The 144,179-nt window shown below is 45.2% G+C and overlaps 1 protein-coding gene across 1 annotated transcript; it reads left to right on the top strand.

Moving 5' to 3' along the window:
* The first annotated feature begins 35,305 nt into the window (after nucleotides 1-35,305).
* WNT1 (Wnt family member 1) lies at nucleotides 35,306-120,563 on the top strand. The gene is made up of 4 exons (XM_086936479.1): nucleotides 35,306-35,437; nucleotides 103,440-103,693; nucleotides 111,380-111,645; nucleotides 119,800-120,563. Exons 1-4 carry the CDS (start codon nucleotides 35,337-35,339, stop codon nucleotides 120,286-120,288), a joined length of 1,110 nt encoding a protein of 369 aa, XP_086792605.1. The 5' UTR covers nucleotides 35,306-35,336; the 3' UTR covers nucleotides 120,289-120,563.
* The last annotated feature ends 23,616 nt before the right edge of the window (nucleotides 120,564-144,179 follow it).

Below are 144,179 nucleotides of genomic sequence, written 5' to 3'. Positions count from 1 at the left end.
CTGTTTGCACCCGACATTGCCTGGTTCCAATCTGGTTCCACGGTAGTCACTGGCTAGTGACTTTGAACATTGTCCCCTCTGCTTTCAGGTCTTCACATCTTCAGATCCACCCTTGGATCCACCGGAACTCTTCACATCGAGCCGCCTGCAGCATCTTCAGCTCCAAGCACCATCGACCAGCGTGACGAAACCCGACACTACTTCGACCCTGTGCACCCGCTTCCTGTGGGTGAGGTAACTCAGCTCCGCCGGTGTTCCTACACTGGTACACATCTCAAGGACCTGTGTCTTAAGTTTCAGCTCCATAGGTCACTCGGAAGGTTCCTAACTTTCTAACTTTGTACTTTTTACGCACCATAGACTTTGCATTGGAAAGTGCGTGCACTTTGAACACTGCACCCGAGTCCCGCGGGCCTTTCCCGACTTAGTCACTGCTAGTCTCGAATAGCTCCAGCGATTCCCAAGGCCCTAGGCCTGTTTCCTTTCCTATTGGTATCTCTTATACCACTTTCTTAGTATATGGTTTAGGTGGCCCCTAGGGCTCATCCATATTGTGCAACTTTTGTGTATTTTAAACTGTCTTGTGATTTAACGCTTGTGCTTCTGTGCTCAAAAAGAGTCCAGGGGATTTTATAGTTAATAAATCAATATATATTTTCAATATATATCTGTGTGGTGTCCCTTTCATTTGGTATTCAAGGGGGTTGTGTATGGTATTACAGCTGGCTTCACATGCCTTTCAGAGTTTAGCCTAAGACTGCTTTGTCCACGTTACCACTAGGATAACTGGTCTACAAGGTTGAATTACAACCATCATCATAAGGGTTGCTTGGCATGGTACAAAGTGATCACTAAGAATTAGTGAGCATTATATACCAGGCCAACTTCTCACACTCTTTACCGCAGAGCCTCAAGAAAGAGGATGTAAGGTGGGTCAAACAACATTTTCGAAATCTGCTGGAGACAGAGAGGGAAGCGGTTGAGCTCTGCAAGCCAATGGTAAGGTCATTATACCAACTTTCGTAGTCCATGGCTATGGAACCTTATCTAAAATATGTAACTAAACCATACCACTGTTTTTTACTAATAAGGTTCAGGTTCAACCTGATACATCTTGTGCTAGGCTCATACACAAAGTGGGGTATTCCAGAAAACACCCCACCCTGCACCTGTGACTGCTTTATCACACAGGATACTCTACATCTAGTTATGCTTTGTGAACATTACCTGGTGGCCCGCAAAAAATTCCTCTTCCCAATTTTGAAAGACTTAAACTTTGGCCAGGTACGGCCGGCCCTCCTATACCTACAGATGTTGAACTCGGTGCAGGTTACATATGGTGTAGCTTGTTTTTTGGTTGCAGCCGTTAGACAAAACAAAACAAAACTTTCTGCTATAAACAACCACCAAACCTGACACTTTCTGTAAAAATATGTTCGGGGGGAACGCCCAAAAACTATTGGAAAGTGTACTCCCTATATCTATCTTTCTTAATTTGTTTTTATTTTTAATTTTCTTTTCCTTTTATATATCTTTTAACGGATGTACTTAGGATTTGCGATCATGTCTAAACTTGTTTAATTGTATTTTATTGTATTGTATTATGAACTATGTATTGCTTTTATGGTTTTAATTAACAGAATAAAGTTACTTTGAATTGAATAGTGAGTGAGTGCAGAGTAGTGAGTGCAGAGTAGTGAGTAGTGAGTGAGTGCAGAGTAGTGAGTGCAGAGTAGTGAGTAGTGAGTGAGTGCAGAGTAGTGAGTGCAGAGTAGTGAGTGCAGAGTAGTGAGTGCAGAGTAGTGAGTGGTGAGTAGTGAGTGGTGAGTGCAGAGTGGTGAGTGCAGAGTGGTGAGTGCAGAGTGGTGAGTGCAGAGTGGTGAGTGGTGAGTGGTGAGTAGTGAGTGCAGAGTAGTGAGTGCAGAGTAGTGAGTAGTGAGTGCAGAGTAGTGAGTAGTGAGTAGTGAGTGCAGAGTAGTGAGTAGTGAGTGCAGCATAGTGAGTAGTGAGTGCAGAGTAGTGAGTGCAGAGTAGTGAGTGCAGAGTACTGAGTACAGAGTGTTGAGTGCAGAGTAGTGAGTACAGAGTGGGGAGTACAGAGTAGTGAGTGCAGAGTAGTGAGTGCAGAGTAGTGAGTAGTGAGTAGTGCGTGCAGAGTAGTGAGTAGTGCGTGCAGAGTAGTGAGTAGTGCGTGCAGAGTAGTGAGTAGTGCGTGCAAAGTAGTGAGTAGTGTGTGCATAGTGAGTAGTGAGTGCAGAGTAGTGAGTAGTGAGTGCAGAGTAGTGAGTAGTGAGTGCAAAGTAGTGAGTAGTGAGTGCAGAGTAGTGAGTAGTGAGTGCAGAGTAGTGAGTAGTGAGTGCAGAGTAGTGAGTGCAGAGTAGTGAGTGCAGAGTAGTGTGTGCAGAGTAGTGCATGCAGAGAGTGAGTAGTGCGTGCAGAGTAGTGAGTAGTGCGTGCAGAGTAGTGAGTAGTGCGTGCAGAGTAGTGAGTAGTGCGTGTAGAGTAGGGAGTGAGTGCAGAGTAGTGAGTGAGTGCAGAGTAGTGCGTGCAGAGTAGTGAATGAGTGCAGAGTAGTGAATGAGTGCAGAGTAGTGCATGCAGAGTAGTGAGTAGTGAGTGAGTGCAGAGTAGAGCGTGCAGAGTAGTGAGTAGTGAGTGAGTGCAGAGTAGTGCATGCAGAGTAGTGAGTAGGAAGTGAGTGCAGAGTAGTGAGTAGTGCGTGCAGAGTAGTGAGTAGTGAGTGAGTGCTGAGTAGCGAGTAGTGCGTGCAGAGTAGTGAGTAGTGAGTGAGTGCAGAGTAGTGAGTAGTGAGTGCAGAGTAGTGAGTAGTGAGTGCAGAGTAGTGAGTGCAGAGTAGTGAGTAGTGTGTGGAGAGTAGTGAGTGAGTGCAGAGTAGTGAGTGAGTGCAGAGTAGTAAGTGCAGAGTAGTGAGTAGTGAGTGCAGAGTAGTGAGTGCAGAGTAGTGAATAGTGAGTGCAGAGTAGTGAGTAGTGAGTGCAGAGTAGTGAGTGCAGAGTAGTGAGTGCAGAGTAGTGAGTAGTGAGTGAGTGCAGAGTAGTGAGTGCAGAGTAGTGAGTGCAGAGTAGTGAGTAGTGAGTGCAGAGTAGTGAGTGCAGAGTAGTGAGTAGTGAGTGCAGAGTAGTGAGTGCAGAGTAGTGAGTAGTGAGTGCAAAGTAGTGAGCAGTGAGTGCAGAGTAGTGAGTAGTGAGTGCAGAGTAGTGAGTAGTGAGTGCAGAGTAGTGAGTAGTGAGTAGTGCGTGCAGAGTAGTGAGTGAGTGCAGAGTAGTGAGTGAGTGCAGAGTAGTGAGTGCAGAGTAGTGAGTAGTGAGTGAGTGCAGAGTAGTGAGTGCAGAGTAGTGAGTAGTGAGTGAGTGCAGAGTAGTGAGTGCAGAGTAGTGAGTGCAGAGTAGTGAGTAGTAAGTGCAGAGTAGTGAGTGCAGAGTAGTGAGTGCAGAGTAGTGAGTGCAGAGTACTGAGTACAGAGTGTTGAGTGCAGAGTAGTGAGTACAGAGTGGGGAGTACAGAGTAGTGAGTGCAGAGTAGTGAGTGCAGAGTAGTGAGTAGTGAGTAGTGCATGCAGAGTAGTGAGTAGTGCGTGCAGAGTAGTGAGTAGTGCGTGCAGAGTAGTGAGTAGTGCGTGCAAAGTAGTGAGTAGTGTGTGCATAGTGAGTAGTGAGTGCAGAGTAGTGAGTAGTGAGTGCAGAGTAGTGAGTAGTGAGTGCAGAGTAGTGAGTAGTGAGTGCAGAGTAGTGAGTGCAGAGTAGTGAGTGCAGAGTACTTTTTTTGTAAATATTTTATTATTTTCACCTGGTATAAAGTTGCAAAAACATTCAGATATTATTTCAAATTAAGCAAGTTCATCATATACATACATAGTCTGTTCTCATCTCATAAAATAACAGTACTAAACATAAATCAAAACTAAATACCGATTCAATTCAATTCTAATTTCCCCCAGATTTTCTCATATTTCTGCAATGATTTGACACCTCTAAGTTCTGCTAACGTACATTCCATAGTTTTGATTTCATTAACCGAATACCACCATTCCAAGGCGTTGGGTGGGTTTGGGCTGACCCAAGCTCTAGCTAGAGTTAATTTAGCACAGGAAAGTAAGATAGATAATAATACGGAGTGTGGTTGATTTGTGGTATGTAGACCTAATATTACCATAGGGGCTGTTATTGGTATGCTGGAAACATTTTTTATAGCTAATATTTTCCCCACTTCTTCCCAGAACTTCCCAAGTTTTGGACATGTGAACAGCATGTGTATAAGATCTGCTGCATATTCATCGCATTTTGGGCACTTGGTTTTCTCTCCCGAATTAATATTTGAAGCCCATTTAGAAATCTTTTCTGGTGTATAGTATAGCATATATATGGTTCTGTATTGCTGTAGACGTAGACTAGAGGATCTTACATAGTAATGAATGTTAGTATATGAATTACTTATTTGTTTTCCTGTGATGTTGGTTCCCAGTTTTACATTCCATTTATTAGCTAATATTTCGTTATCATCCGTTCTTAAATCTATAAAGATTTTATATGCCAAACTGATTATTGATTTCTCCTTTTTTGAGTTTAAGATATCCCAAATACCCCCGCTCGATAAGTCTTTAATTCTGTTCTTCCGCACTAAAATATCGTATATTTGCCTATATTTAAACTCGTGTGTCGGACAATCCATATATTTGTTTTAAGGTACAGAAATCCATTATGCCTTGAGAAGTATATAAGTCCCCTAGTACCTCAATTCCTTTCGATTGCCACCTTCGGGATTCCCCATCACTAAATATGTTAGGTAATCCAGGATTGTCCCATAGGGTTAATTGGGTGTGAAATATATTGCTTTTACAATAGATAAGTATATCTTTCCATATCTTTACTAAATCCTGTGCGGTCTTAAATTTAACCCTTTTGTAGAAGTTGGGGTCTGTAATACGAAGTAAAAATTGTTTGGAATCTCCTTTTAAAAGTAAATGGTGGTAGAAGAGCAGATTCTCTGAATCTAATAAGGATCTAATACGCCTTATAAATGAGGCCCAAAAGTAGAGTTTCAGATCAGGAAAGTTGAGACCGCCTGTTCCGATTTGATTTTTTAACATCTTTAGCGATCTCCTAGCTTTCTTATAACCCCAAATAAAGTTACAGAAGACGCTATCTAGTTGTTTGAAGAAAAGCCTATTTTGTGCCAAAGGGATTGATCTGAATAAATATAAATATTTGGGTATGATTTTCATTTTTATTAAATTTATTCTGCCGATTAAATTTAGTGGAAGTCGGTGCCATTTTTTTAAATTCGAAGTGGTAGTTTTCATTAGTTTATTATAATTGATCTTATTTAACTCTTTAATATTTGAGGTGATTTGTACTCCTAGATACGTCGCAGTCTTACAAATTTCAGGCATTGGTTGGGGGGGACAAAGTTGGCTATTATTTGAGTTTTGTGAGTGTTTAATTTATAACCAGATACATTACCAAATTTGGATGCTTCTAGATTAATTGCTTTCAGAGAGTCGGTAACCTCAGTCGAATAGATGGCGATGTCATCCGCATATGCGGTTATTTTTAAACTCTGCCTACTGGTTTTAAAGGAAATTATTTCTGGTTGATTATCCAATGTCTTTAAAAACGGCTCTAATGATAAGGCGAATAATAAAGGTGATAAGGGGCACCCTTGACGTGTGCCTCTCCTGATTGCAAAATAGTTTGACGTAAGGCCGCAATAACTGATGCATGCGGATGGATTGTCGTAAAGTGCCTGGATCCCATTTAGAAAGTTTCCGCCGAACCCCATATGTCCCATTATATGCCATAAATAGTCCCACCCCACCCGATCAAATGCTTTTTCAGCATCAAGCATTATCATTGCTAAGGGGGTAGACTCTACCTCTGCTATGTCAAAAGCTGTTATTGCCGTATTTACATGGGCTGATGTATCCCTCCCCATCACAAACCTGTGTTGTTGTGTACTTACTATTTTAGGCAGTAGCGGTGCGAGTCTTCTTGCTAAGCATTTTGCGAATATCTTAGCGTCGGCATTGATTAAGGAGATAGGTCTATATGAGCCCATCTCCTCTTTAGGTTTACCCTTTTTGTGAAAGAAAACAATTTTCGCCTTATTCCAAGAGTGTGGAACGGACCCTGTTCTACTTATATGATTGACTACTTCTAGAAGAAGGGGTGTTAACTCTTCCATACATGATTTATACAATTCCAAAGGGATAGTATCTTCCCCAGCAGCTTTACCTGATGGTAATGATTTTATAGCTTCCTTCAGTTCTTCTCTAGTTATTTCTAAAGCCAAGTTTTCTGCTTCATAGGTTGTTATTTTGTTCGTTGGATTCTCTTTTAGGTAGTTATCAATTGTATTGCCATTAAGAGTATTTTCCGGTGTATATAGAATTTCATAGTATTTGGCAAACTGTTGTATTATATTGTCTGTCTGGTTATATCTCTTATTGTCAACTCCTATAATTTGTGAGACCGTGGATTCTGCTCTATCCTCTGCTACTTTGAATGCTAAAAAAATTTCCAATTTTGTCGCCCCCTTCATATTGTGTGAATTTGTATTTGTGGATCTGTGCACTCCTTTTTTTTAACAAATTTTCTTTGGTCTTACATTTTAGCCGGCTAAGGTTTGTATTAATAGCCAAAGTTGGCAAATTTCCTCTTAGAGCCTCTACTAGTTTCGCCTCTTCTGCAGCGATATCCGAAGTCAGGGTTAAGTTGCATTTACGTCTTTCTTGATTTTGTTTTAGGACATACGTCTGTACAAACCCGCTAATACTAGCTTTACATGTGTCCCAAACTGTTAGACAAGAGGCAGTATTTCTATTAAAAATCAAAAATTCTATGATATGTTGTTTCAGTTGTGTAATGAAAATCGTATTCGACATTAAATTCCTTGGAAACGTAAAGGCTCTAGGAGGATTGCGTTTTTGAAAAGTAGTTAGTTCAACCATAATGGGGTTGTGATCAGATGTGATGCGTGGGTAAATGACCATTGTTGAGATAGAGCTCATCAACGAGTCTGATATTAAAGCCATATCTAAACGTGAACATAGTTTGTGAGGAGCAGAATAATATGTATAGCCTGGAGTATTTGAATATAATGAACTCCAAACATCTCTAACATTATGCAGCTTACACAGATTTAAGATAGACGTTCTAGTTCTGGGCATTCGGATATGATTTCCAGGGCATGTTGTATCCGTCTGACAATTCATAATACAATTAAAATCACCCATAATTATAACTTCTCCTTCCCAGTCTAATAAGGCTATATTTAATTGTTCAAATATTCTTGGATCTTCTCTGTTTGGTCCATATACGACACATGCCACGAGCTTCACATTGTTATGACATAGTTGAGTGATTGCCCACCTCCCCCGTTTGTCAGATTGCGTCCTAGTTATTTCTACCTTAAATCTTTTGTCTTTTAATATAGCCACTCCTCTAACATGAGAGGCAGCTGCTGAGTAAGTTATCATCTCGAAACCCAGTTGGTTCAACAGCTTCTTATCACTATCTATGATATGGGTTTCTGACAGAAATACTAGATGGGGATTATATAAATTTAATTCTTCAGCGACTAAGTGTCTCTTACGCTTATTGTTTAGCCCTGAGACATTCCATGCCAAACATCTAATACTTTGCATCTTTAAAAAAATAGATATAGTCAACGGTGCCTATTAACAGCATAGTTTGGTATTCTTCCATATATAAAAAAAAGTACTTTGCAAACATAAATCTCTCCGAAAGTCTTTCTACCAGGTTGAAAATATTTTTTTCTTCCCCCCTTTTCCCCCAGCCCTTCCTCCACCCATCCACCCCACACACACCCCCCCGAACTGCGAAGACCTACCCTCCCCCTCCCCCCCCCCTTACCTACTGCTGCCGTTGATGAGGCAGCACTTGCGGCTAGGAACCTAGGACAATCCCCCCCCCTTCATCTTTAAAGACTTTATGTCTGCTAATTGTATTAGTTCAATCCCCCCCCCTTTTTTTTTTTTTTTTTTATTATCCCCCCCCCTCTGTGTTTCCAAAATGCAGAAATAGTTATAAACCGCCTCCTTTCATTTCGACTCTGTGGCTAATTGCTCTTATTGACACTGGTTAAAAATGCCTGCGCTTCCTGTACTTCATAAAAGAAGTTTGTATGTCCTTTCATGATCACTTTGAGTCGAGCTGGCTCCTGCAAATATGCTGAGCCACCCAGTTTATTAATTGGGTCAATTAATTTGCGCATTTCCCATCTCTTATCCATCGTAGCTTTACTTAAGTCAGAGCGCGCAAAGATAGTAAAGTTGTCAATAGTTATTGGAGCATTGGGTTTAGCTTTTTGCCACACCGCTTGTCGTAGCAGAAAATTGCCAAAATAAATCAAAAACGGGCGTGAGAATTTACTATTAAGGCGCTTTTGGCCAAGTGGGAGCCTATGTGCTCTTTGAATTTGGGAGTCCCAGTCCCAGTCAGAAAGTTCAGGGAATGCTTGGGGCATCAGTTTCACCAAAAAGGCCCTCGGGTCGGACCCCTCTGCCCCTTCCGGGACTCCATACAATTTGAGGTTCGATCTTCTTAAGCGGTTTTCCAGGTCATCCACTTTCCCCTGTAGCTGGGTTAGTACTGTGTCATGTCGCTCCACGTTGGCGTCAACCCTTTGCGTTCTTTCTTCAACCAAAACTGTGCGCTGTTGGAGCTCCGTTATCTCCTGTGTGACTCCCTTTAGTATGGAGGCTATATCAGTTATTGAAGTTTGCAGTCTTATATTATCATTTTTTAACTGCTGATAATGTGCCTCCGACTCTGCCCTTTGATTTACAAGAAGATTTAGGATGGCATCTAGCTGGGGGTGGTCAGTATTGCCCGACTTGGGCTCTTCCGTTGGTTTTCCCTGCCTGCTTTCAGCATAAGATTGGTTTAGTTCAGAGTCCGAACCCAAGTCTACTGAGGCTGCTGGATCCGGTAGGGATGCAACTGCGTGGACTTCATTTCCCCCTTTGATTTGTTCGCTAGCCTGTTCGTTAATGATAAGATTAGGAGTTTGCGTCATTGAATAGGACCCATTTTCCTGAAGCTGCTGTATCCCATTGTCATTGTCTGTAGGGCTGCCTCCTGAGAGCCTTAAAGTCATGTTTTTAACTAATCCCTCAGCCTCCATCCACTTTCTTAAAGGGCTTTTTTCAATAGCAGTTTTTTTTGTACTCGAGGGGATTACTCCTGCTACCATGTTGGTCAAAGTTCTAGCTTTTTTTTCTTATGAATTGTCTCAGCCTTGCCTCTGCGTTTCCGTGGAGGTAGCTTATTCAAGGTCTTATTCGCAGGTTTGTCTAATTCCTCCTCTGTGTCATAGTCACAGTCCTCAGAAGAGAGATGTTCCTCATTAAGTTCCATAAATTGTTCCCTCCCGTGATTACTCATAGATTCAGTGGCGAGACAGTTAAACTCTTCCATAGAATTTTTGCCATTGCCTATGGTAGTTTCCGCCCTTGCCGAAAAAGATGGTTTAGCGGTGTTTGTTGATAGGATTCTCTCGTTTGCCACTTCTAGCCCAATAGTTGTCTCGGGGCTTTCCAACTCTATTATCTCTTGAGTCTTATTGCCTTCAGTCAGGGTAGGAGTGTTATCGTTATTATTATTTTTGTTGAATGAACCTCCATCCTCCCCTATATTTGTCCCGGCTTTAGCACTTTCATTGGTATCTATAGTATCTGTATTATTTTTTTTTGACACTATTTTTTTAGGAACTGTAAAGGAGGACGCAGGACCGTCTTACCTGCCAACTTCTTATCGCTCCCCTTGATAGTAGCGGCTTTATCGGGGTTATCTTTCGCTCCTTGGGCTGATGAAACTTGCATTGCCATTTCTGCTTCCGTTTCGTTCACCTTCACGCTCACTGCCACTTTCTCAGCAGCCCCCAGCGTCTTAGTAACTGTGATCACTGCAGACTGTTGAGACTGTTGAGCTGGGGCTGGGGCTGAGGCAGGGGCAAAGGCCGGGGTCGGGGCTGCCATTAAGTCTACTGCTGTGGGTAAAGATACAGGTACAGGTACAGGTACAGTAATCGTTGCTGCCGCCGCCGCGGCTATTGTTGAGTTTTTGGTGTTTTGAGTGGTTCGCGGAGGGTGTTTGGGTGACATATCTTCTGTAGTTGTGATTACAAAAGTGGTTGAAAGCCTTGGTTTGGCCAGGCCAAACGCAATGAACCCAGAGTGAGTGAGCCTCCTCTCGAGCCAGACCTTCACAGCTCGCCAGATCTGCGTAGTATGCCACATCCGTCAGCCTTTGACTGTGAGGAGAGATAATAGCAACAGTTGCAACAGTTGCAACAAAGTTGTAACGGAGTTTCCAGCGTTCGGTCGAAGAGAAAAAAAAAAAAAAAAAAAAACAGAGCAGCGATAATCGACACGTAGCACTGAAGCACTGAAGCTGCCGGTCAGTAACGCCCTGCCCAGCTGATGCCGTGAGAGAACTCTCTCGCTTACACCGTCAAGGACGCTGCGGAGGGTGTCAGGGGACAGAGATGACTAATCCAAAAAGCGGGCTCTGAGACGTTTCCGATATTCTCGCTGTTTCTCATCGAACAGACAGCCAGCACGGTGAGTCAGACTAAGGCATTGTGTCCGCATTTGCCGCTCGCTCCGTCTCACCCCGTCTCAGTTGATATTTGTGCTCCGTATGTTCCGCGCAGTTTCACTGCTCTTCGCCGCCCTGCTTCTTTGAGTTAAGTTTTGTTGGGTCCGGCTATCAGGGTTGGGAGGTTTTGGGAAGATCTGTTAGCATAGCAAAGCCGATATCGCCATGAGGAGGGAGAGAGCTCCTAGTTCGCCGCAAGCAGAGTCCTCACTCCGCCATCTTGGACTCCGCCCCCGCTATCCGCCGGTAATCGCAGAGTAGTGAGTGCAGAGTAATGAGTAGTGAGTGCAGAGTAGTGAGTAGTGAGTGCAGAGTAGTGAGTAGTGAGTGCAGAGTAGTGAGTGCAGAGTAGTGAGTGCAGAGTAGTGAGTGCAGAGTAGTGAGTAGTGAGTGCAGAGTAATGAGTGCAGCGTAGTGAGTAGTGAGTGCAGAGTAGTGAGTAGTGAGTGCAGAGTAGTGAGTAGTGAGTGCAGAGTAGTGAATAGTGAGTGCAAAGTAGTGAGTAGTGAGTGCAGTGTAGTGAGTGCAGAGTAGTGAGTAGTGAGTAGTGAGTGCAGAGTAGTGAGTGCAGAGAAGTGAGTAGTGAGTGCAGAGTAGTGAGTAGTGAGTGCAGAGTAGTGAGTAGTGAGTGCAGAGTAGTGAGTGCAGAGTAGTGAGTGCAGAGTAGTGAGTGCAGAGTAGTGAGTAGTGATTGCAGAGTAGTGAGTAGTGAGTGCAGAGTAGTGAGTAGTGAGTGCAGAGTAGTGAGTGCAGAGTAGTGAGTGCAGAGTAGTGAGAAGTGAGTGCAGAGTAGTGAGTAGTGAGTGCAGAGTAGTGAGTGCAGAGTAGTGAGTAGTGAGTGCAGAGTAGTGAGTAGTGAGTGCAGAGTAGTGAGTGCAGAGTAGTGAGTGCAGAGTAGTGAGTACAGAGTAGCGAGTGCAGAGTAGCGAGTGCAGAGTAGCGAGTGCAGAGTAGTGAGTGCAGAGTAGTGAGTGCAGAGTAGTGAGTGCAGAGTAGTAAGTAGTGAGTGCAGAGTAGTGAGTGCAGAGTAGTGAGTAGTAAGTGCAGAGTAGTGAGTGCAGAGTAGTGAGTGCAGAGTAGTGAGTGCAGAGTAGTGAGTGCAGAGTAGTGAGTAGTGAGTGCAGAGTAGTGAGTGCAGAGTAGTGAGTAGTGAGTGCAGAGTAGTGAGTAGTGAGTGCAGAGTAGTGAGTAGTGAGTGCAGAGTAGTGAGTGCAGAGTAGTGAGTGCAGAGTAGTGAGTAGTGATTGCAGAGTAGTGAGTAGTGAGTGCAGAGTAGTGAGTAGTGAGTGCAGAGTAGTGAGTGCAGAGTAGTGAGTGCAGAGTAGTGAGAAGTGAGTGCAGAGTAGTGAGTAGTGAGTGCAGAGTAGTGAGTGCAGAGTAGTGAGTAGTGAGTGCAGAGTAGTGAGTAGTGAGTGCAGAGTAGTGAGTGCAGAGTAGTGAGTGCAGAGTAGTGAGTACAGAGTAGCGAGTGCAGAGTAGCGAGTGCAGAGTAGCGAGTGCAGAGTAGTGAGTGCAGAGTAGTGAGTGCAGAGTAGTGAGTGCAGAGTAGTAAGTAGTGAGTGCAGAGTAGTGAGTGCAGAGTAGTGAGTAGTAAGTGCAGAGTAGTGAGTGCAGAGTAGTGAGTGCAGAGTAGTGAGTGCAGAGTAGTGAGTGCAGAGTAGTGAGTAGTGAGTGCAGAGTAGTGAGTGCAGAGTAGTGAGTAGTGAGTGCAGAGTAGTGAGTAGTGAGTGCAGAGTAGTGAGTAGTGAGTGCAGAGTAGTGAGTGCAGAGTAGTGAGTGCAGAGTAGTGAGTAGTGAGTGCAGAGTAGTGAGTGCAGAGTAGTGAGTAGTGAGTGCAGAGTAGTGAGTGCAGAGTAGTGAGTGCAGAGTAGTGAGTAGTGAGTGCAGAGTAGTGAGTGCAGAGTAGTGAGTAGTGAGTGCAGAGAAGTGAGTAGTGAGTGCAGAGTAGTGAGTAGTGAGTGCAGAGTAGTGAGTGCAGAGTAGTGAGTAGTGAGTGCAGAGTAGTAAATGCAGAGTAGTGAGTAGTGAGTGCAGAGTAGTGAGTGCAGAGTAGTGAGTAGTGAGTGCAGAGTAGTGAGTAGTGAGTGCAGAGTAGTGAGTGCAGAGTGGTGAGTAGTGAGTGCAGAGTAGTGAGTGCAGAATAGTGAGTAGTGAGTGTAGAGTAGTGAGTAGTGAGTGCAGAGTAGTGAGTAGTGAGTGCAGAGTAGTGAGTGCAGAGTAGTGAGTGCAGAGTAGTGAGTGCAGGGTAGTGAGTGCAGAGTAGTGAGTGTAGAGTAGTGAGTAGTGAGTGCAGACTAGTGTGTAGTGAGTGCAGAGTAGTGAGTAGTGAGTGCAGAGTAGTGAGTGCAGAGTAGTGAGTGCAGAGTAGTGAGTAGTGAGTGAAGAGTAGTGAGTGCAGAGTAGTGAGTGCAGAGTAGTGAGTGCAGAGTAGTGAGTAGTGAGTGCAGAGTAGTGAGTGCAGAGTAGTGAGTGCAGAGTAGTGAGTAGTGAGTGCAGAGTAGTGAGTGCAGAGTAGTGAGTAGTGAGTGCAGAGTAGTGAGTGCAGAGTAGTGAGTGCAGAGTAGCGAGTGCAGAGTAGCGAGTGCATAGTAGTGAGTGCAGAGTAGTGAGTGCAGAGTAGTGAGTGCAGAGTAGTAAGTAGTGAGTGCAGAGTAGTGAGTGCAGAGTAGTGAGTAGTGAGTGCAGAGTAGTGAGTGCAGAGTAGTGAGTGCAGAGTAGTGAGTGCAGAGTAGTGAGTAGTGAGTGCAGAGTAGTGAGTGCAGAGTAGTGAGTGCAGAGTAGTGAGTAATGAGTGCAGAGTAGTGAGTAGTGAGTGCAGAGTAGTGAGTAGTGAGTGCAGAGTAGTGAGTGCAGAGTAGTGAGTGCAGAGTAGTGAGTAGTGAGTGCAGAGTAGTGAGTGCAGAGTAGTGAGTGCAGAGTAGTGAGTAGTGAGTGCAGAGTAGTGAGTGCAGAGTAGTGAGTGCAGAGTAGTGAGTAGTGAGTGCAGAGTAGTGAGTAGTGAGTGCAGAGTAGTGAGTAGTGAGTGCAGAGTAGTGAGTAGTAAGTGCAGAGTAGTAAATGCAGAGTAGTGAGTAGTGAGTGCAGAGTAGTGAGTGCAGAGTAGTGAGTAGTGAGTGCAGAGTAGTGAGTAGTGAGTGCAGAGTAGTGAGTAGTGAGTGCAGAGTAGTGAGTGCAGAGTAGTGAGTGCAGAGTAGTGAGTAGTGAGTGCAGAGTGAACAATTCCAATCCAAACCACATAATTCCATTACACACCACATGCATACACTCCATAATACATGGGTAAAAGACATTGCCATTTACAATGCCATTAGCTCTAACTCAAATAAATCCGAGACCTATTGCATTTCCAATGCTTGTTTTATTTATGTGTTGGTTTTGAAAGTAGCAAAATTAATAGCTTTGTCAGTTACAATGTCAATAGTTTTAACTTTTGCAAATGTGACACCTATAGCATTTGTAATGCAATGTGTGTTGTATTTACGTGACTTAGATGTATTGATATTACAAATAACAATGGCTTTTAATTTTGTAAATAATTAATACTTAAATAAAAGTTATTGTAATTTATAATGGCAATAGCTTAAATGTTTGTAAATAACTTTTGTGAAGATTATGTTCAGTGTATTTTATTGTGACGAAAATCCAAAAACATTGCATTTGCACCTAAACACACACAGAGCCACACACATATAGATGTGGTGGTGGTGGATCTGGGGGATATGGTGGTGGTGGATGTGGTGGTGGATGTGGTGGTGATGGTGGATGTGGGGGTGGATGTGGTGGTGGATGTGGTGGCGGTGGAGGTGGTGGATGTGGTGGTGATGTGGTGGATGTGGTGGTGGTGGTTGTGGTGATGTGGTGGTGGTTGTGGATGTGGTGAAAATGGTGGTGGATGTGGTGGTGGATGTGGTGAAAGTGGTGGTGGATGTGGTGGTGGAAGTGGTGGTGGGTATGGTGGATGTGGTGGTGGTGGATGCGGTGGTGGATGAGGTGGTGGATGAGGTGGTGGTGGTGGATGTGGTGGTGGTGGATGCGGTGGAAGTAGTGGATGTGGTGGTGGTGGATGCGGTGGAAGTGGTGGATGCGGTGGAAGTGGTGGATGTGGATGCGGTGGTGGATGTGGTGGTGGATGCGGTGGATGTGGTGGTGGTGGAAGTGGTGGTGGATGTGGTGGTGGCGGATGCGGTGGTGGTGGAAGTGGTGGTGGTGGATGAGGTGGTGGTGGTGGATGTGGCGGTGGTGGATGTGGTGGTGGTGGATGTGGTGGTGGATGTGGCGGTGGATGTCATGGTGGATGTGGAGGTGATGGTGGATGTGGAGGTGGATGTGGTGGTGGTGGTGGATGTGATGGTGGATGTGATGGTGGATGTGATGGTGGATGTGGTGGTGACGGTGGATGTGATGGTGGATGTGGTGGTGATGGTGGATGTGGTGGTGGATGTGGTGGTGGATGCGGTGGATGTGGTGGTGGTGGATGCGGTGGTGGTGGTAGTGGTGGATGGGGTGGTGGTTGTATTGGATGTGGTGGTGGATGTAGTGGTGGTGGGTGTGGTGGTGGTGGTGGATGCGGTGGTGGTGGATGTGGTGGTGGTGGATGTCATGGTGGATGTGGAGGTGATGGTGGATGTGGTGGTGGTGGTGGATGTGATAGTGGATGTGGTGGTGGATGTGATGGTGGATGTGGTGGTGATGGTGAATGTGGTGGTGGATGAGGTGGTGGTGGATGCGGTGGATGTGGTGGTGGATGCGGTTGTGGTGGTGGATGCGGTGGTGGTGGTGGATGGGGTGGTGGTTGTGGTGGATGTGGTGGTGGATGTAGTGGTGGTTGTGGTGGTGGATGCGGTGGTGGTGGTGGATGCGGTGGTGGTGGAAGTGGTGGTGGATGTGGTGGTGGTGGATGCGGTGGTGGTGGAAGTGGTGGTGGATGTGGTGGTGGTGGATGTGGTGGTGGTGGTGGATGTGGCGGTGGTGGATGTGGTGGTGGTGGATGTCGTGGTGGATGTGGCGGTGGATGTCATGGTGGATGTGGAGGTGATGGTGGATGTGGAGGTGGATGTGGTGGTGGTGGTGGATGTGATGGTGGATGTGATGGTGGACGTGGTGGTGATGGTGGATGTGATGGTGGATGTGGTGGTGATGGTGGATGTGGTGGTGGATGTGGTGGTGGATGCGGTGGATGTGGTGGTGGTGGATGCAGTGGATGTGGTGAATGCGGAGGTGGTGGTGGATGCGATGGTGGTTGTATTGGATGTGGTGGTGGATGTAGTGGTGGTGGGTGTGGTGGTGGTGGTGGATGCGGTAGTGGTGGATGCGGTGGTGGTGGATGTGGTGGATGTGGTGGTGGTGGATGTCATGGTGGATGTGGAGGTGATGGTGGATGTGGTGGTGGTGGTGGAGGTGATGGTGGATGCAGTGGTGGTAGTGGATGTGATGGTGGATGTGGTGGTGATGGTGGATGTGGTGGTGGATGCGGTGGTGGTGGATGCGGTGGATGTGGTGGTGGATGCGGTGGTGGTGGTGGATGGGGTGGTGGTTGTGGTGGATGGGGTGGTGGTTGTGGTGGATGTGGTGGTGGATGTGGTGGTGGTGGTGGATGTGGTGGTGGTGGAAGTGGTGGTGGATGTGGTGGTGGATGTGGCGGTGGTGGATGTGATGTTGGTGGATGTGGTGAATGTGGTGGTGGATGTGGCGGTGTATGTCATGGTGGATGTGGAGGTGATGGTGGATGTGGTGGTGGTGGTGGATGGGGTGGTGTTGGATGTGGTGGTGGTGGTGGTGGATGTGGCGGTGGATGTCATGGTGGATGTGGAGGTGATGGGGGATGTGGTGGTGGTGGTGGATGTGGTGGTGATGGTGGATGTGGTGGTGGATGCGGTGGTGGTGATGGATGTGGTGGTGTTGGATGTGGTGGTGGTGGTGGTGGACGTGGCGGTGGATGTCATGGTGGATGTGGAGGTGATGGGGGATGTGGTGGTGGTGGTGAATGTGGTGTTGATGGTGGATGTGGTTGTGGATGCGGTGGTGGTGGATGTGGTGATGGTGGATGCAGTGGTGGTGATGGATGTGGTGGTGGTGGTGGTGGTGGATGGGGTGGTGGTGGATGGGGTGGTGGATGTAGTGGTGGTGGTGGTGGATGTGGTGGTGGTGGATGCGGTGGTGGTGGAAGTGGTGGTGGATGTGGTGGTGGTGGATGCGGTGGTGGTGGAAGTGGTGGTGGATGTGGTGGTGCTGGTGGATGTGGCGGTGGTGGATGTGATGGTGGTGGATGTGGCGGTGGATATCATGGTGGATGTGGAGGTGATGGTGGATGTGGTGGTGGATGTGGTGGTGGTGGTGGATGTGGTGGTGATGGTGGATGTGGTGGTGATGGTGGATGTGGTGGATGTGATGGTGGATGTGGTGGTGGTGGATGCGGTGGATGTGGTGGTTGCGGAGGTGGTGGTGGATGCGGTGGTGGTGGTAGTGGTGGAAGGGGTGGTGGTTGTATTGGATGTGGTGGTGGCTGTAGTGGTGGTGGGTGTGGTGGTGGATGCGGTGGTGGTGGATGTGGTGGTGGTGGATGTGGTGGATGTGGTGGTGGTGGATGTCATGGTGGATGTGGAGGTGATGGTGGATGTGGTGGTGGTGGTGGTGGTGGAGGTGATGGTGGATGTGGTGGTGGTGGTGGATGTGATGGTGGATGTGGTGGTGATGGTGGATGTGGTGGTGGATGCGGTGGTGGTGGATGCGGTGGTGGTGGTGGATGCGGTGGTGGTGGTGGATGGGGTGGTGGTTGTGGTGGATGTGGTGGTGGATGTAGTGGCGGTGGTGGTGGTGGATGTGGTGGTGGTGGTGGATGCGGTGGTGGTGGATGTGGTGATGGTGGATGCAGTGGTGGTGATGGATGTGGTGGTGGTGGTGGTGGTGGATGGGGTGGTGGTGGATGGGGTGGTGGATGTAGTGGTGGTGGTGGTGGATGTGGTGGTGGTGGATGCGGTGGTGGTGGAAGTGGTGGTGGATGTGGTGGTGGTGGATGCGGTGGTGGTGGAAGTGGTGGTGGATGTGGTGGTGCTGGTGGATGTGGCGGTGGTGGATGTGATGGTGGTGGATGTGGCGGTGGATATCATGGTGGATGTGGAGGTGATGGTGGATGTGGTGGTGGATGTGGTGGTGGTGGTGGATGTGGTGGTGATGGTGGATGTGGTGGTGATGGTGGATGTGGTGGATGTGATGGTGGATGTGGTGGTGGTGGATGCGGTGGATGTGGTGGTTGCGGAGGTGGTGGTGGATGCGGTGGTGGTGGTAGTGGTGGAAGGGGTGGTGGTTGTATTGGATGTGGTGGTGGCTGTAGTGGTGGTGGGTGTGGTGGTGGATGCGGTGGTGGTGGATGTGGTGGTGGTGGATGTGGTGGATGTGGTGGTGGTGGATGTCATGGTGGATGTGGAGGTGATGGTGGATGTGGTGGTGGTGGTGGTGGTGGAGGTGATGGTGGATGTGGTGGTGGTGGTGGATGTGATGGTGGATGTGGTGGTGATGGTGGATGTGGTGGTGGATGCGGTGGTGGTGGATGCGGTGGTGGTGGTGGATGCGGTGGTGGTGGTGGATGGGGTGGTGGTTGTGGTGGATGTGGTGGTGGATGTAGTGGCGGTGGTGGTGGTGGATGTGGTGGTGGTGGTGGATGCGGTGGTGGTGGAAGTGGTGGTGGATGTGGTGGTGGATGTGATGGTGGTGGATGTGGTGAATGTGGTGGTGGATGTGGCGGTGGATGTCATGGTGGATGCGGAGGTGATGGTGGATGTGGTGGTGGATGTGGTGGTGGTGGTGGATGGGGTGGTGGTTGTGGTGGATGTGGTGGTGGATGTGGTGGTGGATGTAGTGGTGGTGGGAGTGGTGGTGGTGGTGGATGCGGTGGTGGTGATGGATGTGGTGGTGTTGGATGCGGTGGTGGTGGATGTGGCGGTGGATGTCATGGTGGATGTGGAGGTGATGGTGGGTGTGGTGGTGGTGGTGGTGGATGTGGTGGTGATGGTGGATGTGGTGGTGGATGCGGTGGTGGTGGATGTGGTGATGGTGGATGCGGTGGTGGTGGTGGATGCAGTGGTGGTGGATGGGGTGGTGGTGGATGGGGTGGTGGATGTAGTGGTGGTGGTGGTGGATGTGGTGGTGGTGGATGCGGTGGTGGTGGAAGTGGTGGTGGATGTGGTGGTGGTGGATGCGGTGGTGGTGGAAGTGGTGGTGGATGTGGTGGTGCTGGTGGATGTGGCGGTGGTGGATGTGATGGTGGTGGATGTGGCGGTGGATATCATGGTGGATGTGGAGGTGATGGTGGATGTGGTGGTGGATGTGATGGTGGATGTGGTGGTGATGGTGGATGTGGTGGTGATGGTGGATGTGGTGGTGGTGGATGTGGTGGTGGATGTGATGGTGGATATGGTGGTGATGGTGGATGTGGTGGTGGATGTGCTGGTGGTGGTGGATGTGATGGTGGATGTGGTGGTGATGGTGGATGTGGAGGTGATGGTGGATGTGGTGGTGGTGGATGTGATGGTGGATGTGGTGGTGGTGGATGTGATGGTGGATGTGGTGGTGATGGTGGATGTGGTAGTGGATGCGGTGGTGGTGGATGCGGTGGATGTGGTGATGGTGTATGCGGTGGTGGTGGTGGATGGGGTGGTGGTGGTGGATGGGGTGGTGGTTGTGGTGGATGTGGTGGTGGATGTAGTGGTGGTGGGTGTGTTGGTGGTGGTGGATGCGGTGGTGGTGGATGTGGATGTGGTGGATGTGGTGGTGGTGGATGTCATGGTGGATGTGGAGGTGATGGTGGATGTGGTGGTGGTGGTTGTGGAGGTGATGGTGGATGTGGTGGTGGATGTAATGGTGGATGTGGTGGTGATGGTGGATGTGGTGGTGGATGCGGTGGTGGTGGATGCGGTGGATGTGGTGGTGGATGCGGTGGTGGATGCGGTGGTGGTGGTGGATGGGGTGGTGGTTGTGGTGGATGTGGTGGTGGATGTAGTGGTGGATGGGGTGGTAGTTGTGGTGGATGTGGTGGTGGATGTAGTGGTGGTGGGGGTAGTGGCGGTGGGGGTGGTGGTGGTGGATGCAGTGGTGGTGGTGGATGCGGTGGTGGTGGAAGTGGTGGTGGATGTGGTGGTGGTGGTGGATGTTGCGGTGGTAGATGTGACGGTGGTGGATGTGGTGGATGTGGTCGATGTCATGGTGGATGTGGAGGTGATGGTGGATGGGGTGGTGGTTGTGGTGGATGTGGTGGTGGATGTAGTGGTGGTGGGTGTGGTGGTGGTGGTGGATGCGGTGGTGGTGGTGGATGCGGTGGTGTTGGATGTGGTGGTGGTGGATGTGGCGGTGGATGTCATGGGGGATGTGGAGGTGATGGTGGATGTGGTGGTGGTGGTGATGGATGTGGTGGTGATGGTGGATGTGGTGGTGGATACGGTGGTGGTGGATGCGGTGGATGTGGCGATGGTGGATGCGGTGGTGGTGGTGGATGCGGTGGTGTGGTGGTGGTGGATGGGGTGGTGGTTGTGGTGGATGTGGTGGTGGATGTAGTGGTGGTGGTGGTGGATGTGGTGGTGGTGGATGCGGTGCTGGTGGAAGTGGTGGTGGTGGATGCGGTGGTGGTGGAAGTGGTGGTGGATGTGGTGGTGGTGGTGGATGTGGCGGTGGTGGATGTGATGGTGGTGGATGTGGTGGTGGATGTGGCGGTGGATGTCATGGTGGATGTGGAGGTGATGGTGGATGTGGTGTTGGATGTGGTGGTGGTGGTGGATGTGATGGTGGATGTGATGGTGGATGTGGTGGTGATGGTGTATGTGGTGGTGTATGCGGTGGATGTGGTGGTGGATGCAGTGGATGTGGTGGATGCGGTGGTGGTTGTAGTGGTGGATGGGGTGGTGGTGGTAGTGGATGTGGTGGTGGATGTAGTGGTGGTGGGTGTGGTGGTGGTGGTGGATGCAGTGGTGGTGGATGCAGTGGTGGATGTGGTGGTGGTGGATGTCATGGTGGATGTGGAGGTGATGGTGGATGTGGTGGTGGAGGATGTGATGGTGGATGTGGTGGTGGATGCGGTGGTGGTGGATGCGGTGGATGTGGTGATGGTGGATGCGGTGGTGGATGGGGTGGTTGTGTATATTGTCTATAAGCCTTGTATCAGCAGAGCTGGGCATTATTGACATAACAGCAGTGGCACACAGGTGGGTAACATGCACGTGACCTGGTGACCCTGGAGGCGTGAGTGGTAGGACATTGTTACACCCCCACAGTGTGCGTCTGTGTGGTGTGTCCTGGTGCGTGTCTGTCCATTTTCACGTGCATTTATTCTGGGAAGGTCTGTGTGTCTCTGTCAGTCTTTGTTAGAAAATGGTTGAAGGGACATCTGTTGTAGAAGTGTTTGTGTGTTTGCGACTGTTTCCGTGTGAATGCGTGCCTGCGGGTTTTTATCATCATCTGTGGGAGTCTCTTTGCAAAACGACATGTATGTTCGTGTGTATGTGTGCTCGCACGTGCCTGCGTTAATGTGAATGTGCGTGCTATTGTGTGTAGTGTGTGTGTCTATATGCGTGCGAGTGTGTTTCTCTGTATGTGTCTGTGCGCGCGCGTTTGCACCATTGTGTGCGTGTCCGTGGGCGTGTGGGCGCAGGTAACGGCTTGCTGTGCACACGGTACACACTAGAACAAGTGTTCCCCTGGAGTGTAAAATAAATATGTGTACACTGTTCGCAAATATCCGTCCCGTTTGTCCAAATAAAGCCCGCTATTCGGGTGTATTTTGGGAAAAGCCCGTTTCCTGGACACAGTCTGCAGACGTCTCCCAACAATAGCCCCTTTGCTTTAAAAGAAGACGATGACAGACGCAGGGCTCCCGGACACTTGAGGGCATTGCTGTGGGGAGGGGGGAGGAGAAATGCGACACGGCGGGCAAGGGGAGTGGGCGGAGCGGGGAGAGGGTGTGGCAGCAGCATGGGCCTTTGAAGTGAAGCTAAGCTTCACTTCAAAGGTGTGGGAATATTGCGGCTGAGGGAACAGACGGCGATTTGGTGATGTGCTCGCGCATTTTAGGTCAATGCGCTTGCGCATTGACCTAAAAGCCACGGGCACAGCACCAAATCGCCCAGTTAGGTAAAGTCTGTTTAAGACGCTATAGTCTCGCCTCTTCAATGCGCTTGCGCATTGAGAGGCGAGACCTAAAACTGGGAGGATGGTTGATTTCTTCCATGATATTGGGATGTTATTGGGGCCCAAGACATTAAACACATTGGACAGGATTTTAGACCAAAATTTCGGGGTACACTTAAACAAATCAGCGGGAACCCCGTCAGGGCCTGGTGCGTTTTTATTTGACATCTGCTCTATCGCCTTTTCCACTTCTATGGCCTTAAAGACCATTGGGGAGACTACATTTTCAGAGAAATTAATGTCTGTAGGATTCACGTTGCCTGGGGAACAATATATTTTTTCAAAGTGAGCTATCCAAACATCGTCTGTTATATTAGCATTGAGGGGCGAGTTCTCATCGTTCGAAAACAGTGGTTGATTTATGGTCGCCCAAAATTTCCCACTGTCTCTCAATACCTCAGGAGATAAGAGTTGGGTCCAGGCCTCCTCTTTTAACTCATGCTTTCTTGCTTGCATAGCGTGTTTATATGCTGTCCTCAAACCTACTATTTGTGCCCTATCTTTAGGGTTGGCCTTCAGGGCCTTAAGTAGAGCGGAGTGTGCCTTTGAGCAGCTTCTGTTAAACCATCTTTTGCCTGCTTGTCTATTATGCTTTTTACTGGCCTGTAAGTTGTATTTTATTTGTGTACAGATGGTATCAAAGGCATCAGCCATCTGGGGACCCTGAGAGTTGTTGTTTAAGCATATAGCTACCTCAGGTTCAACCCTGGTTAGGACATCCTGCAAAAAGATTTCAGGGACCACTTTGGACCATTTTATTCTTCGACCCTGGTCTTTCGGTATCACATCCTTCCCGCCCTTATGTGATGCAGTCTTAAAACCCAGAAAGTTCCCTGCCACCATCTGTATTGTTACGGGGTTATGGTCGCTAAAAACAGAGACCTCAGTCTTATACCTTAAAACCCTAGTTAAATGAGATCAAATAAATATAATCTATAATTGTACCTGCGTCTGTCCCTTTAAACGCTTTGAGCGTTCATAATGTGTGGGGACCGAATATAGGGGGCCCTCATCCTCTACATTGGCGCAAAGTTCATCACAAGGGTGAATATTAAAGTCCCCCATAAATATAATCTCAAAAGCATTTACAGTTACGCTATATTCTGACAAAAATGTTTCCAATATATCTAAGTAATACTTAGTATGATCATTGGCACAGGAATTATAAAAATTCATAAAAAGTATATTGGGGGTGTCAGGGGCTGAGAGTTCCACAATTAAACAGTTTTGGCAGCCTGAATCACGCTGTACTAAAGAGCCCTTCAGGTCTAGTTTGAATAGGCTGATTAAACCTCCCTTGGCTCTACCTGCCTTACCACGTGTCGCCGGAATGCAAAAATGGCTATAACCATCCAGGGAAAAGCTGTTAGATGGATCCCATGTCTCTTGAAGAGCTATTATATCAAAGGTTTTTAACAGCTCTACCCAGTTTTCATTACCTGTTTTTGCCTTAATGCCAGCAGCATTCCAGCTCATGATCCTACAAGTTGGGACCTGGGACTGTGCGTCCAGTCCCGGGTTATCATTTAGTCAGTCGTTCTCCTCCATTGTGGTTAATGGGTTAAAACGATTGACCAGTGACAAACCCAGAACAGTTTGGCCAACAGACCTTGAGAGTGCATTCCGTACCTCTGGGGTTTCTCTGTTTGTGGGGGGCAATATTCTGATGAAAAATAGGCAATTTACTTGTCCGAGCAACAGGGTGCCATAACGTTTTAGTAGGGGGGGATAGAAATACCCCAGAGGAAGTGGCCTAATACCAGAATTTTGTGGTTCGGAACCATCCCAGAATAGATGCTCCACAGCGTTATATTTGTCAAAATTTTAAATGATGCAATCCCCTTCTAGGTTCGTCTGAGATGGTCCGACCCACCCTACTCTTCTTACCGTGTTGATGCTAGTGGATATATCCATACCCCCGCTAGAATACTGTGTACACCACTTTCTAGATTTTTCCATAAGTTCCTGAGTGCTCTCCCTAGAATTCAGCCCCAATGGTGGAACCCCTGTTAGTACTGCCACTAAAGGGGCTGCACAGGAGGGAGATGTAACTTAGTTTGGCATGGGGTAGTATCCAGCTTATTTGACGTCTGAAGGGTTTGGGCAGGTTTTTGTGTTTTTTCCTTTACTGATAGATTAGACATAGGAGAAGGGGGCCTGGGGGTTATCACCGGAGTAATGGTGGCAAGTGATAAGTTAGCACTAGGTTGTGTATTGCTTGTTGTAGCAGATGGTGCCATAGTCACATTTTGCCCTAAAGTGTTTGTAAGTAATGTCTGAGGGCATGTCCCTGCGGTAAACAACCTACGATAATCTTGTACAAAAACATCAATGGCCTCACATTTCTTGAGAATCCCTGCAACACAGGTATTTAAAGTATCTACAATATCCTTTGCAATGGCTACCAAAGCTGGTTCTAAATGGGAGCTAAACATCTCCTCAAATTTAGCGCTGAGTTTATTCATGATTACGTCTTCCATGTCAACCGATGGTTTGACCGCATGTTTTCTCAAGCACTTCTTAGTTGGTCGACCCCCCCTCACCTGTTGAACTGTGATATTGGGGTTATTTTCTTGTGGAGAAGATGGCGTCGCCGAAGTTTCTAACCCTGCTTCAGGGGCTGACGATGTGACACAGCTAGAACTACCACAGGACACTGTTTGTGAATTCTGAGTATCTTTGTTCTCTCCAACCAGGGCAAAATCAGGTGGGCTCGAGTCAGTCAACAACTCCACCGAGGGGGACATACCCAGTTCCTTTTCAGCATTGGCGATTTCTTTACTAATGACGCCCACAGCTGAAGTCAGATATGAGATGATTGAATCCGCTTTCCTTGGTACTTTGGGTTCTTACCCCCTTGACCCTGGTTACACAGTTGTTTTCTCTTGCCCATTTTACAATTTTCAGGGGTTGATCCGACCCGGCCTCGTCTGGCCCCGGACGGCCACAGACGACCAGTCCTTTGCCCGGGCTTAGCCCGGCGCCGCCCGCCCGCATCCCGCGACGCGGAGGGAGCCTCTGATCTTTAAGCGCCTCCGGGCTCGAGATTAGGCGTCAGTGGGCGGAGTTGGCGCTAAGCTCCCTGGGAGCTGTGGTCTCACCCTCTACGGCCGCTCGATGTTGCTGGTAGCGGCGTTAGGGGAGACCTACAGCGTCAGGGCCCCAGATGCGGCTGGCTCAAGGTGAGGTTGATGTCCATTTTTCCCCACAACAGCTTCAGTCACCCCCCCCCCCCATGTAGACTCGTTAAGGGTGCTCTTATTAAGGCCTAGAGAACTAAGAATAGACCACATAATTTCATACCCAGGAGGGCGTATGCTAGTACTATCAAGGAAAAGAAAGCTGTGTGGGAAGAGGGAGTCTGGGGTAATCTATTGGCTGCGGCAAGGGCAAAAGACAGTTAATGTTTCTGGAAGCTGGTATCCAAAATGGGTGATAAAATAATGCGGGCCAGAATGCCACATTCCCCCAGAGGAATGAGTTACACACTTTGGGGGTCTCTATCAGACAAGCACCTTAGTAGCTGACAGAGTTGAGGCTGCTTCTATAGTCCCTGAGGATAATAGGGGGAAGATTGCAAAGATTTCACGCTTAAAGAAACCACCCTAGCCATGTTGGCGCACACTTTACCCCTATAATCTCCACAGCTAAAATTAAACAGTAAAAAAATGTATTACACAATTAAAACTTATATTCAATTAAAAAGCTAATAGTATTCCAAACTAACTATAAAGTAAGTAAAATGTATTTACTCTCCACCATTTACACCTATAAAAGTAAAACCCACACACAAAAAATAGAAACAATTACCCTAGTTAAATATTAATTCATTAATATTAATGATCAACTAATTATGAATTAATTAAACATAAATTACTTCCCACCCTTTACTCCATAAACCCACAACCCGCACCGAAAATTAATTACACACTTTCCATAATTAATTTTCAATCAATTAATTAATCGAAATTAATATATCATTATTAATTAATCAAAAATTCATTACTTCACACCCTTTACCCTTATAAACTTCACCTAATCTAATTAAAAAAATATTCTATTATAAATTAAAACATTAAACTATTTAAAAAAATTTAAACTCAAATTTCCCACTCCAGTCAGTGCAACAGTAGGGAAAGTGTTGGATAGCGGAGGAGTAAAAATTACTATTCCCACTCCAGTGTGTGCAACAGTAGGGAAAGTGTTGGATAGGGGCGGAATCAAATTTACTATTCCCACTCCAATGAGTGCAACAGTAGGGAAAGTGTTGGATTGCGGAGGGGTAACAATTAATATTCTCACTCCAGTCAGTTCAAAATTAAAAACAAACAAAACATTAACAACAACAAAAAGATTTAAGAAACTAAATAAATAAAAAATATATAAATATGTTAAAAATTAAAATACAAATATACTTAATATTACAAATTAAAAAGAACATATTATAATGCTAAATACGTATGACAAATACCTACAAATATTATATTAAATAAAAACATATTAGTAATTAGAAATTATTTAGAAACAAAAACATTAATTATTGCATACATTTACTTTTTGTAATTCCTACCCTACAACACCACACAATTCACAACCCACATCGAATTTGTTTTCGAAATGTACTTCCATAAATAACATAATTAATTACTAATTAAAAAAATATTAATTAAAAAACAAATTAAAACTCATAAAAATTAATTAACTTCCCACATTTTACCCCTATAATCCCACCCACCAAAGCTAAAATTAAACTGTAATAAATTCATTACACAATTAAAACTTATTTTCCATTAAAAAACTAATGATATTTACCAACTAATTATAAAGTAAGTAAAATTAATTTACTCCCCAACATTTACCCCTATAAAAGTAAAACAGACACACACAAAATATAAACAATTACCCTAATTAAATATCAATGAATGAACTAATATTAATGATCAACTAATTATTCACCATTTAAATATAAATTACTTCCCACCCTTTACCCCTATAAACCCCACACCTAAAATTAATTACACAATTTCCTTATTTAATTTTCATTTAATTAATATTAATTAACAACTAATTATTACTTAATTAAACATTAATTACTTCCCACCCTTTAGCCCTATAAACCCCACAACCAGCACCTAAAATTAACTACACAATTTCCATAATTAATTTACAATCAATGAATTAATATAAATGAAGAACTAATTATTAATTAATTAAACATAAATTACTTCCCACTCTCCCCACAAACCGCACCTAACAGTAATTACACAATTTACATAATTAATTTTCAAACAATTAATTAATAAAGTAACAACTAATCATTAATTAATCAAAAATAATTTTTTTCCTACCCTTTACCCCTATAAACCCCACAAACCACACCTTAAAAAAATTATACAATTGCCATAATTATTCACCAATTAATTAATTAATATTAATTAACAACTAATTAATAATTAATTACAAATAAATTACTTCCCACCCTTCACTCCTATAAACCCGACAACCTGCACCTAAAAGAAATTACACTATTACCATAATTTATTGCCAATTAATGATTTAATATTAATTAACAACCAAATAATTACAAATAAATTACTTCCCATAATTAACACTATAAAATCTGCATTAAATAAATATTAATAAATAAAAAATAATAATTCATTCATTATAATTAAATTACCTTCCACCCTATTCCCCTATAAACCCACAACCCGCTACGGAACTAAAAAGCTCAAAATGTAATTAAAATAAAACTGATAACTACTAAAAATGTAACACATAAATTACAAAACATAAACAATACTTATACAAAGAAGCATACATCACCTACATTTAAAATATAAACTAAATACATAACACCAATTAAAAAATCGATATTTTAAACAACTATATTTTTTCAAACAATATTAATGACTTGTATATTTTTTTAACGAGATTTCTTACCTTTAATTCAATATTCTTGACCACGATATTTTTGCTGTTGATACTTCTGTGTCATGAAATTTCCAACTCAATATTTGTGTGTCGACATTTCTACCTCGATATTCTGTCTGAATACCCCCCTTTGCGGGCAGGAAATTCACTGTATCCAGCAGATGTCATGAAAACCTCCTCTCTTGCTTCCTTAGAGTTTTAGAAGTAAACGTCTTCCAAATCGAAAATACCCGTCCAGTCAAGCCATCTAGTATTGTATGAATCACCAACTCCAGTAGCTTGCAAACTACCAGGCATGGGTATCAAAATACAGTTGCAAGTCAGTCATAATTTAGCTCCATAGAAAATCCTAATGATTGAGGTCCCAAAATTACCTGTACATGTGAAGTTTGAAGCAGAGGAGTCTCTCATAAAGTTTTTTTTGTTTTTGTATTTTTTAATAGCACAAACTCGACCCAAAGGTGTCAGAGCACTTTACATGAGCACCCGTTGCGTAAAAGACAGACACATTCATTTTGTTAGGCACAAGGAGGTTAATTGATTTGCCTATAATCACAACATGTTAAGCGTGCCTGACGAGACTCGAACCTGGTTCCCCAGCTTTGAAGCTGCCAACTCTAGCCATTAAGCCACACCCTCTTCCCAAATAAAACAATCCACTGGATAAGATATGTTAGGGACTGTGATTCGGTCATTCATGGTGACATCCTCATGGCCCAAAGGATTCTCTCTACTACACATGGCACGATTGAGATTACCCTAAGAAATAAGGAGCTAGATGAGAACCTGGTAGCTCTTGATATAAGAACGAGTCCCTCAAACAAGTCTAACATCCAGTTCAAATAATGTTGCTCAGGCAATGCCCCCAATTACACTACGCAGCCTAGGGGGAGTTTGTTATTAACTTTTGGCGAGATTGACTAACACTTTGGTTTTTCCCTGTCCCCTATCCCAATCATGTGCCCATCTTCAATAATTCGTAGTGATGAACCTTTGGTTGCATATGCTAACACACCAGTATCTTCACTTCACCTGTGCCCCCATGAGATTTTGCGTGGTACAGTCGCTGAATAGTATCAACTAGTGGACAACCCTAACCCCACTCTAATTTCTTACTCATGCTCACTAGAGGTTATGCCCGTTGTTGACTTATATATCAACTCCCAATGTTTAGGTAATGTTAGTACCACTTCCCCTCCACCTGGATTGCCCACCTTTCATGAGCGCAGTTTAAGTAACCACCTTAAGGGGGCGGACCTCCCAGAAAAATGTTTTATCTTGGAATGTGGCCAGCTTTAGGTCAAAACTGCTCCAATCATACTGAAACATATTCATCGATGAGCACGATATATGCCTGTTTCAAGAAACTTGGTACATCAATCCTGTGTATAAATATGGATACTTAAATTCCCATACTCCAGTCATACCTAGTAAAGTCGGGAGAGCCTCATGAAGTTTAACTGTCTGGGAACGGGCTTCCCTTGCCTGTATAATAACCCGATTGGGCATCGATTCCCAAGATAAAGTGAGGATTTTGTTAACTTTTAATAAAAACCAACAGGTTGCTATTTTTAATATATACGCAAGAGGAGAGAAGGATGGGCTTGCATCAAAAACTGTGAACGTTTTTGAGGACTATCCTGTTGACCAGCATCCCGAACACCAACTTATTTTGGCGGGGGATTTCAATACCACCTAAGCGCCCCTCGACCCTGATGATGTTCAGATTATGCATGAAGAAAACAAGCTTTGGGGTATCCCCCTTTGGGGATTGACCCTATAAAAAGAGGGACTCTGGTTGCTATTCAACTAAAGGGACTCTCAATTGAACTTGGGGTTAGGGCAACTAATGGCCGACCCAACTCATATCCCAGTGTTGTGATTACATTTAATAAACCCAATTTGACCAGTTGCATCGATTACATTCTGGTCGATCTTAGGCTGTGGTAATCTGTTAAAGACATGATCATCACGCATAGGGTTGAGAGCAATCACAATCCACTATCCTTCTCTTTGCTAGCCCTCTGTCACAGTGACAACTCTGGTGACTGTTCCCCAGTTGTTACCCAAGACCTAGAAATTAAATCCAACATGTGAAACATCTGAAATGGTGGCAAATAGTTGTCCATCCAGATATTCTATTTGCCACAGACCAGGAGCTGCACGACTTGCTACATATAATCCATCATGCAGCCCCAACAGAAGTTGTTGATAAGGTTCTTGGTTTCCTGCACAGAAACTTTTTTGATCATATTGTACCCCATTTCACAATCCCTACAAACAATTTAAAAAATATAGCTCACAAGCCCAACACTTGGCATAATGGGAAATGTCAGAGACTTAAAAGTGTGCTGGTTCAGGCTATCAAGGTCAAAGATGTAGCCTGAATACATACTTGTAGGAAAATGTACAAAGATTACATGGGCATTGCTAAAAGGTTATGGATGAGCAAAGGTGGCAGGACCTCAAAGATGCTTCATTAGACAAAGATTGTACTACATTTTGGGTTCTTGTATCTAAGGGTAGAAACCCTAGAGCCCTGGAACTCAATAATCATGTTTCTCTCCATAAGCTTTTTGACAACTTTAAGAAGCTGTACTATGTTGGCACTTCCAAGTACAGTTGAGGATACTGTAGTAACTCCCTTTCCCCCAAACAGTGGTGAGTCTTTGTTTGAAATCATGGATGTATTAAACTCACTTAAAGAAGTCCCAAGTGTCAGGGCTGCTGGCCTGGATGGCTTCCCAGAAGGCATCTTTCTTTGTGATATCGAAGCTTGATCCAAATATATTCTCTTTTTAGGCAGCGCTATTACAAGGGGAGGCCCAATACCAGATTCCTGGAAGAGGTCAGCAGTGATACCAATTTATAAAATGGGAGACAGATCTCAGCCTGGGAATGATAGGCTAATCAGCCTCATAAATCATATGCAAAAGGTTTTTAGTCCATGTGTTTTAGGTAATAATCAAGAGTGGGTAGACACAAACATCATTCTGAACTATTTTCAGGTGGGATTTTGGAAAGTGGTGTCCCCTATTGACCCAGTTTTTTTTTACTTTTTACTTATTTACTGGAAAACAGTTGTGATTGGCAAGGGTAACCTTTATGTTGCTTTTGTAGATTTGAAATTGGCTTTTTTTATTTCCTGCCCGAAATTATGGCACGTACTCAGGGACATGGGTATGCCCCATGATATTTTGTCTATCATAGTTCGCTTACATGATACGAACTGTGCTAGAATTCACTGGGGTATGCAGAGTGAGATGACAGATAGGATCCCAGTATCCAGGGGTGTACGGCAGGGACGCATGTTGGCCCCCACCTTGTTTTCTTTGTTTCTTAATAATATAATGCCCTGCCTAACCAAGCCCCGTATGGATGTTCCTTCACTGGCCAACACAACCGAAAACCACTATTTTATTGTTTGCTGATGACACCTTGATGATTTCCAAACCCCCTGAGTGGGCTTCTGTCATTCTCAGGGATTAGAAATCAACACCGCAAAGACAAAATTAATGTTCTTTAACCTGCATAAGTCGTATGAGGGAAGATTGGTATTTGAAGGTGAACTTCTGGAGAGGGTAGACTCCTTTGCATACCTGGGGGTTACCCTGACTAATACCATGTCTTGCAAGCCTCATATAAGCAAGGTCGTTATACAGCACAAACAAATATTGGGGGCCATTTCCATAGATAATCGGGCTTTCTTAAGCAAAACAATTGCACTTCAGATTTACGAGGCAAGAGCACTGGACTCAGCCCTCTAAGGGGCTGAATTGTGGGGCTTTGCAAACATTGACGAGCTTATTAGATCAGAGAACAAATTCTTGGGAAATTTCGCTTATCTACCATCCAGCACCCCGTCAGACCCTTTGACACTGGGTTGAGGGTAAATGTAAATAAAACTCGTTTTTCTGGAGGCGCCTCTGGTTTACCCCGAGTTAGCCCATTACACTGCTGCCCTTCAGGATGTAATTAAATCTGATAGCTTTCATAAAACAAATTGGCTATACAACATCCAGCAGCTACTTAGCTCCATAGGGCTGAGTGGCATCTGTGGAAACCCCTCTGGAGGTTCCACCCCTTCCAACAAATCTCTGAAAAAGTTATAATGGGCAAAAAACAGTGTGTGTCAAAGCCCACAAAGTTGGAAGTGCTTCCTTGACAAGTGATTTCCTTGAATTCAAATCATTCTGTGTCTTTAAACAGTTTTGGGGCTCTATTACAGTGCCACTGGATAGGAAACTATAATTCCAGTTTTGAGTGGGCACCCTACCCTTAAAATCATTCACTTCCAAATGGGCCCCATTTGAGTCCTTGGCCTGTGTCGCGTGTAACCATTTGATGGAGTGTGTAGCCCATGTTTTTTTTGCTTGTCCTGCCTATGCCCGCACACACTCCCTCTAGTTTTCACGCCTATGCAAAGAGTTAGGTACAAGTAGCCACAGCACTGATCTCCATATACTTACTAGACTTTCTATGCTTGTGATGTAGCCAAATTCCTGGGTGCTGTGTGGTTTACCCACAGGTGGTCGTCTCTTTACACATGTGAATAATTCGCTTTTATCGTCAATGAAGTGTGTATTTTATCTATTGCCAGTTTGTATGTGTGTTCACCACTTTTATGGTAATTTTGGCAATGAAATGCATTGGGGAATTGATTATTATGGAGGTGACCAAATAGTGAATATAAAATATGTGTAATTATATTCCTTGAATTTAAATGACATGACATGATCATGCTGAAATGATTTAACTTATATATGCATCAAGAAATAAATTAAATGTATGTGATATGAGAAGAAAACTTGATGATTCTTTGACTAAAACAATAAGATATTTAATGAAAACACAAGTATCAAATGATACCATCAAGATGCTGGGCCCAGGGAGACTGGAGCCACGATTTGGGGAGTGCATGATCAGACCCTTCAGATAATGGGGATATTGCCCACTCTTGGTCACCTTGGCCTGATAGACTCCTATGTCCACCTGTGTCCTTCCATCTGATTGGTTTTGTGGCACTCTCTTGGTAGCCTCTTGTACTTCCTCCACCTCAGGATATCTCTGGTCCCATGGCCTAATGGTCTTGTGGGTGCCGTTGCTGTTCTTATTTGATGGATGCCTGCTTCCTTCTTCTCTGTTTACCTGAAACCCCCCTATGCAACACCTGTTTTTTAGACTCATGGGATTCAATATTATCTTAAGTGTTTATTCCTTACCTCATCACTAAAAGTGAACTTCCTACTATGCACTAACCACTGCCTCACCCGCACCTTTCTGTCACTATACGACTGCCACTAACCTCTGAGTATGAATAAAATACATAGTGTCTTCTTTAAATAAAATATGTTGGTGTCCTGATTTCACTGATTTATTGAGTGTTCCCATTGAAATATGATACCAATTAAATATGAATGAATAATTGATTACTCAATTACCAACTGGAGGCATTGGTCTTTGAAACGATACACCTAAAGGAACCCTGTACCCCAGTGATCCCTGTTCATTGGATGCTCTCTCTTCATGCCCTCCCTTGATGCTCTCCGGTGACCCCTCCCCACCTTACAGGTCACGAGACCTTTGTGGCGAGTTCAGTCGATGGCTCAGGTCCCCACTTTCTATCCCCGCCGGATGCTCTCTATTGCCCCCTCTGCCCTTCATGGAATGCCCGCATGTGTACCCTTTGCCTGATTACCTCCGTGCCCCTTGGCTGTGCCCTGCTCGGTGTCTTCTAAATAGGTACGCGACACACGCCAGGAATTCGCTCCATAATTCCGTTTGTTTCCAGCCCTGTGAAGTCCCCAGAAAGCGTGGTCCCAGCCTGGAGGGTGATGCCATCCTCCAAACATGCCCGCGATCCCACAGGAAGCTTTTCTCTCTCATCTACAAAGCTACTGCTGAATGCCCCTTACCCCCGCCATTGTCTCAGGCACATCAAAGCTCCGAGAGGTGCCAGGAGGGGAGCCCTGGCAGCGCCCCACGACATAGCCAGGCCCTGCCCGGCTGCATCTGTTTTTAGTGCCTGCGGAAGATCCCACTTGATCTCCCCCAAACCCAGCCCGGGCGGAAGAGGGCACCCACCCACAGCAGGAAAAATATTGGCAGGCAAATCACTCTTTCAGCATGACGTCTCCAGACACTGCAGCCAGAAGAGAAAAAGAATTCTATAGATATAAATATGCGCACATTAGAAGGGGGCGAAAGCCGCAGCGCGAGCCTCGGGGACGGTTCCAATGCTCTGCGGTGAGAGGGGCAGCCCTGGGAGGAGATTCCAAGTCGGGCAGCGCCCGGGAGATGCAGCGGGGCTCTGAGGCGGGGCCCGCGGGAGGTGTCCACGCGGGAAGAGGGATTCCCTGCCTTTCGAAGGACTCCAAGCCTCGGGGGCCCCGAACTTCAGCCGGCCCTGTCTGCCATCGACCCTCCGCTCGCGCCGCGCGCTCCGTCACGTGGGCGCGGAGTGCTCTAGACCTCACGTGCCGCGCAGACCGTGAGGCATCGCGCGCACTCTCTTCAGCCGTCGCCGCTCAGTCTACCTTCCACAAGTTACTCCTTCGTGCCGTCGGTTGGGCGCCCCCACGTCACTCTGAAAACAACCTGTGCACTGTGTCGCGTGGTGTCAACTCACTCTAAACACAACCTGTTGGCTCTGTGGGGTGGTATCCCTGCCTCCCCAACACACTTCTGCTCATGTTCTCATCCCTCAGATCACGACGTGAGAAAAGTGAGTGATGTCCCATCTGTGCTGGCCGCATATAAGGAAAGCCTGAAGGGGGAAAGGGAGATTGGGACTCGGCAAAGGTAGCAGGACGGCCTCCCTTCCTCGCGGAGGGCCTCGGCCTCTCTGCGCGCTGAGAGGCATGAGTGATGCGCAAGTGCGCGGCGACGGAGTGGTCCTCTGTGGGCGGCGCGGGAGAGGCCCGCTGTGTGCACACTCAAGGCATTAATCTTCCTGTCCGTATCCACCTCCAGCTTGTCTCGTGGTGCCAGCCTCTCTACCTCCCCTGTCTCTTGTCTATCCGCCGCCCCCTTAGGGCCCCACCCGCCTCTCTCTCTCTGATGGACAGACAGCTCCCCCACACACATACGCTCAATGGACCAGCAGCCCCCCGGCCCCCCTTCCCCCGACTGTCTTGGGATGAGGGCTTGGTGGCTGCGTCCTGGATGGAGATGCTGCAGGCAGAGTCTATAAGAGGCAGGAGCAGCCAGGGATGAAGGGAAGATCCTGGGGTGATGCTGCAATGCCCAGGACAATTAGATGCGCGAGCCAGAGTGATGCTCTGATCCACGTGTGAGCCTACATCGCCATCCAGCACCAGGGACAGAACTGCTCCATCCTACCACGGGGCAGACCTCGGAGCGTTGGGAACGCATCCCTCTGTTGCTTGAAGGAGACACCGAGTCCGGCCCCTGCAAAGGATCAGATTTTGTCCTGCACACACATTTTTGGGAGTGCGATTATTTTTTCCTGAATCATCTTTTCGTCTACGTGCATAATGCAGTGACCCCAGGTGCTGTTGTGAGAAGTGGTGGATTAGAGGTGCACTGAGGGTCGGGTTTCTTGGCGTAGAGAAGCCCACCGCCGAAGACATGAGGCCGCTGAGTTTCCTGTTGGGACTGAAAACTCTCTGGATTCTGGCCTTTTCCTCCTTGTCCAACACACTGGCGGTGAACAACAGTGGGAGGTGGTGGTAAGTGACCGACCGCGTGCTATGTAATGCTATTAGCATGGTCTGTGCTGGGAGGGGTGGCGGCCCAGAGGATTCCTTCACACCTCTAGAAGATACTAGCACATGCTCTGGGTTGAGGTGAGGGAGAATATAGTGCTTCGGTGAACAGGGACATCCCACTGCCCACGCACGGGGAGGTGAGAGGGAGTTAAGTAGGGCTTGAAAAACTGCCCAAAAAGCCTCCACCATCTCTGACAGGTGATATGAAATGAAAGGGATCCATACCGCCCAATACAGGCTCCAAACAGGGGACCCCATTACGAGAGTGGTGAGATGAAGACACACACAGGGCCGTGCACATATCACAGAGAGACACCCATTACCCAACGTGAGAGGAGGAAGAGGGCAGCATCACTCATAAATCTTAAAAGCTGGCTCGGTGAGAGCTTTCCATGTTCGGAAGAAGTAATGTGTGTACCAACAGGGCCGCATTTTAGTACCGAAAGCCAGGTGGCCCTGTGCACTCACACATTCCTTGATCTTGGTTCTTTGTCCTGGCCCTCCAGCTAAGCTCCCAACTGGATATTGATAGGTCTGCACGTTTAGGGGCACCTGGTGATGCCGTAAAGATGTAATATTAAGCACTTTACTTGAAGACCACAGGGAACATTTAAACCCCCATTAATAAGTCACCGCTGTAGTATCTTAGTAGCAAAGGAGGCATTTCACAAGAAACAGAAAGAGATGGAATATTGATGGGCAAAGGAGAAACGGTCCCCAGAGGTCCAAAGCGCCTTGAGGCTCATCCTTCAGGGGAAATTGCTCCATGAAAGGATGGGGCAATGAGGACATATCCGCAGAGACCTAAGGGAGGATTGATAGAACAAATACAAAAGTCCCGAGGGTCATTTTTTTGCAAAAGATTTACCACCTCAGTGGTCCCAAACAGTTTTATAGCCATACATGAAGAATAAGCCCCTGAATGCAATGCCAACTTCTGGGTTGAAACGTCGACATACTCACAGAGCTATCCCATCTACTGTACATAAATAATGAGACGGTCTTGTTTATGTTGGACTCATTGCTGGTAACTCATGTTATTTGGATGTATATAGGTATATATGTAAATATTTGCTTGCACTGAGCACTTTCTGCACCTTGCGCCATCTCAATTGATGTTTCCAATTTTGTTGTCATAAGGTTGTGAAGATAATACGTGCATAATAAATCACGCTGACATTGCATTCTGGGCTTATAGTGCATTTATCGATATCCTACCACACACACATCAACTTAGCACCACTGTGGAAGGAAATCTTTTGCAAAAAAACGTGACTCTCTGGTCCTGTGCATGTGTTCCATAAATTTCCCGGTCTGGGTCGGCTCATGTGTTTTTGCATAAAGGTGGCCTGGAAATAGAACCAGGATAGGACAGAGCCTTGGACGCTGGGTGCAGAGAAGGCTCAGAGCTCCATTCAGAGGTCCCCGAGAGGGCTGGGGATGATAGGACTAAGGGAAGTCAAAATCAAACGTCTGTGGGCCGCTATTCTATGGAAATCGGTGAAGAGGGAATGGGAACCTCCAGAGCATAGAAGCAGCATCCCGCTCCCCCCGCAGCAGCCCCACATCTACATCCCAGTACAAACAGGTCCTTTATTGGCTTTACCCCCTTTTACAAATTTAGCAGGGCCATTTGCTGCTTCGTCAAACCCTGGGAGGTGTTTTAGAGTATTTAGACAATGAGGGCCCTTTTTAATATGTAATCTTTCCCCTGCGCACCCATCTATGTGAGGCCTGCAAATCTCACAATCTACCAACATTAAAAGGGAAAGTCGTGGAAATATATGAACGACCAGTAAACTGCACGTGAATTGGCGAGAAAAATACGTTAATCCTTCTGAAGACGATAAAAAAGCACCACTAGTAGAGGGTACTGTGACTGTTCGTCGTACATATCCAGAAAACCGTGAACAGAAAACGCGTTATTATGCGCAATACCGCGCATGGCTGCCCCGACTGGGATTCTCGACGCAATGAACGACAAGCAAGTCCCTTATAATACACTTTTCAGGAACAAAACTGCGTCATTCTTGTAGGAAGGCAAGGGCAGCAGCATTTAATACATTTTCCCTACAACTGCGAGTAATGTCGATTGAGGTCTGTGAAGAGTTAATATTTTGTGGCGTAGGTTTTAGGGCTGGCACTGCTCTTACTGACCCTCGTAGCCACCGGTGGCGTCTCGGAGTGGTTGTGGCACTCTCACGGGCGCACCTCCACTCTCAGGGGTGCCATTGGGGGCCTCTGGGGGGGGGGGGGGGCTGTGACACACTCACAGGTGCACTTGAACTCTCAGTGGTGCCACCAGGGGCCTATCAGAGTGGGTGTGGCACTCTCACAGGTGCACCTGAGCTCTCAGCGGTGCCACGGGTGGCCTGCACCTGAACTCTCAGGGGTGACACGGGGGCCTAACGGAGTGGCTGTGGTGGCACTCTAACTGCTGCTCGTGAACTCTCAGGGGTGACACGGGGTCTAATGGAGTGGACGTGGCACTCACACAGGCGCACCTGAACAGGGGTGCTGTCCACCCCTCTGGAGAAAGGTTTGCGATATCATTCGGTGGTGATTTCTTTCACACCCTGGGATCGGGTTGTAGTATTGCTCTGGGTTCTGCTGCTGCAGCTTCTTATCTCCGCGCACCCCCTGCTGACTCAGGAGAAGCCGCCTGGCCTCGGAGATCGCTCTGAAACGTGGTAAAGCCCTTACATATTTATCGCACCGTGCCTGTCCCAGATATGCATGTATTTGTTTGCACTGCCATGTTGCCTGGCGGACACTTCAAAGCACTAGAACGCGTACTTACAGTTTCTGCAGTGGAGAATTCTAGATTACTAATTTCCCGGGTATCCAAACATTGCAAGAATTACGTTACTTTATAAAGAAGTTTTAAGTGCCTTTTCCGTACCGCAAACATTTTCATGGGCTGACACTTCCAAGGGATTTATAAAGATCTGCAAAGCTCACGTTTGTGGGGCTCGGGATGCCCCTGAGCGCACGCGCTCCGACGCACCTGTGCAGGGTGAGCCCTGGAGATTCTGAAAGCAGAAAGTCATCTGAAACCAACAGGAGCCACGAGGTTTGGGCACATTTAATGTGAATTTGAAAACTCATTGCACACTTTTCTAGATTCTTACATAACGATTACAAAATACAAGTACGAACCATATTTTGAATGACTAATGAACAAAAATACATTTTTAACATATAAAACGTTATTCACGACAGACAGCAATTTTAAACACTGAAAGTACTCGGCACAATTTTTTATTTTGTTTAAATATCTAGTTTTTTCAAATTTAAGGAGGTCTGCAGTATTATTGAAGGAAATGTACTTATTTTCAACCATAATTCGGTGCCACGAAAGTTGCAATCGTTTACGGACGGCTATTTGTGCAATTTTTCACGATTAAAATGTAACTTTTGCATGACAAAACGAAGACTTCCGAGCAAATCATCAGTCACTAAATTTACGCAGTCAACAAAACTGTATCGCACAAAAGTCCGAGAGTGTGCTTTTGTTTCGTTGCCGACTGAATTCTGCAGACTTAGACAAAGGTGCCCCGCCGTGGGGACATTAGCTTGGGTACACTGCTCTGGGAATAATTAAAAGTGAGAGTCTGCGAGCGACACCGATCATTTACCTCCACCGCCTCGCGGGGGGCTGCTTTGTGGGGCAATTGGATTTCATGCTGAGCATTTGTAGTCTCACAAAGAAGGTCACACTTCACTTAAAGAGCACTTCTCCGAGACAAACCCAGCTTCTTAATGACCACTAAGATAGCTTAGGCCTTTAACTAAAATAGTAAACGCTACAGGATTTCGAAAACAGCAAAATAATTAAAACGTGTCTTTTTACAGAGCGTTCTCTTTTTCCCATCATCTATTGGCCTACGACATTTGGTGCACGCTCCACGTGTCACGGTGGTCCTCTTTCGTCACATGCCTGGGGCTAAGCAGGGAGTTAATTACTGGAGACTCCCTTTTAACCTTGTTATGTGTAGTGCACCTTGCATCAGCCTATGGCGTCACTGATGAGTTGGTAGGATGCCCGTCCACGCTAGTACGTCGGATCATCAGGCCAGCTTTATATTACATTGGCCCTTTTACCCCTGAACCAAAGGCCATGTGAAGCCACTGCTAGCCAAATTAGCCTACTCAGTTCACCCATTTCATAAGCATGACAGGCAGAGTAAGCCCCACTTTGACTGCCACTGATGCTGACCTGAAGCCGTTGAACACACACTCTTCAGCGGGTTCCTTAACCCACAAAGTTATCTCAACACTTCAAAACCTGTTTACATCAATGTTTTGTATCCAAGGACGATCTATCGCTGAGGCACCTGTTCCCTTCAAGCAGAATGTTCCTCTCGGTCCAGGTAACTTGAAGGACTTCGATGGTTTGTTAGCACTAAGCTTGGGAATTGAAGATGAGGACATTGTCTCTTTTCTCGCCTAGTAGCAGTAGTCAGAGCTCCTTGCCCAGGGTCAAAGGCCTCCCGCGTGGGTCCTGTGGTAGGATTCCCAGCCCTGGGTCCTCCCTCGGATGCCTCTGTTGTGGCTCCCGTGGTGGGAGCCCCAGGCCTGGATCCTGGCCCAGACAGAGGCTTTGGCGCGGCTCCCCTGGTAGGAGTCCCAGCCCTTGATCCAGGCCTGGAGGCCTCTGCTTTGGGCCTTGTGGTGTGAGTCCCAGAAGAGGATTGTGGTCACTGGCTCATATCGGGTGAGAGTCCTCGATCCTGGCCAAGCGCCTCTCCAAAGCAGGTTCTTATCAGACTAAACGTAGAAAGAATACCGCACCTGAAAGTATTGACAATTTTGGTTGACTTGGACAAGGCCAACACTTTTAAATGCAATTCAAGATCTGAAACTAGAGGCTCCCCTTCTAACACTGTGGGCCTGAGATATACACTATGTCTCTTTCTCTGCAGAGAAATAACTTGTGTAAAGCTAGGATCCTGTAGGTTCCTGCAACAGGAACAAATGAGGTCATTTGAGAAACGTCTGGGGTTGTGTAATTAAGGGTGTAGGGGTGGCATATGGTGTCTATTTCAGGAGATACCATCTGGTGTGACTCAAAAGGGGTCACCGGAGGGCCTACTCCTTCTCTTAGACACTTGGGCACTGGTGGAATGAAGCCTGTGTAGCAAAGGAGAAAGGGGGCGCTGAGAATGCACATCCTCCTTCAGGTTGGCAAGCAGCTTCTTGTAAATCTATCTTCTCCTGGGGTAGGAGAGTTTTAATGAACATCATCACACATGATTGATGCTCTTTTTGAGGGATTGAATTTGTGTGTTTAAAAGCAGCCTTCAGCACAGCCCACTGTGTGACCTTATAGCTAGCATTTGAACCACTGGCCCTACATTGTTGGCAAAAAAGGTGTAAGCCATTCAATCTGTTGAACACTCCGGGTTTAGCATCCTGACTGAAGGCAGCAGGAAGAATCAGTGCAGAAGCACTCCAGAGCTGCTCATCTGCCTCCCTGCTGACTTTACAGCAAACATCACGTGTGCTCCTCGTGCATATGTTTTTCAGTACTCTACCTGCAGTTGCACACTGGTGGCCTTGTCTGTGAAGGAGCTTGAAAAGGATGAGGAGCTGGAGAGGAGCTGGTTTATTTCTCTCAGAAATTAGGTGCTTTGGCTAGACTTCTTAAGACCTTGGATGCCGCATGTGGCCAGTGCCACATGTCCTTCAAGGCGGCCAGTGTGGTGTCAAGGAGACGGCAGCGGAAGGTGGTGCCTTTCCCCCGGTGCAGGAGGACCACGGCTTTGACTGTCTTTCTGACCTAGGTTTGAGGAGAAAACATTTCTCTTATTCTATAACAGCTGTTGTTGGTCGTTTAGGCCTACTAATAGGCTCACAGATCTCTCAAGGTTGTGGTTGAGTCCTCAGACAATTATGAATTTTTAAAGGTAGTGATGGTTTTTTGTAGCTGATATTTGTGGGGACACCACGAAGGAGAAGGGCGAGGACTTCAAGGCCCATCAAGCCCTGCTACTGGTGGAGGTGCGGTACTCACCAGCACACCGGTTAGGTGCGTTTAAGGCTGCCACAGCGGGGACACGCCCAGGCCTGTGCACGGGCGATACCCATAAAGTAACTAGAGATGAGCAAATGTAAGTCATCTGCTACTTGTCCTACCATTTTATCTACATGGCAGGGCGCCACAGGTAAAAAAAAAGCTCTATGATGAGCTTTCTATTATCTGTGGTGAGGCAATGTCTGGTGAAATTACCACGGTTGAGGAAGAAGTTGGCTTGCACATAGCCGTGGCGAACACCAATTCACCTATTTCTCTGGAAGATTAGGTGACTAAGTGGAACAACGCTAGAGGTGGAGTTACTTCTGATGGCACCAAGGAGGGATTAAAGGAGGGTGCAAAGCTGACAACTTGTGTAATTGTGCACCGAACTCAGGAAGATATTGAAGGTTTAAATAATACACCCCTCCTGTTTCAGGCCCACCAGGATCCAAAAGGAAGAGGAGAGAGCAGCAACTAAAGCCTCCTGGCGAGGTGAATACATTGAAGGGCACATAAATCATAAGAAGAATGACAATGAAGCTTGTAATCAAGCAGATTCTATGCATTTTGGGGTCATGTTGACCAGCCTGTTGGCAAGGATCAAGGCCTCGATTAACCCTCGTTTGGATGAATGTTTATCCAGATCGGCAGAGGTTCAGAAAGCAGTCACTAGCATCACACAGGTGGGGCTCGTTGACTCTGTTAATCTCGGCCCAACTTTATTGCATCACTGGGTTTCGCATAAAGTGCAAGGGAGACGAATGATGGGAGGACACTGCAGGGGATTCTTCTTCTTTAGGGCCCTGGTCCAAGGGCATCAGAGCTCAAAGGTCCTTAAAATGTGGCTCACCCTAATGTCGAAAGCCTTGAGCTGCACTCAGCTATGATGAGATTCCTGCCAGCCCCTCTAAACCCAGGCCAGAGATCACTTAGTGTGGCTTCAGTGCCGCAGGTTAGATTGGCAAGTGAGCATGTGCTCAGGGCTAGCAGACAAGGTGAAGGAAGACTTTTCCAGAGAAGCAATATTTTTAACTTACCACCTGAGGCAACTCCTTATGTAGTGGTACTGGGCAACATTCAGCGCTTACAGGAAAGAACGGTGGAAGCCTTCACCCAGTTAAAGAACAAGGTTACTCACTGGTTGAGTACCCACACGGTAGCCAATGTCTCAATCATTCACTCTATCATTGTGGTAGGACAAGTGCCCTGAATAGGCCAGATCCGTAAAAGGTGGAAAGGGGAATGATGTGTGGTGGTAAATTTGAACCTGAAGAGGGTGGTGCGCCGCCTTTGACTAGCACACTTGAGCATAATCATCTGGCATGAAATTAAACTTATAAATGAATGAAATTAAACTTATAAACGCGCAACTTTGCCCAGAGGCATCAAGGCGCCTACAAAAGGAAATCAGAAAAGAAAAGGCAGAACCAAAAGCTAAGGGTATGCTTTACCAAAAAGCCATGTTTTTAGAGCTTTCCTGAATGATTGTGTTGAAGGTGAGGTCCTGATCTCTAAGGGAACAGTGTTCCACCATCTTGGAGCCAGGTTGGAGAAGGCTCTGCCTCCCCATTTAGCTCTTCGCACTCGAGGCGCGGTAAGGAGCGATTTCGCCGAGGAACGAAGGTTCCTAGCAGGAGAATAAGGAATGAGGAGATCTTTTACACCTCCAGTCGCTTTCCTGTTTAAGGCACCAAACACCAGGCATAACACTTTGAATGAAATCCTGGCGTCAATGGGAAGCCAATGCAAAGATTTCCTGGCAGCGGTCGCTGACGACCTTTTTGGAAGGTCCAGAACAAACTTTGCCGCTGCATTTTGCACCGATTGAAGGCCTTGTAGCAGACCTTTATTGGCTCCGGCATAAAAAGCATTGCAATAATCGAGCCGGGATGTTATCAAAGCTACGACAGTTTGTTTCCGAGCTTGCACAGACAGGTAGTGCTTGATTTTACGCAAGATTGCAATGATGCCCCAGCAGGTGGAGATAGTCCGCCTTACTTGAAGAGCCATGTCTAGGGAAGGGTCAATCATAACCCCCAGATTTCGTGCTGCCCGAGTTGGAGCCGGACACGTCCCCAAGGATTCGGGCCACCATTCCGCCGACCAGATGTCTTCCTTCTCGCCGAACACGAGGATCTCCGTCTTTTCGCCATTTAGCCGCAGTGAATTGTTGATCATCCAAAGGGCAACTGCCTCCATACAGAGTCTAAACTTGGAGGCAGAAGAGCTGACAGGCTGGGCGAGGCACAGCAAGATCTGCGTGTCATCGGCATACGACACTACCTCCATCCCAAAAGATCTAATGAGCCTGGCCAGGGGGGTCACATAGATATTGAACAGGGTCGGGCTTAACGTCGACCCCTGTGGGACCCCCCACTTCAGCGGCAGGGATGGAGATAGGAACTCTCCCAGCTTCACTCTCTGTTCCCTCTGGTCCAGGAAGGAGGCCAACAGGCTTAGAGTGTGCCCCTCCACCCCTATCTCCCTCAAACGAGATGTTAAAACGAGGGGAGACAGGGTGTCAAACGCAGCTGTAAGATCCAGAAGGATCAGCAACGTACGTCCGCCTTTGTCAACCATGGTGCGGATGTTATCAAGCACCACAGTTAGGGCGGATTCCGTGCTGTGACCCTTCCGGATTCCAGAAAGGAGGAAAGATGCTGGTGTAGATGGATTTCCAGCATATTTGCCGGGGCTGGGAGCAGCGAGATGGGGCGGAAATTTTTCAGCACTTCTGGGTCCAACGACGGCTTTTTCAAGAGCGGCTTCACCACCGCTTTCTTCCATTGGGAAGGGAAGATGCCTTCGCTCAGGGCCTTATTCATAATCTGAAGTAACGGGGGCAGAAGAGTTTCCTTGCATTGTTTAAGAAGATGGAGAGGACAGGGATCGAGAGGTGAGCCGGACTTGGTCTTGGTCAGGAGGACTTCTAATTCCTGTAGGGAAAGCAAGGGAAAGCTAGACAGCGAGATCGAATTTGCAGGTCTAGCCGGCCCAATGAGGGGAGGGATCTGAGAAGTAGAAAGGGCAGGTAAAGGTGCAGGGATCCATTGGAGCTCAAGAGCCGAGACGATACCATCAATTTTGTCCTGAAAATTTTTTGCTATGTTGTCACACAGCTGTTGTGAATTAATAACAGGATCAGGGGTCTTCAAGGTGATTAAAGAGTCGACGATGTTGAAGAGCTCTTTCGGTGAGGTAAGAGCCCCAGTGAGGTTTGAAAAATATTCCTGCTTAGTTCTTATAACCTCCGCCCTGTATTCCCTCAAAGGAATTTTATGAGTCTCTCTGTCCTGCATGTTCCCACTAGATCTCCAGCAACGTTCCTGCTTTCTACAGGGTTGTCTTAATAGCCTTAAGGACTCGGCATACCATGGAGCCGACGGCCTTTTTCTAGCACTATAGCGCAGAGAAGGAGGTGCAAGCTCATCCACAGCTGCAGAGGTGACGTCTTCAAACCTCTGTACCGCAGAATCTACGTCCTCGTCCCTTGAAATTAATAAAGTGGAGATTAATGGAGCCAGTAAATCATTGGTGACCTTCCTCAAATTCCACCTGAGTTCCATTTTGCTGGGACCCTTCGGGATATTATTAATAGGGGTAGTATCCAATAGCAGCGGGATGGCAGAATGATCTGACCAGGAAAGCGGCACAGGTGCTTCGACTGACAAACGTCTATCGTTTGTAAAAACACCATCCAAAGTATGGCCCGCCTGATGGGTGGCACCCTTAACTAATTGCTGCAAGCCTCAAGCAGATAGAGTATCTAGGAGGCAGAGAGTATCTTTTACCTCTGAGTTTTCTAAATGGAAATTCATGTCTCCCAGAACTGTTACGGACTCATAGCCAAAATAAGGTTCCAAGATACTAAGCAAATGCTGAGTGAAATCCACTCTGGGCCCTGGAGGTCTATATATAAGCACGCCCTTAAACGGGATGGTGTAGGATGCATAAAAGCTTTTACATTCAGGCTTTTTTTACCTCCCACAAAAATATGAGTTATCGATGTGTGCCAAATGTATCCATGTCTGTGGCCGCAGCCCCTGACTTTGCCCCCTCAGGACGCTCGCTGATCACACCAGGACTTGGTGTTCTCCAGACTTCAAACCATTTTGAACCATTGAGCACACTGGTGGACAGTGCGTGACTAGAGACTAATCAGCGGACATCTTTTTCTGTCCCGGTTGTTCACCGCTCGCATCCCAAATCTTCTTCTGAGATCTGCAAATGTGGTCTAAACTTTTTATTTTGGAACACTGCGGGCTTTACAAAAAAAATAGACCTGGAATGGTTAAAATGTATCTCGTTTTTGTACCACAAGAGACACGGGGAACTAGCTATTTCTTTGGACTGAATGGCTTCCAGACCTTTTTTGTCCCTGCAACTCAATCGTTGGCTGGGAGGCCTAAAGGAGGCTTGCTACTGTTGATGACTGTATCTATTCCATGCAAGTCTCAGCATCCACTGACTGAGTCATTAGACTTGCAGGCGGTGCCGTGGTCTTACAGTTCCCAGGCAAAGGAGGATTTGCTAGTAGTTCATTTTTACAATGCCATCTCTGGCTGCACTTTTTCAGAGCACTTGGCTGCACTACACAGGTTCTTAAGCACTAAGCGAGTTAGAGATCTGTCTTACTACTGGACAAAATTAATGGGCGATTTGAATTTGTCGATCAATCAATCAATATGTATTTCTATAGTTCATCGCTACTCAAAAGAGTTTCCCAGCGCTAAACATAAAGATGGGGGAGAGAGAAACTTAGAACAACCAGATTTTCAACAATTTTTGAAACTTCAAAAATGACAGGCAGCTACGAATTTTGCAGGGGAAAGAATTCCATAAAGTTGGACCCATAAATGAAAAAGACCTGCCACCTTGCCTAACGGGTTGATAGTGGGGCACAGTGGCAAGATTCTGATATCCCGAGCAAAGATTACGTCAATGCGAGTAGGGATGCACCAATTACTTAAGATAAAATGGGCTGTTCTTATGTGAAGCCTTATGCATAAAGCATTGGTTTTTGAGGTGTATGTGTTTCTCCACGTTAGTCAGTGTAGGAAATGAAGTTGGGAGGCGAAGGAAGACAGTCTAGGCACATGGCAAAGCAAACGAGCTGCAGAGTCTTGCATCAACTGAACCCTTTTTAGAATTTATTTACAAACTGCCAAATAAAGCACATTTCTATAGTCCACCCTAGATATGATCAAGTCTTGAACCACAGTTTTAGCGCCATCAATGGAAGGAGCCAGATAATTTTCTTGAGCATTTATGTAGCCAGAAACAGTAGGTAGCAATTTTGGAAAATTGAATATCCATAGAGAGTTTATGATCCCAAGTTTTTTGCAGCCTTACAAGGGATGGGCATTGTACCCAAGTCAGCTGGCCGCCACTGGAACCCCCAAAGCTGTGGTTGATTTCCAACTATCAGTACCTCGGTTTTGTCTCCATTTAGTCTAAGAGAGTTATGCCTCATCCAACCAGCTACCTCAGATAAAAAGAGTTTAAGATTGGTAGGCCCTTCTTCTTTATCATCCCTAAGCACAACTGTGATCTGTGCATCGTCTGCATGTATAAAAATAGTTAAGCCATACCTCTCAGCTAGATCAGTGAGAGGCCCAACACATATATTAAACAATGTCGGGCTAAAATTAAGAGCCTTGCAGAACCCCGCAAGGCAGATGGAAGAAGGAAGACTCATGCGGCTTACAAGAGACTTGAAAGGTGGGATCCTGTAGAAAAGAGAAGAGTCAGGAAAGCGCAGAATCCTGGAGGCCAATGTCTCTCAGCCTCTGATATAAAACTGCATGTGATACTGTGTCAAATTGTGCAACAAGATCGAGATAATGAGAGCCTGCGTGCCCCCAAGATCCATTTGTTTTCCTAAATGCTCAACAGCATCTAAAAGCGCAGTCTCTGTACTAAAGCCAGTGGAAGCCCGATTGAGAAGGGTGCAGAATCCTAGAAGTTTCCAAAAAACTGCTATTCACATGCTTTTCTACTATCTTGGCACAGATTGTTAGAAGACAGATGTGACGAAAATTTGCCCAGACATTGGGATCTAGAGTGAGATTTTTTAATAAAGGGAGACCGTGGCAAATTTCCAACCTAAGGGAAATCTACCTTCTTCCAGAGAAGTATTAATACTCTGTAATAAGTAAGAAGAGAGCACACTGATGATCCTAATCATCTGTTTGGATGGATCGGGATCCCAGGGTGAGCCTAATTTAATGGAGCCTAATAATGACTCCAGTATCTCGTGATCTATACCACTAAATTGTGATAAGCTAGAGTTGCAATAAATGCCTGTATTAACTAGTTGTTCCATATCACCATTGGCGGCCAAGGAAAAATAGACATCAGCGATCTTAGTATTCAAAAATGTTGCAATATCCTCGCAGCTAATCTGAAAGAAAGAAATAGGCGAGGAAACTTGCAAAGGAGCTGGCCGGGATTTCACAATCACAAAGAGCTCCTTGGAAGAATTAGAATCTTTACATTTTTTTGCTGGAGTAGTAATTCGCCTATGGTTTATGGTGGGCATACTCCTTAGCCGCTGCCCTCATTTTAAGTTTGGCCTCCTCCCCGTAATTTTTACACCATGCTTGCTCCAACTGTTTATCTTTTTTCTTGAGTAATTATAAGAAATCGTGAAAAGAGGAGGAGGATGCACACTGCTGTTTAACCTTTCCTACTTTGCATGGCAACATGCTATCAATTGAGGAGAGAATCCAATTAACAATGGAATCAGCATCTTTATCTAGATTACCTGTGGTAACTGGGCTTTCCTTCCGCAAGTCCGTACTAACCAGTTCGACATTTAGATGCGGTCATCGATGATAACTCCTAAGCAAGCCAGGTGCAGGTTGTCTAGACCCATGGATCGGCTGCAGGAAGATCTGTCCAATGTAGCGGCATCGGACTGTCTGCCAACAGGCAGTTCAGATTGGAGAAGGCTCCATCAAGAGTGAGTCCCGCAATCTGAGTTGAAGAATGTACGAGAGGCTATAAACCAATAGTCCGAAAGCCATCAGCTAGTGCAATAGCATAGCCATTATTAGGATCATCAACATGCATATTAAAATCTCCTAAACTGGTAAAATTAGCTGAATTCATAACAAACAGAGCAATCCTGTCAGCAATAACAAGGCACCACCTACTGGCAGGGGTAGGGGGATGATATATTGAGGCACCTTACATGGTGTACTTCTCCGTCAATTTAAATGAAACAATTAAGCCTTTACTATTGAGGACAGATAGAGAGTCAGTAGGGCAATTGAAGCTAGCTTTAGGAATAGTAGCAATCCCACCTCCACGCCCACCCATTCGATCTTGTCTAATGATTCTGAAATGTTCAGGGATAGGTTGAGCAATATCAGGCCAAGAGGAATCATTAAGCCAGGTTTTAGTAAGAAACAGAGCATCAATATTATAGTCACTTATGAAGTCAAATATTTCCAGGGAAGTGTTTGGCCAAAGAGCAACAGTTAAGCAAAACAAACTGAAACTTCATTAGCCTGTCGCCAGCATTCTCAGAAGTCCGAACTTAATATGTATTAAGATTGGTGTTGTGCATGAAGTTATGGCACCAACCACAGTGGGGGCATAGGTACGATCTCTCTCCTAATACTAGCTTGTAATAGCAGAGAGGAAGGGTCCTGGGACACAGTGAGCGTTAGGTCTCAGAAGAATACCTATGAATTTTTGAGGTAAACAGTGCAGGATTCTTGACCCCTGGACCCGCTCAGGGAGGATGGGCACTGACAAGCTTGCCTTTGGCATGCCAGCGGTGTGTCTGCTATGCAGGTACATGCACTCCCTTTGTTTAAATAGGGGCAGGGCTGCGTGAGGGCCATCAGATGCTCTCTTGAACTAGAGCGCAAATGAAAACTTTGGATGACCTGGCCAAATCAAGATGGATGCCAGGTACCCAGCTCAGAAAAATTGCAGAGTCCGGTAAAAAGTAGCAAAGTAACCCAGCACATTCCTACTGCACGCCCCATCCCTTCCAACAAACCAATCTAAAATCAAAATACTAAAATTAATCTAAAAGCAAAGTTTGAAATCAGCACAAAACCCCAAAGAAGAGGAAAGGGAACCAACCTTTATCATTGCACCCGCGCACCAACCTTATTTTAATAGGGACAGAGCTATGTGAGGGCCATCAGGAGCACTTTGGACTATGGCGCAAATAAAAACACCCATGTTTAGGTTATTGTCATGTTTTTGTTACCCAAAGTCTTTGCTCCTGCAGGATAATAAGTCCCACTTTGAGCACTCGAGTCTGAGGGACCATGAAATGTGTTGGTTTCTGAATTTAATCTGTTTTGTACTTTTGAAATGTTTGATTTGCAGGGGCCAAAATCCCTCCCCCCAACCTTCACGGGAAGGGGCTGTTCGACAGTGATTGATTATATTCTGGTATCAAGAAATGTATTTAATAACATAGAGGAAGTTAGGGTTCACCTCATGGGTTTTAGTGACCACAACCCTATTTCTCTGAGGCTGTGGTGGACCCTCCTGCATAAAAGGGTTAATTGCAAGTCCAATGCCATTGGTATAAAACTATGGGTCATATCAGCAACAACCAGCAATAATTATTGCTAAGTGCACTTAGCGCTAGGATAATTATCGCCGGCTATAGCTGGATTCTATCGCGGAGATAGCGTGCTATCAGCAAAGCTTATTTCCAAAGCGATTGGAATCCAAGCTTTAGCTACAAAACTATGGGATTATCGCTGGAAATCCAGCAATAATCGCACTGCGACAGGCGATACCTTTCTGATAGGGCAGGGTGGACTTAGCCATAATATCCACCTCCCATTAGATATTATGGCTAACTCAGCTTTGAAGCAGGCGTAATGAAACCTGCGTTAAGCGCGGTTAGCGCTACTTCTAACATCACTAAGCCGTTTAGCGATATCCTTGTTGATTGGAGTAATGTCGGTTAGCGACATTCTCCATGGAAGTTTGGCAAGGAACACCCACTTTGCATCTCATTAGAGATGCAAAGCTGGGCGTTGGTGGAAAGGGAGCTAAGGCAAGGATTCCCACGATAGCATGACCTTGCTGATAAGGCAATATAATTATCGCCGCTTTTCGCCCGAAAACAGACGCAAAAGTGGCGATAATTGTTTTACGCCGCCTTGATGCTATGCCCCCAAGTGACCAAGGGAGAAGACTAAAATGGGCAGAAGTGGCCTAGTAGCCTTCCATGCACACTTAAGGGAAGTCTGTGCCCTGGAACTAGATCAATGTCAGAGGAGTTCAACTAGCCCCTCAGAGGTCTTGAGGGCTTTTTGGTGATCGCAAAGGTGGTCTATGCTTACAATCCCCATCCATGTTGACCCCCAAGACACAGAGATGGTTTGATAAAAATTGTACCAGAGCTCCTAAATTACTTCGACAGGTGCTGAGAGAAAATCCTAGAGATAAAATCCTGATTGCTACCTGTAGGATAGACTATAAAGTCCAGATTCTTAGGGGATAAAGAGATTAAGGATGAGCGTGGCAAGGCCTACTTTCAAGCTTCCTCACAAAATAAGTTGTTAGTTGCCACTTTTTAAATTGAATAAGATCAGTGACTAATTTTTACCCATATTCCACTGGAGATATGGGTGAATCCGTTTTAAGCAATATATAATATAGATCTCGAGGTTTTACATGAAAACACAATTATCCTAAGCTGTGTCTCCATCTTGTTTGTGGTCGTGGAGGAGGTAAAACGTGCCATTTTGGCCTTCTATAGTAATAAGGCTCTAGGCCCAGACGAGATCTGGACTGACCTCTTTTTGAGTGAACCTGAACTTTGGGCCCCGCTCTTGGCCTATTGTATCAATGCTGCGTTGGTGGATAGCCAACCCAAGTCATTATCCTTGTCTTCAAAAAGTGTGATAGGACTGATCCCCATAGTTATAGCTCCATCTCCTTAATAGATGCAGTAATCATAGTGGGGTGGATCATTCTCAATAGACTCTCGACTTGGGCGGAGGAATATGGAATCCTCTCTGACTTACAGTTTGGTTTTAGACCAGGTATCAGTACTAGGGATCAATGTCTGAACCTGCACTTGATTTTGAGTAAAAACACGAAAGCAAAGTCAGGTCATCTTCACCTTGCATTCATGAATTTCACTTCTGCCTTTGATTGAGTAAATAAAGCTAAACTTTGAAAATATTATGTTGTCTATGGGGGTGGATTGTAACATTATGTATTTTCCATGCGACCTGCAGCAGGATATGTCTTTAATGGTGCATTACAATAGTGATGTCTCCTGTACAAAGTCTTTTAAAGTTAGGTGGGGTATGCCTCAGGGTTAGATATTGGTCCCAATCCTTTTGATGTTATATATTAATAAGTTGGAACGCTCTATATTATTGATGAATGTAGACTTCTCTCATGTGAGGTCACGTTTCATACCCACTCTGTTGTACTCTGACAACGCCATCCTGTTGTCTAGGACTGCTCTGGGACCTCAATGTTTAATAGACTAATTTGTTGCTTTCATAGAAGATCTAAACTTGTCAAACAATCAGAGCAAAGCATATGTTATAACAATGGCACCAATGCCACAATATCCAGGCAGTTTTCTGCTAATAGTCATGTTTTGGGGAAGGTTTCCTCTTTCTCATATCTGGGGGTTACCTCTGACTGTGCCAATACTTTGTCTCCCTTTTGATGAATAAGAGAATCACCATGATGAGGATAATTAGACCCATTTTCGGGTTTGCCTCTGGGTTGGGTAAAAAACCTCCAGGGGTTATGATAAAATTGCATCAGGCTGAATGCATTTCAGTTGCCATGTATGGAGAAGATGTGTGGGGATATATATGGGAGTTGGCTCACTTCAGGCTATTGAAATCAAATTTTGCAGAAGATGTATGCATGTCCAGCATTGTACCCCCTCCTATATTGTCCACCAAGAATTGGGCCTCTCCTAAGTTAGCGAAGATGGCCGACAGGTGAGGAGCTCCAGCTGGGAATTCCCGGCTAGGGATTGCCCTTTTGGCCTAATTCCCCTGAAATCTCCCCCCGCCCTCCATGGACCCTTTCTTCATACCTGGGGTCATGTTTGTCGGCAGTCCTCGCCTCTCTGGTCTCCCGCATTTGGACCCGTGACCTTCCGTGGAATCGTGGTCATTGTTTCTTGCCGCGGAACCCAAGCAACATGGCTGATGTCCGGTGGAGCTGCTCCGACAGCTATAGAGGAGATCGGCTCCAGTTCATCGCCCGGCCGTCACCTACCCAGCCAGTCATCGGGCACAGGGTTCCTCGTCACTCTGCGTGGTTGTATGCGAGCCAATGTTGCTCTGAACTAGGGAGAAGAAAGCCTTTTGAAAACCCAGAAAATATTGTGAAGGCTGGTATTCCATGGACAAGAGTGAATTATTTCAGATGGAAATGTTCCATTAGGGAACAGAAGGAGTTTACAACCCCTACAGTTAGAACTCATGCCATATGTAGAAAAGTACTTCTTTTTGGCACGGTCTCCCCCACTTTTTCCTCACTGGTAATGATGCTTTTGATTGGAAGTGCAGTGGGTCCCTGGTAACCATGCCCCAGTACCAGTGCTCTTTCCCTAAAATGGTACAAATGTTAATTGTAACCCAATTGGCAAGGACTTTAGCACCCCTGTAAGTCCCTGGTAAATGGTACTCCTGGTACCCAGGGCATGGCTACTAAAGAGGATCCCTAAGGACAGCTGCATGCATTATGCCACACTAAGGGACCCACACCTGAACTACATGCAGACTGTCATTGCAGGATGTGTGCAATGGTGCAAACCATTCTGAAAACACAACATTGCTGCTCACCCGTCGTATGCAAAGCCAAAGTACACTACATGTACTATATGTAAGCCACCCTACAGCAGTCCTTTAGAGCCCTATAACAGTGTGCATTATATTACATGTGAGAGCTCATCTGCCAGAGCAGATAGGCCCTTGTGATGCCTAGTTCTTTTACTAGTCATTGCAAGTGATCATAGGTGTGTACGGGCACTGGTCATAATACATTCATACTGATGCCAGAATTCAGATTTATGAAGACATGCTCCCAGAGGGCAACTTAGAGGTGCCCCTGTAATCCTACTAGTCAATTTGTGTGTTGGTAGACTGGTATCTTCCAGCCTACCACTACAGATGAGTTTCTTACCCCCTGCAAGGGAGAGCCTGCACTCTCAGAGGTTAGGAACAATGCCTGCTCAGCAGAAGGTGTTCCCACCTCCTCCAGCAGGATGGCTAGCAAATCAGCATATCCAGGTCAGAGGCTTCAAAGCCCCTGCTGCCTTTGATATGCAACCCAGGCTTCCCTCAGACCTGGGGAATGCCATATCATGCCCTGGTGCCCAATTGGCACCAGAGCAGGCAGGAAATTAAATATTCAGGAGGTGTGTTTCATTCACAGGCTAGTCACAACCCTAAGGTGGGATAACTAAAGTGATCAACCAAAGAAGGCTAATAAGCTCTTGACCATAGCGTACCCCAGTTATACCAGAAGCCTCCCCCTAACCCCGACCCTGAAACAGTACATTGGCAGTAGAGATTCGTATCAGCTCATTGTGCCCCTTCCAGGGGCTCCTTGGGAGGGAGGGGATAGAACTCTTGGAGTCAGAGGGAGTAGATACCCAGAGCGCCCTGTTCCAAAACCCTGCCATTGTGCCATTTGTACAGGTCTGCATGGATCATGAACTGCCCTTGGGCCATTTTTAGCACTTCAAACTCCGCTTGCTGAACTGCAGCGGAATTGGCCGATCACGAGCACAGAACCCAACATACACCACCTAATACATGTGATTCATGTGATGGGTGGCGGACGGCACCTCATCACATGGTTCACACTTGTGATGGCTTCTACACCAAAAGACCTGTTGCACTCCACCAGACAACACCGGGAATGGGACATTGGTCATGACATAGAAAGAATGGAACAGGGACCTTGCATACCCACGTAAAGTTTCTTGCAATGTGAAATTCCAATATATCCAGCACATCATCTCCCACAGAGCATACCTCATGTCAGCGTGCTTGCATAGAATATATGGCAGTGTATCAACGTGCCCTAGATGTGGCTCCCAAGATGCAGACATGGCGCACATGTTCTGGAATCGTCCAGAAGTGCAATTGCTGTGGAAGGCGGTCACGGATGCCCTGACAACCATCACAGTGAGGAAAGACTTCTATATTATGGAGTGTGGTCTACCAGGGTTATATAGGCGAAAAAAGGCAGCGGTTGCAGTTAATCAATTTATAGGATTCAACCCTATTCATAGTTAGAAGAGTCATTGCCATGAACTGGAGAGGATGTCCGCCTTCCCAGCATACCCTGTGGTAAGTGGGGTAGGGCCAAATCGGTGGCGCCCTGTAGCGAGGTTAGATGCCCATCGTGCTGGAGTGGGATACACTCCTATATTAACTACAGGTGCTCTCTATAGAGCTGGGGGATGGAGTGTTGGACGACGGATTGTGATCGCATAACTCATACGACTCCAAGCAACAATTGTCGCCTAGCACTCCCATCCTCTCATCCCTCCTTCCTTCCCTTCCACTCTCCTTCTCCATTTCATTGTTCCTAAGCCCATACCCTGCCTCACTGAACCATGATCCGTAAGTACTGCCGGACATTCTATTGTTATGCTAGAGGGACTATGCATCTTTGCCTAATTTGTGATTAAAGCTGTATCAACCAGATGATAAATCACATGTGCAGGGATTTTGACAGCTTGTAATGGTTATGACCTGCCAGTTGACCTTGTTTCACCCGTTGTTTGCTGATTATGTAAAGATAAACCAATGCCTCCTGTAGTAATATTCACCTCGGTCTGCAGTATATTGACCCACTGGGAATATGTACTTTATTGTTGATCTCATTATCATACTGTAATAGTTGCCATACTAACTATGCTATCCTAAAAATCAATAAAGTTAGTTTTAAAAAAACAGCCAAAGAAGGGTTTCACCATCTTGAATATTGGTGAAATAGGGACTTCTGGGTCAGGATTATGCCCACTCTCCGCAGGAAGTGGTCATATCAGGGGTGTAGTCACCCTAGTAGTAGGTAACCCATTGGCTACAACCATATACTCGCCTAAACACCCCATAATTTACGATTTACGGTTCCCCCTAGCAATAGGTCTTCAGATTTGACTTCCTGGGAACTGAAGAGGACAAACAAGAGACAACATCGCGAAAACTAAGAACCTGCACCGAAACTGGCGCCTAACCCTGCTTGTTGTTGGCTCTTTGACAGTTACAAAGACCCGACTCGTCCTGCAGCTGTGAATCCTACCAAACACTTGGGGGGCTGCCCAGCACTGCAAAAAACAGCTATTATCTCCCTTGGGGTGGAGGAGCCATCCTCCTGCATCTTCCGGCACCGACTGCATCTGTCTGGTTCACCGTGTTGCTGGTCATGGGGCCCACCAAGGGAGCATCACTTCAAGAGGAGGTCTTCATGGCTCTAGAAGGTCCGCCTAATCACTCTGATGAGGTTTAAGATGCTAGACCCACCAGGAGCTCCCCTGCACCAATATCCTGTGTACCGGGGCACTTGCACCAGCCGAGGCTTATTCTTCATCCAGCCTGGACACCACTGCCTTGGAAGCCTTCCTGCACATCAAGGGACTTCAGGACCGTTGAGATACTCAACCAGAGTGGCCCTGCTGTTTTGTTTTTTCCACCTCTGCAGAACCGACTACAAAGCGTTAGAGCCTCAAATTTCAGTGGCCAGACAGTCAAGATCCTCTGCACCTGAGCTCCACAGCCTTGGACCATGACTTTGTCCCCTTAAAACATGTAAAAGCCTGCATTAAAGGTATTAAAGGTGGAAAATAATCAACAACAGTGATTGCAAGAGGAAAAACTCAGCACAATACTTGTGGAATTTATTTCCAGCCAAATAGGTGAAATGTCTGTTCTTTTCTTCTCCCTCTCCCCTGTAGTACTTATGAGAGCTTTTTCTGTTTATTAGGTCCAGCTTATAACGTATAGTACAGCTGCGCTGTGAAATTACACATAAAAAAGGGCTTTGGGTGCTGGTTATTTTCTTAAAGATAGCAGTGCAGGTGCCAAACAACCAATTGTCTGTCCAGTGATTGTAAAAACATGGGCAGTGCCTAGCTGCTTGTCTTTCCTTCTGTAAACTTCATGAAGTTGTGTGACAAAAATTATGAAAGTTCAAAAAGTGAAAGAGAGCAAACACAAAACAGATGCAAATATATGAATGTATTTAAATAAGCAAGAAACAAAGAAGAGTGACACATGATTCGCTTATAACACTATAGACTTACTCAAGACTAGAAGTATATAGTGACAGAAAGAAGCACAAAAAGAAAAGTATTAATGATTATGAATTGTGATAATAAGCTTGTGAGATATCAATCAATTAGTATTTGTATAGCGCTGCTATTTACCCATGAGGGTATCCATGCGCTAGGTAGCAGGGCTCAGTTGAGTTCCTGCCCTTACTGGGAGTAGATTAGGAGACTCAGGACAGGAACAGGAAGAAGAGCTAGATGAATAGGACTTAGTCCTGGTGAGACTAGCCAAAAGAGCAGCCCTTGAGGGTAGGGAGACAAAATATCGAAATTTAAATATCGATATACAATAATATCGATGTTTTAATTTCGATGGTATAGAATATCGATGTCCAGAATATCGACAGACAGAATATCGTTTTTATGGAATGTATGTTACTAATATCGAAATTTAATAATATCGAAATTATGTTTAGTGTTTTGTATTTTATTATGTTGTTTATATGTTTGTTAAATATGTTATTAAATGTATGTTTGAAAATTAGTAATTTAGTTTACGTTTTGCGTCTTAGTATCAGAGCGGGTTGTGGGTTTATAGGGGAATAGGGTGGGAAGTAATTTAATAATAATTAATTAATTAATAAATAAGTTATAAAATTTTAAATAATAATTAATTGGTAATTAATTAATAATAATTAGTTAATTAAATTAATTAGAGTTAATGTGCTAATATAATTTATTTTTGTTATTGATAATTAATAATTAATTGGTAATTAATTTATATTAATTAGTTAATTACATTAATTAGAGTTAATGTGCAAATAAATAGAATTATTTGTTATTGGTAATTAATAATTAATTGGTAATTAATTAATATTAATTAGTTAAGTACAATAATTAGAGTTAATGTGCTAATATATGTAAAAAAATTAATTGTTAATTAATAATTAATTAGTAATTAAATAATATTAATTATTTAATTAAATTAATTAGCAATTGTTATTCCTACGCTATCCAACGCTTTCCCTACTGTTGCACCCTCTGGTGTGGGAATAGTAATTTTTTACCCCTACGCTATCCAACGCTTTCCCTACTGTTGCACCCTCTGGAGTGGGAATAGTAATTTTTACCCCTACGCTATCCAACCGTTTCCCTACTGCTGCACCCTCTGGTGTGGGAATAGTAATTTTTACCCCTTCCTATCCAACGCTTTCCCTACTGTTCCACCCTCTGGAGTGGGAATAGTAATTTTTACCCCTACGCTATCCAACCTTTTCTCTACTGTTGCACCCTCTGGAGTAGGAATAGTAATTTTTACCCCAACGCTATCCAACCTTTTCCCTACTGTTGCACCCTCTGGAGTGGGAATAGTAATTTTTACCCCTACGCTATCCAACGCTTTCCCTACTGTTGCACCCTCTCGAGTGGGAATAGTAATTTTTACCCCTACGCTATCCAACCTTTTCCCTACTGTTGCACCCTCTGGAGTAGGAATAGTAATTTTTACTCCTACGCTATCCAACGCTTTCCCTACTGTTGCACCCTCTGGTGTGGGAATAGTAATTTTTACCCCTACGCTATCCAACGCTTTCCCTACAGTTGCACCCTCTGGAGTGGGAACAGTAATTTTTACCCCTACGCTATCCAACGCTTTCCCTACTGTTGCATCCTCTGGAGTGGGAATAGTAATTTTTACCCCTACGCTATCCAACCTTTTCCCTACTGTTGCACCCTCTGGAGTAGGAATAGTAATTTTTACCCCTACGCTATCCAACGCTTTCCCTACTGTTGCACCCTATGGAGTGGGAATAGTAATGTAAACCCCTACGCTATCCAACGCTTTTACTACTGTTGCAATATGTGTAGTAAGTATATATATATTAATTTAGATGTACACTTGTTAATTTATTTTAAATGTATATGTATTAGTTATTATTTTTTAAATATGTTTTAATGTTTTAATGTAATAATAGTAAAATTATATGTATTTTTAAATTATTTTTACATTATTATTAATACATTAAAAAAAACGATATATTTAATTTCGATATTTTTGTACTACGATATTTTTTTTCCGATATTTTTGTACTTACCTTTATGAAGATATAACTCCGATATTTTTGCTGTCGATATTTTTGTGTCGATATTTTGGTATGTAGATATTCTGTCTGTCGATAATATGTCAGACATTCGCACTTGAGGACAAAATCCTGGCCATAAAATTTGAATGGGCAGATGGGTTTATGACTCATAAATGGTGGCAGGAAAGTAAATAGGGAGAGAGAGAAAACGTTTGATCCCAAAATCCCCAAAAGTATTGTCCCCAAATAATGGCATAAATAAATGGTTCACAGCCTTTGAAAGGGCTTGTAGAATGGGGAGGTTACACCAGAGACACTGGTGCTCTCTATTCTGGCAGTTATTCTCAGGAAAGTGCAGGGATAGACTCTTGACACTGGATGTGGCAGATGCCGAGTCCTATAACCTCATGAATGATACCCTGATTGAGGTCTTTGGACTCACCACAGAGTAATACAGGATTGCGTTCAGGGAGACTCATAACATCTCGAGGCAGACCTGGGTCGATTTTGTTGACATCTTAGTCAAGACACTAGGTGGCTGGTTAAAGAAAACAAGGTACAGGACTATGAAGGGCTCTATAATTTGATAATGAAAGAGCACATGTTAGCAAACTGTACATCAGACAAGTTACTCCAGCATCTGGTAGATACATCACTTTCTAGTCCCAGAGAGCTGGCCAAGGAAGCTGATGAATGGGTGAGGACTAGAATTCCCCAAAAGAATCTTGGAGGAGATACTACAAAGGGGGGTTAGGGCCACAGAAGCGAAAGGATGGAGGTCATAAACCCACCAAAGAAATTCCCTCAGTAACCTAGAAAACTAAGAATGAGGATAGTGCCTCCCACCCCAACTCTGGTGGTTAGAGGTGTAATGGGGACCTAAGTTAAAACATTTATTTTATTTATTTAACACCATGCGCGCTAGCGGAATTCCGCTCGCACGCTGGCATTTGCGAAAACGCACTTTACGTGACGAGCTGGGCTCGTCATCAGCGTGCGAGGAGGCTACGCCATGACGAGCCCAGCTCGTCATCAGCGTGGAAGGGGTTAAGAAGTTTTATATAGTGCTAGCTTCACCCGGGGGTATCAGAGCGCTTTACATTTGCATAAAAATTATTTTGGGGAAAAGAAACAGAACAATTGATGTAAAATGAAGCAGTTATGCATGGTAGACTAAAAGAGTCAATAGAGCAATGCAGACAAAAACAGTATAAAAGTGCATAGGGGAGGTTCAGTGGACATAATAACGCAGGAGGGATAAAAGTATGTGAGAAGAAGAGGGAGGGGGAAAGTTAAGGATGTAGAAGGGGGAGGTAGGGTGGAGGGGGGTCAGGATGGGGAGGTGTTGGGAGAGAGGGGGAGGAATGGAAGTGTTTAAGGGAGGGGGGTGGGTAGAACAAATATGGTAGGAGTGGGATTAAGTACCCCAATATTTGTTGAGCAGGTGTATTTTAAGGCCTTTTTTGAAACTTATGTAGGAAGGGGTACATCGTAGATCATTGAGTGGGGCTTTCCAAATGCTGGGGGCCTTTCCAGAGAAGGAGCGTGATTGAGATGTGTTTTTTTTAACAGTGGTGTGACGAGAAGGAGAGAGTTTGTACTTCTCAACGTCCGGGCGCAGCCTGCTTTGGTGAGTTTGTTGGAGAGGTAAATTAGTGTCTTTTGATAAAGGGCTTTGCGAGTAATGCAGGCAATTTTATAGGAGGATCTGCCTTCAATGGGAAGCCATTTGAGGTCCTTGAGGGCAGGTGAGATGTGTTCAGAACGCTTACAGTCAGTAGTTAGTCTGGCCGCGAAGTGGAGGACAGATTTGAGGGGGGCTAGGTGAACTTTGGGTGTTCCGGAGAGTAAAGCGTTTCTGTAGTCAATCTTTGAAAGGACAAGAGATTGGATAACCGATTTGAAATCTTCGGCTGGAATGAATGGTTTGATTTTTTTGAGATGCCAGAGTGTAAAGAGTGCTCCTTTTGCAGAGTTTTTTATATGGGTATCGAGCGCAAGCTTACTGTTGATGGTGACGCCAAGAGATTTAACTTATTCGGCGAGGGAGAGAGAGCAGTTAAGGGCATTAAGGTCTGCGATCCATGCTTGAATGGGGAGAGATAGTAGGCCCTGCTTTTATTGTGAGTAGATTGGGGACTACAGAGGGGACTCAACTTGTCCTAAGAAAAAGGTAGGCATTGGGTTTGTCAGTGTAGCCTTTTAGGGTTGCTCCTCAGATGAGGACATAATAATAGCTTTGAACTGGGAAGTGGAATCAGAAGGTGAGTTGTTGATTCCAGAGGGGAGCAGACATTTCCATCACATCCAAATGAATAGACTCTCAATCACTGCACTGGGGGATACTTGAGCCAGCACACCATTGTGCATGACAGGTTGGTATATCCAGACCAGTATTTTCCAGGAGAGACTAGAAGATTAAGGGCTGTCCAGGGTGAGGTTACTGTTAGGCCTGTAGCTTTTGTAAATTTAGAAATAGTTGGGCTGTTAGATGCCAGAGGGTGGTAGTCAGTCCAGACCTCCCCCTTGATTCTCTCATTGATAATGACCTTCTAGAGGTTGGCCTGAACCAAGAGGAGGTACTGACCCACTGTCATACCTCCCCCAAGGAGTCTGGGGGTGCTGAACCTACAGTTAGTAGAAGTAGGCCCCAGAAGAAAGGCAAGAAAAAGAAGTGTAGGAAAGGTTGGTAACTTTTAGAAAATGTTCCAGTAAGCCAAGGAGATTATGCTCCAGTAAGAAAGAACTCCAAAGTTGGCACTGGTGAGGCCTTACCTGCCCCACAAGAAGTCCTGCGCGTCAGACAGTTGTTAAGCAGGAGGTTGTTGCAGCCCAGCTAACAGAAAAAAGAGTGGAAGAAGGGTGTTTGCTACAAGAGGTAGTAACCCCTACTCAGATACAGCAGAAGGACCCCTTGAGCCCAAAGAAGGCTATTCCCTGGCCCATCCACCTGTCAGTGGAGACCTAAAGGCTTGGTTCTGGGTGCTGACAGCTGTCAGTGGCCTCTGAGGGTTGTTAGCCTTTATGGCTGCACTGTCCTTGGCATTGTGGTCTAACCCCATGTCAAACAGCAAGTTAGGCCCCCTGACCCCGGTGGTCACGGTGGGGTTACTCCAGTTCTGGGTAATCTCCTTGGGTAAAATGGGTATTGTCCTGTCTAAGACAGAGTTAGCAGAGGTAGTTGCCTCTCAATCCATTACTCAGGGTTTTGTAGAGCGTGACTACTCACCTGTAAGGGTTTCAAGGCGCTGCAGTGCGGTAAACGGTGGGTTTGCTGTTCAGTCGAAGAGACTGGTGTTATGGTCCTTCCTAAATTGAGGCAGATATGGTGATTGCCTGAGATGCAGAGGCAGGGAGTTCTCTGTACCTATGACCCAAAGGAAAGGAGAAAAAATGTGAAGCAGTTAAAGTCCAGTAAAAAATGGGTTATATTACTGTTGAGAGAGGTCAACTGATACAGCGACCTTGACAGGAGGATTTGGGGCTGAGTATACAGTCTGTTTTCTTACTTCTCTTCCTTGCCTGACAGACTAGGAAAACTCTCCCAGGGTTGGGCGGAGTCTCCTGGCCTGTTGTCTGGGGATGGGGTTGTGAAGGAAACTGGAATTATGTTGCATTTGCACCCCCACTCTATGCCCCCTTTAGAAGTACTAGATGCTGGTTTTCAACTTTGACATTGCACTGAGGGCTGCTAACCAGACCTCAGTGCCAGAGCTCATTCCCCTAAAACAAATTAAAGTCTAATTGTAACCCAATTGGCATGGACTTTACCACCCTTGTAAGGCCCTAGTAAATGGTACCCTTGGTACATAGGGCATGGGTGCTAAAGTGGGTCCATAAGCGCTGTTGCATGTCTTATCCCACCATAAGGGACCAACACACAAAGTGCATGTAGGCTGCCATTGCAGACTGTGTGTCATGGTGCAAACCATGAGTGAAAACACAACATAGCACACTTACTAAGTACCATGCCAAAGTCACTGCATGTAATATATGTAAGTCAGCCTTACAGCTGGCCTTATCGCCCTATGGCAGGGTGCCTTATGTTACATGAGAGGAAACATATGCATACGCAGATATGCCCCTGTGCTATCTAGTTCAATTACTAGATTGTACAAGTGAACAGGAAAGACATCTTAAGTATTTGGACTGGGCACCACAAGTTCCCCAGCTACATGATGGCTTCACGGAGACCTATGGTGTTTGGTATCAAACACCTTGTCTTAATATATCTGTACTGATGCCAGCACTAGATTTATTATGACATGCACCCAAAGGCCACCTTAGAGGTGCCCCCTGAACCCTTACTAGTCTTCTAGTGCGCTGGCTGACTGGATCCTTCCAGCCTGCCACCACAGACGGGTTTCTGACCTCCTGCAGGTGAGATCCCGCGCTCTCATGAGATCAGGAACAATGCCTGCTCTGTCAGGAGGTGTTATCACCTCCTCCAGCAGGATGACTAGTGAATCTGCATACAAAGGCCAGGGACGTCAAAGGTGCTGCTGCCTTTGATATGCGACCAGCTTCCCCCTGACCTGGGAGATGCCACCCTCTGCCCTGAGGCCCATCTGGCATCAATACAGGTGGGGAATTAGCTATGCAAGGAGGTGTGTTGCACCCTCAGGCTAGACCTAAGGTGGGCTGCCTGAACTGACCACGAAAACTAAGATTTCACCATCTTTGCTGAGGTGAAATTAGGAACACTGGGAAAGGGTTATGCCCACTCACCGCAGGAAGTGGTCATATAGGAGGTGCAGTGACTCTAACGAAGAGTAGCCCATTGCCTACTACCTTTCACTTCCCTCAACACCCCTAAATTCAGTATTTAGTTGGCCACTGTCACTGCGAAGTCATATTCATCTGACTGAAGAAAGAACTCTGCATGCCTACCTGCTCCTGTCCCGACAATTGTGACAACTCGACTTGTCTTGCAGCTGTGCATCCTACAAAAGCATAGTATGGCCTCCACTACTTCAGTAAGCCATCAGCACCTCTTTTGAAGTGGAGAGCCACTACCCTGCAGCCAGGGTCGGATTGGGATTGAAAATCAGCACCCCATTTGCATAATGCCTTTCCTCAAATCACTGCTTCAGCGTAAGTGCATTGAAAGGAAGGAGGGGGGCTTTAAAAAAATGCACGCATTAGTTTAAACTAGTGAAACACACCTGAAAACAAGTGAGGCCACTTCTACTGAGGCCCCCTGCTCCGCGCTCAGTATGTGCATACATTAAGGGGCCGGCCAGCAAGACAAAGGGAGTGATACCTCTGCCTGTTGCTAAACCGGGGGTGGGGGACCGGCGGTGTTGGTGGCAGGGGGGTTGGTAATGAGTGCCCATCTGCCTGCAGAAAGGCCACTCAGCTACGCACTGGGCCGCTGGCTGTTTTCCGAAAATAGAGACACCGCCCAAATCAGCCCCAGACTGCTCAAAAAAGCAGCCCACAGCAGGAACTCAGACACCGGCCCCTCGGGCATTGCCCGAGTGCCCGCGTTACCAATCCGAGGCTGCCTGCAGCCTGTAGGCACCGAACGCAACATCTGGCTCCCCAATCTGCTGCTCACCGGGTCCATGGATGCTAGAGGTCAGACCCGTGTCCCTACCAAGTGAGAAGTCGCCAGGACCAACCTTAGCCGGCCTGCACTAATGTCCGGGATCTCGGACCCTTTGTAGTAACCAAAGCTTGTTTGAATCCATTCGGGACCCCAAAGTCGCAAAGACCGAGCAGCCGATCAGGGACGTCAGCATCACAGAGGCCAGCCCAGAGAGTGGCCCAGCTGTCCTGTTCTTTCCTCCTTTGGCGATCTAGCCGAGATCCGTGGGTGTCTTTGATGCACGGGCACCAGCCGACCAAAACCCTCTACACTTGAGCTCCTCTGCCCGGGTCCACGACAACTGACAGTGCTCTCCGGCTCCAAGGACCCCCACGAACCAAGCCCTCCATTGAGAGCTCTCAAACTTGTCCCCCTCTGCAGCCTGTTTCTAGGTGACCCCCATCTTTGCCTACGGCGTAGCACACAAGGCTACCAACCCATCCAGCACCTTTGCATCCTGGACACTCCAGGGCAGGTAATCTCGAACTGCTGGTGGTACTTTGGACTTGGCCCCCCTAGCACCTTAAGTCCTAAATGGGACCCGAGAGAATTGATTGCAAATAACCGTATGCAGTATAATGCCTTTTTCTCCATAGGAAAGCATTACCGCGTAAAAACGCATTTTAGTTAACATTTTACTTACCTGCTAAAATTGTTATTATAAAAAATACTTACCTATTTACGAAGTTCTTGGTGTTAAAGTAAATATAAAAATTCTTGGTATTTTTCTAAATTGGTCTCGAGTTTCTTCTTGAGTTTGTGTCTCATTTATTGCTTCTGTGTGTGTGTTCAACAAATGCATTAACACTACCCTCTGATAAGCCTAAACTGCTCGCCCACGCTACCACAAAGGAGAGCATTTGGGATTATTAATTTAGGCCCTGTAAACTAATAAGCATCATTTGGACTTTCTACATAATGTACCTCATTTTGGTATACTACATAAAAAGCCAGCTTCTTACACAGGGATTGTGGTCTTTCATGTATTATTAAAAAAATATTATAACATATATGTACATGTACATATATGTCATGTGATCAAGACTCTTGAGGAGCCGAAACCTGTAATGGCGGCATCGGAATAAATATTCAACACTTATCCTGTGGTCCATGTCCGTGTGTTCGAGGAGAACTTCAAAAGGCGACGGAGAGTAGAATATATATATATATATATATATATATATATATATATATATATATATATATATATATATATATATATATATATATATATATATATATATGTGTGTGTGTGCACATAGAGGGACTGTGAGTCAGCCTTCTTCGTCATTGGTCTGAATGGGTGCCATTTACACTCAACTTCCACCCATCACATCATAGAGCTAGGGGCAATGAGTCAGTCTAGTTCTGCTATTGGCTCTCTTGCTCTATTAATGACTGCAGTTGTCTGATCATATTTGCACATCCTCATGAAAATGCCTGTGCTTCATTCAGTTCCAGGGCTGGTTGGACAGTCCTCTAGTTTTTGATTATCTCCTTTCATGTGTCCTCTTGAATTTTTCCTTCCTCTCTTCTTATTTTGATTTTATTGCATACTACAACTCCCCAGACTGTGCTAACGAGCTGCTAGCTTGCCAAATATTTAATCTGCAACACATCACATCCCAAGTGGCGCTGCCTTTTAAGCAGGCGAACATCAGAGAATAGTATTGTCTATAGTGTATCATTGTTTTGCTGTGTCAAGATGGCCACAATGGTGATTCTAAATGTGATGGTGATGCTGGAACTTTAAAACACTGATACACTATGTACAATACCACAGCAAGATAGGTACCTGCTGCTATGTTTAATTGTATTTGTTAACGTAAGCACGTTCTGCCACGCCTAGAAAGCAGCATGGTTTTTATTTCTAATTTTATTCTTTATCTCGCAAAATCTACTGAGTTTGTTTGTGTTTTGTTTTGTTTGTGTAAGTGGGTGAATGCATGAATGAGTCAGTAGGCAGATGAATGGATGCATGAGTGCAAGGAAAACAACACTGCATGTGTGATTACTTATTGAGGGCCAATCTATCTATGGCTGAAGAGGCACTTTCAGTTACAAGCCAGAGCTTTTTGATTTATCAATGTCTGTTAGATAGTTCATGGTTCTTCACGCAGCCAAAGATTTCCGAGTACAGTGGGAGAAATACACTTTGGAGCCTATTCACAGAGGTAACTTTACACATGAGCAAATCTACATGCGTAATTTTACTCTTACACTTGTAGTAAATTTGCTGCTTCTGGCTATTCAACATTTCCAAGTTTAAATTTAGTACAAACAATAGATCCCGAAAAGGGATGGAGCCAAATTTGCGAGTGTGTGGTTATTACAGTAAAAAATAGCTGGAGTAAGTTCAGGACCACACATGGCCAACCACTGGCACTGCAACACTTTCCCATAAAAAATTATGGCAGCAGGTACTGAAAATAAAAGCCCATAGTAAATAATGTTAAAATAAATGAATTCATTTTTGACTTTTTAAATGTATATATAAATTACATTTGTTGTTAAAGAAGTTATATTTAAATAGAAAATGCATATTTTATTATAAATATTTTTAATAACTTTTAAAAATGTAATAATAAATAAATTAATTCTACAAATCACATGTAAATTTTGATATATAATAGGTAAATGCATACTTTAGGTGAGTTTAAAAAAAAAACCTTTCAAAATTAATTTTAATGTAATAAATTTAAGTTAATTAACTATTTAACTAAGTATGTAAATATGTAGTTTCACAACCAGTGGCTGGCCCTATGTGGAACTGGACTTACTGCAGGTCGGTGCTGAAGAACATTTACTACTGTTTTGAGTCCTTTTTGGCTGTAGTAACTTTAGAAGTGCAATGTGTGACTAACATTGGGCTTACTCTTTTGTTGTCGGGTGTCTATCCCTCTGTAAATTCCCCCTTATCCCTCTCTAAATCCCTCTTTCCCCCTCTCGTGTAGTAGTAAGTATTCCCGTTTTTCAATTTACTCCCCTGTTCCCTTCCATATTTACTACTGATTAGTAAACTTACAGGTGTGAAGAGCTCCCCATAGAAAAGACAGGAGCGCTGGAGGTGAAGATTTACTGATTAGTAAACTTACAGGTGTGAAGAGCTCCCCATAGAAAAGACAGGAGCGCTGGAGGTGAAGATTTACACTCCTATGTATGAGAATTGAATTTTGTAGTAAATAAGTAGTATTACTGTAGTACTACTTAACGTACTGCAAAAGGCAGTTTGTGAGTCAGGCCTTTTATAGAGGACATCAGCATCATGCGCGGTCAGAGAGGAGTCAGGAGACTTATAAATCATTGAATGGCAATGTGAGACCGTGTGCTGTGGAGACCATAACACCTCCTCTTAACAAAACGCAATCCTGGATTGCTTAGCATTTCCAACTAAAGAATATTTAAACAGAGACAAGAGGCTTATTCACAAAGTTAAATTTACATGTGAGTAAATCTTCATATGTAAATGTACTCTTACTCTTTTGAGTAACTTTACTAATTTAGGTCATTTACCATTTACGAGTATAAAGTTACTCAAAACTTTAGAAATATATGTCCCCATACCCTGAATTCAGGTGGCAGACCCTAATTAACCAGTGTAATGATACAACTTGTAACTTTTCACAAGTAGGCAGGCCCGAACTGGCCGTTCCGGGCACCGGGCAATCCGCTGGTGCGCCGCAAGGGTGGGGGCCGGTTTTGGGCCTCTGGGGACCGTTTTTTTGTTACAGGGCGGTTTTTGCAGCGTTGCTGCAAAAACGGCCCTGTAACAAAATTGTCCGAAAGGGGGGGGGCGCGGGGGGGGGAGGGAGGGTGCGGCCGAGCACTTTGCCAGGGCCGGTTGTGGTTCCCAGTCCGGCCCTGCAAGTAGGAAGACATCTCCATCACCAAGGCAAAGTTCTCCCTATGATAAAGTACAGTGAAGGAAAAAATATTTGTGTTAAATATTAATGTTAATTAACTTTATTCATTTATTTTAAATATAGAGCAATATTTTTAAATGTTACAGAAATATTAGCTTAATTTTAAGAAACAATTTAATTAGTTTGAATAAATTAAATTAAATCATTATTTTTCTGAAGTTAAATTACATTTTAAAATAAAAGTATATGAAAATTGTAAATTAATTTATGTTTAAAGTATTTTATTGAAAGAGTACACAGATAGAAAAAGACATTCAAGCGATGGTATTAGTGCTGTAACCCCGGGAGCCCATCTCAAAGTGGCGTCAGGTACCCCGCAATTGTAGTAGGGGCTATGTGAGCTCCGCTCCTGTGTGCATAACATTAAACAACACCCCGAAGTAGAAATAAACTCTCTGTACCCTTCCCATTTTGAAGAAACTGTCCCCGCCAACTCCGCCCCCCACCCTGTCCCACCCTCCCTCCCTGATTACCCCCATCCAGTGCCTTGTTCAGCCGTACTTACATAACTCTGCCCACACCCCTCCCCCCTCGCGCTTCCCGGCCTGGTGGTTGTTAAGCAGTGTAGTCTATTGGTGGTGTAAGTCTCAGTAATCTCAGGTACCTTGGACAGGTTAGTTCTCTGAACTCGGTGGCTAGCAGTGCATGGAAGGGCTGCCACAACTCCTCAAACTGTTCCACCTCCCCAGCCATCATAAGTGACAGTTTCTCCATGCCCAGGACATGCCACAATCTATGCAGCCAACCTGTAATGGACGGGACAGTGGACGTGCGCCAGTGTATTAGGATGATTTGAACCGCTGAGCCCAATGCTATGGCAATTTGTCTACCCCTGCATGATTTCAATGGATACATCAACCCGTTAGGCAGGCCTAGTAGGACGTATGCTGGGAAGCGGGGCAACTCTATCTCAAAGTGGGCGTCGATCCCATCAAGCACCTCCTTCCAGTAAGGATGTAATAGCGGGCACTCCCACAGGACATGTGTCAGTGTACCAGGTTGCCCACACTCCCGCCAACAGGTATTCTCAATATGCCGATTCATCTCATGCAACCGTTCCGGGGTGTAATACCAGTATGTAGACACTTTGGTGAATGTTTCAGTGAGTCCTATATTATATGCGGAGTGCCGTGCGCGGTACGAAATCTGGTCCCACTCTTTATGGCTCAGTGTCCTGCCCAGCTCCCTATTCCAGCGTTCTCTACCAGCATTATAAAAGTGGATGGGAGGGGGTTGGAACATATTATAAAGATTCGTGATGAGCTTTGCATCCGAGGCGCGTGTCACCAACCATTTCTCGTACGGCAGCAACTTTCTGTCTGCCGATTCTCGCACCTGTGGCTGCAAAGCCCAGTGCCGCACCTGCCAGTAGCGCATCCTGTCTGTCTCGGAGAACCGATACTCCTCTTTGAGACTCTGAAAAGGGAGGACTCCGTCCGTCCCGTACAAATGGAAGAGAGCCCTGCATCCGGCAGCACGCCAGTGCGTGAAGGCTCCCGGGTCAGTCCCCGGGGTGAAATCCGGGTTGTCTGCAATAGGCGTAAACGGAGAGGGGAATGTGGTGAGCTCGTGGGTCTTGTTGGTAATGTCCCACACCCTCAGCGGGACCCGCGTAACAAGAGATGCGTAGAGGTTCGCAGGGCGGTGCATTCTACGCAGAAAGGGCACCTCCTGTAAGGGACGGCCCGCCACCGCCTGATCCTGGAAGAGCCAGTGCTTGTCTGACTCCCACCGGCTCCATTCCACCAGGTATCTCAGCTGCGCTGCTTGAAAATATTTGCGCAAGTCTGGGATACCCAGTCCCCCCGACTCCGGTGCCAACGTGGAGAGAGCCCTCTTCATCCGGGGTCTGCGGCCCTGCCAAACAAAGCGGGATAAGACCGCCTGCGTCTGCTGGATCCAACCTTTGGGTGGCTGCAACGGCAGCCCCGGAACAGGTATAAGATCTGGGGGAGGACCGTCATTTTGACCGCCGCCACCCTCCCCAGCCAGGATATCAAGCCTTTACTCCATCTCTCCAATTCCTCCTTAATCTTCCTGCCCAGAGCCGCATAATTAGCCGTCACCATTGCCTGCAGCGTGGGTGCCAACAGGATAGCCAAGTACTGGACTTGGGGGGCCGACCAATGCATGGGGAAGAGACCCTGTGACTCCGGTCGTGTTGCAGGTGTCAGAGAGATGTCTAGGGCTGTTGATTTCCCCATGTTCATTTTGAATCCTGCCACTTTCGAGAAGGCCTCCAGTTCGCCAATGCACGCGGGCAAAGCACGCCTCCGTTCTTCTAAGGTCAATATCACATCGTCCGCATAGAGGCTGACCGTGTGAATATATCCTCCCATTTTCACGCCAATCGCGTCTGGGTTCTGCCGTATTCTCTGGGCGAATGGCTCCAAGTACATAGCGAAAAGGAGTGGGGATAATGGGCACCCCTGTCTGGTGCCTCGTTCAATGCTAAACCTCTGAGAACTACAGCCATTCACCCGCACCACTGCCGACGGGAACCGGTAGCAATTAAACACCAAGGAGCGAAATTTCTCGCCGATGCCCATCTTCTCCATTACCTGCTCCAGATAAGGCCAGTGCACCCGGTCGAATGCTTTTTCAGCGTCAACCGATAGTAGCATTCTTTCCCCGGGGACCCGCGAAGCCTACTCTAAGATATGTACCACTCTCTTGGTGTTATCCACCGTCTGCCTCCCGGGTACAAAGCCAGCCTGATCCGGCTCCACCAGACCCGACAGATGGAGCGCCAGGCGAGCCGCAAGAATTCCCATGTACAGTTTGAAGTCAACGTTTAAAAGGGAAATCGGTCGGTACGAGCTGCATTGGGTCCGGTCCTTCCCTGGTTTGGGTATGACCGACACCGTGGCTTGCAAGAGATCAGGTGGGATCGCCCCCGGTTCGGAGAAGGAATTAAACAGCCTAGTCAATATGGGCGCCAGAGCGGCACTGAACGTTCTGTAAAAGAGTGCCGTGTAGCCGTCTGGACCCGGGGCCTTTCCATGTTTGAGCCTAGAGTAATCACCTCCTCAACCCGGATCTCTCTTTCTAGATATTCCGTTTGAGATGGTGCTAGGGACGAAAGGGTGACTGAGTCCAGGTAGTCCTCCGACTCCTGCGCCATCGGGCTCTCCCCTGCGTATAATTCGGCATAAAACCGACGGAAGGCCTCGGCTATCTGAGCATCATCTGTGACCATCACGTCATTCCCCACCGCAATCTCTTTTACCCGGTGGCGTTCGTGTGCCACCCTGAATTTGTTTGCTACACCTGTCTCCCCCGTGTAATAAGCCTGTTTCAGCCGCAGCGCCGCATATTCCGCCCTATCCATGTCCAAAGATGACAGGAGTTTCCTCGCTGCCTTCAGCTGCTTCCAGATCCTGGGGGCCCCTGTGTGACGGTGCACCTCTTCAAGTTCCCTGACTTTTTGCGTGAGTTCGTCCCGTTTTTGTCGCCGATCCCTATTCTCTGCCGAGGAGACCGCAATGAATTCTCCCCTTACTACCGCCTTAAGTGCCGCCCACTGGGTCGCCAATGAGGTGTCTGTGTTATCATTGTGTGATTGGAAGTCCCTGATCGCCCCCGTAACGCATTGCACAACTGTTTTCCTATGCAAGAGAGTGTCTCTGAGGCGCCAGACCCCGCGGGGAGCCCGGTCCGCCGGCAGAGAAAAGTCCCCCGAGACAGGCGCATGATCTGATAGAGAGATGACCCCCACCTCAGATGTCGTAGCTAAATCGCGGACTGGTCCGGTAACTATAAGGTGGTCCGATCTGGCATATGTCTTGTGTGCGTGGGAATAGTAAGAGTAGCCTCGGTCTGTGGGGTGTAGGTGGCGCCAGAGATCATGAAGATCCAGGTCTACTAGTTGGGATTTTGCTAACTGTGATAGTTCCCCCGTCTGTGGGGAACGCTGAGCCGACCTGTCCACATCCGAGTCAAACACCATATTCAAGTCTCCACCCAAAATAATGTGTCTGTCCGGAGACGCTGTTATGTCCACTAGCGCTGATCGAAGGAAGCTGTCCTGATGCTCGTTCGGACAGTATATCGTCCCAATGGTAAACGCCAGGGCCCCTAGTTTGAACCTGTGCGCTAAGAGTCTCCCCTTCTGCTCTGCAAACTTGTGTAGTACCTCCCCCCTAAAGGATTTAGACACTAAGATCACTACCCCAGCTGTTTTGGTGGTGTTCAAGGAGAAGAACTGCGTGGGGAATACGCGGGATCGTAGTCTGTGGTAGTCCCGTGTGAGCAAGTGAGTCTCCTGGAGGAGACAGATGTCAGCCTGCGTGTTCTCTAGCAAGGACAGGACTGCCCTCCTTTTAACAGGGTTGTTAAGCCCCTTAACATTAAGGGTCACAACCTTAAGGGTCGCCATGGTGAGTCAGAACGATGCGACACAAGCAATGGTTCCATGTTAGTGAGGGACGGCCTGTGGGCCTCAACAGCCAAAGATGCCCAATCAGGGCATCGCGGAAGCATCAAGAGCACTGGACGGACTGTACCCACCCCTCCCCCTACCCAAAATCCTAACCCCACTGTCCCCCAACTCCCCAACTCTCCCTCCTACCACACCCCTCCCATTTCCCCAACTCCCCTCCACCCCCCCCTCCTCCCGGACCCCCAACACCTTCTGAAAAATTGTCCCAGCCATGTCCTTACCGGACAAGTCCGTGGTAGAGTATCGAAGTGGACGTCCAGCCACACCCTTCCCCCCTCCACTCCCTCCCCACCCTCCATGGCCCCAAGCCAGCAATAACATCAATGCAATGTAGTTCTCCCCCCGGAGCAGTCTTACGCTGTCAGCGCGACACCCTCATGCACAGCAGTGTCTCTGGATGCTGCTTGGATGGCGCTCGCCATGTCGGCCCGGATGGTGGGCGAGCTTGGTCGCTGGGACACCGCCGATGTTCTGCGCCTCGAGACCCTGCACCATCCGTCCTCTGTAGCGCGTCTCCTACGTGGCGAGGCGGATTCCTCCTCCTCCGCGGTGATCCCCAACACCTCACATGTGTCCTGCAGGGACCTCAGTTGATGCATCTCGCCGTTCCACTTGAAAATAAGGCGGAAAGGATGACTTCATGAATAGGACGTCTCATGTTGTTTTAGGAAGTCTGTTGCGATCTTAAACGCTTTACGTTTTTGTAGGGTGATAACGGACAAGTCCTGATATAAGGCCACAGGGTGCCCTCGGAAGGCCAGTGAGGGTTTTTTCCGGGCCTCCGCCATGATTCGTTCTTTCAGTGGGAAATCTGGAAGAAAGGCCAATATGTCCGGGGGTGGGGCTGTAGCACGCCTCTGGGGTCCCACTCTGTGAGCTCTGTCAATCCTTATCGGAAAGTCCGCTGCTTCACCCAGTATGTCTCTGAAGAGCTCCCGTAGGTAGCCCGCCACATCCGATCCCTCTTCCGTCGATGGTATTCCCCGGACCCTTATATTGTTCCGCCGGGACCGATTTTCCAAGTCCTCATTATGTGCTTGGAGGTCCATCTGCTGGTCCCTCAGGCGCAGTACTTCTTGTTGTAGCTGTGTGATTTCCTCGTCCTGCCTTTGTGTAGTGCATTCCACCGTGGCCACTCTCTCTCCTAGGCCATCCACCTCTCTCCGGATTTCACGGACCGCCCCGGCCACTTCCTGCTTTAGCGCTTGAAAAGCTTCTCGCAACGTGCCAAAGAGCGACTCCAAGAAAGACCTGGTGACCGGAGGTTCACCGCCTCCCGCCGAGTGAGAGCCGCTCGCCGCGCTCGGTGATGGCTAATTTCTGTCCCCCCTGGCCTGGGATCTGCCGAGCGTCTCAGGGAGCGTGCGCTCATTCCTTTTACTGCCTTTCTGGTTCGCCATCTTGTCCGCAGGGCAACCTCGCCGTCCACAAATACTGCGCCAGACCAGGCCTCCGGGCTCCAACCCCCCGTGCCTCTTCCCGATGGGGTCGAAGAGTCCCGCCTGCTCCCAGCCTGAGTGTGCCACTCCAGTTGGTCCGCGACTGCATATGCCCTGCAGGCCGTGCCAATGTCCACCGTGTTACGGTCCACCAGCTCTTTCGGAGCGCCCAATCCCTTAGTCCGTGTGCAGCGGCCGCGGAGGAGCCACCCGGTGACTTCTTTCCACCCCTGGTTGGCCGTTGGGGGTCCTTTAGTCGGTAATCCTCAGGGTCACTCTGTGTGTAGCACCTCAGGAGCTGGGTGTCCGTGTGGCCGGCTTAGACCCCTGCGCCAGATCGTCTCATGTGGCCCCCTCACACACAGGTCGGTCCCCTCGATAGCGGCAGGCCCGGTCTCTTCCAGCTGCTCCTGGCCTTCACACCCAAAGTGGTCACAGACGAGAGCTCTGACTCCTCTCCCCTTGGGGGGCTAGCCTCAGTGGACCCCGCTGCTTCAGCGGCTCTCGCGATCCTCCTCGGTAGCGCTCTCCTGCCAGGCCTCAAGGCTCTGGGGATGTCCTCTGTAGCCCGGGCACCCCTGTCTTTCCCCGACAGCGTAGCGAGCAAGTGCTGGGCCCAGACCTCTACCGCCGACCACGTGGCACGGTCTCCGCACTGCTGGATCCAATTCCTCTTCTGGGCCCCTTCCTGGTAGACCGCTGCCGCGGTCCTCGGTCAGCCGGCCGCTCTCAAAGCGTCCCTGAGGTGCACGGCGCACCACAGTAGTCTGCCGACCCCCTCCTCACCTCCCAGGGCGTCTATGGCGGGCCTCCGCTCCTTCGCAGGCCGCCTCATCGGCGTCGGCGCAGTCCCGGGCCTCCTCCTTGTCTGTCCTCGGGGCCCGTTGTATGTCGCTCCTGGTCAAACACCTCCAGTGCGGTTCCCTGGTTGGCTCCGGTCGCAGGTCCCGCCGCCGTGGTCTCCGGCTCCGTCTCTGCTCTCAGCGGCACCTTCCTTCCGGCTCGCAGAGCCTCTGTCCGCCTAGGCCGCAGCCGCGGCCTCGAGTAGTGGCGGGACCGGCAACAAGGGGAGGGGCCTCTCGGCGGGCAGCCGGCGCCTCACAGGGTCTCTCAGCTCCGCCGCGGCGCCCAGGTGCTTACCGCTTCCTTTCACAGCGCTGCCGCTGGCCTCGGTGGGCGTCGGGGAGAGATCCTTTCCCGACCCTGACTCGGCCGCCGTCCACCTCCGCTCCCGGCCTCAGAGCCGATCAGTGCTGCGCTCCGGCCTCCGCTTCCCCGGAAACCTCAGAGCCGGACCTCGGTCCTGGAACAGCCTGGTCGATTCCTACACCTTCCCCACTCGGTCCCGTGCCGAAGGAGGGGAGAACGAGCAATTTGGAAGGCTCAGGGCTAGGGCCGGCTCGGGAGCTCCGGGCGAAAGTGTGTCCTCACCCCGCCATCTTGGCCACGTCCCCCTGTAAATTAATTTAGAGTAAAAATATTACTGTTACTTCCTCTCAGATGCTCATTGGGCTAAGAAGGCTTCAGCCCCACAACCTGCCCTTTGTGTGTCTTAGCCAGGGATGCAACTGTGCTGGGCTTCGCTGCAGATAGAGCCTTCTACAAGGAATTTCACAGTTCAGCCAGAAATTGAAGTACATTAAATATGGGAACTGTGACCCTGAGTGTGGGAGTTGGAGGTTATTTGGGAACAAAAGGCTATACAAGTATTTTATGGGACTTTCACCTTCAGGTAAAGGAATATAAAATACAACGAACACATTTTGATTACAAAATAAATGCAAGTCAAAGTATGTGACGGGGAATGCATTATTTCATGCTACGGGACAGCTCAATTGGTTAATGCGATCTCTGCAGATGTCTGTTTGTGTGTAACCAGACAGTCAAAACTGCTTCCCATTTCTAGTAAGTGCACAAGCGAATAGTTTATGCGTAATTTAAGTGCCGCAATGACCCGGCCTGTGATTGACAGCACTATCAATACACAAGTAAGTATTATTAAAATGATATTAAAGTAGAGGTGGGTGAGTTGCAGAAGGCTCACACCAAGCGCTCAGTTTGAGGTCCTCTTGAACCCTCGAGCCCTAAACGAGCCGAGCTTTCAATGTGTACTCGAACCTCATGTGCCTAGAATTAAAGACAAGATGCAAAACACGAGAGAGGAAAAATACCCATCTAGTGGCTGAATTCCACAATTTGGAGGTAGAAAACCTGGTCACAGCTTCCCTGCTTGACCAAGCTGTGTGATTGTACGCATATATTTTGTTTTTGCCGTGCCTCCTTTTTCGTTATAATTGCGCATGAGAGCACTTTGAAATACATGAGTTCAGTCAGGATGTGTGCTGTACAGAAATATCTTGACTTTGATTTTATACTCTATAATGTTGCTCCCTATGTAATAAAAATGTATGTCACATTTAGGGTGCTCATGTCAGCTGACTTCCCTCTTAGTTCACTAATAGCAAAGTCATCAGGCTGGGGGGGGGGGGCATAGATTTTTTTAGAACCTTGTTTAACTATCTCTTTTAATAAACGTGCCTCAATGCAGTGATGTACTCTTATGTACTAAGATTTATTTTCAAGAGACTTTATTATAACTTTACATTATGTTTCGTGCACAATTTACATGCCAAACATTTTCAGGGCTCGGTTCGTGCACCGGCTCTTAGAGCTAAGCCAGACCCTCTGTTCGGCTTGATTTGGTTATGGCTCAGCTCTCCATGGTTATTTGTTGGCTTGCCCTCTATATTACACAAGGTATAGGACAGGATACATCATCCCAAAAACATTTACCGGTAGAGAAGTCTTTGTTCGTCTTTACATTGCTTCTCAGGTCTCATGGTGTCACGCTCTCTCTCCCTTATCAGCCCACTAGCAAGGTGCCCATAAGAGACAGGGGCCCTAATTGAGACTGTGCGGAATGGAATTCCTGTGTGGAATTCAGTTCTGCACGATTATAAGAGGTCCAGATTTTATGAGCTAGAAAACCAAGCAGGTAAAATCACTGTGGAAAAAGCCTTCCTTGCTGCCAAGACTCCGTCTATCACCCCTGCCCAGACCACAAACAAGCCAACAATCTCCACTCCTTCCATTCAACCATTCCTTACAACACACTATTACCACAGCCCCTTGCACAGTTTTACCACTTGCTCATAGCAGGTGCTAAGTGTGTGTTTAAACCCTACAGAAAAGGGAATACTTTATGGAAGACCACCTGGTAAATCTTGGTCTGCACAGTAATTACCAATTCCTTGGGATGTAACTCGAAATGGTGGTTTGCTACCACACAGTACTGGTAATTACTGGTGCGGGCTTTGCACCCTGCCAGTACTGTGCAACTGCAGTTGGGACATGTTGGCCTACTTTAAGGGCCTGGGGGTAGATAAACTGGAATTAGAGAAACAGTTGCCACTTCCATCAAAATCTACAAAACAAACAAGTTACTCACCTTCAGGACCTCCTTATCTGGTAGAGACTATATCTAGCAGCAGATTCCTTACTTTAGAATATCCCAGGCATCAGACTGGATCCAGAAGTTTTTTTGTGAGCAGTACCCCTGCACACAGGTAGGTGGTGGTGTTCAGCTCCATGTGCATCGCTGGCATCATCTACGCTGTAAGTAAGGTCCTCGGCACCTATATAGGCGCCACCTAGCCATGGTGACGTCAGTTTCTTTTCACGACTTTCCAAGCCAGTAGAGCGGAGTCATGAAGAACACTGACCTCTGTCATGGAAAACTAGGGCCCTGAAAGGGATTAACCCTGTCCCTAGAAATCTGTTTGCAGAGCCTGGAGGATGAGTGGGGATGTAAGTAATTTGTGGCTAGACATAGTCTCTACCAGGTAAGGCATTCCCGATGGTAAGTAACTTATTCATCTGTTAGGGACTTCTAGCCACAGATTCTCTACCTTAGAATAGATACCCAAGCAAAACTTACATCCTCTGTGGTGAGTCTGCAGATCAATTTCAAACAAGGAAGTCCTGCAGGACCAGACTGTTCAGACAGTAATGTTGGTGAACTTGAGCAGGGAAGCCCACGTTGCTGCCTGGCAGATGTCCAGGACTGGAACTCCGTGAGTTAATTCAGGGGTCGCAGCTTTAGCTCTGGTGGAATGAGCTCACAAACCTTCTGGAGGTTGCTTGCTGGCCATTGCATAGCAGATTGTAATGTAGAGCACGGCCCACATGGAGATGGTCCACTTCTGCACATACAGGTACCTATTTGCACCAGCATACACCACGAAGAATTGGTCGTCCACCCGGAACTCTCGTATGTGGTCGAGGTAGAACAACACTCTTTTTGGATCCAGACGGTAGAGTGGTAGAGTCATTCCTATTCTTTAGATGGATGTGGAGGACCGTAAAAAGTAAGCAGTGTGATGAACTGGCCTATGTGAAATGGGATAACCACTTTCAGTAGAAAGGAGGTCCTTGTGCGAAGCACTAGTTTGTAAGGATAGACTGATAAGTAAGGCGGCATAAATTACAAGGCCTTCAGCTCACTTACTCAACAGGAAGATCTAGTAGCCACAAGAAAGGCTGTTTTAATTGTCAGAAACCTGATGTCACAATTTTGAGAGCCTCAAAAGGAGTACACATCAAGAAAGTTAACACCAGATTAGAGTCCCACTGAGGCATGATAAATAGTGAAGGAGGGAAGAGATGAACAAGACCTCTTAGAAACCTATGTGCAATAGAGGATTTGAACAGAGAGGGTTGGTCAGGCTGCTGCAAAAAGGCAGAAAGTGCAGATAGCCCTTAAGAGGGTTCAGAGCAGAGCCCTACTGGGCAAGTGAAAGATGAAGAGTAAAACTTCAGAAACGGGGCCAAAAAGGGGATCAATGTATTTTTCTGCACACCATGCCACAAATTATTTCCAACAGCAGGCGCATATTTTCGTGGTAGAGGCACGCCTGGCCTGTCCACAGAGCCTATTGTGAAAACGGGCACATGCAGGCTATCTGTTTTGTTCCAAATCTAAGCACTCCCTTCATTTGGGATCTTCCGTCCTGCTATTAGTACCCTGATTTAGAAAGACTTGGTGCCGGTGTTGAGAGGTATGTTCCTTCTCTTGTTGCTTCCACTATTTTGAAAGCACTCATCCTGCACTGCACAAAATACAAAACCATTCTACGTTTAGAAAGGCTCTTAAAATGTATTTCTTTTATTGATTGTCTTCATATCTTTTCTGATGTTTAGTCAGTTCAACCTTAGGGCAGTTTATAAGTAACAACACAACTCATATCTTGCATGTACAGGTTTTCAATATATTTAGTGGTGGACCTGAAGCACTAAACACCGGGCTGTTAAAGTGGCAAGAGGGACTGATATTTCACAAATGGCACCCTGCATAGGACCACGGTTACCACCCTGCACCAAACTCGAACTAAACTCGACCCATTAGTTGCATAAATATGGTATGGAGTCAGGCTCTGCTTTCCCAATCATGAGAACATTCAGAAGCAAGTGTGGGTCATATGTTCCGGCCATGAGGCTTTTTTTTTCCCAGTTTGGGTCATCATCCAGCCACTGCCCCAAGTGCTGGAAATGTGATTCCAGGTTGTACAAAAATAGATCAGGAAGGCCAAGGCTCCCATTCCACTAAGAGAGCTTAAGCATGTCAACTTTGAGCACACTCCATCTGCCATCCCAGACCACATCCCGCATTAGTATACACAACTGTGCAAATGTGGAGGGGAGTCCGGGGCCCATCTCATTCTGCAGCACGTAGAGGCATTGCGGCAGAAAGGTATTCTTTGCTACTGAGTTCCACCCCATAATGGATAACTTACAAAACATCCTTATTTCTATCCTGTCTGGTTTGATCAGTATGTTTAAAATGCACAATTTATCACTCTATTTTCTTTTACTGGGTCTAAGGATAGGCACACCCTATTGTTCAAAGTGTCTGCCTCCAATGTTGACCTGTTAGTCCCACCCAATGTTCTAGTTTAGTTGTTCCCCTGCTTCCTTTCATGGAATCCTTTGAAATAAAATTACATTTTGCCTTACATGTGGATTGCTAAACACAAACCGTAGCATTTGAAATAAGGATGTTTTGCCTCAAACCAATACACAAATATCATTAATTTAAGAAATATGGAAGTGCTGAGGAGCGTGAGAGGAGGTAGAAAGGCGTAACATAAAGGTACATGAGAGTGGAAAGGGTAGAGTGCAGGAGAGGAAATATGGAGGTGGGGACGCCTTCCTATCTAACTATGAAACACATGATTATTGTTAAACTACCACATACATTTTTTTATAGGTTATGGAAGTGAGGTAAGAAAATGGCAGTACGGCAATTATAGTAGGAGATCCCCATGCCATAAGAGTGCCCATTAATAGGGCAGAAGTATTGCCGTCAGAGAATGAGTTCAGAACCTGCAGGCAGTTCCTTTGTTGCAACCTCATTGCAGTGCTTTATACATAAGGAGATCCAGCTTGAAAGGGGCTGCTTCCTAACTGCCTTGCATAAAAGATGGTCATCAAAGGTGAAAAGAATCATCATCCGGCCAGAATTTTGTACATCTATGGATGTAATCTAAGTAGCCTTTCCTGATTAATATACTAATTCACCACTAATCCTTTATGGGTTCCAGAGTAGCATGCTGATCACCGAAAATGCGCTTTTAACACGTCATCAGGGATAGGAAACACTATATAAATGCAAACCTTTTTCCCTCATCTATCCCTCCACTATCCTTCTCAATCCAAATAACTGACTAACATATCCACCACTCAATTTACTTTCATATTTCACTACACTAATTTACCACTAATCCTTTATGGTTCCGGAGTAGCGTGCTACTCGCCGAAAAAGTGCTTCAACACCGCATCAGGGGTAGCAAGCGTTATATAAATACAAACCTTTTCCCTTCTTCTATCCCTCCACTATCCTTCTCAATCCAAATAACTGACTAACATATTCAGTCAAATCACTTCCATATTTCACTATACTAAGTCACCAGTAATCCTTTATGGGTTCCGGAGTAGTGTGCTACTCGCTGAAAAAGCGCTGTGACGCCTCGTCAGGGGTAGTGAGCGTTTTATAAATGCAATTACAAGACAATTATTGAAAGTATGCGGATGAGGGAGGAGAAACGCAAAGAGAGGTATGCAGACAGAATATCGAGTTGGAAATGTCGACTTACACAAATATCGAGTTGGAAATATTGTGAATCAGTAATATCGGCAGCAAGAATATCGTGGTCAAGAATATCAACTTTAAGGTAAGAAATATCGTTTTTTTAAATATCGAAGTCAGTAATATTGTTTGCAAAAAATATAGTTGTTTAAAATATCGATTTTTTAATTAGTTGTATTCTTTTTAGTATGTATTTCAAATGTATGTGATCTATTTTTTGTATAAATATTGTTTTTGTTTTTTAATATATGTTACATTTTTAGTACTTATCAATTTTATTTTAATTCAATTTTGCCTTTTTTAGTTCCGTAGCGGGTTGTCGGTTTATAGGGGATTAGGGTGGGAAGTAATTTAATTATAATAAATGAATGATTATTTTTAATTTAGTAATATTTATTTAATTTGAATTTGATAGTGTTAATTGTGGGAAGTAATTCATTATTCATTAACTATTCATGTATTGTTAATTCATATTAATTAATTAATTGGTAATTAATTATGGTAATTGTGTTATTTTTTTAATTTTAATTTTATTTAAATGTATTAATATTTATTTAATTTAGATTTTATAGTACTAATTGTAGGAAGTAATTATTCATTGGCTGTTAATTATTATTAATTAATTGGTGATTAATTATGTTAATTGTGTCATTTTTTTAGGAGTGGATTGTGGGGTTTATAGGGGTAAAGGGTGGGAAGTAATTTATGTTTAATTAATTAATAATTATTTGTTAATGAATGCTAATTAATTAATTAAAATGTATCCATGGTAATTGTGTAAATAATTTTAGATGTGGGTTGTGGGGGTTATAGTGGTAAAGGGTGGGAAGTAATTAATTTTTAATTAATTATTAAGTAGTTAATTGATATTAATTTATTATTTTAAAGTTAATAATGGAAATTGTGTAACGATTTTTAGGTGTGGGTTGTGGTGTTTATAGGAGTAGAGGTGGAAAGTAATTTATGTTTAATTAATGAATAATTAGTTGATCATTAATGTTAACCCATCAATTGATAATTAATTAGGGTAATTGTTCATTTTCTTTATGTGTGTGTTTTGGTTTTATAGGGGTAACGTTTGAGGAGTAAATTAATTTGTATCTGTTTTAATTTGTTTTTTAATGAATAATATTTCTTTAATTGATAGTTAATTATGTTAGTTATGGAGGTACATTTTTTGTCATTTAGATGTGTGTTGTAAATTGTGCAGTGTTATAGGGTAGGAAATAAAAAAGATTACATTTATGTATTAATTAATGTTTTTGTTTATAAATATCTTTTAATAAAAAAGATAGTTATTTGTTTGTAAATTATTTTAAAATGTATTTCATATCATATTTCTAGGTATCTGTCATATCTATTTAACATTATATGTTTCTATTTTTTAGTTTAAAAAAAATATTTTTATATATTATTCATTTTTTTCAAATATTTTGTGTCTGTTGTTTTTAATTTTGAACTGACTGGAGTGGGAATATTCATTTTTACCCCTCCACTATTCCACACTTTCCTTATTGTTGCACTAACTGGAGTGTGAATAGTATTTTGCCCCTCCGCTATCCAACACTTTTCCTATTGTGAAACTAACTCGAGTGGGAATAGTATTTTCTACCCCTCCGCTATCCAACACTTTCCCTACTGTTGCACTTACTGGAGTGGAAATAGTCATTTTTACCACTCCGCTATCCAACACTTTTCCTACTGTTGCACTCACTGAAGTGGGAATAGTCATTTTTTTTCCTATGCTATCCAACACTTTCCCTAGTGTTGCACTCACTGGAGTGGGAATAGTATATTTTACCCCTCCACTATCCAACACTTTCCCTACTGTTGCACTCACTGGAGTGGTAATGATATTTTTTACCCCTCCGCTATCAAACACTTTCCATACTGTTGCACTCACTGGAGTGGAAATAGTCATTTTTACCCCTCCGGTATCCAACACTTTCCCTGCTGTTGCACTCACTGGAGTGGGAATAGTAATTTTTATTCCTACGCTATCCAGCACTTTCCCTTCTGTTGCACTCAGTAGAGTGACACTTTCTCTACTGTTGCACTCACTGGAGTGGGAATAGTAATTTTTACCCCTCTGCTATTCAATACTTTCCCTACTGTTGCAATTACCGAAGTGGAAAGTTTAAGTTTAAAGACTTTTAAATAGTCTAATGTTTTAATTCATAATATAATGTTTTTTATTAGATATTATGTTATTGGTGTGTGTGTATGTATATATATAATTCTTGGGTTCCTCTCTTCGTCTTTTCGAGACTGCATGGCATTTGGCAGTGTTGGAGTTTTGGGACGAGTTTTTCTTTTATATATATATATATATATATATATATATATATATATATATATATATATATATATATATATATATATATATATATATATATATATATATATATATATATATATATATATATATATATATATATATATATATATATATATTTGAAAAAATGTTCAGAGCACCACCACAAAGAGACAGTATCACGGTCTGTGGCTCTATTGGGCCCTTTCAATTGCATTCAGCAGCATGCCGCAAAAAGTACATAGAGCCAAGAGGATTGTTCCATATTCTTTATTCCAAAATTCTAAATAGGCAATTTTTTTTTTTAAAGTAAATTATTTAATATATTTAATATTATTTTTTAGACATATAGTAAAATTGAGATTTTGTACTACTGTAGTTTTTTACATCAATATTTTTCCCCAATATTTTTGTACTTACTATTATAAATATAGGATGGTGATATTTTTTACATCAATATTTATAACTCGATATTTGTGTATGGGGATAGTTTAGGGGTCGATATTCTATCAGTGAACCGCAAAGAAATCGAGGCTAAGACTACCTTCGTTGAGAAAGAAGGCTTTATTCACGTGGAGACCACATATTTAAAAAAAAATTGTGAAGGGGGTTTCCAAAGCTTGCAACTCGTGGCCCTGGTCGTCTTCCATTGCAACAACTTCAAAGGGCACAGATGCCGAAGAAGAGCCAAAAATGATGTCGAAACCAAGTTCAGGTTTCAACAGGGATTCTCAAATGGAGGTGGCGGTAAGGTGACCAACTGTCCGTAAGTTTCACGGACTGCCTCGTTATTTGGGCCTCTTGTCCGTTGTCCATAAGGAATTCTTTCACGGACGCCTTTTGTCTATAATTTCGGACATTAGAGCAAGCTGGGGCAAGCAACCTGAGAGTTCGGTAACTCTCAATGCATGGGCCAGCTCGCGCGCCTGCTGTGATCAAGGACTTGCAGCAGCCCCTCCCCGACCTGGCACAGACTGCTATTGGCCCGTTATCTACTGTATGTCAGCCTAATTGTCACATGCAGAATGATAATTGGCCTCTCTGCACAGTGACAGCATTTGCTGGGCCTCCTCCTGCCAGAGCCCATGGCATGGCAAACTGCTTTTGTTTATGGGCTCCTGTCACCTCACCAGGGGGCAAGCTCTGGGGGGGTGGAGGTTTCATTATGGCACATGTTACCCAGTTGCATCCACTGTTAGCCTCTTAAACTATCACACAAGCAGTAATAATGGTACAAATATAATCGCCCTTTATTATTTATTGCTTTTGCTCCAATAGGGCAAAGTTTCTGCGTTTGTGCTGTTATTATTTTCATGTTTACCCTGGCCCCCAAGCCCCCTTAGCTTTTACACATCACATCCCCTTGTGATGATTGATCGTATCGGGTGTTTTTTCCGAGAAGCCTTCAGCTTTGGACTTTTTCTTCATTTTTTTTTAATATGCAAACGCAGGTGTTTAAATTTCACTGGTGCCCACAACAGATGCAGTGATGCAGTGCAAGGTTGTCTCAACCTAATATAAACTTATTTTGACTTGTACTTGTGTTGGTTGTCTACTTACTTATGTAATATTGCGCTATCTCCTCTGATGTGCCTGAAAAATGTACCTTTTGTCTCGAAATTTTGTCCTGAATTCTGACCTTCTGCTCTGAATTTTTGTCCTGAATTTTGACCCTTTGTCCTGAATTTTTACACTCACTGTCCTGAGTTTGCACCCATGCCAGTTGGTCACCTTAGGTGGCGGGTTCCTTTTCATTGAGGCCCCTAATGGACACAATCAGAAGCATGTATAAAGACCCCATATCGGGTGAAAAGGTAAGAGCCAAAGAATCAGACAAACATCCTTTTAACAGCTTTCATTGAGTCCTCTTTCTGCCAGTATAACTGCAAATGAAAGACCACGGAAAGCTCCGTTCCTCAAAGGGTCGATGTTTCTATCCTTACACTACCACCTAGTGGCATAAAGTGACCTGGCTAATGGGGCGGCTAGCACGCAGGAGAAAGCCTAAGAACTCTGGGGAAAGTGATAAGATACCAAAAGTTAATCTTTCAAGTTTCAGGCCAGAAGGCTCAATCTGGAGAGAGGGGTGAAAATTACGGCAAGCAAAGGAGGTCCTATCAAAGGGGGAGCAACACAAAGGAGGCTCGAGGTGCAGTAGCAGAAATTTGGGGTACCATAGCCTATTCGTCTGATCCGAGGCAAATAGATTTTGTTGCACATGAATCTCTTTTTGTAGCAGTGATAAAAGGTAGAAAGTTGGAACGTCTACACCAGAGACAAAGGGGCATATTTAGAAGCCCCTGGCGCCACAGGTGCGTCACTTCCCCCCATATAAAATGTGACGCACCAGCGGGGCAAGGGTCTTGTAAATAAGCCCCAATGTGTCCTACCGGGGGCCAGGTGCTCTAAACTGCCCGCGAGACGCTTCCTGGTGCACTAGGCCTCAGAGGTCTAACTCGGTTACCCAGTCTGTGAAACAGACAGGTCTGTAACCTAAGATGCATTTCCCATTCAGAGCTGACAGAAGCCTACTGAGGTGATCCGCCTTTGTATTCAGTGCTCCTGGAGGATGTGCTGCTGCTTAGAGGCCAATTTTCCTGTCTCGTGCTCAGGACCAGTGGAGAGAAGCTACTTTCAGAGTGTTCCTAAGGAATGCCTCATTTGCTTGTTCACATACACTATGGGTTTAGAGCTATCTCTCGGTATCTGAACCTACATCCCTTGAATTTGGGGACGGAATTCATTTAGGGACAACCTGATTGTCCTTAACTTCTACAGGTTGATGTAAAGTTGTATTTCCTTTTGGGACTACAATCAGTAGTCCCAACCCCCCATCCAAGCATCAAAGCATCCATAACTATTTCCATCCGGGGCCAGTGGAGATGGAACAGCTCTCCCCCTGCAAAAGAGTGGCAAGAGATGTCCACCAGTGCAACACTAGAAACAGACAAGTCTAAATCTTCACTTGTCTGCCAGATGGCTGTACATCTGGGTAAACTGATTCCTGAGCTCCTATTTGAGATATCTCATGAAGAGATGTGCTTAACGAGCCAACTAGATACCAGACACCTTTAGACCCCACAAATGTAGCACCAATCTTGCTGGCTGGAGAGTCTCTTCTTGAATCGCACAACCATCCGTGATGTGTAAGACATGCGCTCCTTATGTGGAAACGTCTGCAACAACCTAGTATTTAGTATCGCTGCAATGAACCTAAGTGTTTGAGACAGAACCAGGTTGTACTTTTGTACATTACTCCAAAACCCAAGCAAAATACAGCATTCAGGTTTGAAAAGTAAATTCCGGAGAGGAGGCTTTTCCCAGGCGATTATCCTGGTAGGAGGAAAATGAACCCTCTGATGTTGGAAGTGGGGTACAGCAACTGCCTTCATGTTGGAGAAGACTCAAGGGGTGGATGGAAGGTCGAAAGGGAGCACTGCAAAAAGGTAGTGAATGTTGCACATGCCTCTTGTCGCTTTCTTATCATCCCCATGTGTCTTCATCACGTCTGGATGTACACAAGGGTGGGAGGCGTCTGCGTGGGGAAACATGTTTCCCAGTCTGCCTTAGATGCAATATGTCAGTTGTCTGCAGTGCCAACAATTGAGACTTGGAAAGATGGAATTCCATGTCTTCGTCATGCTATGGATAATGAGAGGTGTAGCTATGTGATGGGGTTTTTGGCAGGTGTATGACACCAAGGCCCTTTTCTATATCTATAATCTACTTCCAACATTGTCCATATGGGAGGGACAAGAAAGAACACAGATAAAAGCACTAATTGAGACAGATAAACGGCAGCGTCCCCTTTTGGGCAATCACAACACTTGAGTTGTGGTTTCTGTTCTGTCCAAAGAAACTTTAGATGGAATTATCCATCTCCAGTAACATGGGGGAGGAAATGGGGGGAGGGGGCAAGCCCAATATGCAATTATAGCTTATGTACACCATCATTTTTTATAACCTGCATTTATTCTTAGAGCATCACTTGTGGCGCCTACCATCTGGCACACTCATTCTTAGTTTTAGATCTCAGGGGGTGAAAGATGTTTAATGTCCTTCAGGACTTTGTCTTACCGTATTCTCAGGTGTTTCAGTCTGCCCTTCGGCCAGCTGAATACATATCCAGTGGCTTTAGTTCTTGTAGCTCTCTTTGTCAGAGAGAGTACCTTGTTTTTCTCCCAGTCAGGCTCAGGATCTGCCAGGGTAAGCACAATATGGTCACTGTGCACCATGATTTTAGAATTCCCTGCGGCTGGTGTGTCAATTCCTTTAATATCTCAGGCCTGCAGATGGCTGAGAGGGGCTAATGGCAAGTAAAAACAATAATGGGTGAAGGGGGAAACCTTGTCTTGTGTTGCTAGGGATGAGGAAGGTGTCAGATATGAAGCCATCGCAGTTGATCAGTGCTGAGGCGGCACGTTGAGACAGCCATGTAACTCTAGAAAAGACATCACTGCTTCATCAGCTCCTTTTACGGTTCTGGAATGGAACGTCCTATCTGTAATTGAAGGTTTATTCCACATCAAGCGAAATGGCCAGGGTATTTTCAGGATCGTCCTTCTCTTGCCGTGCATTACAGAGAGTGATGGATGTTTGATCTTACCTGGGAGTCATGAATAGGACCAGGAATCACCATACAGAGTAAATTTGTCGGTACTTTGACCAGGGTCTTCATGTCTGCACTTATGAGAGATGGGCGGCACACACAACTCGGGTCCTTTCGAGGCTTAGGGAGTAAACTAATAGTGGCCTTATTGACTTCTGGTCGGAGATTCTGGGATCTGAGATCTATGCTTCCTTAATATCGACATGCTGTAGAGGTGTAGCATTGGCATGATTTATTTAATCAAGTTTTACGTGAGTCGGTTGCATTCCAGAGCCTTACCTATAACCATGCTCTTCCCTTCAGACAGGTCTTAGATTGCAGTTCCACCTCCCAAGAGCTGTCTGCCCTCGTTCGTTAATGTCTGTAGCGATGAGCTGGCGAGAAGAGCTTCTTCAGCAACACGAGTGGTCGTGATCGCTGATAGATGGTTTCGAAGAGGCAAAGGTTTCTGTAAAATCAGCGTGGTGAGCAATAAAGAGTGGGAATCATTAAGACGAATTAACAAGATTACAGATTGTACTCCCTGCTGTTTAATTTTAGGAGCAAGAAGATGATAGCCCCCCCCCCCTCTTACCCCCCACACCCAGCCACCCTTCTCCTCTGGCTCGCAACGTCACCACTTCGTTCAGGATAAGGCATATTCAGCTCTAGCGACTCTAGCACCTTCGCTTGTGAAATGAACAATGTCTCTCAGACAGTTTGGTCAGGTAGCAAATGTCCTGCTCCAAACAGCACTGCTCCGATTGCAGAGTATATGTAGCACTGGCTTTCCCAGCAGCCCATAACATCAGAACAGGTGATGAGGAGTCATTGGTGAAATACTTTCATTCTCTATATCTTTGGCAGAGGGGTGAATATGCCCATTACAAGTTCTAGCATTACCCGTAAGTGGATCGACATTCGCCCATCTCAAATGGAGTAGTGAGATGCGACAGGAAGTACATTACAAGAGAACATGAAAGAATCCACTCAAACTTGACCCATGTACACCAGATGGGAAGGTAAAGTCTTTATCATCTGGAACTGAAATTTGCAAGGGATGTTCTAGAGCGTGGCCCTTGATAATAGATAATAGACTCACCCTATCACCAGCATTGGACATGTCATAAGGATCTGACCGACTGATAATCAGATCTAGCTCTACGTTCATGGTACCTTCAATCACAGCTTTGGAGGTCCTGAATTCAGTTAGCAGTCTGGCTGTAGAGGAGAAGAAGGCAGATATATCCACATTAGGTGCATACATAGAATCCACAATAAGTTTGGTGCCCCCAGAATTAATTCTAGCAAAGATGTATCTATCCATCCTCTGGATGGTGCCAGGGTACTAAAATTGTACACGCTAAAGTTCTCTCAAATAACAGAGCCAACCCACACTTTTTAATGAGTGGGTTGTTTGGTTTAATCATTAGAGCTCATAGTACGACTATAAACCATTAGCAACTCAGTCCCTTTTTAGCTTCTCAGATTCCAGTGGTGAGAGGTGCATCTCCTCGCCTGTGTTAGTGCTATATTTGATTTCTGGTGGACTAGAAACATCACATTGTATTTCTTTTTATATAATGAGATAAGCCCCTTCACATTCAGAGATACAATATTCAGTGGTGTGGATTCTGTTCTTTGCGGTATGTTTCAATGCAGCAGCCTATAATCAGTGAGGCTGTGGGGCATATCTGTACATTGTTGGGTATATGACAAACCTATCTAAGGAGCGAGCTGGGCCTTTAAAACAGGCGATGAAGAAGTGCACTTGGAAAGTGGTGAGGGGTGTGGGGAAATGCATATGGCAATCAGTACTGTGCCTCCAAATAAGGCAGGCAGGTATTAAAACCTGGGGATCGGGAGGAAAAGACCAGTACAAAAACAACAGTTGTTTCAGCAAACTGTAACTTTGTGAGGTGTGCATGCGGGAGGTTGGAAGGGGCATGCATAAATTATCACAAAACAGCAAAAGAAAAATTTCAGGATGTAACAAATGCAGACCTAGGTGACCAAGGGCGAGTATAGTAAATTGATATCAGAAAGACTGTGTCATAAACCTGCTTCAGTGGACTACTGAGTAAAGTTGATATATAAATCTTTAATTGCTGGTGCATAACATGCGTAAGGTGAAACAGCATTAATACTAACTAGAAAAGAAAGTATAAGGAATAACAAGAAATAACAAGGAGTAACCTTTCCTGATGCCGACTGAAATTTGGCTTGAAGTTCATTGTTTCACTTTTTTTTAAAGGGCTCCAGGTGTCTAAATTAATGCAAAGAGATGAGTAGCTCTCCTTTTTTTTCTTTTGTAAAGTGCGCTGACACCTGACTCGGTAGTTGTGCTACATAAAACTGTGAAATACATAAATGAAATAATCTGAAGTAGTGTCTCTGGAGTATGCTCCCTAGTATAACAAAGAGTCGATTGCCTTGGAAGACTTATAGCAAGACAGAATTTCTTCCTTGGTTGTTCTGATCTTGTAGGTGTTTACCTCTTCCCAAAATACTTGCGCCATGGAGGCAAGAGTATCCTCTCGCATGATGGGCACTTGTGCCATGAAGACAAGAGCATCCTCTCGCATGATGGACACTTGTTCCATGGAGGCAAGAGTATCCTCTTGCATGATGGACACATGCCATGAAGGAGAGAGCATCCTCTAGCAAGATGGACACTTGTGCCATGAAGGCGAGAGCATCCTCGCACATGACGGAGACTTGTGTCATGGAGGCAAGAGCATCCTCTCACATGATGGACACTTGTGCCATAGAGGCGAGAGCATACTCTCGCATGATGGAGACTAGTGCCATGGAGGCGAGAGCATCCTCTCGCATGACGGAGACTTGTGCCATGGAGGCGAGAGCATCCTCTCGCATGACGGAGACTTGTGCCATGGAGGCAAGAGCATCCTCTCGCATGATGGACACTTGTGCCATGGAGGCAAGAGCATCCTCTCTCATGATGGAGACTAGTGCCATGGAGGCGAGAGCATCCTCTCGCATGACAGAGACTTGTGCCATGGAGGCAAGAGCATCCTCTCGCATGATGGACACTTGTGCCATGGAGGCAAGAGCATCCTCTCTCATGATGGAGACTAGTGCCATGGAGGCGAGAGCATCCTCTCGCATGACAGAGACTTGTGCCATAGAGGCGAGAGCATCCTCTCGCATGACGGAGACTAGTGCCATGGAGGCAAGAGCATCCTCTTGCATGACGGAGACTAGTGCCATGGAGGCAAGAGCATCCTCTTGCATGATGGCGACTTGTGCCATGGAGGCGAGAGCATCCTCTCGCATGATGGAGACTAGTGCCATGGAGGCAAGAGCATCCTCTTGCATGATGGACACTTGTGTCATGAAGGCGAGAGCATCCTCTCGCATGACGGAGACTCGTGCCATGGATGCAAGAGCATCCTCTCGCATGATGGCGACTCATGCCATGGAGGTGAGGGCATCCTCTTGCATGATGGCGACTTGTGCCATGGAGGCGAGAGCATCCTCTCGCATGATGGAGAAGAGTGCTATGGAGGTGAGAGCATCCTCTAGCATGGCGAAGGCAAGTGCCATGGAGGCTAGAGCATCCTCTCGAATGATGGAGACTTGTGCCATGGAGGTAAAAGCATCCTCTCGCTTGATGAAGACTTGTGCTGTGGAGGCAAGAGCATCCTCTTGCATGATGGAGGCTTGTTCCATGGCAATGAGAGCACCCTCTTGCATGATGGAGACTTGTGCCATGGTGACAAGAGTATCCTCTCGCATGATGGAGACTTGTGCCATGGTGACGAGAGTATCCTCTCGCATGATGGAGACTTGTGCCTTGGAGGCGAGAGCATCCTCTTGCATGATGGAGATTTACTGGGTTTAGCTATTTAACCAGAAATTAGTGTCTCCGTTGAAAAGAGATAAAGGAAGATGGAGGAAATCTTCTCCATGTTGCTTGCCCTTTATTGGGTATTCTTTCAAGTCAATGGCTTCAGAGTCATAAAAAGGTTTTGATAATCGCAAGATCTTGGACAAATATGAAATCTGTCACAGGTGGCTACAAGACATTAACCAGTAACAGCTGGAATGTTGGCGACATCAGTTTTTAGATCTCCCTTGTGGGGGGACAACCGACAGACTACGTACGCTGTAGTAGACTGGGAGCCCTCCATAAGCTTCTCAGATGACTGAGACCTTGGAGAAGATTCTGAAGATGCTCAGTTTCTGAAAGGTTCTCTTCGCCAGAAAATAATTTCCTATCTGTCCTCCAAAGTCCACCTTGGCATTTTGGCATGAAAGGCATTCCTTAACAGTATGATTGGCTGAAAGGAGTACAATGCAGAGAGCCTGGGGATCTTCACTGCTTTGACTTTTTCAGGGGTTGGAGAGCACAAAAAGTAAGGGCATGCCATCTTAGAAAAACAAGCATTGACAAAGCAAGTAGATCTCGACTTTGTGACCTAATGACTTTACCAATGATTATTTGCCCACTCTGCACAGCATCCCTGATGATGTGCAGCATTGTTAAAGTAAATCTGCAACATTTTGTAGGTGAGCACACCACACAAGCACATCGCTACAAAACGAGGGGACCATTTTTTTGTTTTTATTTACCGATCTGAGTAACTGAAAACAAAACGTACAAAGGTGTTTAAAATGTATTTTTAGAGCAGACAGGGGTGGGTGGAAGCAGCAGAGCGTGTATTAAGAGGGAGAGCCAGAAGCAACATAGGTGAGGGTGGAGGACACAGAAGCAACTGTGATGGTAGGTGGACACAGGAGTAACAAGAAGGTGCAGAAAATGCAGAAGCAACATGGAGGAGGACAAGGAGGCACAGAAGCAACGCAAGGAGAGCAGGGGCAGATACAACATGACGTGGGGAGGGGAGAACCCCACAGAGACAGCAGTAGCATAAAGGGGAAAGAAGCACAGGAGGGAAACAGCTTGAAAACACATGCACTGTCAGTGAGTGCTAAGACAAAAAGAAAAAGCAATTCCCTGACATCGTGTATGGACACCAGGCAAACACACACATTGTTGCGTAAGTTACGACTCTGGTGTAACTACAAGGTGTTCTTCCCCAACCACTTGTGAACCCAGTTCAGCATTTCAGCGATGAATGTCAAAGACAGATTATTGTAGCCCCACAAAACATTATTCAATGTATAATTGACATAGAAGCATTGCTTTTGCATTACTAACAATCTCATAAAGGAATCGAGGGCACTGTGGATCAGCAACAACTCTCTTTTCCCTATTCACCACATCACACACACTATACTAAGAAGAATGAACACTTTTAAGTTAAAAGTATTTGTTGCTACAGGAACAATCTGTTTCTCAGAACATCTAAAACAATTAAACAGAATATTATGAAAACACCAAGAAGGCACATTAAGAATAATGGGAATAAAATGACTATTTCTAGCATTGTTAAGATCTAATTTAATATATCATCTAGAACCTAACACCCTCTTGTCTACTTCTATGCGCTATACTGAGAGAGCATGGAAGGCAGAGCAACTTGCAGTTTAGAGTTTCTTAGGAACAAGAGATGCATTGCAAACCTTGTTGACAGCGGAGGCTGGTTTTTTTTATCAGCAGAGGCGCAAAGACAGTGGTCCCCCATGGGCAAACTCAAGCTGCAGAAGCAGTCATTTGGTCTTCCTCCGAGACTCAGCATTATCAGCTTCAGGTTTCAGGTGAGATGTAGCACTGGCGAAGTGTGCTGGCAGTAGGTGAGACCGTCTCTGGCAGAATCTCGGGTGATAATCTGGGCGAAGGACCTCTCCTAACAAGTGGTCAAGTGATAGTCCTTATATTCTAAACCTTATCAGAAACTGGAATTTCTGACATAAGTTTAAGAATGTCTGACATAGATTATGTGCATCAAGGTATGCATCCTAGACATTTCCTTATGAACATATAAGGTAAAATGATGTCAATTCAGACTGAACTATTTTGGTTATATGTGGGTATGTGTTCTTAATTAACTTTGACATGATGGAAAGAAGACATTTGACGCAGACTATTGATGGTAATCTCTGTCTCATCAATCGAATGGCTTGACGGCTTCTCAGTTCTTAGAAAGATAAGGCCAAGCAACATCTGCTTCTAATAGCAGACATGATAATGATTCTGCATAAATCGGGAAAGATGGTGACATCCATTGTTTGAAAGGGGGAAAATGGCAACCGCTATTAGCCAAGATGTAGCCTGGGCCTATATAAGATAACGCCAGGTGTCAGGGACTTTATGTCAACATGGTAAAGGGGCAATGATCCATGGTAGGTCCAAACATAAAATTGACAAGTTAGGACACGAATAAGAAGCAGGCAAATGAGGAAAGTCAACCAATCATAAGCAATGGGCGGGCTCTATGCCCCTCTAAGTTAATGGTCAGCCACAATATACCTCACAATTGACAGTGTGCGCACTGTTTAGTTAACACAACATAAAACTAACTCAAACTACACTAAATTTTGGACGAACAAACGCAAAGCTGAACCCAACTTAAATAAGGCAAATTGGCCGCAGCCCAAATTTTAGGAGTCATTCCTACTCAGAGTCGAAAATCAACTATCTGTTATCTGCTACACTGGAGTGCTCTGTGACAGTTTTTAGCCAGACCTTTTCCTCTGAGTGAGACTGTGCTATCCACTCACTTTTATTTATTATTTTTCAGTAAGAGATTTAAACAGTTTTGGGAAGTGGCAACCTCTTGGATTAGTAATTTTAACATATAGTTAGTTGCCTAAAAAATCTGAACCACTCACTTTTTCATCAGGCCCCACCTTCCAGAGTGAAACTAGAAGATTATGTTGTTTCTCCTTCCACATATAACAAACTGGCATTCTAGGCATTTTTAATGAGCTTTTTTAATCCCATGTCATTATAAGTACACAGTATTTTATACAAAAGCTTAATCAGTGGAGGTCAACACACAGTATCTCTTGACACCTAAAATAATGGAAAACATCAGCGTTAACAATCCTGGTGCGATTTGTGGGGCAAAATGCTGCATAGTTTGAGCTTTGCAATTTAGAACACTGTAAATGTGATATTCTCACATTATTCCTAAACCTGGTGCTATGAGGAGGTAGTACCACACCGGGTGGTATTTGTATTTATTGAGTGCAGTTTCATCTCCTAAAATAAGGGACTCACAGAATGAGGTCGATTGTTTCCATTTATTGAAGGGAACCTAGGTAAGTATTTGCCTGGAAGGGATGTTTCTACCTCGTAATTCCTCTTAATCATGTAATTTCCATTCTCAAGTACCTTGAAATATGTGCCATTCTTTAATTTCATAGTAAAAATGATCAGGTCTCTAGAGTACAATTTCAATCTTTCCTTGGAGTGGAGGCATGGAGTTATTTCCATCGCCTTATTTAGGGGTCGATTAGGATCGCGGACGGACTTGCGTCCGTCCGCGACCCCAGAGCAGGAGGGAACCTCAGCATGGCATGCGGAGTTCCCTCCTGTGCAATTAGGATGTGACCGCAAGGGTTGCGGTCACATCCTCTATTTTTAACATTGCCGCGGGTGCAGCTTCAAGCTGCACCCGCGGCAATGTTAAAAATGCACACATTGCATTTGCATGCAGAAAGAGGCAGGCACCGCGCGGTGCCTGCCGCTTTCTGCATGCAACTGCAGGGGGGTACCATAGGTACCCCCCATGTGCACCCCCCACCCCCCTTCACCTAGGGGGCCCGCAACGGGCCCCCGCAGTGAAGTTCCGTATGCTTTTCCGCGGCGGAAAACCCGCCGCGGAAAAGCATACTTTACTGGCCATCCTAATATGGTGGACGGTGTCTTCCAGACACCGTCACCATATTAGAGCTTTTCCGCCGCGGTTGTAATCCGACCGTGGCGGAAAAGCTGCGGACGGAAACCAGGACCCACCAGCCATCCTAATCTGGCGGTGGTCTTTGGTCAGTCCGCTGCGGATTTTCCGCATCCTCGGGGCCGGCGGTGGCTTCCGCCGGCCACGAGGATGCGGAAAATCCGCAATCATAATGACCCCCATAGTGCATGGTTGAATAGGGCACCTTGTTGCAATGTGAAGCATGTGTCATACATGAGATTCTGAGCAATGTGCCATTTAGTATGCACTAACGCAGCACTTAGGCCTGCTAGTGCAAATGTTAAGAAAAACTGGAGGGGATATTAGCACTTTCATGCAATGTCAAATGGAGCACTGTTAACAGCCTCAATGTGGTTCCAGTGGGCAGTTGTCAGCCCCTAAAATCAGTCTTTCTATATGTTTTTCCAAATAGTGGTGACTGCTTAAGCCCACTCCGATTACTAGGCAGTAGCTCGTGTAGCTGCAGTATCTCTCAAAATACCCATAGGTAGGTATTGTTACAAATTGTGTGTCAGGCATTTGGGAGCTAGTCATTGGTTCCTACTGTTGGGTAGGGGTTGCAAAGACCAAATCGACTTTGTGGTGAAACGAGAAGTCCACTGATAATGTTCGAACAGCTCAAGCATGGTAAAAGATTTTGAAGCCAGAATGGTACTGAAAGCAGGTGTGTGACTTTGAGGTGGGGGGGGGGAGAACGTTTGGGGTGTGACAACCCCTAAATAAAAGCATTCTTGGCTTGGTAGTTGGGACTGGGAGTCCCGAGGCGGGTCTACCATCTCTGTGTCCCTTTTTCGCACCCTGAGCTGAGAATAAAAAACAAAACAAAGGCCTTTGTTATAAACGCTGAATTTCAAAATGTGAAACTAGATAACCTGGAATCAATACCGGCATTCCTGCTTGTTCAAATTGTGTGATTCTAGGCAAATATTTTATTTCACAGAGCCTCCTTTTTCTTTATTATCACATATGAGCACAATTTAAATAATTGAGTTCTGGGTTGCGCTGTAGAAATACCTCTTATATTTGAGTTAACAGTCTGCAAAGTTGCTTCATCTATATGAAGAATCTAGGCCAAGCTTCGGGTTTACATGACCACTGACTTGCCTCCTAGTTCACCCATGGCATTGCCGTTGGGGGACAACCTGTGAATGTTTCTAAAAACGATCACTTTTAGTAACTGTCTGTCTTTGCAGTGATATGATCTGATGTACTAAAGTGAAAGGTTTCTGTATCTTCAAGAAATACACTTTTTTTGAATTTTGAAAGGGATTCTATAATTTGTTTGCATTAGGATTGCAGCACGATATACATACCAAATGTTTTTATGACTCGGCTCATGCACGTTCTCTTACAGCCAAGCCATACTCTTGACTCAGCTCTGGGTAGCCCACTCTATTATTTTGCCTGCCTGCTCTCCTCTATGCGTGACTCAGAAGTAGTACATGAGACCATCAGTCACGTGATAAAATGTTTTGTCAAATGGGAGGACTAGAAACATGGAAACCTGCCCACAAGCACATATTTTACAACTCTACCATCAGGGTTTCTTGCAGCAGAGAAGAAGCGTGTGTACAATGAAAATGCTTTCAAAATAAGCGATCCCATGACAGAGACTCCAGATTCTTGTGTTGTGCATGACTGCAGTCATGAGTTAGCAGGGGGAACTACCAGACCCGAGTTGAACAGCCAGTGGTGTAGCTTCAGAGGGGCTGTTTGGGGTGTGATTAGGATTGTGACACTCTCTAATGCATGCTTGATTTGGTATTTGGGCCTGGGGGTCCTCAGTCGGGTCTGCCATGTCTTGTCAGTTTTTCTCTGTACTCATTTCACTAAAATGTTTTGACTTGTTCATTTTTTGGATCAGGAGCTTAACTATATACACTGTCCAGCTTGCCAAAAAGCAGTAAATCTTCATCTAATGACCTACTCCTTGAATGGGTGGAAGTTTACTACTTTTTAGAATTCACAATCATTGGCAGTAGTAGGCTTGTGCCAGTCTCACGTTTCCAGGCATGCTCCTGGAAATCAAACACCCAAAAGGTGATCTGATGAATGCTGGAAATAGCCTTAGCACTGGCAATCTTTTGGAGTAGCATTCTAACCAGCGTTTTTAACTCACTGCTCCACTCTAGACTAAGGTCCACCTAATGTAAATCAGTACTGACCCTGTTACTCGTGGAAACAGTCCATCCCAAAGCGTCATCATCTCAGCCCACCACACTTCAGTCTGTTGCTTTTTTTGCCTGGAAATTTGAGATTCACACTCCCCTGAATCTCACTGACTAAGCTATGCCCCTGACTGAAAGGGTAGGATGTCTAGGGCACTGATGCAGTAATACCAGCAGAGCCTTAGATAGGGATGGGTTTACATTTGGCAAGTATTTAACGGTATATTATTGATCCTGTCAGTTGTGGGTGTTTGGCCCTTCTGCAAGTGCAGATGGTGTTTGGTGGCTTTCAGCTCTTGCTATGAGAACTACTAGTATGCAGTGGCATAGCTAGACATTTTGTCGCTTGTGGCGGTCTCTGCTGCAGCTGCCCTGCGAAGGCCACAGGTAAGAGCAGGGGGCTGAGGCTGCCCCCAAAACTCATGCCACCCGGGGTGGACCGCCCCCCACTTGCTACGCCACTGCTAGTCTGCAATCACAGATAAACACTGGATACCAGATCAGGATGGACAACATATAATACTGCTATTCAAGAAAGCATCTGAAGGGACAATCCTTGGTTCTGATGAGAAATTTGTTGTAGATGGGGTGTTTTCTAGTCCCAAGACCGATATGTTGGAGATAGATGTTTAAGTGTGAACTCGCCAGTTACTGGACTGATTTTGAGTGTGAGGGCGTAGTTTGAGCAAAACTGCAGTGAACTAAGGACTTCAGTAAAATCTGACAAGACGGCAGCAGAGGTATTGGATTTTCCATTTTGGGGTAATGACAGTCCTTGGAGCAAAGCTGGGCGCCTTCTAAAATGGCTTCGGGGCTTCGTGAATCTCAGTGACATTTGAAGCAAGATATGTGATGCGGATGACATTACCATAGCACATAATCTTCCATTGGCATTGCATCACAGCACTCTTGGTACTCTGGGGATGCATTTACAAAGTGTTTGAGGTTTCAATCACAGACTGGACCTTGATTCAGGTTGTGAAGGTGTGATTTTAGTAATGTGCACTGGTGTGTTCTTATTTTAGGTGAATATGTCGTCTTCCATGAGCTGTGGGTGAATATGTTGTGCTTTGATTGGTGAGACCAGAGAACTGTATCCAATCGCATACAGATCTTCTAGGATGGTATGAATACCAATTGCCTGGCAGAAGTACCTGTCTGAAAGACAACTCTTGGCAGCAATTGATGCAGGGGTTACTAGCTGCCATTTAATGACACTGCCGGGCTTTGCTTTATAATTAGCACATCCAGCTCTGATTTCTACCGTAGTGCAGCTTTTGGAATTAAATGTCTCTGTCTTTCATCCCATTATATCCATATAACCTGCCTTCACTCTACGACATACGGAATGACTCTGTGTCACTCTAATTGCACCGGCTATTTTCGTGCTCTTGAGTGTTTTTTAGGCTCACGCCCGCAGCGAGCACCACTTTCCCAAGAAACAAGCACGTCTACTGCCACTTTCACTTATACTATAATCAGTGCTTTAAACACAAACTTAGAAGTGCCGGCACTTACTACCCGTAGTATCTGTTGGCTCCCTAGAAATGCCGGTTCTCACCCATTAAATGCATTGCAGCAGAGCCGAGATGTGCAGCTACTCGCACTTTTAAATTAAATAAGTCGGTACCGGACAGTACCTGTCTATTTAAAGCACTGACTATAATGGGTCTGAAAACATAAGGAATGTTTACAAACTTAAAAAGGAATAATAATTTGTGAGGTGCAGTGTGACTATTTTCTGCCCAATAAAAAGATTTAATACTAAAAAGGAATAATAACTACCCCAGGATGTTAAAGAAATGTAAAGAAGCATGCATTCGTTTTCGGATTGTTGGAAGAGTATAACAAACATGGGGGCACATTTATGTTATGTTATGTTATGTTATTTGGATTTTTTAAGCGCACAGCTGCCCCAGCTAAGGGGCGTCCCGGCGCTGTAACTGGAAAAGGTAACATAACTAATAACACAGAAAAAGTAGGAAGTGATTAATAAGACAGAGGAAAGAAATAGGTTTTGACAGCTTTCCTGAAAGCAAGAAGGTCATCCAAAGAGCGAATGTAGGCAGGAAGTACGTTCCATAGTTTAGAGGCCAAGACCGTAAACGATCCGCCACCCAATCTACATTTTTGAAATCGGGGGACAAGTGCCAGATTTTGGCCAGCAGAACGAAGGCTGCGCGAAGGGTTGTACGAGGACAAAAGGTGCTGAAGGATGATAGGGGTGTTAGATTTAAGAATTTTGAACGCAAAGCAGAGGGCCTTGAACTCTATGCGCCTGATTTCTGGCAGCCAGTGCAGATTGAAAATTGTGCTACGGGCTGAGCAGAAGCGTGGCAGGCCCACCAGGGCCCTAGCTGCCGCATTCTGCAGCCGTTGAAGTCGCAAGACTTCCGCCTGGTTGGCGCCCAAGAACAGTGAGCTCGCGTAATCGAGCCTCGATAGTACGCTAGCTTGGATCACCATCTGGCGGGTGGGGGCACCAAAAAATTTGAGGATAGGCCTCAAGCCACGCAAAATGCCCAAGCACATGGATGCCACCTTCTTAGTGTGGAACGAGAAGGTTAGTTTGGAATCCAACCAGACGCCAAGATTTTTTAGTTCGGAGACAGGTTTTGGGGGGGGGTCCGAGCTCCTTAGGCCACCAGCTAGCACCCCACAGATCAGGATGTTTCCCCAGCACCATCACCTCAGTTTTGAGGGCGTTGAGTTGTAAACAATTGGACGTAAGCCAACTAGCAACGGCCCTCAAACCATCCGCAAAGTTCGATGCCAGTTGGTCAGAGTCCCCGTTAAGAGCCACCGCCAACTGGGTATCATCGGCGTATGATACCATAGTGAGACCCCAACTCTTCGCAACCTCCGCCAAAGGTTGAACGTAGAGGTTGAAGAGAGTGGGGCTCAACGCCGAGCCCTGCGGGACTCCTTGAGTGATGGCATGGGGCTTGGATCTGAACGGTGGCACTACAACCTGAAAGGATCGTTCCGAAATAAACGATTGAAACCAATCCAACGCCCTGCCTGAAATACCAGCCTCACCAAGCCTTCGAGTAAGAATGGTGTGAGATACAGTGTCAAAGGCGGCACTGAGGTCCAAGAGGACCAGTGCCACCGTTTGACCTGCATCTAGTACAGAGCGGAGATGTTCAACCATAAATAGAAGTGCAGTCTCTGTACTATGTCCAGATCTAAAACCATTCTGTGTAGGATCTAGAAGATGTGCAGATTCCAGATGGTTTGTTAAGATGTTATTCACATGGGCCTCTGTCATTTTTGCCACCCAGGGAAGGAGGGAGATGGGTCGATAACTCTCCGGCTTCAACGGATCCAATCCAGGCTTCTTTATGATGGGCATGACGCAGGCAGCCTTCCAACTAGGTGGAACTGAACCGATGGTAAGGGATTGCTCCACCAGATGGCGGATAGGAGGAAGACAAAAGGACGCCGAGTCCATAAACTGGGCAGGTCTCAAAGGGTCATCCGGTGAGCCAGACTTGACCTTGGCCGCTAGGAGATTAAACTCCTGCTCCGATGGTATAGAGAGAGAGGCCAAGCACTGAGAAGTACGCAATGTCAAGGTCGTACTGTCAGGGTCAGCTTTACAAGCCCCTATCGCCACAGGAACGTCACTTTCGTAGGCCTCACCTTATTTACAAGGCAGGGTTAAGCCACTTAATGTGGTTTAACCCTGCCTTGTAAATGAGGCACCCTTTCACGTTGTGTTTAGCATGAGAGGGGAGGGCAGTGTGTGTTGCGGTGGGTGTTCCACCGCAACACCCATTGATTTTGATGCTGCCCCTTATTTACAAGGGCAGCGTAAATAGAAGGCAGCACCAAAATTAAGACCCGGGAAAACCTGGTTTTAAACAGGCGAAACAAGGACAAATGCTTTATTTCTCCTAATTTTTGCTGTTTCCATGTGTGCTGCGTTGTGCAGCACAGATGAAAACAGCAAAAGGTCAATGATTGTTTATGTGCAGGAAGGTACCCCTTCTTGCACATAAACAATCATTTAAAAAATGCAGTTTTGCAACTTCTATGTGTGCTGCACTAAGCAGCACACATAAAAGTTACAAAGCGGCATTTAAAGATTGTTTATGTGCAGGAAGGGGTACCTTCCTGCACATAAACAATCTTCCCCTCAACACAGGCACCCTTGTACTATGGTGCAAGGGTGCCTGCGTTGGCGCTTGGCAGATAAAGTTAGCACCAGCGCAGAGGTAAAAGCAGGGCTGCATCATATTCTAGTCAATATGGTGCAGCCCTGTGTTTCTAAAGTGACGCAGCGTGTTGTTAGCCTTCTTGGCTTCAGGATACGCTTTGACACTTTATTGTAAATATGCACCTTGATTTCTCATAATGTTATCGCTTCTGCAGTCAGTCAATCAATCAGGGAATTGTAAGCTCGCTACTGACCCGTGAGGGTCTCAAGGTGCTGTGGGGTGGGAGGGGAGTAATCTGCTCCGTTCGGTTGAAGAGCCAGGTCTTGAGTGTTTTCCTGAAGATGTTCAGAGAGGGGGCACGTCTGATGTGGACCGGGAGCTTGTTCCAGGTCTTGGCCGCGATGTAGGAGAAGGCCCTTCCGCCCGTTCTGGCTCTGCAGATGCGTGGGGTTTTGGCAAGGGCAAGGTCAGCGGATCGGAGGTTTCTCTTGGGTATTTGGAAGGAGATTCTCTCATTGAGTTATTGGGGTCCGATGTTGTGGAGGCATTTGTATGTGTGGGTAAGTATCTGAAAGGTTATTCTATTCTTGACGGGGAGCCAGTGGAGATCTTGCGGGTGTTGGGTGATGTGCTGCTACCGAGGGATGCTGAGGACGAGTCTGGCTGCAGTGTTTAGTATGGTCTGCAATTTGCAGAGTAGAGACTTGTTGATTCCGATGTAGAGGGCGTTTCCGTAGTCTAGTCTGCTGGTTATGAGTGTGTGGGTGACGGTTTTTCTTGGTTTGGGGGGGATCCATTTGAAGGTCTTGCAAAGAATGCAAAGGGTGTTAAAACAGGTGGAGGCGACGGCGTTGACCTAGAGGGTCATGGAAAGGGAGGAGTCGATTCAAGCCCCATAATACCATCTTTCTAATGTATGACACAATGCTAATAGGCATTGTGTAGGGGTGTGGGATCATCGCACTGACCTTAATTCTATTTCTGTGCCTCCAGGGGGATCGTGAACGTGGTCACCTCCACCAACCTGCTCACGGACACCAAGAACGTGCAGTTGGTACTGGACCCCAGCCTGCAGCTGCTGAGCCGGAAGCAGCGGAAGCTGATCCGCCAGAACCCCGGCATCCTGCACAGCGTCAGCAGTGGCCTCCAGTCCGCCATGAAGGAGTGCAAGTGGCAATTCCGCAGCCGTCGATGGAACTGCCCAACCACTGGGGGCCACAACATTTTTGGCAAAATAGTCAATAAAGGTAGGTCAGACTGTACAGACTAATCCATTAAAGGTTCTCTGTCCTCATGGATAAATTCAATTTCAGCATATATTTTAACAAAAAGTAAAATCATAATTAACAATGTTTTTTAACTATAATACGTGTTATAGGCTGCTAAAGCCAAATCTGAGCTATCACAGGGAACTTAAACCAGGACATTTAAGATAAGGTGAAAATATATTGTGCATGTTATTTGATAATACCACAGCTAATGCACTCTCGCAAGAAGTAAGAAATGTGCATATTGGTTGGAAAGCTATGCAGGACTCCGACTGGAAAATTAGCCTTTTAGACAATGGACACATAGGTACAGCAAAACCAGATTAGCACAAGACTGGCATGAACATGAGACTGCAGTGGCGGCAAATATTTTTCTAAATAATATAATTATTAAAGATTTTTTTTAAACATAAAAAAATAACAACAATCAAAAACATAAACAACACTAGCAAAAGGTTTTTGAATGCCACTCAAATCCTAGTAACGATAGGAAAAGTGTTGGAATTTGATGAGGTTAGATTTAATATTTCCACATTAATCTAAGCAACAGTGGGAAAAGTGCTGGACTTTGGAGGGAGTAGATTTTTTATTCCCACTCCAACATAAGCAAAAGCCGGGAAAATGGTAGACTTTGCAGGGCTTAGATTTACTATTCCCACTCCCAATATAAGTAACAGTAGGGAAAGTGTATGACTTTGGTGGGGTTAGATTTATTATTTCCACTCCCATTTAAGCAACAGTAGGAAAAGTTTTCAACTTTGGAGGGGTTACATTTTCTATTCCCACTTCAACATAGGCAAAAGCAGGGACGGTGTTGGCCTTTGGAGAGGTTAGATTTATGAATCCCACTCAAATCAAATCTAAGCAACAATTGTAAAAGTGTTGGACTTTAGTAGGGTTAGATTGATTATTTCCGCTACAATATAAGCAACAGTAGAAAAAGAGTTGGACTTTGGAGGGGTTAGACTTATTATTCCTACTTCAATCTAATCAAACGCAGGGAAAGTATTGGAATTTGAGACATTTAATTTACTAATCCCACCAAATCTAAGCAACAATAGAGAAAGTGTTGGGTTCTATAGGGGTTACGTTTTTTATTTACTCTCCAATCTAAGCAACATCAGGGAACATCTTCAACTTTGTAGGGGTTAGATTTACTATTCCAACTCCATCATAACCAAAAGAAGGTAAAATGTTGGATTTAGGAAATGTTAGATATACCATCCCAATTCCTAATAATGAAAAAAAACATTAGGGTACACAACATACAATTATTAAAATATATTCAAAATAAGAAATATACGCTTTATAAATAAATACCATTTAATAATACAAAATTTAACAAACAAAAATCAACTAAAAAAATTAAATAAATTCACTTCCTTCCCTAATAATCAAAAAAGGCACAACTTCCCCCACAAGTTTATTTTAAAATAAAACAGTAATAACAATAAAATAATAAATAGTGCAACATTAAAATAGTCAACCAATTCAAAACTTTATTTTGCATTTGATTAAATGCATAAATGTACTTAGATAAAAAACGTTCATATGATCGTTCTACGAACCACGAGATACAAGTACAATTACAGTGCAGTTCAGGATAAAATGCAAATTAAAATTAAGCTGTAAATGAATAAAACCATTAGCCCAAATTTCATGTGCTGAGTCAATAAAATTAAATACGAGAAATTGACAATACATGGGGATAAAAACAAAAATTAGAAACAGAGTTTATTGCGATCAGTAGACAATTAATAAATCCATATTTGCTGGATGCAGATCTGGCCGAGGTTACGAACTTAGCACATTAGCTAATAAACATTTAGTTGGTTCATAGGTACAAAATGTGACTGCAACTTTAGCTGGCATTAAAAACTTGACTCAGTGGACACTTAAAATAGTCATTAAATTAAACAAATACAATTAAAACCAACATTAAACATAAAAAACAAACTTTACAAAGTTTACCAATCACCTATCAATAAATTACCAATTAAATAAAAGACAACAAATGATTTATACAACAAATAATCAGTTAAATAATGTGCATAATTAATTACTAATTAAATATTTAATTAACAGTAAAAATGAAATTTGTAAAAAAAATATTATTTACATAACTTGCCACCCTATTCCCCTACAAACCCAACAACCCAGTACTAAAGTATAAATTAGTAATGAAACTATAGAAAAATAAAATCTACATTAAAAATCACAAAATAATTTAAATAATTAAAATAACAAACAATCAATTTTACATTATTAATTACCAATGAGATATATAATTAACATAACAAATAAATGTTTTATAATTTAAATAACTTCTCAACCAATTCCCCTACAAACCCAATCACCCATTATTAAATAATAAATTACTAATTGAATATATAAAACTGTAATTAGACATTACAAATTACAAACTACACAAAAAATGTAAAACAATTATATTAATACCACTAGGGCCTAAAATGTACATAATAACACATATATATATATTAATTAATTAAAAAACAGTATTCATTAAAACGTTCTTAAAGTAAACAATATTTTTTACACTATTTTTAAACAATATTATATACATAAAAGAACGATTTTCATACCTTCTATATTCTGATCCTCTGTAGTGTTGACAGTGTATTCATGCAACTCGATATTTTTGAAACAAGAATCTTGTCATTCACTGCCATACTTTTTTGTTTATCAAAAGGAAATTCCTAAAGTGAGCGTTTGTTTTTTGTTGGAAAACAAAAATATTGTGGCCATGACTCGATAGGAGTTTCTCACAGCCTGGGGTCATTATTCCAACTTCCTGTTAGGAACTGCTTTGCTTCCCTGTTGGTCTCAAACAACAAAAAATGCTATCTATCCTCAGTAAGGCAATAGTCTGACGTTCACTGACCAACGACCCAATGTCAGCTGGGCTGTCGTTCAAAGGCTTTCATCTGTGAAGTCAGCAGCGGCTCCACAGGCAGAAACACAGTGGTTCCTCCAACTCTAAATAGAGTACGAGAACAGCAAGTTTGGCAGACGGGGTACTCCATCATCTTTGTGATATGGCACCCTGAGCGCCAAATTCTAAATAAGCCTGTAAGTAAATTAGCAGAGATGTGTGTGAGTCTCAGAACTGGAAGAGCAGGATTGAATGGATCAGGACTGAGGTGCATTTGAAGAGATGGTCATGGGTCTTGATATTTAGTACAGGATGCCACATATAAATACTGAAGCACATTGGCTGAGTTGTGTGGAGGCCTGGACACTTTGAAGAGAATGCTGCTAGACAGAACAGGACAGAGTTGGATTGGCAGAGATGAGAGCAGGTTGTGTACTTAGCATATTATGCAGCCTGCTGGATCAGAGGTGCATTGGCAGAGAGCTATCTGATGGTCTCAGTATTAAGAGGATGCTGCAGGTCATGTCTGAAGCGCATTGGCAGCGTGGTGTATTGGTCTTAATACTTTGAGGATGCTACAGGTTTCTTTTTTAGAAACTTTGGAAACAACTTGTGGGTCTCTATACTTACCAGAGGATGCTGCATGTTAGGGTCAGAGTGCATTGCCAGAGATGGCTGTGGGTTTCCATACATAACAGAGGATGCTGCTGGTCATGGCTGAGGGCATAGAGGATGCTGAAGATAAGAAGAGAGGTGCACTGGCAAAGATGAGGTTGGGTTTTCACAGCAAAAGATCCTGCAGGTCAGGACAGAGGTGCACTGGAAGAGATGAGGATGGGAGCAGTGCCAGATATATTTATGAGCCTCAATGGGTGGTGAAGGGTGCAGCAGATCACTTCTGAGTTGCACTGGCAGAGAAGAGAAAGAGCCTCTATACTCAGCAGAGGATGATCAGATCAGTAGTGAGGGATTTTGTGGAAGCACATGGGCCTCCATACTCTGCAGGGGTGCATTGCAGAGATGGAGGGAGTCTCTATAATTAGCATAAGATGCTGCGGGTGCATTGGCAGAAGGGCAACTGCAGATGTATGTGAGTATCAGTACTTTGGAGGTGCTGAAGATCCGGACAGAGTTAACCATTAGATATGAGGGTGGGTCTCAATGCATAGCGAGGGTGCTACAGGTCAGGACTTAGGTGACTTGGTGGATGCCGTCTGGACCTCAGTTCTTGGCAGGACAGCGCTGAAATGCATTGGTAGTTATGATCTGGATCTTAACACCTAAAGAATGCTGCAGGCAGGTCAGGGCTGAGGTATATTAGAGACACATGTGTGTCCTAGCACTCAGAGAATGCACCGGTGTGGGTTGGTGAGCAAATGAAGGCGTACACTTGGGGTGTTCTGACGTTAGAGACGGATCCAACAGAGGGAGGGGGTTAGCTGAACTTCAACAGACAGGCATTCTTTTAGTTTTGAATGGCTGCATGGCAGGAGCTCGTGCAGGTGGGGTGTTCTGCCCCAGAGGTCTGGGGTAAAGCGGGCCATGACTGTCCTGATGAGGGCAGAGGCCAAAAGGGTGGTGCTCAGTCAAGAGTTCAATTTTGACACAAAGGGGGTTTGCCTTAGGAATGTTTTTGTATATTTTTTCTGTTTCATATCAAGATTTTAACAAGTGACACACACACACACACACACATATACATATATATATATATAATATATATATATATATATATATATATATATATATATATATATATATATATATATATATATATATATATATATATATATATATATATATATATATATATATATATATATATATATTAGTTCCACATCCTTTGTAACGCCGGGACACCGTGACAGCGGTGCATTAAGGGGCAAAGGTCCCCCTTCGTTGTATGCAGGTCCACAAAACGTAGCAAAGCTACGTAAAATGCACTCCCCTTGAAAAGATCAGGAATCAAGCAGTTCTCAGCAAAGTGCGCTTTTCCAAAAGTTCATATTTATTTAAAGTGCAGCATCGTGATAAGTCATGGAAATCACAAAACCCAACGCGTTTCAGCGAGGAAACTCGCCTTGATCCCGTGATCAAGGCGACCTGCATATATATGTGTACCTGCATATATATATATATATATATACACAGAGAGAGAGAGAGAGAGAGAATGTAGGAGGAGCAGGTCCTCAAACGGCAACATGAGGACATCTTACACAGGCATGTACCCCTGTGGCTAAGGTATATAGACGACCTTTTCATTATTTGGAGGGGGTCGCAAGAGTTAGCCAAACAATTTATCGAGCAGTTGAATATTAACCATTTGAATCTGGAATTCACCGCTCAGATGAGTAAGGAATCAGTTGTCTTTTTAGATACGGAGGTTTATATATCTAATGGTATCCTATCTACAAGACTTTATAGTAAACCCACTGCTGGCAATTCACTGCTGCATGCGTTTAGTCATCACCCACAGCACTTAATCCAGAGCATCCCCTATGGGGAGATGCTCCGGGTAAAACGCAACTGCAGCAGCGATGAGGAATGCAAACTAGCTCAGGAAGGTTGCAAAAAAAGATTCCTTTTGAGAGGATACAAAGCATCAGTCATTGATAAGGCAAATAACAAGACTAGATCTCTCACTAGAGAACAGACATTAATCCCGAAGGAAGCAAACCCATGCAATACAGATATAGAATCATCTAAAGTTAGAGTCATCCTGACCTTTAATAAACAGCATGGGGCTATTAGGAAGATTCTTAAACGACATTGGAAATTGCTCCTAAGGGACCCAATAATCGGTGAGGACCTAATCAAGCATAACCGTTTGCCCCAGTTGACCTTCAGAAAAGCTAGGTCTATGGGCAATTGTCTTGTTAGAAGTAGCCCCGAGATTAAGTTGCCATCTAATTGGTCATCAAAACAGAAGGGATTCTACAAATGCCTTATCTGCAAAGCATGCAAACATGCGAAAAATGTAAAGATGTACAATACTCCATTTTTACCACGGCTAGTGAAAATAAAAAAATAATCACCTGCAAAACAGAATACGTAGTATATGTTTTAGAATGCCCATGTGGCACTACGTTATGTGGGCAGTACCAAACTGCCTGTGCACAGAAGAGTTCTTCAACATATACGGGCAATTGTAAATAAAGATCAAAAGTATCCAGTGGCGAGGCGCTTCGAGGCGGTTCATGGCAGTGACCCGTCCTTTTTAAGTTACTTTGCTATAGACTGCATACCGTTGTCCCGCAGGGGGGGTAATCGGGAAAGTGCACTCCGTCTACTTGAGACCAAGTATATATTGGAACTAAATACTAAATCCCCTTTTGGATTGAATGCAACTGAGGATTTATACACATGTTTATGAATTTGCTTTATATCAATGATTATTTGTAATTTTAGCTCTAATGAAATTTGACCGCTTGGCAGACCATGATCTCTTCTTATGAAACTTTGTAACAACTGTGTGCTATGAACGTATGATATTTTAATTTGAGATGTTTTTTTCTTTTTTCACTTGGGTTTCACTTTATATTTTAGCAAGTTCGGCCAGTCCTTTCGAAAAGCTAGACTTGGCATGCTGTGTTTGCCCACTTGGGCACTATTGAGAGTTCTTGATAAGATATGGTTATTTCCAATTTTTGATAGACTTTATTGTAAATGAATGCTTGGCAAATTTAAAACATGGTTAATGTGAATACTTGGTGAAATGTCGGTTGGGTGTTTCTATTTTGAGGCATCCATCCTTTGATATTTCTCATACTAAAACAGACATATATTTGAGAATTTTCAGATAGGACATCACCTAGTTTTGCCGCTTGTACATTTGAACAGTGGTTATACATGTTTATTTAACTGTAACTTTATAAATATTTGTATGAATAGATTTATAATTGTATATACATATAAATATTTCTTTTTTATATCTATGTACCACGTATATGCCAGATATTATGCATTTTAAGCAGTTATTTATTGGTTATTTTATAACTATTTATATACATGAATTTAAATGTGATATTATTGAGCATTCAAGCCGATATTACACATGTATAGTCGATTGATTGATTGAACAAGCTTTATTCGAGATAATTTCTCATAAAAGCACAGCATAAAATTAAACATAACAGATAAAAAACAAATCATTTAGCATATACAAATTCATATAAAACATTTTGTGCATGTATAGTCTGTCTTCCATAGTAATTATGGCACAGCACAGCTGAATGTAATTTGATTTGCACTAGCACTTTAAAAAGTCTTTTCACCGCACGTAACGCGTCATGTGATCAAGGTCCAGGTGGGACCGAAACGCGTCATGGCGGCATCGATGCAGGGTGTTTGAATAAACGGCACGAAGAACTTTGGGTCCGCGTGTTCATCCTTTTTTCTGACTCTACAAGAAAAGGTTTGGGTGGAGAACGATAATATATATATATATATATATATATATATATATATATATATATATATATATATATATATATATATATATATATATATATATATATATAGAGAGAGAGAGAGAGAGAGAGAGAGAGAGAGAGAGAGATAATGTAGATAAGGTATTGTTTATGAAGAGTGTGAGTTTTTACAGATCCAATCTTGTTTAGAATAAATACAGCCTGAGAAATATTTAAAAAAAAAACAAATGTAATGGTCTCTGGTCATTATTGAGTTGTCTTTGGGACCCCAAGCTTGCTTAATGGCCCCTTCCTACTTACAAGCACTAACGTCTCAATTAATTTGTTTTTCGCCTCTTTCAGGCTGCCGGGAAACCGCCTTCATCTTCGCAATCACTAGCGCCGGCGTGACGCACTCTGTGGCCAGATCCTGCTCTGAGGGCTCCATAGAATCCTGCACCTGTGACTACAGAAGGAGGGGGCCAGGGGGGGCCGACTGGCACTGGGGGGGCTGCAGTGACAACATTGACTTTGGAAGGGTCTTCGGCCGCGAATTTGTGGACTCCAGCGAGAGGGGACGGGATCTGCGCTACCTGATGAACCGGCACAACAACGAGGCTGGAAGAATGGTAAGCCGGCTAGCAATGCTCACCTGTGTGATCGTGGCCAGCACAGAGCAGGATGAAGGAGAAAGCCACTGATGGAACAGGACTGAAGGGGAAAGCACTGTCATACTTGACAGCAAGTGGGAGATGTAAGCAGCGGGACAGATGATGATCTATACATGGGTGATAAAAAGTAAGAGGTAGGACCTTATGAGAAAAAGCTAAAAGAGAAGAAAGGGCAGGTGATGATGGGCTGAGAGAGCCTTCCTAGTAACAAATGAATCCTCAGTGAGCATATTATTAAAATACATGGGAGCCTACAATCTCTGCATAAAAGTCCATCTCTAATTTCTTTATTACAGTAGAGTTGTGACATCTCTAATCACCTGTAATACCAAACTGATGCAGTTGCTCAACTGTAATAAATGATTACAGTTTAGTTGTAACGTCATAATGTCTGCTACATGACTCACCAGCCACGGTGAAAAGCAAGTCACAAAGCTTAACTGCAGCTGCAGTTTAAATAAGGAAACGAGACATGGCTTTTCTTTGTCCTGATCTGTTTTTTCTAAAATGAACAGAGATCAGTACTCAGTAGAAAGAAGATATTTATGGCAACATGTGTTTTTTGCATGCTATGGTTCATTACAGGAAAGACAGAAACCTTCTGCATGTTTCTATTCATTCGGATCTACAGGATTTTTTAAATCTGACTGACATTAAACGGATTCTAATATTTTTGCAACAAACTAGTAACTGCATGTTGGTGTGTTTAATTTTGCACTCCAGATTCCAATTTTATTATTTGCGAATTGTTGCCATATGATCTCTTTCACATGAAATAGCTGGACTCTGAGAATTTAAGCATTCTTCTACATAGCCGGTGTACTCCTCGGTCCTTGCAGTATCCTTATAATGTACATCAGTGGATACTTTATCCCATATATAAAATAAAGTACACCCTTTATAATTTACAATAATGTTAGGACAATTTGAGCCCTTACATTGGTGAGAGTGGAAGTTCTAAACACAGAAACAATCAAACCATGGCTATGAGTAATTCAAATGCAAAAACCACAGTTGATGGACAGAATGCAGAACAATGTCATACATTCACCCCAGTACAGAGATCTGGGCCTAAATCCATCGTTTTTTTGCACTCCACACCACCCCAGTTCAGACATGGCCATATGCAAATCAGTCTGACCCTGTGCCTCATGGGAACAGTCCAGCCCGAACTGCCAAGCCATGCCTTCCCTGGACCGGAAACAAGCTTGCGAGGACCGGTTTCTGGCATTCCAGCCGTCTTCAGCCCGGCTTGCTTGTATTGTTGCCATATGATCTCTTTCACATGAAATAGCTGGACTCTGAGAATTTAAGCATTCTTCTATATAGCCGGTGTACTCCTCGGTCCTTGCAGTATCCTTATAATGTACATCAGTGGATACTTTATCCCATATATAAAATAAAGTACACCCTTTATAATTTACAATAATGTTAGGACAATTTGAGCCCTTACATTGGTGAGAGTGGAAGTTCTCAACACAGAAACAATCAAACCATGGCTATGAGTAATTCAAGCCAGATAATTCAGCATGCATTACTAAAACAAATGTGTGTCAATCAGTTTCGTCCCTAAGAAAAATAAGCCTCCCTTCCTCTGATTGGATATGGCTTAACTGCTTCAAATTTCGCGTAGGTAGTCTCCCTTTTATAGATTTATTTTTCTAGTTGCTCTTCATGAAAAAGTGTAACAATAAGTTGGAATGAACTCTGATATACTATGATTGACTCGAAGAAACGTCTCTTAAATAGAATTTTAAAGCTGCATATGTGCTACATAGGAAGGTAAGGAGAAATGGTGTTTGGAATCTAACACCCCCTTGGCAGACTCCTTCACACAAGCCCACAAAGGAAGGCCGGTGTATACAGCAAAACCATAGAGAGTGGCTGATATCTCTTTTTTACTTGTGTGTTTTCCTATAGCATTGACAATATCCCAAAAGATGTTAGAGAGTGATTTACACGTTTCTTGGGAATATTTCAGTTTGTCTCATGGTATTACGAAGTAAATAGGCTTTCAGGTGGGTTTTGAAAGAGGCAAGGCTCGGGTCCCATCTTCTCTCCAAGGGTAGGTTTTCCAAATGTTTGTAGCAAAACACGAGAAGCAATATAGTTGTTTTGAACTCTTACTTTTTCATGCCGTTGTGTTTGTAGGTGGAGCATGTTTGTGCTGTGAAGAGGTCTACTTGTTCCTGTTAGCATAATGTTTACATTTAGATAATGTGGAGTGTTTACCTTCAGAGCTTTGAAGATTTCACAGGCTTATTTGAAGATGCAACATGCCTGCAAGGGGAACATTTAAAGTTGGATCAGTGCAGTTGTAATGTGATATATTTTCTATTGTCAGAAAACCATTCCTGCAGCTGCATTAAAAGCTGCATTAAGGGGCTTTCCTGCTTGCGGTGAGTCCAGTGAGTAGATATTCCAGATTTAATTCAGGAGATAACCAGGGCTTGGAAGACTTGTTGAAGTCCTTGGTTGGAATTGGCTGGGATCAATCTCCAAATTGAGCTTAGGAGTTTTAGTTAATAATAAACAAGCACCTTACCTTTGGTAAAGCTTTTTCTGGTAGAGACTCTATCTAACCACTGATTCCTCACCTTAGAATATTTCTCAGGCATCAGACTGGATTTGGAAAATCTTGAGCAGTACCTCTGTGTGCTGGTAGATGGTGCCGAGCGGCTCTCTTGTCAATGTCATCCACGTCAGAAGTGACGTGCCACTGCCTATATATGTGCCATCCCAGCGCACTGACATCAGTTTCTTTTATGACTATTTCTGCACCATAAAACATGGAGCCACAACTGAATGATGTGTGACCAGTGTGTAGAATCTAGTAGGAGCTTTTGGGTGAAGAGTCATTGCTCAGATTGGGGAGGATGGGAGGACCAGTGAGGAATCTACGATTAGACAGAGTCTACCAGAAAAAGCATTACCCAAGGTAAGTAACTTGTTCTTCTGATAAAGACTTCTAAGCACAGATGCCTCACCTCAGAATACATACCCAAGCAACACCTCCCATGAGGTGGTTCTGGGAACTGGCTCAAACCAGGAAACCCTGGAGGACCCAACAGGCAAAATGCCCCGCTCCGCAGACCTGACTGTCCAAACAGAAGTGCTTTGTGAACATGTGGTGTGACACCCATGTAGCAGGTTGGCAGATGTCCAGGACAATAGATATTCCGCAGTTGTAGCAGCTTTGGCCCGGGAAAAAGTGACCCGCAAGCCCTCAGAAGGCTGCTTCTTAGGTAGTGCATAGCAGATTTTGATGTAAAGTACAATTTATCAAGAAATGATTCTCTTCTGCACAGCCCTTCTTTCTTCTGCTCCTTTAAATCTAATAAAGAGCTGATCATCTACCCGGTGGTCTTTGGTACGATCAATGTAAAAAGACAGCGCTCCTTATGGATCCAGATGGTGGAGCCTCTTCTCTTCCTTGGATGGATGAGGTGGAATTAAATATGTTGGGCCCATGATGTTTTGGCTGAAGTTGAACAGAGTCATCCCCGTTGGTAGGAAGGAGGCATGAGTCTGAAGAACCTGTCTGTCTGGGTCACAGCTTGAAGCTCACCTCAGAATACATACCCAAGCAACACCTCCCATGAGGTGGTTCTGGGAACTGGCTCAAACCAGGAAACCCTGGAGGACCCAACAGGCAAAATGCCCCGCTCCGCAGACCTGACTGTCCAAACAGAAGTGCTTTGTGAACATGTGGTGTGACACCCATGTAGCAGGTTGGCAGATGTCCAGGACAATAGATATTCCGCAGTTGTAGCAGCTTTGGCCCGGGAAAAAGTGACCCGCAAGCCCTCAGAAGGCTGCTTCTTAGGTAGTGCATAGCAGATTTTGATGTAAAGTACAATTTATCAAGAAATGATTCTCTTCTGCACAGCCCTTCTTTCTTCTGCTCCTTTAAATCTAATAAAGAGCTGATCATCTACCCGGTGGTCTTTGGTACGATCAATGTAAAAAGACAGCGCTCCTTATGGATCCAGATGGTGGAGCCTCTTCTCTTCCTTAGATGGATGAGGTGGAATTAAATATGTTGGGCCCATGATGTTTTGGCTGAAGTTGAACAGAGTCATCCCCGTTGGTAGGAAGGAGGCATGAGTCTGAAGAACCTGTCTGTCTGGGTCACAGCTTGAAGCTCATTGACCCTCCTGGCTAATGTAAAGGATACTAAGAAGGCCATCTTAAGAGTCAGAACTCTCAGACGACAGCTGTGTAAGGGCTCAAACGAGTAGCCCATAAGAAGTCTCAGGGCCAAATTGAGATCCTATTGGGGCATAATAAAAGGGGTGGGAGGGAACTTATGTTGTAAGCCCTTAAGAAAATGTGTCACAACAGGTGACTTAAATAGTGAGGACTGACTGGGCAACCACAAAAAAGCAGAGATAGCAAAAGGTAACCTGTAACAGTGCTCAAGCCAAGGCTTTGCCGGGCTTACAACAGCACAACCAACAATACCTCTGACAAGGAGGCACAAAGTAGATCAAAAGGTCGTGAGGAACACCATGCCACAAATTTGGCATAATGGCAGGCATATATAGTTTTTGTTGAGAAACTCCTGACTGCCAAGATGTCATCAGAAATCTCAGGAGGAAGATAAATGCCATTCAACTGTCACCACTCAATCTACAAGCATGGAGGTGAGGTATGCCTACATCCGGGTGCAGGACTCTGCCCTGCTGTTGCGACTGATGGCCCTCTCAAAAGAAACTCTACTCGCCCAGTCCGAAGCCACTAAGATGTATTGGACTTGGTTAGTCCCAATCTTCATGAGAACCCAGGGCAGAAGCCGTGCGATGACACACATCAGAAAGGAGTACAGGAGTCTTGGGTTACAGTTTAAGTGAAATGCATCTCTGAGCGAGAGCCACACTGGAAACTCCAATGCTCTGAAGTGCTGACATTGCGTGTTCGCAGTAGGGGCAAATAGATCGAGCCATGGTATTTTAAATTCTCGGACGAGACCTTGCTCCACCTCTGGATGTAGATGCCATTCGTGATCCGCAAGGCATTGACAGCTGAGTTATTCTGTCCTGGCGTTCAGAGATCCCACCAGGTGCTGCACGACCAGAAAAATGTTCTGGCCCTCCAGCCAAATCCACAGTGGTAGAGCCTCCTAACACAAGGTCCACAACCGCACTCCAACCTGTTTGTTGCAATACCTCATGGCTTTGGTGTTGTCCATGAACACCTGAACCAGCCTTCCCTTGAGTGATGGGAGAAAGGCTTTAAATGTGAAGCAGACAGCCCTCAGCTTCAGAAGGCTAAGATGGAGCTGAGATTCCACCGAAGACCAGAGTCCTCTGATCGCATCTCTCCCAGGTGGCCGCCCCAACCCAGAAGTGATGTATTGGTCACCACTGTCAGCCAGCAGCGGTCTGTGCAGATACGTGCGGTGGGGCAGAGCTGGGGGTATGTGGACAGACAACGGAATCAGAATTATTTATTTATTTAGTTTTCCCTATTTCATCGCCTGTTGACTAAAGCCAGCTGTCAAGGGAGGTGAAGGGCGAGACCCTTAACCGTCGTAGATGTGCTGCAACCACTACCGTTCCTTTTGCGAACTGGTGAGGCCAAAGGAGAGCACAGGAAACTGGAAATGCTCTTGGCATATAGTGAACCGCAGAAAACACATGTGGGACTGCAGGACAGGAATGTGGAAATATCGAAGGGCGTCCCGAAGGTACAACGCTATCATCCAGTCTCCAGGGCAGACAGAACCTGAGCCAAGGTGAGCATCTTGAATTTCTCTTTCTGTGGATAGGCATTGAAAGGGCGATCTAGTATAGGGCCTCTGTCCTTTATAAGCACAAGAAAGTAGTGGAAATAACAATGATGTCCTACTTCTGATGCTGGCACCTTCTTGATTGCTCCTTTGGCCAGCAGAGCCTGCACTTCCTGACGGAACAAGAGATGGTGTTCTGTCAACCGTTCTGTGGACGGCGGCAAGGATGGCAGGGTTTCCAAAAACTTCCCCCACTTCATGATTTGGAACACCCACTTGAATGAGGTTACAGCTTGCAATTGGGGAAGGTGGTGCTTGATCCTGCCAATGAGATGGAGGTTTTTGTTTTTAGGGCGCACTAAAGAGGTTTGGAGCCTAAGGTAGCAAGAGACACTGTCAATTGGACAGTGTGCTGGGTGTAAGTTCCAGGTCCTCTGTGCGAACCATGTCCCCGGCTACAAAAGGATTGAGAAACCTGCTGGGCGTAAAAATGAAATTGTGGACTCACAGAAGGGGTGTAAAGAAGTCTTGTTATCGGGAACCCAGCGAGAGGCCTCTGGATCTGGCAGTGATTCAGCTCTCCTTAAAGAGCTTGAGTGCCACGTGCGCCTTATCACCGAATATCCAGTAGCCGTCAAAGGCCATGTTTATGAGGGAAGATTGGATATCTCCTGAATACCCCATCGACCTCAGCCAGGCATGGTGGCAAAGTGCCACCTTTGAGGTGATTGGTGCTACCTAGTGTGTCAATGGTGTTTAGTACGCACTGAATGGTGAACTTTGCTGCATCCCCGCATTCTACCAGTGCTTGGTTCAAGATAGCCCGGCCTTCTTCCGAAAGCATGCACAGCAGCTGTGCAACCAAGTCCCACAATGCATGGGTATATCAGCCCAGGAGGCATGTGGTGTTCACAAATTACAATATCAGGCTTGGAGAAGAGAAAACACTCTTCTCAAAGGTATCCAGCCTCTTTGATTCCCTATCTGGGGGTGTGTTAGGGAATGCACTCCAGTGAAATGTGGCTGTCGAGGCCTGTACCACCAGGCTTTTGGGAGAGGGATGTTGGGTGAGGAAGACCAGGCCTCCGGGGGGGGGGGGGGGGGGGCAGGGTGGTTGAAAGGGGCAATCATCATGTGCAATGGATCCCGTGTAGGGTTTAGCCCAGGCCACCATGGGAACCTTAGTGAGGGCCTCATTAAATGGGAATAGGGACTTTGCAGTGCTTACCCTCGGTTGAAGCACCTCTATCAAGAAATTGGTATTGACCTTGATTGGGGGAAGCTGTAGGTGAAGGACCTCCACTGCCCTGCGCATTACTGTGGTGATTGATGCTCCTTCCTCAGAGACGAGGCCTGGAGGAGAAACAGGGTGTGAGTCTGGTGAGGTGTTGAGATCACTGAAGAAGCCAAGTTCCTCAAACCAATTTTCCTCCTGGTAGGGAACATCCTTCAGGGGGCCATAGCCCTCTTCATTATCACCCCCCCCCCTCCCGGGATGGTGGGGCTACCCAGGGCAGCAAGTCCAGGAAAGGTTGGCATGGTCCAGGCAGCATCGGTATAAACGTGGAGCAGCTTTGTCTTGGAGTAAGAGAGGACAATAGGGTCCTCTTCAATTGGTGTTGATAGTGCCAGAAATTACGCAGAGAGAACTGGGAATGGCGTAGGCTTTGGCGCAGTGGAACAGTTCCAGAGAGTTCAGCTGGCGTCAGAGGCACACCAGCACAGTGGTCAACCGGCAGGGGCACATTTCAGCTATGTGGGGGGCAAAAGCAGGCCAGAGGGAGTCAGCAGCCCAAAGATGGAATGCATGGAGTCATATAATTCCTTGAGTCGAGATGGGGTAGCTCCAGGGAACTTGCAGAAACGAGGAGCAGACCCAGCCACCAGCTCCACGGGTGGAGAGGTAGAGTGGGGCCTGGAAGTATGGCGCCAACATGGAAAGGCTGAAGTGCACTTCGACCTTTTCTTCTTGTGCTTCTTTGACTTTGGCAACGATGACTTGGATTGGGATGACAATCATCCGTAGGATTGGTTTACCGAGCAGGGACCGAGATCTCCTTTGGGATCAGGACTGAGAATCGGCATGGTGCCTACTCTGCCATGCTGCAAATCGCTTTGGTGTGCATCGACAAGCAGTTGGCGTAGACCTTTGAGTCGTGGCTTGACCCCGGGTTCCAAAGGCAAACCAAGTGTGGGTCAGTGACATAGACTGTAGTAGGATGCTGAAATTTCTGAGGTCATAGAATACTGACAGTACCCCTGGAAGAATTCATCATGGTGTATCTAGTAGGTCGAACAATTAACTACTGGTAACTGAGAGAATGTTAAAGCTGACTTTCCATTTTACTCATGCCTAATGATTTTCTCACTCTTTATTTCAGACAGTGTTTTCTGAGATGAAGCAAGAATGTAAATGCCACGGTATGTCCGGGTCCTGTGCGCTCAGGACCTGCTGGATGCGTCTCCCCACCTTCAGGGCAGTGGGTGACTTCCTGAAAGACCGCTTTGATGGGGCATCCCGTGTCATCTATGGGAACAAGGGCAGCAACCGTGTATTCCGAGCCCAAGGACATCACCTCGAGCCCGAGAACCCCACGCACAAGCCACCTTCAGCACAAGACCTGGTGTACTTTGAGAAGTCCCCCAATTTCTGCACCTATAATGGGAAGACAGGCTCCAGCGGCACCTCAGGACGTGTGTGTAACAGCTCCTCGCCTGGCCTTGATGGCTGTGAGCTGCTGTGCTGTGGCCGTGGCTATCGGACCAAATCTCAACAGGTCACCGAGAGATGTCATTGCACCTTTCACTGGTGCTGCCATGTGAGCTGCTTGAACTGCACCAATACACAGGTGATGCACGAGTGCTTGTGAGGTGCTTTGCAAGAGAGTCAATGATATGCACACTAGACATCTGGGGTGGGAGGCTGCACTACAGAGAGCATCAGAGTCAATGTCCCTACCAACGGCAAAGCCTGCAAAGTGCTGTCAACCCACTACAGTATGGACCTAGAGCCAATTGCACCAAGCGTGGGCAAAGCAACTTGCACCTTTGAACCTTCAGGTAATCTGGCAAGGGAGCCAAATATGGGCACAGGCCATAAGGCCCGCACCCTCAAATTTAAAGCAATCATGGCAGTGACAGCCACCTTGGGCACAACCACTTACAGAATGCCCACACTCTTAAAACTTTGGTGAGGGCTCTCAGCATTGGCACAGGTTGACAATCCATCTAGCAACATTGCTAGACCTTTCTGTAAGCCGAAATCGCCGAAGGAGAACCCAACGTTTGCATTTACCATTGGCGAGCTGAAATTGTAAACTGTGGTTCATGATCAATTTGTTAAATTGTTTCTATATTCAATTTCAGCTGCAGTCCACAAAAAGTAACAATAGCGAATGGATTGGAAACCACTTCTATGGACATCATAGGTGCCTGGAATTGGAGAAGGCGCTGCCTGTGTCAGATCAGGACAGCAGCCATCTTCACATTATCAGAACACGTCATTGCTTGCAGCATTAAGAAATAGTGCTGCCCAGAACTAGTTCAACAGCTTGACCAAAACTGAGACCAAATAAGAGCTTTAATCCTTTGAAAGCTTACTGACTCAAAATACATCAGCCTTCCATAACAAGCATCTTCAACCCATCTCACTGTATATCTAAACCCATCCTCGAAATAGTGCTCCATCTCTCCTCAAGATACACCTCCTACCTTTTTCAGTCAAAATGTCCGGCCTTCTTTAACAAGCACCACTATCCCTCCTCAAAGAACACCTCCATCTATCCTAAAGGTACACCTCCTACTCTTCTAAACCTCTTCCGCTATACACCTTCAAAGAAAAGCTCTATTCATCCCAAGGTACACCACATACCCTCCTCAAGCTACCTATCCTACCACCCTGAAAGTACAAACACAACCATTCGCTTCAAGGTGCACATCCGCATCCGACCCCCCTGAAGTGACATCTCCAATGATTCTCAAGGGACGCCTCCAACGTTCATCCTTTCAAAGCTCCCACTGCATCTATATATATCTCTCAAATTCTCTTCAAAGATACTCACCTGTTAACCCCAATTGTCCTCAAAGTCCATCTCCATCCTTCCTCATTGTACACTTATAATCATCCTCAATCTAATTCTTTAAAATTACTCGCATACACCTCTGATACTCAGGACAGAGCGTCCAGAATTCCATAAGTCACACAGTATCTAGCATCAACTGTGAAGTTGAATTGGCTCCCTTCATTGAATGCCCCTCTAGAATTCCCCTAGCAACCACAGCATATATTTTATAAACAAATAAAGGCTTTATTATTGGGGATATGTTTTTTAAATGAAAAAAATATCAATATTCAGCACTCTTCTTTGTAGATAATATGCACTGATAGATGGATATAATTTTCAGGGCATTTTGAAAACAAAATGTATTTATTATGTATTTTTTTCAAATAGGGATATACTTATCTCAGAGGGTGAATGAAGACAGACATCTTTAGGCTGAACCCAAACTGCATTTTTCCTACTTTTTATTTTATTTTACAATGTTCTATGTATATGTATGGCTGTTAACGTGCTGTATAGGAGAATTAAAAATATATTTTTATCCGTAATCATGAGTAAAGAAATGTAAACAATATCTGGGTGCTCACAGGACATTTCCAACAATTACTCATTGGATCAAGACATCTCAAAAACAGAGAGCTGTTAAAGTGAGCGCACCAAAAAGATGACCATGTGTTCACATGTGACATGGAATCACCAGAGCGAGCTGTCAAAACAAACATGCCACTCAAACACGCACTCTCTCTCTCTCGAACACAGAATGCAGCAATTCAAGTTTCTCTGGCACAGCCCAGAACAAGGGACAGTAGGCTGTACATACCGCAGCAGAGGCAGTTGTCATTGCACACACAAAAATACTAGAGCACATAAAGCCGCACACCTTACCAAGATTTTGAACCTTAGAATCTTTACCCGCCATCAGGGTAGACCTCAGAAACACATACTCAGGGAGTGAGTGGGATTTGGGTCAGATCCTTTCAATCCATAGCAGTGGTGTAACAGAACTTGAGGAATGTATGATGTTACAACGCATACATTTACAATGCATGCCTTTACAACACAGTTTTTACATCGCAAAATCCTATACAACGCATTCTTTTATATAGCATGTCATTACATCGCATTTTCAGAAACTACCTTTGCAACGCATTCCATTACATCGCATTATACCTTTACAACGCATACCATTACAATGCATACCGTTATATTGCAATTAAAGTAAGTGTTGGATACTATGGGGTGATAATTACTATTCTAACTCCAATGAGTGCAACAGTAGGGTAAGTGTTGAATAGTGTAGGAGTAAAAATTACTATTCTAACTCCAGTGAGTGCAACAGTAGGGAAAGTGTCGTATAGTGTAAGGGTACTATGCGTTGTAATGATATGCGTTGAAATGACTTGAGATGTAATGCCTGCATTGTAGTGACATGCATTGTAATGAGATGCGTTGTAGCGACATGCAATGTAATGGCTGTGTTGTAATGACATGCAATGTAAAGAATGTTGCGATGTAATGACTGCGTTGTAAAGGTTGTTTCCCAAACTATAGTGGGTCCCCCTGCAAAGTGCATGGAGTGGGGCCCCCTCCTCAGTCCACCACCTACCACTATTGCTGAGGGAGCACGTTGGAGCTCGCCCCATCCCCACCGTGGGGGCTGCGTGGGTTTATGATAGGCCACTGATCCATAGGCTTGCTTCAGTGATTCCCTTTCAGACACTTGCATAAGACATTGTCAAACTCATCTTGAATCCATGCGCATAGATGTTTGGGTCTATCCATCAAGCTCCCAGGAACTGCTTACATTAGAATGTACAACGGACTATTTTATATATGGAAAGAAAATTCATTACAGTTTTTCTCACATACAATTCTTTTCTCCATTCGTCATTGCATATAGAAATTAACACTTTTTTATTTTGTTTTCACTGAAAGTCACATTGGAGCCCTTCTTAGGAAAAACAAATTAATTGCTATGGACACCAAAGGGATGTTCCTCTAATGATTTTCCTTAGAGGAATGGCCGTTTGGCAACCTTAGCAGCCAAATTCAGCTGCCAGGCCACTGCAAAGATTCAGATTATCAGGCTGCTCCCCTTTACCTTCCTCCCGGCATCTACCACAATATAAAGTCAGAGACTCCATCAGCTTTGGCAAACCAGTAAATCTGCTCAAATCTGAAATTATAAGCTAGATTGTTTGGCTTTGCCACTGCTTTTATGGTCTTGTATAAGACAATACATGTGTTGTCTCTTGCTGGACCTTTAGTTTACAAACAATGGGCTTAGAGAATGTCCATTGATTACCACTGGTTGGCTTTACTGTCACTGTCATTTGCTTGCTTCTTATTGGTCGGCTGCCATAGGAAACTTGAGGGCCAGATGTAGGTAAATCCCATTTACCGATTTTGAAATACCGAATTTTACAGATTCGGTATTTCAAAATCGGTAAATGGGATGTAGGTCCCAACATCTGGATATGTTACCGAATCCTTAAAAATTCGGTATTTACCGATTCGGTAAATACCGAATCGGTATTTGCTATAGAATCCTATGGGCCTTGAAGCCCATAGGATTCAATTCAAATACCGATTCGGTATTTACCGAATCGGTAAATACCGAATTTGTCAAGGGTGCAGGGGGTGTCACTTTGACACCCTCTAGCACCCCCAAAACGGGCATGTGTGCAATGTGGCACACAGACATGCCCTAAGGGCACGTCGGTCTGTCACATGGCACATGTGTACATGCACAGATGTGCATGTACACAGGAATCGGTATTTTACCATGGATTTGTATTCCATGGTAAAATACCGATTCTGTAAGCCATGTGCCAATGGAAAATTGGCTACCCACATAGCATTTTCGGTAATTTTACCGAATCGGTAAATATTACCGAATCGGTAAATATTACAGATTCGGTAATTATTACCGATTCGGTACTTATTACCGATTCGGTAATAATAACGATTCGGTAAAATTACTGAATATGTGCCCCTACATCTCCATAGCCCTTTACCGATCGGAAACGGCCGAAAATCGGTATTTTCGGCCGATTCCGATCGGTAAAGGGCTACCTACATCTGGCCCTTGGTGAGGTAAGTGCTGTATGCTGTTAAAGCTGCAAGGTGGACTTTGACTGAATAGAACCGCAGCTTAAACTCATCAAATGCATTAAGTTTGGCAGACTCACTTCTTGGCAGGAGATGGGATTAGAACTGTGCTGCAGACACTATAAACAAAATTGTTTCTGTTTGACAGTATAAGAGGACTTAACTGAGGGTCTCTTCACTTCCTTTAGGATGTGCATGCAAGCTTGTGGGAAGATGAAGTATCCATATTTTGTTATTGTGTGACATGCTGCCAACCATTAAAATGGTAGGTTTGGATGGAATAGTTGGGCTTGTAGGCTGGTTAACGGATATGAAATGCAAGCAGTTTGTTATGTGGTTTTAGAGACACCTGAAGCAGGCATGGGAACCACCACTGCCTATTCCATTTAGGGCCAATGACAATCATTGTTGCTCGAAAGTTCTTTAACGTCAATAGCATCAAGCCTATCAGAGGGATGACAGGAAAGGCATATATTAATTTCCCAAACCAGTCTATCAAATGGGCTTTGACCATGAGGCCTGGTTCCCACCTCCTGGGATCGAAGTTTGGGCAGCTGGCACTGCAAGCTGTGCCAAATGGATCTGCCGCTGGGTACCCCTAGTTCAAGAAGCTGCCCCGAAGTATATCACCATCATCAGAAAGTCTGCTTGCTGATTCTATACATCTAGGAGTCAGACTGTTTTTATTAACAGGTTTCTCACTGAGAGTCAGGTCCAGATCTTTTGCATTTCCAGAGACAGGTATCTTGATTCAATACTGCACTGCAGTTTACGTTATGCAATGTGGTAGTGCTGTCTGTCTAAAGTAAGTAAGTTTAGTAAGTTTGTAGATTTATATAGTGCAACCTATCACCCATGTGGGTATCAAGGCACTGTACATGGCTACGGGGGATTAATAGATTTGCCCAGAATCAAAGGATGTTGCGCCGAGACTCGAACCTGGATCCCCAGCTCCCAATATGACAGCTCTGGTCTCTATGCCACATCCTCTCCCCTCTTACACAACTAGGACATAATTGGTTTTTAGAGATAGGAGGATGGCCCTCATAGTCAGAAGAATGAATGTGATAAAAGCAATACTTCAGTGACCACAAGTCTTGTACTGATAAATCAGTTCCACAGACTAACAGGGAGGCATACATCACCATTGTTTGAAAGGGAGGACTTTGAAGAACGGTACTCTTTGAGAAAATTGCTCCTCTTTCAGTTCCATAAAACGAATTACCTGGTCACTTGTGACAGTTCTAGTCTCTCATCCTAATTGCTTTCTCGGTGTGTCTGTTGGTCTTCTTGACTCTGCTATTGAGGTATCACGTGCATGTATCTTTTACAATAGCAAAGCAAGTGCCCATTGAAGTTAGGAACATAGTAATCTGGCAAGCTGTTAGTTCTGCAAAAATATTGAGATGATGGCCATTTTCCCAAATGTATGCCACTTCATCCTTCTAAGCAAAAGACACACAATTGATGGATGGAATGCAGAACAAATCAAAACATTCACCCCCAGTCAATATATCTGGGTTAAATCCATCATTCTTTTGCTCACCATGCCACCCCAGTTTAGACCTGGCCATATGCAAATCAGTCTTGACCCTGTGCCTCATGGGAACAGTCCACCCGAACTCCCAAGCCAAGTCCTCCCTGGACCGGAAACAATCATCCTAGGGCCGGTTTCGCGGTTTCACCCCTCATCAGCCAGGATAGCTTGAATCCAGTGGCACAGTGAGACCAGGACCCACATCTGGGCATACCTGGAACACTTAGGACAAGAAAGTAAAATACACACAATTGATGGACGGAATGCAGAACAAATCAAAACATTCACCCCAGTCAAGAGATCGGGGTTAAATCCATCTTTTGCTCACCATGCCACCCCAGTTTAGACCTGGCCATATGCAAATCATCCTTGACCCTGGACCTCTTTGGAAAAGTCCAGCCCGAACTGCCAAGCTATCCTGGCTGATGAGGGGTGAATCCCCGAAACCGGTCCAAGGATGCTTGTTTCCGGATTTAACCCAGATCTCTTGACTGGGGGTGAATGTTTTTATTTGTTCTTCTGCTTCCTTGCCCTAAAATCAACATTTTCCCCCGTCTTGTATCCAGAATCGTTCTCAGGTATGCCAGGGTCGGGACCACTAAAACGGTGGACTTCTGGAAACTGATTTTTGGCCAACATGGTGTAGTAAGAAGATTTTTGAATGAAGGTCCTTTTTTACCAACATGACTGGATTGCTGGTTTGATGAGCCACACAACCAATTATGGTTAAAATAAAATCTTTGTTGGAATACATGCACTGCCACTTCTGCCATGCACCCAGAAAAGGTTCAAGATGCTCAAAGGGGAGAACCATAAATAACATATATTGGAAATGTGATTTAACCACAAGTAGAAATGGTGCATGCTTCTTAGCTTCCTCAAGGTCCACACAACATATCCAGTTTACTTTTCTGCAATGAAGAACGATTTTTTGGAGTGCTAGCCCATGGAATCTTTCTCTCCTGGTCCATTTTCTGGATAGTGGAACATCTAGGATGGGTTTGAAATCCTACTTGGAGCCCCTCTTCTGGATTCTGATTTATCACAAAAATATGTATTTATCTCGTGGAGATAGGAACAGCTTCTATTGCTTTCTTCTTTGATAAAGAATATATAACCTTACACAGGTTGACCGACTGATATCTTGGCATTAACATCGGCGGAACAGAGGTACGAGAATCTCCGAAACAAAGTGATTATTATCCACTTCAGAAAACCATCAGTACACACTTGTTGCTTGTAATATTTTCCGACTCTTTTAAATCCTGAGATATACAACCTACCACTGAAGGAGTTCATATGGGGTATTATAGAAACCATTAACTGTAATTTGAAGATAGTCATCCTGACGAATTGGCAGACTGCCCGCGCCATGTAATGCTGCCGACCCGTACAGGATAGTCGAGCTCAGAAGGGAAGAAAAAGCTCTCTGAGATGCGCAACAGCCCGAGAGCAAGTGAGACAAGATGGCATCCAAGTAAGAGGAACTAACCAGATCCACACGAAAGTTGAGTTGGGCGGAGGGCTTCCCACAAGAACAGCAAAGGCACACAAAACTGACAGCGCCCCTAAACCTGGTCAGAAGGAGGAAAAAACTCGAGGCGCCGGAAGGGGCGGGAGGTGAGCACGAACTGGGGTCCCTGCGAACAGCACCACAGTGCGCACTCAGCCAGGATAACGACCGGAGGTGAGGAGGGGGCGTAGAGAAACCGAAATCGCAGGAGATGAGCTCGGGCCAGACACCCAGGGAACCCCATTAGGCTGCACGCCCGCCCCTGTCCTGCAAAAACTGCCGGATACTGGAAACCCAGTGCCCCGCCAACCCCGGCTTTTTTAACCGGGCTCAAGAACGCACTCAAAAATAAAGTAGGAGGTTTGGGGAAACAAGATGGCGGGAAACTTGCTGAGTCCAGAGGAAAAGAAAGCTGAACAGAGTCGAGACGCCACATCACCTCTGACTAAAAAACACGCCCCAAAGACCGGGATATGCAAAGCGCATTGGGATCCTGTGATCAAAAGAGCCCCACCAAGAAGGGCAGCGCTGGGGAAGAGGAAGGATCAGGAAGAGCCACCGAAGCGCGCATCCTGCCCCAAACCATAGCACCGGATGAGGGGAGCGGACAGACAACTAGGAGCGAACGCTGGAACATAACAAATACAGAAGGGGGCTGAAGAAGGCAAGGAGGTGACAAGTAATAAGGGGAACATCCAGAAGACCCGGAAGGGCGAAGCAAAATCTTAAAAAAGGGAGAAACACGCAAAAAGATCTAGACCCACAACCAAGACAACAAGAGAGTGTCTAGCAGCAGCAATGACAGAATATCCACACCAGAAGGCAGCAACCGGGCAATACACAGCTGCTAGAGGGGCCAAGAGCCTTAACAAGTGAACAACAAGGAGGAGAAGACCAATCAAGTGCCGCAAATTGAAAAGACAGAGAGGCTGGTAAGCACCTACAAGTTACAATAAGCAAACTAAGAGAGCTTGAGACACTACTACCACTGGGAGACAAAGAGAGAAACCGCAGGTCATCATCCAAGCCCCTCTTGACCTCAAACAAATGGAAAGAAGAGAGAGCGGAAGTGGAGCAGGAACAGAAGGGAACAAACAAAACAACGCACTGTGGGAGATACCAAGAAAGCAGAGAGGATAAAAGAAACATACATAGCAGGACAAGAAACATGGCAGACAGAGAAATGAGGCTACAGCAACAACAAATGAAGAAGAGCAAAGGCGAACCAATGGCATTGGACTCGCCGATCAAACAAAAACCAGATATAAAAGCACCCTGGAAATTATACTTAAGAAACTGGCGGAGGTGCATGACCTGGCGAAATCCACAAAACTCACCACCGACACAATCAAACTAGAGATTGCAGCAGTCAGAGCTGATTTAAATTCAGTGAACATGCGACTGGCAGCAGCGGAGCAAAGGATTAGCGACGCAGAAGACTCTACCCACAGTGCGAACAAAGAGGTGAAAGTGTTAGCAGAGGTAACAGGGGCTCTCCAAAAGCAAACAGCGGAGATGGAAGACAGGACCTGCAGAGGAAACATACGCATACTTGGAATCCCAGAAGGGGCAGAGGATGTGGTGGGATCCTGCTCCACATTCCTAAAAGACCTAATCCCCAAGCTCACTAATCTAAAATTCATCCATCAATTCGAGCTAGACAAGGCTTACAGAGTTCCCGCTTTCAAATCATCAATGTCCCAAACCGCTAGACCTATTGTTTGCAAACACCTGAGATCGCAGCACACCGAGGACATTTTAAACTATGCACACAAAAACCACCAGATCAACTGGAAGGGCCACAAGATCATCCTTACACAGGACTATTCAAAACCCACGGTGGATACCAGGAAAGGTTTTCTAGCCCTACACCAAAACCTCAAGAGTAAAAACATCCAATTGTCGTTCGTAGCTCCTGCAAAGTTCAAGATAATAGACAAAGAGAAAAAACACTTTTTCACAGACCCCAAAGACTTGACCCGCTACCTAGACGGCCCAGAAATTCAAGCCATGGACACCTCACTACACAGCTTAGCGAAGAGAGGACCCTCGCCGGAACCTAACAACGGGGGGGCAGGCTGCTGAAATGTACATATTAGCCAAAGAGACATCAAGGCCTACACAACATCTCTACCTCACAGAGTCCGGCGACCACACCAATAACAAATCTCGACTTGTTAAATCGCAACAACTACCTCACGCCCACGGGCGACACTATCGAACACCCAGCACACCGAAATAGCAAAACGGAGGGTAAGACCGAAACAGAAAAAAAGAAAACTCAGGGACTACAAAGTATCCTTTCACTTTGATTATCTCGTACGTAACACCGAACACTGAACATACCATTGGCTGAACTACTGTACAAAGCTACAGTGAAGTTTTCAAATTGACTTACATAACAACATCGCTCCGGGAGGCGGAATGGCGATCCTTCTGTCGCACCTCCCACAGACGAGTGAAGAAAGGGGGGAGGGACGAGCAGGTGGGGGGAGCCGCACTAGCATATCTCAGCTATCCTCTATATTTTCTATTCTTTTCTTCTTTCCACGCCTTGTATGTCACTGCATATGTTGGTCATTAGAACATGCATGCCAAGCCATAAGAAAAGGGGGTAACACAAAGATCCTAAGAATCAGGGAGCAGCACAGACCCCTGAGTGTTGGGCACACAGAACTACTGCACCTCAATACACTAGATGGCTAATAACAAAACTCTCACCCTGGCCGCAGACCTCAGTTTAACACCCCTCAATGTCAAGGGCCTAACCATCCCATCAAGCTTAGGAAAATAGTGGATTACCTAGCAAAGACCAAAAGCGACATAATACTACTACAGGAAACCGAGGGAAGACACCAAACTGCTCAGAGCCAAATGGATAGCGCAACTAGAGAGCTCACCAGCAGACAAAAAGAAGAGGGGGGTCCTGACCCTAGTATCCAAGAGATCGAAGATCTCTATAGACTCCCATTCCCACAACAAGGAGGGCAGACTACTTGTAACAAACCTATCCGGAGGAGAGGAGCAATTCCATGTGGCAAACAGATATGGCCCCAACACAGACGACCCTACATTCTGGGCTGAAGTGTCGGACACACTAGACAAACTCCCATAGGACGAACTCACGATTGTAGCAGGGGACTTCAACATCCCACTAGATCACATAATAGACAGACAGTCATCTTGCCAACACCACCCCACTAACTCCCACGCAACACTTCAAAACATCTGCACCAAATTCAATCTCAAAGAAATATGGAGACTACAATACCCTGATACTAGAGACTACACCTTCTATTCCAACCCACATAACTCATACACAAGGCTAGATTATATTTTAATATCAGGGACACACACACACTTGATAGAAGACTCCGGGATCGCACCAAGACTAGCCTCTGACCACTCAGCCATTAGTCTGAAACTTAGTGGCTGTCACAACGAAGCGATCCCAAAAATATGGCACTTCAACAATGAAACTATTTCAGACCCAGGCAACAAAAAAGAAATTGAGGAAGCCATAGCGGACTACCTATCCCACAATGATTCCCCAGAGATTAGCATCAACACACTACAGGAGACCCTAAAAGCAACAATTAAAGGTAAACTAATTGGTATTAAGGCAAGAATAAACAAAAAGACTAGTCTAATGATAACCCAACTTGAGGAAGAGATAAAAAAAGTTAGAACCTGGACACATAAATGCTACAAATGACAAGGCACTCCTAACCACCCTAACACAGCACAAGTACGAATACAATAAAATCTTGAGCGAAAGGGCAGGGCTGTGGTTCAACAAATGCAAAGCACTTAACCTTTGCGAAACCAACAGAGCAGGGAAATTACTGGCACAAAGACACAAGAAATCCTCAAGACATTCCAAGACTTCTACTCAGAACTATACAAAACAGAACAGACACACAACAGAGGAGAATGCACAAGATACCTAGACAGATTGAGACTCCCAAAGCTAGACCCCGCAGACACAGCAAGACTGGGTCAGGAAATCAACTGCATGGAAATGTAAATGGATATCACGTCATTAAAAAAAAAATAAGGCCCCTGGGCCAGATGGATACACCGCTGACTTCTGTAAATCCTTCCTAACCCCACTAACCTCAACCATGAAAAAGGTCTTTAACCAGGCGGCATCCTCAGGGAAGGTACCGCAGTCCATTACAGAGGCAACTATAATAGTCATCCTAAAGGAGGGAAATGATCACCAACTTCTGAAAAACTACAGACCCATATTCCTCATCAATGTGGATTGTAAAATCTACTCCAAAATTCTAATGGTCAGACTTAACACGGTCCTACCCAAATTAATAAGTAACACCCAAGTCGGTTTCATGCGAAATCGAATGTCCAGCGACAATACACGACTTTGCTGCCATATACTAGAACAATTCTCCACTAAATCAGAGCCGGCAGTAGCCGTAGCACTAGACGCAGAGAAGGCCTTCTACAAAGTCTCAAGGACCTTCCTAGAACAATGCATGCAGACCTTTAACATAGGGGAGGATTATATCCGAATGCTAATGGCCCTGTACCAAACTCCCTCAGCCCGCATTACGGTAAACGGCTCACTCTCAGACCTCTTCAATCTCCACCAAGAAACCAGACAAGGATGCCCGCTCTCGCCGGCACTCTTCCTTCTGGCCATCGAGCCCCTCATTCAGGACATAAAGCTAAACAACACCATAAAAGGGATCGATATCAAGGGGCCCGTAGTAAAACTTGCCGCCTACGCGGATGACATTTTGATAATAACAGAACAACCAAAGTCCTGGATAAAGGCTCTAATGTCCACAATAGCGGAATACTCCAAACTCTTGTGATACAAACTAAATAATGAAAAATCAGAATGCAAACCATTAACCATCTACTGCACCAGAGACATGCTAGGGGAGTCAGGTCTGTCCTGGCAGACAGGTCACCTCAAATACCTAGGAATATTGTTTGCCACCAACCTGATAAACACCCTACACCACAATGAAAAACTCCTACTAGAAAAAGTCAAGAAACTATTAAAGGCCTGGTCACCAAAACTCATAACATGGTGGGGTCGAATCAAAACTTTAAAAATGATAATCACACCATTGATAAATTACCTCACAAGCATGCTCCCAATCCTTCTAACTGACGATTTCCACTGGAAGATCGATCAAATGTTCACCAAATTCCTGTGGCGCAATAAGAAGGCAGGGATTAGTAACAAGAAACTGGGACTGCCGAAACACCAGGGGGGTAAACCTAGCAGACTTTAAGGATTTCCATCTAGCATTCCTAGCTTAACAAGGGACGCAATGGGTTGCCCCAAGGCCAGAATACACACCGGTTTGGGTACAGGTAGAGAAAGCATTTCTGAACAACCTGAGCCCACTAGCCTTACTAACGACAAGCACATATACATACACACATCTAAACCGATCTTTAGAAACACTAAAATAGCACTCCTAAAGCTCGGTAAGAAAATGGAGGTCAGCATTAAAGGACCCAAGTCTAATCGCTATGGGCTAATAGCAATATCAAATATAAGGGGAAAAGTCTCAACTATGAGACATGGATAGAAAGCGGGATATACTACCCATACCAACTCGAGAAGGGGACATCCTCCAACCTGAAAACAGCCCACCAATTGGAAGACATAGACTTCTATACATTTCTAAAGATAAAAGCAGACCTCTCAAAGACAAGCCTAGCCAGCACCCAACCCTCGATCTTCCATTTGTAGCTAACATCAACAAAATAGGCCATCAAGTCTCGCAAATATAAAAACTACTACATCCGAAAACCACCAAGCTTAACGCCAAAACAACTGAATACTGGGATAAACATATCCACCCCCCGCTAAAGGATCACGAGTGGGAAACTCTGTGGGCCTCGGCCACCCGAAACAAGATCACCCCAGTCTTAGCACAAACAAAACTCTATCTACTCCACAAAACATTCTGGACCCCAGACCGCCTTCACACACTAGGCCTCAGGGAAAACTCCCTCTGCTGGAATTGTTACACAGAGAAAGGAGACATAACGCACCTCATCCACCACTGCCCAACACTCAAGGTGTTCTGGGGAAGGGTATTTGACTTCATAGACAGTGTATTTAAATGCAATGTAATAAGAGACTTTGCCTCTCTCACCACGGCGTTTATACGAACTGACCTCTCCTCCGATGGAGGGAGGGAACTAATGGACCTACTTCTGACAGCCGCAGTCAAAGTGGTGCTAACCAAGTGGAAAGACACTACCAAAACCAACTATAAAGGATGGATAAACTGGGTCACTCACCTCAGAGGAGCGGACCGCTTGGCGCTGCAATACTCCCCCTGGAAAGCGTTGTCAAGGGGAATGTGGGAAGTCTTGGACAAGGCCCTAGACCCGTACGAAGCCCCATGAGAAATCGACCCGAACACCTACACGGAAGCGGAAAATGGCTTAACTGCCTAGATTTGAGATACAACGAACGGTAGCTGACATAGCAGAAGCTAATTGTTTTAGTCAAGATGATATATCTCTCTACTTGCCTATCGTATCGTCTTCTCTCGCTCATTTCTAACTTTTCTGTACTTTCCTCCTCACACCTACGTCTCTATCAAATCTAGCCAGCAAGGGGGTAACCGCACAAACAGCACTGTATTTTTTTAACTAATATGCCAGCGGGGGCTAACCATGCAACAGCATCTGTGATTGTATACAATTCATATAAAAATATAAATACATTTAAAAAAAGAACCCTCTGCTGCTGATAATATTGTCAATCTGTGCGGTGGACTTGAAAAATGTGTTGAATTGTCAGCTCAATTACTTTTAGTGTTTTGGCTTTGTTTTTATCTGTGGCATCTCCTCAGGTTTTTCAGAGTCACAAGGTGCACCCACAGCGATCTCCTCAAAGTGCTGCCATTTCAAGAAGTTTACACTGCAAGTTCTGCAGAGTCAATGCCAACATTAATGACTTAGTTTATTTGCAGAAGCCCCTCGTGAACAACCTTCAAGAAATCCTGCTTTTGCTCACTGTGAAATTTGTCTGAAAAATCTGTACAGATTTCCAGAGGGATCAGTGGTACATCTCAAAAATGCCTGGGTCACCGGCCGCTTTTGTGGCTGTAGTAGCTGTTGCAAATATCTTCTTTCCTGTAGCATCAATTCAGTAGCCTTCCCTGCCAGGAGCAGATGTGTGCCTTTTTCAGACAGCTCACATCATAGCCGTGTGAGGATTGTGGTGTACTATATGGTGTGGTTGTGCATCTTCACCTTCACAAAACTATCTTGGGTCCAGTCAGGCTTGATTTTAAACCTCTAGCTCAACCCTGGGTAGTGCTGCCCTTGAGCAGCAAAGTTTAAACAAAGGAACTAGTGTAAAGCATTTAGATGCACTAATCAATGAAATAAGAATGAAATCCGACTCCAATTTATACAAATAGATTATATATATATTTATTTTTGGGTGGGGGGGGGGAATTTTTTTTATTGATTTTATAAAGGTTCCACGTGTTCCAGTAACATGAGGCATACATTTTCAGCCGACATAAATTCAATAGAATAGCAAACCCCCATATGTTCTTGAATATCTCAGAGTAAACACATGAAACATTATACCACAACCCAGATATTAACCCAAGACATGCAGTGCCTCAGCTTACATAACATTTACAATTGTAATCCTCATCAAAGTTATTGTGTCCTAATAGATAAACAGTTATTGCTGACTTCACACCTTTCTTGTTGCCTCGCCTTCTGACTGGCCATCCATGACCTTGTATATTTCCATGGGGATGCCCCTGAAGGAGGCCCACCTGGTTCAAATCTTGGTATGTTTTCAGGTGCAGCCTTGTGCTACAAATACTGAGAATTCTAGGTCCATTGCATAGTCCATACCTATTTTCCAAAGCGATACTCGGGGAGAATTCACTGCTTTCCAATGTTGGCCAATGTCTTGTTTAGCCAAAGTGAGACATAGGAAAAGAAGATGTCTTTCGTACCTGTTTCCACCAATACCATTTGTGCAATGTAACATTGTGAATTTGGGGTATCTCGGAAGTTCCCATGCTAATACCTCCTCAAGACATGCTAGTACCCCACTCCAGAAATGGTCCAGAATGGGGCAGGCCCACACTGTATGTATAAAGGTGCCCTCCTCTGATTGACACCATAGGCAATGAGGGGATGCAATTAATCCTGCTTTCCAAAGTCTTTGCTTAGTGAAATATACCCTTTGCAAATATTTGAACTGAATATATCGTAATCTAGTTGATATTGCCGCCTCCCGTTGGGATAGTAGAGCCTCCGTCCAGTCATCATTGTCAATCGGGCCCACGTCAGCGTCCCACGTGGCCCACAGGGAGTCAATGTTTGTGGGGCTATTGATCAATAGTGTTTGGAATATTTTGAATACTTTGTGTTCTCCAAGATCTCCCATAAGAAGTTTGCCTTCCAATGGGCTGAATTCTGGAACCTCAATCAGGTCTCTAATATGCGGGTGAAGAGCATCCCGCAGCTCTGTAGGTATTTGTAAAACTGAGAGTGGGGCATGGAAAAGTCTTTGCATAAATCTTCAAAAGATTTCAGAGCTGTCCTCTTTATAATGTCCCCCAGGGGTGAAATGACTATAGGGACCCAGCCAAGAAATCCCGAAAGGTCCGCAATCTGCGGATGAAGGCGATTTACCTATAGCAGTGTTTCATGTGTGAGGCAACCCCACCAGCCCATTCGACTAGAGCTTGTCTCCATGTCATGATTACTACTTTTGTTGCCAGGGGTAGGTCCTTGGGGTCAGCCCTGCTATAGATAAAGGAGTATGCAGAGGAGTCTCCCATAAGCCATTGTTCACCTTTAAAAGCCGGGTCTTCTCTGGACCCATACCACTACTCATTTAATATCTAAAGGTGTGCTGCAGCGTGATATGATTGTATGTCAGCTGCGCCAATACCATCACAGTAAGTAGACTGCATACTGGTGTGTAGGGCAACCCTAGCGGTGCTACCCCCCCATAGAAAATGTGCCATGATGGCATTTATTTTACAGAACCGTGGCACTGGGATTAAATATGGATGTGATTGGAGTTGATATAATAGGCACGGTAGTGAGACCATCTTAAATATGGCTGATCTGCCGTAGAGGGATAGAGGGAGGGTCGACCACTTTTTCACATCTATCTTTATTTTCTCGATCACAGCTTTCAGCAAAAATGCTGCTCTAGTCCGCAACACTAGTTTGTCCGGAAAAAAGGTGCTGTATGGTGGGTAGCAGACTTACACAATAAACTGAAGTTATCACTATGAGGAAGGCTGTTTTTAAAGTTACTGTGCACAAAGGATAGCTGTGAATCCACTCAAATGAAGTACACATCAGGAAAGTGAGGTCCAAATTACTTCCTTCTTTGGCATTACAAAAGATTTGGGTGGGAACATGCAGACCAGACCTTAATGGAAACACATCACAACAGGTGATCTAAACAAGGACGTTTGGTAGGGTAAACACACAAAAAAAATGCAAGTAAACTTTAACCGTGCCACAGCAAGTCCTTGAAGGGCTAAAGATAGCACTAGAAGGAAAATATCCAACAATTTTACTTGTAATGGGTTTGTATGGCAGGATTTGCACCAGGCCACAAACTTCTTTCAGCCTCCAACATAAAAAGATTTCACAGAGGGATGCCGGGCCGCTAGAACGCCACCCACTACTTTGGGAGGGAGATTGAAGGCAGTCAATTGTGGCCACCCAATCTCCACGCACGGAGGTGTAGATCGTGCAAGCCTGGGAGCCGGACCCTGTCCTGCTGCTGCGACAGAAGATTATTTCAAAGAAGCAGCCTGATTAGAGGACAGATGCTCATTGCCAGAAGTTCTCTGTGCCACTCTCTCCTGGCCCAATCCAGAGACACTAGGATAACTTGGGCCCAATCGTTGCCTGATCTTCTTTGTAACTCTGGGCAGGACAGTCAGCAGCAGGAAGGCATGCAGGAGAACTGTTCTCTGCTCTATACGACTTCTCGGGAACTTCAATGTACAAAGTGTTGACAGTGCACATTCTCTGCAGTGGCAAAGAGGTCCAGCCAGGTCTCTCCCCTTTGCTTGAGAACACCTGCACTTGCATTTAAAGGTGGTGCATGACCAGGGATATGCCCTGCCAAGTCAGATAGTTCAAGACCCAAGGGCCTCCTGGCACAGTACCAAGGGCCCCACTCCACCCGCTTGTTGCAGTGCCACATGGTGGTAGTGCCGAGCACCTGGATCAGCCTCCCTTTGATGAATGTTAGAAAGGTCTTCAATGCCAAATAAATGTCCGTCAACTCCAACAGATTGCTATAATGGAGGGTTTCCATCAGCGACCATAGTCCCCTGATCTCCAACTCTCCCAGGTGGCCTTCACAACCCAATAGCGATGTGTCTGTAACCACCATCAGCTCCGGGTGGGGTGGGGAGGGTGGTCTACCACTGGTCCAATTGGGGTCAAGCAGCCACCACTGCAGATCTTTTACTATCTTGTGCAAACTCCAGATGGATTTGGCAGGTTCCCTAGGTGTTGAGACGATTGAGATTTCAGATCCCAATCGACAGCCAGCTTGTGCCATCTGGAGTAGTCCACTTGAAGGGTGAAGGAAGTCAAGTGGCTAAGACGTCTCAGTGCCAATCTCAGCGAGACCCAGGAGAGAGGCTTACACATCAGGATCATAGCCTGAATGTCCTTGACTCATTGGTCCAGGGGAAAGGTTCATGATTGCACCATACTCAGAACACCTCTGATGAACGAGAAACTCTGCAAAGGAGTCAGGTGTGACTTTGGCGCGTTGATAGAGAATTCCAAAGATCTTAGGAAGTTGACAATCATCTGGAGATGGTTTACGAATTACTGTGGCTAGCGTGCCTTTAAAAGCCACTCGTCAAGGTAGGGCAAGACTGTATCCCCAACCTCCTAATATGTCTGTAACCACCACCATCACTTGCGTGAACACCTGAAAGGCACTGATAAGAACGAAGGGCAGCTCAGAAACTGAAAATGTTCTTGACCCACTTTGAATCTCAGCTAAAGCCTGTGAGACTGCAGCATGGGAATGGGAAAATAGCCATACTGCAGGTCCAGCACCACGGGTCCTCTGGATCCAAAGCAGACAGAACTTGGGGCAATGTAAACATCTTGATTTTTTTCTTTTTAAGGGTGAAATTGAGAGGGCGAAGGGCTAAAATAGTATGGAGGCCTCAGTCATTCTAAGACACTAGAAAATAACAAGTGTAACATCCAGTACCTTTTCCTGATGCTCCCTCTCCATGGCTCCTTTGTCCTAAAAAGCCTCGACCTCCTGCTGCAAAATGGGCAAACGGTCCTCTGTCAGCCACTCTGATGTAGGTGGAGTATACAGCAGATCTGAAAAGAATGGTAGGGCATAATCTTGCTGGACCATTTGAAGCATTTATCTCTTGAATGTGATGCTCTACCACCAGTGAAGGTAAAACGTCATCCTTCCCCTAACTGGTGTCAGTAACAGGGTGGTGCATGGGACTGAACAGTGTTTTGCTCCTAAGGGCCTGGATGTTGTTGGCCGATCCCCAGCCTCTTGCTGGGGCTAATGCTATGGAGGTGAACCTTGACATTGGAATTGAGCCAAGCCCCTTCCAAAGCTTTGAGAGAGGCAAAACTGTTGGACATAATACAACAGGAGCACAGAAAGGCTAAGGGAGCACGCTGTGGTCCTGCTTTCTATCAAGTGCTGCTGGGCTGAGTCTGCATCATCTCCAAAGAGACGGGTACCATCAAATGCATGTCAATTAATGTGGCCTGAATGTCACAGGAGAAGCCCGCTGATGTCATCCACACATTGTGCTGAAGCACCAAGCTGGTAAAAACTGCCCTGCCCGAGTAGTCAGTGTTCAACCCAGAGCAGATAACACACTTTGCTGTGTTTTGACCATCTTGGATAATCTGTGCATGGTTGGCATGGATTTCTTCAAAGAATGTCAGCAAGATTTTGCTGATCATGTGCCACAATGCTTGTGAGTACCATCCAAGGAGGAAAGTAGAATTTACTAAACAGAGGGCAAGGCTCGCTCAGGAGAACATCCTCTTCCCAAACGCTTCCATATGTTTTGATTGCCTACGGGGAGGCACAGTAGGGAATGAGTTAGGCTGAGTCTACTTGCCAATGGTTGGACTACTAAGATATCGGTCATAGGGTGTTGCATAAGGAAGGGAGGATCACCAGGGGCATGTCCGTGTTTTCTGTCAACCTGTCTGTTGGCTGGTGGGCAAGAGCCATACTTGGCCCAAATACCCATCAATGTGTCTGTTAGGGCATAATTAAAATGAGGAAGTGGTTCTGTGAAAGTCTGTCAAGATTGCAGAACTTCTGTCAGGACATTAGCCTGTACAGACGGAGTTTGTGTGTCTAAAACTTCAGCAGCCTGTCTGATCACCACAGAACAGTAACTGGTTCCTCTGTGGAGGGGCCGGGGAAGATGTTCAACCAAGTATCCAGGGAAGAGTCTAACCCACTGGCATCTTCAATGTCCATAAAATGATCCTCATCATCTCCATCACCATGTTGACTGTGTTTTGAATCTGAAGCGAAAAGGATGTGTAGAGTTCTAGGTAAAGGCAGGGTTATATACAAATCTGAATGAGGGTGTAAGAATGATAATATTAACAATGATCCATACTTGTGAAGCACAAACAATTCACCCCTTAAGGTTTCAAGGTGCTGGGGGCTGTTGGGTAGATTAAGTGAGCTATTGCCCAGAATCACATGATGCTGAGCTGAGCTGCCACCGGGGATCGAACTGTGACCCCGCACTCTGAAGTCAGCCGTTCTGGCCACTGCGCCACACCACTCCTGCCCGTGGTTGTATTGAATTCACTTCTGAGTTAGATAAGATAATGAGTTCTGACAGACCCCCGCAGCGGAGTCAAGAGAAGCAGGTGGCATTGAGCACAGACCCACCAACTTGCTGGAGGCCGCCTCGGATCTTTGTGGCCCGAAGGCACGTAAAAGGAGCTGGAAGATATACAACATGGCTTCCTTGAAGGCCTCAACTTGTTTTTACATCATTGATCGACCCAGGAATTTGGGTTGGACTCAGTAGGAGGTTGGGACTGAGATCATGTGGCCCCTTGATATCCATGTGGCTACTCCTGACAAGAATAGCAAAAAGAGGGAGAGTCCTACTTCAACTTATGCTACTTTTTGATTTGGACTTATCTGACGACTTGGACTGTGAAGAGGACCTTTTATGCAAATGGCCTTGTTGGACCTGGCTCTTTCTGCTTGGTCACCCCTAAAGGTTTGCCTTTACCCTTTACTTTATGCTGTTTTCGTTTTTGCTTGCCTTATGACTCTGTGAACTTTACCACTGCTAACCAATGATAAAGGTCATGCACTCTCTCCTTTAACCATGGTAGAATTGGCTTACCCACTTGGCATACTTAATTTACTTGTACGTCCCTCGTATAGTGGTACTACATGTGCCCAGGGCCTGTAAATTAGAGGCTACTAGTGGTCTGCAGGTCTGATTGTGCCACCCACTTAAGTAGCACTTTTAAAACATGTCTCAGGTCTGCTATTGGAGCCTGAACGTGCACTTTTAAACTGCCATTTCAACCTGGCAAAGTAAACTTTTTGCCAGGCCGAAACCTTCCCCTTTAATACACAAAAGAGACCCCTAGGATAGGTCTTGGACAGCCGAGAAGGCAGGGTGCAATGTGTATAAAAAGTGGGACATCTGCTTTTAGGTTTTACACGTCCTGGCAGTGCAAAACTCTTACATTTGTTTTTCAGTCCTGCAAGGCATACACCTCCCATATGATACCATTGAAGTTACCTTATTACATTTTTTTAATGTAATTTCAAAATGGGAATAGGAAACCGATTCATGTTTAGTGTCTCTGGAATTGGGGTTTAAAATCCTAACTTACGGTGTAGTCAGATTTAAAATTATATTAAATAAAAATGCCACTAATAGAAAGTTGGCATTTTCTTGCCTTAGCTATTTGGTTTCTGTAGTTGTTGGTCAAGTGACTGGGTGTAGCTGACAGCTGAGCTTTGTGTATTTCTCCTAGACAGCCACACACAATAGGGAGCTTATGTGTGCCTGGATGGGCCGTCATTAGCAGGATGGAAGGGAGGAGCTGGGCACAGACCCACTTATACTTGAATAGACTGAGTCCAGCCATCAAACAAAAGTCTGCATACACCATGTAGTTAGTATGGAGCTAGAACATGGGAAACAGGATCCCTAGGGACTTCAAAGAGAACCGTCTAGAAGCCTCTCCCCACTTCAAAGGCACAACTGGGTATACATATTTGCCCTCATACACCTACTTTACAGTACACTTCTGGACCTGGGAATGCTCTGCCAGGAAGAGGGACTGCTGTGCTGCTGAAAGGCCTGCCACTCTGCTGGATTGCTACTTTGAAGGAACAGCTGACCTGCTGCCTTCTGGCCCGGGGAAGAGGAAGTGGAACTGCAACTTCATCTTGAACCCAAGAATAAAGAGTGACTCCAAGGGCTAGTCTTGTGGCCTCTCGGTCTGAGTCTCAGGGACATAATAGGCTTCCCAATATCCTGCACTAGCCCCTGGGCCCAGCTGCAGGAAGTTCCTAGACCCCAAGTGGTGCCTCACAGATCCTGGGCCCTTTGTGTGGCTCAAGGGCACTAAAATCAAGCTTTTAGGCTCTTCAAGACCATGAATGGGCCAGTTTGCATCAAAACCTCTTCATTCACACCGCAAATCAGCACAAACTCAGTCAGCCCAACTCTTCGCACTGCAGCATCGACCAGTCGCAGGGACCACCAACGCGAAGTTCCAACAAAGCCCACCCGCAACGCCGGCCAGCTCTTCATGCTTTGCCGTCAGCCTACCGCAACGCACTCCCAGCACCTTGCAGCCCTCTTCAATCAAAGAGGGCTCTCGGCACAAACTTGAAAAGTTAAACTTCAGCAGGCCCAACCTAGTGACAGTAGCCGACCTGCACTCCATCGCATGGTCCGAAAATGTGACTTTGACCTATTTCTATGAACTTTTATGGTCTTCTTTGCAAAACCGAATAAAGTGATTTTTGATTTGATTTGATTTGACTTTGACCTAGTCAACCACGATCAGATAGCCTTGGTTGGCGCTTTGTGCTTTTTGGCGCTATTTTCACTAAAATGTTTAAAAATGTATATCTTAGGTTCTGCTGATTTCATTGTTTTCATTTTGGTCTTGTTTTATTTATTACATTATGCCCTATTTTTCTAAATTTGTGTGCCTCCAAAACCCGATGATCCTCCATAGCACAGTAAGTGTCAGCAAAATACACTACGCCTAATAATAAACTTTACGCTAAATAACTACAACTCTTTCCTCAAAGGCACAAAAAATTTCGAGCTAACCTCCCAGCCACCAGGTCACCAAACCTAAAATGGTGGCTGGGAGGCGGGGACAATGACCTTTATACGTTGGGCTGCAAAAACCTACTAGAAAGCAGCCCTACAAAAATTCTGGAAAGTTCTGCCTGTCTAACCACCCCCCAAGAACCCCACCCCCCCCCCAGCCCTCCCAAATCGCCCAGGGGGGGGACCTCCCTGCGGTCGGCTGCCCCCCCCAAGCCCCCCATCCCAGAGCAGACAGGCCCGGGGAGACCCAACAAGGAGTGCCCGCTAGAGCAGGGCTGGACAAACACACAGAGCCCCCAACCTCAGAGCTCGCTAGAGCAGAGCAGGAGAGCACCAGCGGGAGCGTGGGCTGAGAAATAAAACCAACAACCAATGACCGTGTCAGTGCGAGGCGAGGGGTCAGAAGGGATCAGAAACAGCAAAGCCCCAGACCCCCCCACCCACCTCTATTGACCCATGGCCTGCTAAGGCAGAGCCTAACTGGCCCCAAAAGAGACCAGGGGAAGGAAGGGGGGAGGTAAAGAAAAACCAGAGTCCGCTAGAGCAGGACCACCAACCAAGGACCCACGCTCCTGCTACAGCAGGAACCACTTACCTGAAGGCGCATCTGGAGAGTAATCGTGCGCAGTACCAAAAAAACAGGCTGATGGGTGGGGCCGGCCCGCCTCTTATAGAGTTCAGGTGATAATGGGTCGGCCATATTGTGAAGGGATGGGAGGCATGGGAGGCTGATTTTTTGGCTTTGGAGGGTTCTGGTGTGGAGCTGAAGCTCACTTTGTTAGTCATGTGGCGAGGAAGACTAACGAGGAGGTAATGGTTATCAGTTGTGTTGTTCCTATCATTGGCAGCGCTGGCAGGGGCAATGTGTGATGTAAGCTGCAGTGGCCACCTGACGAGAGCCCTAACGCTTATTTAATTTTTTACAAACTAAGCACTGCTCTTTAGTTACCGAGGGTCCCCAACCCCAGGGCATGTAGGCTTAACTCGCTGCTTTAGAAGTCCATTTAGTTGGCTGTCCAACCGGCAGGCCTGGGCTGTGAGTGCTATGTTCTTTACCTGTACTCAATTCACTCCTTTACTGCTAACAAGACCTGCCCTGAAGCATTCAAAAGCCACAAGCATGTGTGCACATCCTCACTAAGCTACTTTTGGCCAGGAAATGCCCTTAATT

Source organism: Lissotriton vulgaris, chromosome 1_1, assembly GCF_964263255.1.
Source record: "Lissotriton vulgaris chromosome 1_1, aLisVul1.2, whole genome shotgun sequence".
NCBI lineage: Eukaryota > Metazoa > Chordata > Amphibia > Caudata > Salamandridae > Lissotriton > Lissotriton vulgaris.
Note: the sequence above shows the minus strand (reverse complement) of the source record. Positions and strands in the feature narration are given on the sequence as shown.

Excerpts from the sequence above, each read along its gene's own strand:
- WNT1 (XM_086936479.1), top strand. The coding sequence starts at position 35,337 with ATGAGGCCGCTGAGTTTCCTGTTGGGACTGAAAACTCTCTGGATTCTG. Across the intron at positions 35,438-103,439 it reads AACAACAGTGGGAGGTGGTG|GGGGATCGTGAACGTGGTCA; the intron begins GTAAGTGACCGA and ends CTGTGCCTCCAG. Across the intron at positions 103,694-111,379 it reads TGGCAAAATAGTCAATAAAG|GCTGCCGGGAAACCGCCTTC; the intron begins GTAGGTCAGACT and ends CGCCTCTTTCAG.